The 144179-nt window shown below is 39.8% G+C and overlaps 1 protein-coding gene and 1 pseudogene across 7 annotated transcripts; both read right to left on the bottom strand.

Annotated features, from left to right (window-relative positions):
- Positions 1–24670: 24670 nt before the first annotated feature.
- Mindy3 (MINDY lysine 48 deubiquitinase 3) lies at positions 24671–101210 on the bottom strand. Of its 7 annotated transcripts, XM_021185506.2 has the most exons (15): positions 100905–101210; positions 91442–91521; positions 87283–87343; positions 85420–85590; positions 82422–82473; positions 81423–81537; positions 78963–79036; positions 77626–77705; positions 67910–67980; positions 63454–63534; positions 44694–44766; positions 34896–34968; positions 33174–33261; positions 28304–28375; positions 24671–25611 (listed from the first exon to the last, which is right to left on the bottom strand). In XM_021185506.2, the coding sequence occupies exons 1-15, from the start codon at positions 100996–100998 to the stop codon at positions 25462–25464; spliced, it is 1335 nt and encodes a 444-aa protein (XP_021041165.1). In that variant the 5' UTR covers positions 100999–101210; the 3' UTR covers positions 24671–25461. The 7 variants fall into 7 exon arrangements, with proteins under 7 accessions (XP_021041165.1, XP_021041171.1, XP_085691305.1 ...); XM_021185512.3 differs by lacking the exon at positions 85420–85590; XM_085835179.1 differs by lacking the exons at positions 91442–91521; positions 100905–101210 and having other exon boundaries at positions 85420–85588; positions 87283–87325.
- A 2110-nt stretch (positions 101211–103320) lies between these two features.
- Positions 103321–103719, bottom strand: LOC110289653 (large ribosomal subunit protein eL32 pseudogene; annotated as a pseudogene).
- Between the last annotated feature and the right edge of the window lie 40460 nt (positions 103720–144179).

Here is a 144179-nt window from a genome sequence, read left to right as displayed (position 1 = left end):
CGTAATAAGAGAGGGAAGACCTGGGATAAACTCATTTGATTTATTGCTCCGTGGTTTTAAACGTACAGCTTCACTTCCGATGGCCAGTAGTGAAGAGGGAAGATGATGGTGATATGTTTAGGACTTGAAAATGTGTGGCTGTGTGCATAGCCAGGACATTCTTTCCAAGTCCCTTCTAATGTTCTCCTTAGGTCAGAAGGCCAACGACAATCAAGAAATATTTGGGATGTCACAAGCTAAGTTCAAGTTTGACCAAGTTAGAAACATATGGTCTGACCAGGAGCAGCTTTCTAATCTAATCTAGAATACTGTGTTTTCAGCTTTCCTGTAAGTTTGTGGACCCAAGATGGCTCTGAGGACATAGTTCACAGGCCAGCTTTCTGCTATGTTATTAGAAAAATAAATAAATAAGAAAGAAAGAAAGAAAAATCAAGGTTGGCTTGGCAGTGGTTAAAACAGAAGCGTTCTGAGCTTTCTTGCCCACTTCTGTTTCTTCTAACAGTAACTGCTGTCTGTGACCGTTGAAATGTGGGTTGGCACAAGCCATACAGTGTTCTCTTAGGAACAAATGAGATCTGGATCTTGCCAAGGACCAGCCTCTGTTTGGAGAGGGTTCTGAAAAAAAAAGGGGGGGTAGGGTGCTTAAGAGCAGCAAAAACAAATGACTGGAAGTCAAATTGTAGGTCCAAAATGGCGGCCTATGTTTTGAGGGAGATGGCTCCCTAGACAGCTATAGCTCCTGGCTCTGTAATCTGATTGAGACAGCTTTTCAGAGTGTTTTTCTCTCTCCCTCCCTCTCTCTCTCTCTCTCTCTCTCTCTCTCTCTCTCTCTCTCTCTCTCTCTCTCTCTCTCTCTCTCTCTCTCTCTCTCTCTCCCTCCCTCCCCCGTATGTGTGCATGCGTATGTGTGCGTGTGTATGTGTGTGTCTAATTGAGACAGCTAGCTTTTTGCTCCAGACAGCTCTCTCTTGTTGAGACAGCCCTCTATGCTAGTACAAGTTCTAAAAGCCCTCTGGATAGCTCATGGCGTTTCTGACTAAAGTCAGCGGGTGGTTACTCCCAAGATATAAGTAACACTATTGCATTCGTGGGACTCCTTGTCCAGTCAGTCATTTCTGTGGTTTGTAGGCTTTACAACTGGGTAGTACTGTTGATTGCATGGTGTCTTTTTCTGCTAGGAGAGCTAGTCAGAGAGGAGATGTCCAGGTCAGCTCCAGCCTGACTCCTTTAGGTCTTCTATCTAAAGTCTCTGGTGTCTTTAGTAATCAGTAATCAGGTCTTATCTTCAAATTCTGGGAAGCAGCCAAGGAAAATGGCAATGCCTGAATTGTTTGAGGATTCTCTTCAACGCCCTTTATAGCAACTTGAATGGAGGTTTCTCATGCCTGGCCCTGAAGCTTTAGTATATGGTCTATGACTCTTGGGGTCTATGACCTCAATAGTATGGCTTTGTTAAAAAACATATATGTATATGTATAATATATGCACACATATACATATATATTATGATATGTGATATGTATACAATATATAATTAATATATAATATACAACATATAATGTACAATATAATATTCTTTGACCCAATCTCATGCCCAGCCCTCGCTCTCATATATATATATATGAATGAGAATATGAATTTATATATATATATATATAAATCTGTTACATGCAAGCAAGATAAATACACTGTGTTAGTCTAGCTGTCTTCTGTGTCTCCCTGCTTCATGAGACAAGTCCTTGTTATGAAATACATGCTGCTCTGACGCGCAAGATCATCCTGCCTTAGGCTTCCTGATTGCAGGTGTGTCGAAAGCTAGGTCTAGCTTCATGTCCAGTGTTTGCACTTCTTTCACCCACTTGATAGTCTAGAGCAGTGGTTCTCAGCTTCCTATTGTGAGATGCCTTAGCATATTTAACATGTTGTGGTGACCCTAACCATGAACTTGTTTTCATTGCTACTTCACAGAGGTAAGTTTGCTACTGCTAATGAATTGTAAGGTAAATGTCTGTGTTTTCTGATGAGATCTTAGGTGACCCCTATGAAAGGGTCATTCGACCCCCAAGGGCCGTGACCCAGGCTGAGAATGGTGTTCTAGAGGTTCTTTATACGCTTTCCCCCTTTGTCAGTATCCTCGGCACTCTTTTGAGTAGCCCCTAATTTCTCTGATACACCACTGTAATCCTTGCCATCTTACTGTGTTCTCATTATAGAAAACTCCTTTAGTTCTCCCCTATCCCCATATCTTTTTTTTTTTTTTTTTTTCCGAGACTCTGTTTAGCCCTGGCTGTCCTGGAACTCTGTAGACCAGGCTGGCCTCAAACTCAGAAACTGGCCTGCCTCTATCTCCCAAGTGCTAGGGTTAAAGGTGTGTGCCACCACGCCCAGCTTCCTATCCCCATATCTTTACTCAGAGAGAATGGTGTTGGAGTGACTTTGTGTTGTTGCGATAAAATGTGCTACAAAAACAATTTAAGAGGTGGGGAGCGGATTGGGCTCACATCATAGTTCCACAGGGTCGGTCAGTCCATCATGGTGGGAAGATACAACTGGGAAAGCTTGGCAGCAGGGACAGGAGGCTGCCTGGTCCCTCTACATCACAGTCAGGATGAAGAGAATGGAAAGAAAATCAGGCTGGGATATAAACTTGTAGGCCCCTTGTCTGTCCAGTTCCTTCCTCCAGTAAAGTTCTGCTCTGTTGTGGGAAATATTAAAAAGGGAAACCCAGCACATTCCTGTGCTTGTGCTGCCAACTCTGTGCCCAACCCCCACCCCCATGGCCTGGCTGGCTGTGCACTGGCAGGCAATGGCCAACCTGTTTTTATCTCATGGAGACTCTGACTCAGAGCTCCACAGTCTCTTCACCCAGCTCGCTAGGTTCCCACTGGCGGGTCACTACCATGTGAACCCTGTGCTTCAGATCCCCCACAGCCTTTGTGAAGCACCTCAGGCAAACCCATACTTTGAACCCAGATGAGCTGCAGCATGAAGGACAATGCAACACAAACTTAGTTCAGAAACAATGGTAACTCAGTCTCTGGGCGCAACAACTAAAAACTAATCTTATAAGCCTTATTAAAATCTGATTCCTCCAGTGGCGAATCCTTGCTGATCCACCATGATACTGTGAAAGTCTACCAGCTACATCTTACCCATATGCTATCCTGCTTGGGAATGGCACAAGTAGAAGGTATGGCCCTGTTGGAGTAGGTGTAGCCCTGTTGGAGTAAGTGTGGCCCTGTTGGAGTAGGTGTGGCCCTGTTGGAGGAAGCGTGTCACTGTGGGTGTGGACTTTAAAACCCTTATCCTAGCTGCCTGGAAGCCAGTATTCTGCCAACAGCTTTCAGATGATGATGCAAAACTCTCAGCTCCTCCTGAACCAGGCCTGCCTGGATGCTGCCATGCTCCTGCCTTGATGATAATGGACTGAACCTCTGAACCTGTAAGATAGCCCCAATTAAATGCTGTCTTTATAAGAAGAGTTCTTGGAAGGAAAACATACCACAGCTGCCTCTTGGTCCTGGTCCTTCCAAGAGAAAGCAGTTCTGGGAACAACACTATGAACTAACCAGTACCCCAAGAGCTCCTAGGACTAAATCACCAGCCATAGAGTACACATGGTGGGACTCATGGCTCCAGCTGCAAATGTAGCAGAGGATGGCCTAGTCAGTCAGGCCCTTGGTCCTGTGAAGGCTCTATGCCCCAGTATAGGGGAATGCCAGAGCCAGGAATTGGGAGTGGGTTGGTTGGGGAGCAGGGGGAGGAAGGAAAGGACAGGGGGTTTTCGGAAGGGAAACCAGGAAAGGGGATAACATTTGAAATGTAAATAAAGAAAATACCTAATTAACAAAAAGAGTTCTTGGTCATGGTGTCTGTGCACAGTAACGAAACCCTAACTAAGACACCCTTAAAGGCTCCATAACCTTTCTAAACAGTGCTAATCCCTAAAGATCAAGTGCTCAAATATATGAGCCTATGAAGGACACATCACATTCAAGCCACAATAAATGGGGAACATAGGCGCTTATAAGGATGCTCTGTTGATACCAAGTAATGTGCCAACACAATGTTTATCCTCAAATAGTTAAAAATGTAGGCTTGTGGCCCCATCCCCTTCCAGACCCTCTCTCACTTGCCTAAGAGGCAAAGGGTCTGGTGGAATGAGAATTCTGCCACATTTGCCTGCCTCATGTGGCCGCTAGGTAAATACCATTCTCCAGACCCATTCCATAGACAGACAGTTAGACTTACAAAGATGGTGACCATTTTATAAATAACCTCACTCCAAAGATTAATCCAATATTCTTTGCTTCTACAGCTCATAATTGTTTTTCCTTCTCCATAATCTCCCTCTTTGGAGGTCTCTTTTTATGTCTTTGCAATCAGTCACAGTTGTATCCAGTGGATCACACACATACAAATCCAATATTCTTGTTTGTATAACACCCCCCAGTCCTATTTTTTCAGCTGCTATGAAGATGTATGAATATTTGAGGAAAGATTGCATTGGCTTTTATTTAATTGATCAGTAAGTGTTTACTGAGTTTAGGTGGGTATGTGATTAGCACTGAGCACAGCAGAAGACAAGACGAATTCTTCGCCCTCTAGTCCTTGTATGCTGCTCAACAGGAACACGAATGGTGTCTAAATGTTACTCCTACATCTGCTCTAATTTCTCAACTCTCCCAAGTGCTGTAAAATGATGGTCTGCTCAGTGAAAGAAATTTGGAATTCTTGACTTCAGAGCCTCCAGGGTATGGTACGGCCCCTTAGAGGAACCTACTCTGTAGTAGCAGCAATGATGGTTACATGCAACCAACACAGGCTTTATTAGCTGTGTGGAATCAGTTTTCTACAGCAATTGTAACCTGAGCTATGTAAGACCCCCTTTCGGGGACCCCCCACTCTAGTCTCCGGAGTGAGAGAGCACCCAAAGAAACACGAGAATCCATCTTGCTGTAATCACATGAGGCAGTTTAATGACGGAGCTCTGGACGACATGCTTCCCACACAGGAGATAACGGATGTCAGCCATGAGGCTTGAAAGCTAGGGGTTTTTATGGGGTAAGGGGCTTAGGGGTGTGGGATTCAGCATAGTGACATGCTATTGGCTTATTCAAACATCAGCAGAAAAATTACATGTACGTGCAGGGTGTCAGAGTTCTGTGAGTTGTTGACTCAGTTCAGATAGCCCTGTTATGTCCTCACATTCCTCTTTATCTTTCTGGTCAAGATGTTCCCAGGAATGTTTTAACTATGGGGCATACCTGGGTTTGTTTTTCTTTTTTTCTCAGCCCCAGGCAGCCTCTAGGCTCACAAACAACCAGCAATTTCTGAGTGCTTTATATGACTTACAGATCTTGAAATTTCAAATTTCTTTCAAGCTACACCAGATTAAGTCACAATGAGATCTTCTGCCAAATTCTCCCACAAGTCAGACTGTCTCTCCTCCATGTCTACTTCTGTGAAAGTCATAAAGGTGGATAAGATTCATGTTCTTACTAAGGGTTTTTCCAGAAGCTCTTTCATCTTATTTTGGGAAAAATAAATAGTAATCTTTCCATTGCAAAAGCCTTTCCACTTCAAAGTAAATATGGCATCAGAGTTATTTATTTTTTTATTTTTAGGTTTTTATTTGTTTGTGTTTGTTTGTTTGTCGTTCTTTTTCAAGACAGGGTTTCTCTGTGTAGCCTGGCTGTCCTGCAACTCACTCTGTAGACCAGGCTGGCTTCGAACCCAGAAATCTGCCTGCCTCTGCCTCCCAAGTGTTGGGATTAAAGGTGTGTGCTGCCACTGCCTGGCCAGAGTGAGTTTTTTAAAAAGAGACTTTTATGTATGCATGTGGAGTATATGAGTGCACATGTATGTACAGATGTGCATGCTTGTGAACATGTATGCAGAGACCAGAGGAGGATGTTTGGTGTCTTGCTCGACCAACCTCTGCCTAGTCTCTTGGCTTTTAGGATGCCCACCTTGTAAAGCCCCCAGAGCCTTCAAAGGAGCAGCACTGATCATCAAAACTTGAGCTTGGAGCAGTTGATCTGGAGTGGGCGTGTCGCTGGTCAATCTGACCAGATCAACTAGACATTTTATTTAATAGAATTATTATATGTGCATGCATGGTGTATGTGAACATGTGGGCATGAACATGCCTCAAGCTTGCTTGCGGAGGGCAGAGGACAACTTTTGGGTTCTGAGGATTGAATTCAGGGAGTCAGACTTGCATGGCAATCAATATGCAACTGTAAACATTTCACTCTGACTATGAATTCTGGTCCCAAAGAGATAGTCTAATTATTTAGAAAATATTTGATCACAAACTAAATTTGCCCTTTCCCCCCTTATTTATTTCACATTTGCATGTGTGTGGGGGTGTTGATAGGTGTGTGGCGTGTGTGTGTATGTGTGTGTGTATGTGTGTGTGTGTGGTGCATAAGTGTGAGGGTGTGGATAGACGCACCCATTTATAAGAACTCAGAGGCCAGAGTATGATGGTTGGTGTCTTTTTCAATGTTTCCTCACTGGTTGCCTTGAGACTGACTTTATCACTGAATGAGATGCTCATGGGTTTGGCTAAACTGGCTGTCCATCCTCCAATTCTAGGATTGTAGTCATTTATAGACACGCCTGGATTTTTACATAGGTGTTGTAGATTGAAACTCAGGTCTTTGGGTTTTCAGAACAAGCTCTCTTACCCACCAAGCTATCTTCTCAGCCCTTCCGTGCACTTCTAAAGAACAGACCATCAAACATAATTTGAGGCCTTTACATATTTGCATCGTGGGGAAGGTCTATTCATTTCCCATCAATTCTCTTGTAAAGAACTGCTTCCCTGTCTTCTGCTTCCACAGATATCCTAACAGACCCCACCTCCAGATGCCCTAGCTCTAGAATACCCCCAATTGTCATCCAACCCTTCTATTTTGGAGCTAACTATAGAGTATTAGAATTCAACCTTCCTTTTGCATCTCAGTGTTCTAAAACAGAGGTTCACTTCGTCAGCAATGCTCCTGGATCACTTTCAGCATGTTAAAAATTCTTGTGTGGCAACCTTCCACCCCTGAGTATTCTAACTCAACGGACACAGGAGGTGGCAGTGGTCTGTAGTTCTGACTCCACAGATGACTGATGTCAGAGCAAATAGGCTGTTCTTGACCTTCCAAGTCTGATCCCATATGTTCCCTGCCTACTGAATATACTATTAGCCATGTGGGCTGCATCCGTTCAGGCTCAGATGATAACTTTCAGAGTGACAGCTCTTTCTAAAAGACAGGGCAAGTGCTCTATGTACTCAACAGAATTCAGTGGTGGTGACTCATCGCCAGTTCCTGGCCAGAATGCTCCCTTTGGTATTAATCAGTGTTCTGTTTCTGCTGGTCCTCTGCCATCCCTGGCACCGCTGTTACCATAACAGCTGGCTGGGATTAAGGAGGTTGTCACCATATACATATAAGGAATTCAGTAACTAGTGCTGGACCCTAGTAGGGTGTGGATATGGTCTGGGATGGAATACAGTTGTGTCTGGGCTTGCCTCCAGACCCAGTGTGCTGTTCACTTATGCCAGCTGCCAGAAGGTTACAGCTTCAGACTTTTGCAAGGGTACAAGAGATGCTGCCTTCTAAGTCTTCACAGCCCAATATCTTACTAATGCTTCTTCTAAGACTCAAGACTCCTCCTCCTCCTCCTCCTTCTCCATCCCTGAGTATGTTTTGGAAAAGGTTCTGAGAACCCCATGGCATCAGTATTAGCCACTAGGAAGTATGTGGTTAGAAAATGTTCTAGGGAATATTAGGTTCTGGCTAGAATAAGCCTAGGAATTGCCAACCTTCCATTCCTGGGGGAAAACAGTCTGACCTGGTAGGAGGTGGCGTCTGAGTTCAAGAGCTCCTTTTATAACCCATGCCCCTGAATCCAAGAGTCAAATTCCTTCCAATAGAAGCTTCTGCAACTACTTTGACTGGGGGACTGTTCCAGGGTTATGCCTGACCCCTATTAAGTCTTTCCTTTCTTGAGAGTCTTTTGACCGGTGACCTGCTTTCATAATCTCTATCTTCTGTCTGTTTCCCTCACCCACTTTCTCCAATCCCAGCCACGAATATTGAGTGGCTTTCTAACTGGCCATTCTACAGGGATCTGGTGGAAATTTCTCCTGGTGGGGATGATGTGTGGGTATCTAGTGATCAAGCCACATCCCAGAGTATCGTCCCAACTACAGTTGTAGAGCATCATAACTCAGGGCCAACACCCAAGTCCCCATCAGTCATGTAGGTAAAGGGCTATGTTCCAAATATTCAGGAAAATTCTGTTAGAAAATTTGATTCAAAACTTGGTGCTTCTTTTGTTTTTTGTTTTTCTTTTTTTGTTTTTGCTTTTGTTTTTTTTGTCATGTATGAAAAGAATCTACAGAATGATAATTACTGTTGCTGGGATTTCTCTCTTTGGTTCCTCCAAGCTATTAACACTTGCTCTGAGTTATTTCTTAATTGCCTTATCAATATTTAATTTATGACATTTTTACCTGAAAGTTAATATTGTCATGTATGCACTTTGTTTTCTCAGAATATCTGTGATCTCTCATGTTTTTAACCAGAGTGAATGGGACTCTTTTCTAGAATCTTCATTTTTCCAGGCACTGGGTCGCGTTTTGCCTCATCTGGACTGTACGTCCGTTTGAATGGCTTTTCCTCCTTTAAAGACTGAATAGCTCAGCACAGAATCCACTACAGTCTTTGCTTATGTAATTGTCCCCAATCCTTTCTTTAAGAGATGAATCTTTTTCAGGAGATTTCTAGCAAAGACTTTCTTTCTCTTTGAATGTTTTGTACAGTATAGCTAGCTGCTGTAAATCAGTATTCATTTTAGCTGTGATTCAGTGATCTTTGCAGGTTTTATTTTCTGTTGGGCAGTGAGGATCTCTTAGCCAGCTTGCTAATTGTGCGCAGTTATTGGTGGAAGCTATCACTTCCTGTTGTAGTTTGAGTTGAAAGTAGTTCTCCACTTGCACATCCATGACCTTCCATGAGGCACAGAATGCAAGCAGGCAGTATCACCATCCACTCACTTCAAGGTGATTGACAGACGCAAGGGAGGCGTGGCTAGTGGGAGAGCAGGCAGAAGGGGGCGGGCTTTCCGCTGCTCTTTTAGCAGGAAATGAAGGTCTTTTTGTGCGCAGATCCCTGCTTTGGTACTGGGGATGCAACTTGCAGTTGATTAAGCACTTGCCTAGCATGTATGAAGCCCAGGTTCAGTCTCCAGCCGCATATCAACAGGGTTCAGTGGTGCATGCATCCCCATGATCCCATCGCTAGGGAGGTAGAGGCAGGAGGATTAGAAATCGAGGATTATCCTCAGTTACACAGTGCTTTCCAAACTACCTTAGGATGTATGAGACCCCCCATCTTAAATAAACAGGATTCCCCGATTTGATGAAAATAATAAGTATATTTTACTTTAGAGCCTGTGATCGCGTGTGAGGGCTGAATGTGGGGTGTGAATAGCGGCAGAGTAAAGTAGCTTAGGAGGGGGCAGAGCAGGAAGATAGGAAGGAACTCATGGCAGGAGGCCCTGAGGTCTGACAGCCAAGAGACTTGGTGCAAAGTAAATCCCTAGGCTTACTTAACAGACTGGAAGGAAGGAGGGAATAAAGATGAGGTAACTGGAAGCCCCCAAAGAATATCCATCCGCGCCACTTTCGACCCTCAGGGAGATCTAGGCGCATAGAAGCTAGTTCTGAGTTAATGAACTGCATTGGTAGTGTCCTTTTAACAGCAGGTGGGTCACCCCTGTTCTCTGGCTTAAGAGTGACCTAGCCCTGGGTTTCTAAGTCTAACTGTGATGCGGGTTGTCTGGTGATTTCCTCTCAGACTGCCCCACTCCCAGCTCCCACTCCCCACACCCCACTCCCACCCCTCTATCCCCCAACCCCACTACCACCACCACCATTTGGTAGAACGGCTTTGTCCCTCGTAGCTTCAAGACTGTACATGACGCTCTTTCTGCTACACCACTGGGGCTATGAGGCTGTATTCTCTGTATGGCGATATTCCATAAACATTTCATCTCGATTCTAGAATTGGATGAATAGATGGAAAGTAAGCCTATCTTGCATTCTTTGAAGCATGTGCCTAACTGTGGCATTCTCTTTCGGTTTGCAGATGTGGGGCATTGGAAGGAACAGGGATATTGAAATAAAGAGTGAGGTGGGGGGGAGGGCAACCAGAGAGACACACTAGAGGAAAAATAGAGGAAAAGGGAGAGGGTATTCCCTTGGGTGCTGCTGGCTTTTGTTTTGTTTTTGAAAGCAGCAAAACCCAAAGCTCAATTTGCTTTTGATTAGCCTCAATTGCTGAAGAAACCCTTTGTCTCTGGCAAAGCCAGGGGGGAGTTTATATAGTAGTAAAGCAATCCCTGGTGTGTGATTTGGGCTGCCTAATGAAACCCTAACAGTGATAAAGGCAGGCCATTCCCTAGGGCCTGGGCGATAATGTGTAAAGAATGGAACAGGATCCTACATTCAGATGCCTTTGAAACTGTGGCTACATGGCTATTTGGTTTTTCTCGTGTAGGTGAGCTCTTTAATTCGGAACATCTAGATTTCTGGGTAGCACAGAACATCTGAGTTCTCATGGGGCCCTGGCCAGCTGAGCGCTCTCTCTCTCTCTCTCTCTCTCTCTCTCTCTCCCATTCTTTCTCCCCTCTGTTTTTCCCCCTTGTCTCTCCTCTCTCTGTGGGTGAGTGACTCTATCTGTGTGTTTATGTGTGTGTGAGAGAGAGAGAGAGAGAGAGAGAGAGAGAGAGAGCTCTAAGGAGCAGAACTTGAGAAGCTGCCACAGTTGTCGGGTATTTGAAAAAAGTATGTTTTCCTCTATACAATGCAGTTGCATGTGGAAGCATTCAAAAATACAATAACGGGAAAGACCTTAGTGAAGCCATTAACAGCTTGCCAGCACAGAGAACAGAGGCAGGAGGATCCGGCTGGCACCAGAGGACTTTTGTGTGGATGGAAAAGCTTTTCCTAGTCACAAGCGAGCCTGCCTTCAGCATTTGTTCTCTTCTGTCACATCTGTGATCCATGCAGCTGGCAGCCCCCGTGAGACTTGGGTATTAAAAGAACCATAAAATAATTCATTTTTTTCTCACCAAAGGTTTTAGACACACACATTCTCTCTCTCTCTCTCTCTCTCTCTCTCTCTCTCTCTCTCTCTCTCTCTCTCCTACACACTCCTACTATGTATATGTTTAAGTATGTTTAAGTTAGGACCACTCAAATAGTAAGTAAAGTTAAAATTTGATGGAGTGTAACCATGACCAAAATTTCTTATATACAAATATAAAACTGTCAAAAATTAAAACTTTAAAAAATTCATTAGGGAAAGAAAAAACAAAACAAAACAAAACCATGATCAAGGAGTAATTCCACCCCGCTGAAGCTAAAATGATTGAATAGCTGTTAAGGAACTTGAATGCTGCCTCAACAGATGCAAAAGGGAAGTCTTAGCTCGATAAATTTACATTTATTTATTGAGTTAACATTTTGTTGGCAGCTTCAGCACACAGTCTTGACAGCCAGCTGACAAGGTCTGAATGCCTAAGTCACAGCTTGACACCATGACACGGTAAATGTAGTTACTAAGTGAACCAGATACACAGACAGCCTTCAGTTTTTCTGAAAAGCACTACAAGTTTCACACAACAATAATTATATAATGTACTTTTTATTAAACCACTTGAATCTTCCAGACTAATAGTCAAATCATAGAAACGAGCCCAGGCGGCAGTTTTAAACATTTGGCAACTTTGACCACCATGTCTGAGAGCCAGGAGATTTCCTTGTATTATGTGAATTTCTAATATTTGACCCAGTCTGTATTTTGGGGAATCTTCCACATAGAATAATATCCTAGACCTATATGTATTTAAGGGATTCAAAGTGGAATAAATAAATGTGTTCTCATAAAAGGAATATGTCTATTTGTGGAATATCTAGAATATATGACCAAGAGTAAAGAAAAAAATAGGAATATGTATCCTTCATTTTCTAGAACTCATTACTGTGAAGGAATTGATACACAACCTGCAAATCCATGCATACATTGATGTGTGCATTAAACTGACCAGACGTTCCAACTTGCCCAGCTCAGAGCATTTCCTGGGATGTTGAGCTTTAGTTGCACATTGGATAGTTCTGAGCAAACTGAGTATTGGTTTTGCATAGATGGACTCATGCATACCTCATAGAAAACTTTCGATCATTCCTTTCTCTCTCCCCTATTTTTATGTTTTTATCTGTGTGGCTTTTGTGTGTGTGCCCATGCATGCACAGAAGGAGCCTAGAACAAGATAGCTGTCTCTTCAGTCACCCTTCACTGGGTTGCCTTGAGTCAGGGTCTCTCATTGAATCTAAAATCCAAGTCTTTTGGCTAGTTTAGTAGTTTGGCTGTCTGTTTATCAATGCTGGAGTTATAGACACATGCAGTCATACTGGGGTGAGGCTAGGTTCAGGGAGTAGCAATATCAGATCTGGTCTTGTTAAAGTAGGTGTGGCCTTGTTGGAGGAAATGTGTCACTGTGGGGGTGGGCACTGGGACCCTCCTTGTAGTTGCCTGGAAAACAATATCTTTCTGGCTGGCTTTGGAGCAAGATGTAGCACTCTCTGGTTCCTCCAGCACCATGTCTGCCTATGAGCTGCCATGCTCCTGCCATGATGATAATGATGATAATGGACTGAACCTCTGAACCTGTAAGCCAGCTCCAATGAAATGTTGCCCTTTATAAGAGTTGCCTTGGTCATGGTATCTCTTCACAGCAATGAAACCCTAACTAAGACAACACTGTTATATATTTTTTCCTAGTTTGTCATTTCTTATTAAATTTTTGTGATTTTTTTTCTATATGGCAATTATGAAAGTTATTATACAACAGTCCTATCATTTCCCTATTTAGGAAATTCACTCCCCCCTACCAGGTCACACAAAAAGTGTCTTAGAACTTTTAGCAGTACCCTTACTGTGTCCAGTCCACTTGGGATGCCTTTTTGTACAGGGCATAAGACAGGGACCTATTGGTATATTCTTCTCCTATGGATACAGTGGAAAAACAAAGCATCCTTCTACTTCAGATGTGGAATCCATGTGAAGAAACACAACTGGATACACATGTGTAAACTTGTGTGTGGTCCCATTCCTAGACCCCATTCTACACTATTGCTTTCTGTTTCTGGAACTGTACCATACAACACTAATTATTGGGGTTTAGGATGTGGACAGGATGGACAGACGGAGTGCTAATTAATTTTTGTACTGACTTATGTAAAGGAAGAGCAAAAATAATATTAGCATTTTGTCTGGCAACAGGCAGGTGTATCTAAGCTTTGTCTCACAGCTACCTGGCAACATCCAGGTATACCTGACTCACTATAAAAGGGGCTGCTTGCCCCCTCCTCTCTCTTGCTCTTGCCTTCTTGCTACTGCTCTGTCCCCTTGCTCTTCCCCCATTCTCTCTATTTCCTTACCCCCTCTCTTGAATGGGCCCACCAAGACATCCCCTTCCCCATACCTTACCACACCTCCACAAAAAACTACTCCTTCTCTCTTTATCTTTATATAAAAACAACACATGATCCTTCCTATAGATACTGATGCCGGCAGAAGTGATGTCCTCCACTTGACTGGTTAGCTTCAGTGTGGAGGGGGAGACATCTGTTATTGTTTTCCTGCTCCCATAGAAACAAGTGTGAAACTACAATGGGATTCAACCTTGTGAAGTTTTTAATAGCAGTAACAGACTGCTTTAGCCTTCACCCTTCTGTCTGTTGCTACACAGCTCAACATGGAAGCCAAACGTTCATTGTTCTTTTATGTTGAAGGGTCTGAGCACGCCCCAACCCTATCCCTGGAGGGTTCTTTCTGGTGTCTGGATAAACACTGAAGTTTGAAGGAAGACAGTGAGATTGTAGAAATGAGATCACTGACATTTGAAAGGCATCATAAAGTCTGCTGGCACTACTTAGTGGAATATTCCATGATGATTTTTGAAAATATGTCTAGTAGTTAAAGATGAAAATATATCAGTGGGGTGTGTGTGTGTGTGTGTGTGTAGTTTGTTTAGTGACACTGCAAAAAAGCCTTTAGGTGGTTAATCTGCTTAGTAAATGTAGCCTAACTGTTTCATATTTTTATTACGGCACTGTGAGGAAAGACATTTTCCTCTCATTTTGGAAGACATTTCCAGCTCTCATTTTGCTGATGACATCTTCGTGGTAGCCATCTGATGGCTCACTAAGAGCCTGTGTGCAGCTTGCCTTGGCTCTAACCTGGTGACAGTTGTCTGGAGAGTTTCTTGAGCTCTGATAGACACAGCTACAGTTTTGCCATCAAGTCCTTGAGAGAACAGGGTTTATGCTTCTTCTTTCAGATGCTGAGTCTTAGTGAACAAGCAAAGGCACCTGAAATAGCCCACTGAAAGACAGAGCCCTTGCTCTATTCAGCCTTTGCTGGGCTTTATAATCAACTCCATGCTTGCTAACAACTTAATTTGGTTCATAAAGATTGCAATAAGCAAGTGAACTTTAAAAGTCAAATATAAATCAAAAATACAGATCCCCATCAGGTTGGTCACACAGTGCACAGTAATCAGAAGGGGCAGGAACTTTCTTAATCAGTAAAATGGTGGTGGGTCCCATTTGTTTTCAAGGTTTGTGTCAAAAGGGGACTAGGAAAAATAGCAGCAGCCTCCATGTCTCGAGTTCCATCTTCTTTTCCTGGTTCACCTTCACAGTTAGGAGATTTTTTTTTCTCTGAGTGCATTTGTAATTTGTTGGAAATTTTCAAATGTTTCAATGGCAGATAACAGGTACTGAGAACTCACGGTAACACACCCTTTCTCACAAGGCCTACCCTTCTAGAACAGAGAGGTGCCCATTAAGCATTAAATCAGCATGGACACCAAGAAGAAGATTGCCTGACTGGTGCGGGTAGTCGGTCTATTTTTGTTTTTACACTTCCTGTGTAAGTCAATGACTGAAACTGATACGAGGGGCCAAGGAGTGGGTGACACAGTGTGGGGTCACTTTGACCAAGTAAGGGCATTCTTTTACCTTGAACGAGATGGATGGAGACTTTTGTGAGGATTATAAGTGAGATGTGCCGTATGTTTGAATAGAATCATTAACCTCTGTATTAAGAATGAACCCCAGGGACTGAGTGGGGACTAGGTGGTTTCCAAAGCCATAGCGAGGAGCTGATAAGATGGGGGGTGAGACAGTGAAGACGGGGCCGCGGCCTTGTTTCTGAGACAATGATGTTTGCCGGGAAGTGTGAGATTAAAACAGCCTCTCCAGCTCAAGCCATGCCTGGACAGGACAGCACGTGCATTCTGACCGAGGAGTGTGTGTGATGCCGGCTCACTGCCCAGAGGCCAAATGTTACATTTGGACACACATTCGCAATAGTGAACACTTCATAGGAACCGTGTATCCGTGTATCACGGTGCTCTCATATAGAACAGTTTTCCCTACGTCTCGGTGATCTCGCGTAAGCCCATCCAGTGCTCCCATCTCCCAACCCTGACAACCACTCAGCTTTTCTCTGTCTCTGTAGTTTTTGTCTTTTCGAGGATGTCATGTAGTTGTAATTACATTGTCTGGCTTCTTTCTCTTGATGATATTCATTTAGGTTTCCACCACATCTTTTTTTTTTAAGATTTATTTATTTGTATTTATATGGGTACACTATAGCTGTCTTCAGACACACGCCAGAAGCGTAGTAGTACATTGGATCCCATTACAGATGGTTGTGAGCCACCATGTGGTTGCTAGAATTTGAACTCAGGACCCCTGGAAGAGCAGTCAGTGCTCTTAACCTCTGAGCCATCTCTGCAGCTCCTCCCCCCACCTTTTTTTTTCCCCAGCACATCTTTTCATGGCTTGATTGCTATTTCATTTTATTTATTTCTTTTCATTTGCATGTATATATATATGTGTCTATGTGTGTAGAGTATGAAAGTATGTGTTGTGTGTGTTATTATGTGCCTATGTATATATGGAGGCCAGAAAAAGGCATTGGGAATTCTGCCCTGTAACTGTCTGTTACTTTGAGCCAGGATCTCTCTCTGTATGGGAGGATTCACTCTTATTCACCTGGAGGCCAGCAAACCTCAGCAACCCTTCTGTGCCTACCCCCTGAGAGCTGAGGCTACTGGCCTTTTCAGGTATGCCTGGCTTGTTAAATGTGCACTGGGATCTGGTTCTCATGATTCCAGAGTTCTTGACTGTAGAGCCATTCCTCTAGTCCCTTAATTGATAATTTTTATTTTTTATTGGTTATTTTATTTACATTTCAAATATTATTCCCATTATTAGTTTCCCCTCCACAAACTTCCTATCCCCTCCCTGCCCCCCTGCCTCTGTGAGGGTCCTCTCCTCCCAGCCTACCCACTCCTGCCTCAGCTCCCTAGCATTCCCCTACCCTGGGTCATCGAGCCTCCACAGGACCGAGGGGCTCCCCTCCCAGCGATGCTGGATAAGACAACACTCTGCTACATATCCAGGTGGAGCCATGGGTCCCTCCATGTATACTCTTTGGTTGGTGGTTTGGGGTAAGGACTGAAGGAGCTGAATGGGTTTGCAATCCCATAAGAAGAACAACAATATTAACTAACCAGACTTCCCAAAGCTCCCAGGGACTATACCACCCTTAATTGATTTTTAAAAAGTAGAATATTCCACTAACTGGATGTATTAGTTCATGTACTTTTCTCTTGAAGGCATCATGATTGTATTTAGGTTTTGATAATCACGAGTGAACCTGCTTAAAACCATCCTCTGTGGGCTTTCTGAAGACACATAGTAATGCTAAGAGCTGTGATTGCTGGATCATACAGTCATTCTCGATTTTTTTCTTCCAAAATGGTTGTAACATTTGCAGTTCTATCAGCATTAACTATGGGTTTCTGTGCCCCACACCCTGGAGGCGATTGGTGGTGTCAGGGGTTTGTATTTTATCCATTCCAATGGTGTTTGGTGGAATCTCATTAAAGAAAAATAACTCCATGTGTGAAGGGTATAGAGCACAGAGGCAGAGGATAAACTTGGGTTTTGCGGGAGTAAGTGCTAAGGAATATTCTCCCCCTTGTTAATTGGTCCAATTTTCAGTGCTTTCCAGGAACTTCTAGAAGTTAATTTTTCCCCATCCTTATCTCAGAGGCCCGTGGGATGCCCTCTTGGTTTTTAGAAACTTTCTTGGGCCTCAACTTAGATAAACCCACAAAGTTTGTTGTTAGAAGCACTCTAGCACATGGTGTCTGACTTTATACAGATGTGAATCTCTCCATGTCAGCTGTTTCTCTCTGAAGACTCTGTCTGGCTCTGCTCCATCTTGCTACTTGCTAAAGAACATTCTCCACGGTGCAACCTGCTATTGCATTCCACGGTTAGCTTTTCAGAGTGTGTGAGTATTGCAACCACCAGTTTAGCATGGAAAAATCTCAAAGTTAGGATGCCTGTATTAGTTACATTTCTGTTGCTGTGATAAAACACACATTCCAGGCAATTTATAGCAGGAAGGGTTTGTGTGGGCTTAAAGTTCCATAGGGACAGTCCATGATGGTGGAGTGGGCATGGCAGCAGGCTGCTGGAGTGGGAAGTCTGGAGGCCACAGTTAATCAGAAACAGGAAAAGGAGAGAGTGAACTGGAAGTGGGGTTGGGATATTAACTCTCAAAGCACGTCCCTAGTGAGATTTTTCCCTCCAACAAGACCACACTACTTCCACAAACAGGGCCACCAGCTGGGAACCAACTGTACAAATGCCTGAGCCCATAGAGGACTTCAAACCAAGCACTGCAGTGTCCCAGCTTAATCTTTCCGTTGATTAGGGACGATTCCCATCTTGAAAGGCTAGCTGTTCTGTGGGTCTGTCAAATTCTCTTGGTATGTCTGCAATTCTCACAGTATCTCTTAATTTTCTCTCTGGACTTGTCAGGTTCCAGTCTTCATGATTAACCTCTTCCTCAGATCACTACTTGAATCCGTAAATTGGTGCTGTGGTCTCTTCCACTGAAGCAGACATGGACAGAACTCAATGCCTCTGCTGCTGGTACCCATTCCACATCCATAGCTTGCCAAGAGAACCCCCTGATTTTCTCCCACTGACTCTCTGCTCTCTTACGGTTCAGATCCCATGGAAAAACTACTGTCGTTTTTCATCAGACCCTAACATGTTTTTGTATAACATCTTCCAATGGCATGCTATCTGTATAAGAATCAACTAGACTTGCCACCATGGCTACAAACTGATCTCCCTACAATCCCCAAATGAACCCCTGCCCCTATATACCTCATTCCAGCTTTCAAACCAACTAAACTGGTTCTCACCTCAGGGCCTTTCTGGTTGTCTTTAACACCTTCAATGCCTTCTCCCAAGACACTATCTAAGCTAGATTAGTCTTAATAATTTTCTTTGTAATGTTTCAGGAATTTATTTGCATATGTTCATGTGTGTGTGTGTGTGTGACCATGACACAATGAGTGGATGAATGTGTGGAGGTCATAGGATGACTTGTGGGAGTCAGTTCTCTCTCTCAAGTAGGATTGGGGCTTGAACTCAGGTATTCGTGCTCTATAGGTAGCAAGCATCCTTACTTGCTGAGTCCTACAGTACCTCATTCTTATTGTTCTGGTCTCAGGTGCTTTTTTGATACCTACCCTCATTAAGATAATGTGTTGATCAGCCACCCCGATGGTTCCATGCATTCTGTACCCAATGTCTTCAATTTCTTCTGCAATAGTATTTGCATGTTGTTGTTTCTATGATTGCACATCTCCCTTCTGAACAGAGTATAACATTCTTGAGGTCTCATTTGCAACTGGCTTCTCAAAGCTCAGTGCAGTGCCTGCCACATAATAAGAACTCAAATACTCCCATTGGTTAAGTATTTTGGAACTGTGCATGTCCTTCCACTAGCCCATCCCTTCCATTTCATTCTAGATTGTTTTTTTTTTTTTTTCCCTTGAGCTCCATTTTTTTTCTCAGCTCTCTGAAGTAAAACTTCAGGACCATCTCATTTTCTTTGTGTATATCCAACACCACATTCAGCCAAGTCCTGAGAACCTTTCCTTCCTACGCTTTATCCATTGTCCTTCCCTAGTCATGGCTTCCTCATTATTTTTCATCTTCATATTTTTAATATTATGACATACATTATCAGGCATTGGCTTGCATTTTTTCCCTACTTAGGGCACACTTCTAAGATTTAGAGACATGCAAAAACAAACAAACAACCCAAAACAAGCATCACTTTCTATAGCTTATCTAGAAGGCATCAAGAGGGGATGTGATTTAGGTAATTAACATGTATTATGTAAATATTTTGCTGCTAGAGCCAGTATCCTTGAACTTCATCCAAAAACCACAAATTTAAACTAGTCCAAAATATGTCCTTGGTAAGTTGGTGGTATTTAATTCTGAAAGAATAATTGCACAGAACTTTGTGAGGACTCCTACCCCCACCCCAGTGGTGGGGTACCCTAAACTCTCTGCAGTCTACCTGGCTTGATTCCTTAAGTGCTGGGATTGTAGATGTGCACCCCACTCACTTCATATGAAGTATCTTTAAGAGATTTTGGTGGCTGGGGACATGACTGAGTAAAGGGCTTGCTCTGCAAGTGTGGGGACCCATGTTCTGATCCCCAGTCCTCCAGCCAGGCATGGCATGTGTGATTCTAATCCCAGTTCTAGGAGGCAGAGAAAGCAGATCTTTGGAGGTCACTGGCCAGTTAATGTTGATGAATTGGTTAGCTTCCTGTTTGGTGAGTCTATCTCAAAAATAAAATAAAATAAAATAAAATAAAATAAAATAAAATAAAATAAAATAAAATAAAAAATAAAATGCATAGCAATAAAGGGAAACGCTTGATCTGGATATACCCACAGACATCACATACATGAAGAGGTCAGAAGATGCCATCTAGTTTTAACTGTCCAGATTTGTGCTAGGTTCATTAAATTGTCCATAGTGGGTTATTCCAGTGACTGAGGGGGGTGTTCCCTTACACGGAGAATGACATCAGGTCCTATCAGCTTGCTGTAAATGTTCTGAGAAGTCTCATGTTTTCTGTTTGCTGATAGAGCAGTCTGCGTTTGGCTTTCTGTGTCCACTCCAGCTTTCATGATGATGTGTGCCCATACATGTACTGAGTTCTGGTCTGGTGTATTTCCTACAAGAAATTTAAAAAGCTGCCATTTATCAATCATTGTGCACAGGCCATTGAAGTGGATTAATTCATACTTAGACAAATTGATGTGTTTGGGATTTGGGATGCCAAATTTGTACTTGGTACAGTTGTTTTCTGAGGAGGCTATAACCCTGGCTGCATTTTGTTTGTTTGTTTGTTGTTTGTTTTGTTTTTGTTTTTCGAGACAGGGTTTCTCTGTATAGCCCTGGCTGTCCTGGAACTCATTTTGTAGACCAGGCTGGCCTCCAACTCAGAAATCTGCCTGCCTCTGCTGGGATTAAAGGCTTGCGCCACAACACCTGGCTTCATTTCTTATCGCTCAAGTTCAGTTGTGAACTCAGAGCTTGGCCAACATGTTTAACACAAGCCAAATGAGTCCACACCACCGTGACATACAGGTGGAGGCTACCTAACTCTTATCCTTTGGACGTTGTCCCACCAGAACACTGCTTTCTAGAAACCAGCCCCTGTATAATGGGGAAATTCAGGCACTGGTAGAGAGAGCCACATAGAGAAGAATTGATAATTGTATCTCAGCTGGTCTTCCAAACAGCAGCCAGGATCCACCACCAGCTATACACGCAGGGTTAACTGGAACTTTCTGAAGAGACTTTTAAACGTGAATGAAATGATTCACAGTTCTGGCAGTTTGAAGGCACGACACTATTAATAGCTTGTACTTGGTCCAGACAACGTGACATCAGGTGTAAAGGCACCACACTGGCAAGACAGAGAACCAGGGTGTAGAGGGACAGGCTTGCTGTATTATAATGCCATTAAAAAGTCACCAAGACACCATAAGCACTACCTTAAGTTCTTTCAAGAGTGAAAGACTAAGATGTTCATCACCTTCTACTAGGTCACACATTTTAAAGTCCTCTCCATCCCCCAATCACCATGTTTAGAAACAAGCTTTCAATGCACAAAGTCAGAAAAGGCCACATCTAAACCATAGCAGGGAGTGAGACTATCAGGCAAAGCAAATGCAAAGGCCTTCGAGGTTCAAAATCCCATGGTGACTAGAAGAAAAGCAAGGACTTGACCATGTGGGACAATGCAATGTGGGCAGTGAATGGGACCATATAAGAATTGGTAAAAATACACTTTAGTTTCCCCAGAGCACAGTGGTTTTTCACACAGTATTTTCCCTCATTAAAATTGTATATGTATTTATAGGCAAAATGGCTTAATTTCACTAGGCAGCTGGAAATTGCTCACATTTGCTTTGCCACTCAAACTATGTTTAGACTTAGTCAATAGTTTTAATTTGTAACATCAGTTTAGTGTAAACAAGACAAGAAGGGTATTGCCAGGAAGGAAAACACTACTGCATAATGTAAAACTGCCTTGACACAGTGAGATTCTTCAGTGGGAATTTTAAGTATTAGTTCTGATTTGGGTGTAGTGAAAAACCCATTTATCTTCTACTGAGACAAATTTCTGGTGGAAACTTTTTCCTGCTTAGACAATTGTTCTAAGATACAGTCACTGACAGGGTGAACCATCCCAAATTGCAACTATATATCTCTGTCTGTCTGTCTGTCTATCTATCATCTTCTATCTATCTATCTATCTATCTATCTATCTATCTATCTATCTATCTATCTATCTATCTATCATCTATCTATCTATCTATCTTCTATCTATCTATCTCTTCAATTAAATGGTACTTATAATTTGTATATTATACTTTATGGAGATACAGGCTAGAGCATACCTAAGTGTCAGCAAGTCACAGTCAAATAACACTTTACATTATGAACTTTGATATGGATAAAAGGATAAAAGAGTTAAGAAAAAAAAGCAATTGGGTTCTTCCTGGACTGAGCTGGTGTGACTCGTGTGCCTTGTGTGTGGCTGCATGTCTGCATACGAAGCTCCATGCTTCCCCAGTGAGGAGGAGTCAAGCAGGGGGACAGGCATCCTCTAATGATCACCAGAAGGCTTCTTTTGGTACTTACCTACTGGGTATGATGCTATTTTCAACCATTTTACATATAAAGGAGGCTTATAGTAAGTGAACTGCTCATGGGTGTGCTGGGAGCAAGCAGTCAGAGGTGAGAAAAACCCTGCCTTTATTGTGATGAATTGTACAGAGTCCTTGTGTCTTAGTTAGGGTTACTATTGCTGTGATAAAATGCTACGACCAGAAGCAATTTGGGGAGGGAAGGGTTTATTTCATTCACAGGCCCATATAACAGTACACTATCAAAAGCAGTGAGGGCAGAAACCAAAGGCAGGAGCTGATGTAGAGGAGCTGATGTGATGGAGGGGTGCTGCTTACTGGCTTGCTCACCTTGCTTTTTTATAGAACCCAGGACCACCAGCACGGGAGTGGCATCGCCCACAATGGACTGGGTCCTCCTACATCAATTACTAAGAAAATGACCTACAGGGTTGTCTACAGCATGATCCTATGGAGACATTTTCTTAATTGAGGCTTCTTCCTCTCTGTTGACTCTAGCTTGTGTCAAGTTGACATAAAATTAGCCAGTAGAGTCAGCATGGGTAATGTTAACTGTTCTCAAGGATTCGACTACCATGATTGAAAGGAGTTCAATTCAGGGTTGATTAAAGTCTCTGCACAACTTTTTCACTTGGCTGCCACTTTCTTTACGAGTGTCAGGGACTCTTTATTTGCACTGGATAAAGTGTTTACATATATGTATATATGCACATGTGTATGTAGATGTATACAAATATATATCTATATACATATATATTTGTGTGTAGGACATGTACAAAGAGTGGATAAGCTGTATATACACATATACATATGTATGTGTATAAATATATATGTAGGACACAAGTTTGTTTTACATGTATTACATAGTATACCTAGGAGATCCCGGGGTTGTATGCTGTCTGTATTTAGACTTTTGAGGAATGACAAAAACTGTTTGTTCTCTAAGGTGGTTTTGTCATTTAGATCCCCAGGGGCCTATGATGGTTCCTGCCTTTGCATCTTTATCAAGTGTTGCTATTGTCTGGGTTTCTGATTTAGCTTGCTCAATGAGTTTTGAGTGTATCTTGGTTTTTTTGTTTTGTTTTGTTTTGTTTTGTTTTTTTTTGAAACAGGGTTTCTCACTCACTCTGTAGACCAGGCTGTCCTGGAACTCAGAAATCTGCCTGCCTCTGCCTCCCAAGTGCTAGGATTAAAGGCAGAAGCCACCACTGCCCAGTGTATCTTGGTTTTGGTATGTATTCCTTTAATACCTACTTTAGGTGAGAATCTTACATGTTTACTGGCCATTTGAACATCATCTTTGGCAGAAAATCTCTTCAAATCATCTACCCATTTGAAAACACCCGAGATATCATTCCTCCGTGTATGCTATAAAAATTGAGTTATGATTTACAGATAAATCCCTCATTCTATGGATCATCTTTTCACTGTCTTGATGGTATTATCTGGATACATTTTAAATTATAATGAATGTTATAAATTTTCATTTTTACGAAATCCAGGGTCACTAAGGTTTATCCCCTTTGACTTCTTCAATTCCTTTAAGAGCTTTAGTTTGGAGAAGTGGACCACAGTCACATAATTTTAACTTTCATGTGAGGTGTGCGATAGGTTCCAGAGTCAATCTTTGCCTATTTTATTGTTTTACTTCTTGATATTTCCTTTAGGTTTCCAATTACAAACTTTCTTCTTGTATATATTCATTGAAAACCGATATTTTCTTCTAACCATGACATTAGTTATAAAGTAACTTTTGCTCTGTCGTTCCAGTATCATTTATTAAATGTTTCATATAATATTCATTGTAATCCTCTTTGGCTTTTGGATTATTTGAAAGTGTGTGTGTGGTTTAATTTCTAAATTTTTTGGGGGGGGAGTTTTCTATCCTAAGTTTTCTTCCAATATACCTTCATTTTGGTGACTTACACATAGAGACTCCACAAACAATTATTGCAGACACTTCCAGCAGTGCGCCTGAGCTAAGGGCCCAGTCACGCCTACCAATGCATCAACACCTCTAGAGATGCTTCCAGCCCTGGCTTTGAGGCATCTCAGCTGAGCTTCCAGATGGAGCAGTAGGCAAGCTATCTCTCTGAACTTTGCAGGGTTTCTCTCCAAAGACAGGGTTTCAAGTACCCCGAGGCTGGCCTCGATCTCATCCTGAACTCTTTCTTGATCTTTACTTTCAACTCTGAAGTGCTAAGTGGGTGTGCAATACCATGCCCAATTTACACTGTACTGAAGACTGAACACAGGGCTTCATGTGTGATAGGCACCCTACCTCCTGAGTTACATCCTTAGTCCTCATTCTACGTGTTGAGTGACACTTTGTAAAATTCATACAAAGTATTATGCTGCACCATTTCACGCAGCAGCAGTGAGATTTCCAGGAGGAACATTTTGTTTGTAGAGTTGACGGCAGAAATCATTATGAGCACTTGGTGATATTGAGTCACTAATGTAAAAGTGCAAGGATGTAGTTAAAGAAAAGTCTTTATTTACCGTATTAGCTGGGGCCATAATAAATAATGCAATATGCTAATGTAACAGTAGAGATTCTCATGCATTACCATACTTATAAATATACAAGAAAGCTGGCTTGCAGGAGAGTGTACTTAGCAATACAGTGAAAGTGATAATATTAAGCCCACAAAGCAAACAGATTCTTCCCGTATCGTTGTAAAAAACACATTCCTGTGCGCTTGTGAACAAATAGAAGTTCCCACATAGTATCCTTTTTTAAAAAAATTTTATTTTATTTTATTTTTTTGGTAAACATGCTATAGTTAAATTAGTTACCAAATAGCCAGGGCCTATAATTTGTGATTTATTAGTATTTCTGATGAAAAACAAAATTAACAAAAATTGACTTCTGCATTTTGATATGAAGGCTGCTAAAATAATACAGTAAAATAAAATGAATGAAATGATATTCCAGGCAGGTTTTTGTGACTGATCCCATTTATAAAAATGCTATAATATTGTGTTTATAATCTGGTAACAACCAGTTCCCTGACTGCAGAAGCGATGAACTTTAATTAAAGCTTAATTTTGTTAGTAAATTTCACAGAAAGGAGTAAAATAGGATAACCTTTAACATAAAGCTTTAGAACAAATAATTTAAACATATCTTAAACACTGAAAAATGTGTTTTTAATTGTTATTTATAGTTAATTAACAATACCAGTGTTTAGCTTTATGTAGCCAGTCATGAGTCCCCTTTCGACACCTGGTTTGACAATCTTCCTTACAAACACTCAGGCAACTCAGTTGAGCGAAGGACAGCGGTCTGTGGTCCACAGTAACTCAATGTATGGCCATTTGGTTTGCAGACAGCGTTTAATAGGAGTGTCGTCTGTCTGTAGCATGGGGTCTTCAAAACCCATAACCACTGCAGTCCCTTCCACATACATTACCTGCCGAGAGGAAAAGCCAGGAGGTCAGTTAATGTTCATAGCCAGTTCTCCGTAGCTACAGACAGCGTCACAGGCAAGTGCATTTCTAAAAGCAAGTTGTGTGGAGCTTCATAGCTAACTCTTTTCGTAGGAATTATACCCAACTAGAGCAACTGCAAAACAAACTTGTAAATGAGATGGTAACATACATTTTAATTGTTAGTTAACTGGTAAAACTGACAATTCCAGATCAAGACAAAAAAAAACAAAAATAGGTGAATCACAAGCATACACTTTTAGATGACAAATCATTCTTCAAATGATAGACACCAGGGCGTGTCTTCCCCCACTGTCCACATGGCATGCTGTGCTTCCTCTGGCTGGGCTACCAAGGCAATCAGTTGCTCCTGCTACTCAACAGAGAGTTGTTGTGCCCTCTGACTTGTACTTCTGTGCACTTCAGATTGGAAGATGACGTGCATGCATGCTAATGGAATCTGCTGTCTCTGGAATGAATGGTTTTTGAAATGTAGTTCTTGAGTATATTTTACATTGTATGAAAATCATGGAAGAAAAAAAATCACAAAAGATGTGAGGACAGACACAAGAGTCATGGAAGGATGACAGGGTAAACTAACCTGTGGAAATAATCATATTTGATATAATTTGTTGGGAAGATACCAGAAAACATTATTTTGCTTATTCTTTTTTTCAAAGAAAATACGTGAAATTATTTGACATACTAGTAGAACCCTAACTCACTATCAAGAATTCAAGTTGGGTTAATTTTATATTAAATATGTAATTGAAAGGGGTGGCTATGGACTGCCCTCTTCCAGAGTATGTGTAGCTATTTTTACCCACTCAGTGTCTGATACACATGATTGCAATTCTGTTCTAACATAAAAGCCATAAGCTATGTGACCAAGGAGCCAAAAGAAACAAGCTTATCAGCTTTCAGCAAGAGTTCCCTTAAAAACACAGCTGCCGAGGCAAAGAATGCTCTACTACTAGGTCACAAAATTTGGCTTTTTTTAGGGACGTCCAAAGGCATTACGGTGAAATACAATTTTCATATTAAAATTACAACTCACAGTTTTCAACCTCAGAACAAAAGTGCTACTTTCTAAAGAGTTGTCTAAAGGGATATAAGTCAGGACTGGGCCTGGTTCCCCAGTTGCTCACCGCATCAGAGCAGGAACCCTCTGCAAAGCAGTGGGATCTAATCTGTGCTTTCCACAGTGGCTGCGGCCTGGACTAGCAGTCCTCTCTTTGTTTGTTTAGCCTGCTATCTTGAGTGGGACTTGACTGAGCACTCAGGCCTTTTTATAGCCCCTGCATAATTTCAGGACCTTATACTTTTGTATAAATGAGATGCATGCGTTGCTTTTACGGTTGTTACATAGTATGTCATGTTAATTGTCCATATATCTTAATCTCTGATCTTGTGTTAGTATGTCAAATGCTTGTCACAAGCATGATTTGAAGACTTACTATATACAGGTAGCGTGGCCAAGAAGACCAAGGACAGGATTGGGAATCAGGAACTCAGTTCCAATCCCTGCTCTGTCAATGACTTGCTGTGTGACTCTGGGTGAGTCACTTAATCTCCCTGTCTCAGAGGCCTCATCTGTAAAATATGGATAATATTTAACTACCTTGCAGGGATTGTGGCAGTGAATTAATATTTCGTGATGATGAAGCTAGGCAAACTTCAACAACTAGGCGAGCATTCATTAATACACAATAAGATACAGCACGCAGGGGCTCTTACTGATTGTACAATATTACAGATGGTAATAAACTCAGGAAATGATTTTTGGGAATATGAAAGGTTTTGATTTATATTTTGTTATGAAAATAAAAGTAAAAATTAGCCTTTTAGTTTGGTTTTAGTAAAGTATGTAATTTACATTATGATCTTGTTTCTGTTGCCATCCTCCAAACAGCATGAAATCAAATTGAAAAGGCATAACTCCTAATAAAAGACTGTGGCTTTTTTCAGAATAAATGTAAAGACAACAGACTTGCCACTAGAACACAAAAACTGGCATTTCATTCAAAAGAGGGAAGTGCTCAGACAAGCAGGCTGGTACAGCCAGACACAGGCATCCGTGTGCCTCCGTCCAAGACTTAGAAAGGAGAGGAGCAAAGCAAAGTGATGAAAAGCACAGGCTCTGGACTACATTTGACAGGCCTCGATCCCAGCTCTGCCGTTTCCTGGCCCTGGACAGCTGCTTCCCTGTGCTGAGGCCCCTCTGCAAAGCAGCCACATACAGACAACACTGACCTCAGACAGTGGTGTGCAACTAAAGACTAGGTAAACACTCAATACAGCCATTTGGTAAATAAAACAAAAGCAACATCAAAACAAGTCAGCGTTATTTACTTCTGCATTTAAATAACAACCTTCTTTGGATTACCGAGAACTGCTGACTTGGAAATAAAGCCACAGTCCAGCGTAACATTGTGTACAGAGTAAACATATAGTTATTTTGTCGCAGTGAAATAAATGCTCCATAGATCCATGCAGAGCTTGAAGGCAGGTTACAGCTTATTCAAATTGAATATAGCCAGTTCTTACACACGTGCTGCAGCAGGGAGACTCCTGGAACGTCATCCTGAAGTTTCAAATGCAGGGGACTCAGACACAGTCATGCCCATTTAGTTCATCAACCCAGCTGAAGACAAACTACTATGTGAATTCTCATACCTTTTCATTATAATTTGACTGCTTCAATCCATTGTAGTGGTAGACAGTAAAAGATTCTGGACCACTGGAGCCCTATTATAAATAAAGGACTATTAAAACTTTAAGTTATATCATTTTATCGAGCAATTTCTAATGATATAAAGATGAAAATCTATTAATCTTTATTGTTATTGGGAACTCACTCGATAAAGACAGTGTGTATAGAGTTAGCTGCCAGAAGGGTTGAGAGAGGGAAGTTGCCTCTGGACAGGGAAGCCCTGCCCAGCATGAGCTCTTTTGCACTCGCTCTTCCCTTAAGTAGATGTGTGCATTACATTAAAAAAAGGACAAACACCCATAGAAAGAGTTACAGAGATAAAGTTTGGAGCTGTGACGAAAGGATGGATCTAAAAACTGCCATATCCAGGGATCCATCCTATAATCAGCTTCCAAACGCTGACACCATTGAATACTAGCAAGATTTTGCTGAAAGGACCCAGATATAGCTGTCTCTTGTGAGACAATGCTGGGGCCTAGCAAACACAGAAGTGGATGCTCACAGTCAGCTATTGGATGGATCACAGGGCCCCCAATGGAGGAGCTAGAGAAAGTACCCAAGGAGCTAAAGGGATCTGCAATCCTATAGGTGGAACAACATTATGAACTAACCAGTACCCCAGAGCTCTTGACTCTAGCTGCATATATATCAAAAGATGGCCTAGTCGGCCATCACTGGAAAGAGAGGCCCATTGAACTTGCAAACTTTATATGCCCCAGTACAGGGGAATGCCAGGGCCAAAAAGTGGGAGTGGGTGGGTAAGGGAGTGGGGGCGGGGGAGGGTATGGGGGACTTTTTAGATAGCATTGGAAATGTAAATGAGGAAAATACCAAAAAAAAAAAAAAAAAAAAAAAAAAAAGACAAGCGCCTAACAAGGATCTCCTAAAATGCATCCTGCAAAACATTTGCTCCTCAGTGTAGAACAAAGCAACACCACCTCTATTTAAACCACAAATACACATTCACCAATAGCTTCAATTCAGCCCACAATAGTGAATCAGAAGTTTCCATTAAACAATATCATTTCACAGAAATCAAAACATATCATGCCTAACAAGACTTTATTCCCACCCAAAGTGCCTGGCTCTTGGCTGATTTCCTGTAGACCATTTCCTGCTCTCCAGCCTGTCTCCCTGGCCATTCCTGACATAAGAAAGGATTGATATGAACCCAGCTGGGCCACAGGCCCTCCAAAGAGCTTTCCTACTTGGTGGGAAGTGAGCTGCTGGCAACTCTTGCTTTAGCACCTAGCAAAAGATGGGTTAAAAGGATGCAGCTTTGCTGAGAGAGTGAGGAAGGTGGAGAGCTCTGGGAAGGGTTTAGGGCTTCCTCGAGGCTTCAGGCTCTGGGAGCAGGTTTTGAGTTCCGGTTCAAACAAGAATGACACATTTCTTTCTAAAATGCCCCTTCTGCATTTTTTAAGACCCATCCCACATCTTTCCTGTAAAGTTTTTTTTTTTTTTCTGAACATACAAGCTGGTTATCTTACTCCTCTGGAAGCTGTAAGTCAAAGCTTTCTCAATTAGTTTGAGAATAGTGACTTTATATCATTGGGTTGTTATTGTGGAAGCCTTTACATTTTACATTCGCTTCTAACACTTCCCAGCTACAATCTAAGCTTTCATCATTTAGGTGACTGTTTCCTTAATTGTACTCATGATCACTGTCATTACTTAGATGACAGTGATTTGGTTCTTGATTTTGACAATTTTAACTTATAAATTAAACATTTCCTTCCTTGAGTCCTATTTGTATTCTCTAGGGAATAACTAATCAATCAGGTGGCATATGGAAACACCACAAAGGCTGTAGTTGCTGCAAGCACTTTTCCTTCTGGGGGGAGGGAGAAGTGATGGACTCTCAGGTCAGCCAGGTACCAGCTGAATGACATCAAACCTTTTTATACATTTTCTGATCTTCACTACCAAAAATGCTAGGATAATTGTACTCCATTTATAAGGCATACAGGATATGCTTAATGAAGACAGCTGCTTCTGCTGTTCTGGCTTCTCTCTCCTAACACCACAAACCCTTCCACTGTAGCTAGCTGAAGCTTGCTTAGGAAAGCTGACTGACTTAACTCTTTTCCTCGTTGCAATTTTAACCTGTTTCTGTCATTTCCTTTATGCACTCTTCGCTACCCAAACATGTTTGCTGAGCAGACCTTCTACTCATCTGTTAGGCAGGACACTGGCCAAGGATGCTGGTGGTGTGAGGGACAGTGCTGGCGTGCACTGAGTACAGATAGGACACCAGTGGTGTAGCTTACGTGGGAAGGCAAGTGTGACACAGGGGTCTTAGTTCCCACACAATGGAAATAGGTAGAAATGGGAAAGTCTCCTGTGAGGCAGGCAGCTGTGCTAATGTGCTAAGGTGGAAATCCATTAGAGTCACATACAGGTGCTACAACACTGCTGTGCTCTGTCCCCGCAGCTCCTGATTCACTAGATCCATGGGGGAGACATTTCCTGTGGAGTAGCAGGGAACTAGTACATTCTTCTACCACCTCAAGGAACACTGCCACAAAGGCAGTTACCCTCAATGGAGTCAATGGGCTACTAGATCAAACCAAAAGGGCACATGTCCCTGGGGCAGAAATGACCACATTCATTATGTGCATCCTCAAAGAACTGACAAATATAGAAGTGGACGATCACAGTCATCCATTGGACAGAGCACAGGGTCCCCCAGTGAAAGAGCTAGAGAAAGTACCCAAGCAGCTGAAGGGCTTTGCAGCCCCACAAGCGGAACAACAATATGAACTAACCAGTAACTCTAGAGCTCCCTAGGACTAAACCACCAATCAAAGAGTACACATGGAGGGACTCAAGGCTCCAACCACATATGTTGCAGAGGAAGGCCTTGTGAGACATCAATGGGAAGAGAGGCCCTTGGTCCTGTGAAGGATCGATTCCCCAGTGTAGGGGAATGCCAGGACAGGGAAGCAGGAGTGGGTGGGTTAGTGAGCAGGGGGAGGGGGGATGGGATAGGAGGATTTTCAGAGGGGAAATGAGGAAAGGAAATAACATTTGAAATGTAAATACAGAAAATATCTAATAAAGCATTTTATCAAAGAAAAAAAGAAAAAGAAATGTATATGCAAAAAAATTCACAAAACATAAAACTACCAATTCCTTGAGCTAACAAGTCATACTAATGTTAGTCATCATCATGTAATCAGCACACATGCGGCCGAAGGAACCTGTAACTGTCTGACACTGCACAAGCAGTTTTCAACCCCACCCCATACAGACGTGCTTTATACTTAAAACATAGTATTCAGTATTTCCAATAATGTCCTGGCATCAGCCTTCTTGGGATAAAAACCCCAGCTTCAAATATTGCTTCAAACCTTTACTATCCTATAACTGACCATCCATTGACACATCTGAAGTATTTTAGACTCTAAAAAGGGACTTTCAGGAAAGCCCAATGGGAATACACTGAACATTTTAATCTAACAGTGCCCTTTCAATGTTAGAAAAAAAAAGTTTGTTCTGTCTTTTTTTTTTTTCACAAATTATTTGCCAAAGTTTGCAAAGCTCAATTTCCTATGCCATTAGAGTATTGATTGCTTTCTGAACTGTACTACTCACTTCCATTATTCATAATAACCAACAGGAACCTATGTTCTCTACTAAAGCAAGACCAAATGCCACCAATGCCAATTACTCTGGTCAAGTCTGATTTGTACCCAAGATATCAATTTAGCAAGCACATCAATATTAAATAACTACATAGTTACACAAAATTGGCATTTTCTATTGGAACAATTTAAACTGCTGATATGATGTGACCATGATTATTACGTTGACTAGCTCAGTGGTAAAACAAGTTTCATGTAGACCAAAGACAAAGACCTATGCGTAGTCTGCCACCAACGCAGGCACAACCCAAGGGTGTGAGAACAGAGCCGGCTAACTGAAGCATCAAAGCCCAATGGAAGACTTGTCCTTAGAGGAGTCAGTGCTGCTCCACTACAAACAAAGCCACTCTGTTCACCCTTTTCTTCTAGAACTCAGGCTCATTACTAGAAGCCCCTACCCTTCCCTTCTTTGGCAGTGTCCTAAGATGCATGCTAATCGGCAGGCCCTGAGAGTGTGAGCGTGGGCTCAGAGGAAGCAGTGTGATGTTTCTATTATATGCACATCTGGCTTGACCCTTCTTTTTTAGTCTTATACCATTCTCTGCCACCCATCAGAATTCTGAATACTAAATAATGTACTGGTACACTGATAGCCTCGGAGAATTGTAGCACTGTAGTGACATAAGGCCTCCAAATTAGAGGAGTGTGTGGTTCCACGAACACACATAGCACACATGTATCACTTACTGACATGCATACTCTGAGGTCTATACAACTGTACCAGGACACAGCATGTACCCGATGAGATGAGGGGGGTAAGCTGCTAACACACACACACACACACACACACACACACACACACGCACGCACGCACGCAGAATCACTTTGTGCGTTGTACCACTGTGCTGACACACTCACACTCTATCACTGTACCAGTACTTACACATCAGAGCACTGCAGCACTGTAATAGAATACAAAGTTGCCCTCTGAGAACTGTATCAATGTGTTGGCACCCACTGAGACACCCACCTCACCCCAGGCACTATATCAGTGTACTGACACGTGTGTTTTCTGAGCACTACACAGCATATGGGCTCCTATCTTTCTGACCTCTGCATGGAAAGGCCTTTATATAATAGATTTTTTTTCTTAGTCTCATATCTACACTTTAGGGGAAAAAATCTTGTCCACAGATGATCATCTCAACAGAACAAATGAGTCCATATATTCTGTGGAATATGTTACCTGATCAGGAAAAAATTCTTGAAGAAATGGACCCAACAATATGATTCCTAGTCCTTCTGGATCTAATTTATTCTTCATGAGATTTATACTATAGGGAGAAAAAAAGAAAGAGAAAAACAGTGAATACCAAAAAAGACAAAACACCACAAAACTATTTTGCTCTTTCATGATTAAATTTCTGGTGCTACACTTTTGGATGCCAAAATCCTAAGAGCTGTTCTTTTTAGAACTTTAATGACAAATACACAGGAATGACATTTAATTTGCCAAAATTTAGCTATTTTTAAATCAGAGTAATCTGTTACTATTTAAAATTTAAATTATGATGGCGACTTTAGAATATTGTTCCTTATTAGGTAAAGTAATTTCAAAACCAAGGTTTATAAACTCAGGGTACAACCTCCCAAAGACAGATTCTCTTTGCTTCCTAGGTACTGAATTCAACAATCAAATAGAGCATTTACTTCTCAAAAAAAAAAAACCATTTTAGGCTCCAGGAGTTAGAGCAAGCCAAGAGGCAATGGTAAATCAGATAAGAAGAGCATGCCTTTCAGAATGTTACTTTAAGAACTAGATGAGATAGATGCTTAACATCCGTGGACAATCTAACTTGAAGGACACAGACATAAAAGCTTGAGTCTAGGAAACTGCAGTGACTGTCATTGCCCTTGTGGTCCAGCTCCTGCCAATCAGGTGTAATGGAGGCTGGTGGAGAGTGTCGGGAGTGAGCAGCTCTAGGAGGCAGGGGAACAGAGAGTGAAGTTCAAAGGGTGAAACCATCAACAGTCTGTCTACGTAGAGGTTTTCCCCCAATGCCATTTCAAACTCTAAATACCAAGTTAAACTTAGCCCACTATGTAACAAGCAGAGAGCCATATTTGGGGGTTATGAGGCATTGTGGCTGATCAACTTGCCCAGGGTACTTCACCAGTGCTCAGGGGAGTCTGTGGTTCAAGCTCTTTACCAACAGACAGCTGGAGAAGGACTGAACAGGAGCCAGACAAAAGGGTTTAAGGATTCCCTTCCTGGGAAGGTCCCAGAGCTGGGCAGTTATCTGTTTCTCCCTTTCCTCTACTTGTTTGGACTAAGTGAGTTCAAGGGTTTTTGTTTGTTTGTTTTATTAGAAATGGAACTTGAGCGATGTGTTTAGGGGTAAAACTTTTAAAATATGTCTTATGAAAGTTACATCTGTGTGAGGTCTCTAGCCAGGTTCAGTGACATGTGGCCTCTGCTCTAGGAGATGCTAGAGCATGACTATCATAGCCTTGGTATCTTCTGGTATCATCTGCCTGCTCCATGCAAAGGATTCAGAGGGTCTGAGGAAGGCCATTAGATTGTGATCTGAGGCAAAGGCAATGTGACTATTTTCAATTGATATATATATATATATATATACATATATATATATGTATATATATATACACACATATATATATATATATATATAATCTCAAAAACCAAAGTCTTTTTAGATAGAAAAAAATCAAATTATAGTGAAAGACTTATTTTAAAAACCAAGACAACCCAACATAGTGTCAAGAAGCAACAGTATGTATAATATAGGTATATTAACTTCTGTCCTCAAATTGGATTAGGTCTTTTTCCCTAAATTTTTATTGTTTTGTTATATAGGTTTAGCATATAGCATAAAAATGTATATACTGTTTCAACTTGATAGAATATTTTTTGATAGATCAAAATAACACTTCCAGTTGCACTCACTACTCGGGATCTGAAACAAGGTCCAAGGCTTTCATGACATCTTCTAGAAGGGAGTCAGCTATGAATCCATTATCTGGAAAACATATTAAAGAGAAGTTGGAATACGAACATTTCTGATCAGGTTCTGGGGAGGAGCGGATGACTTCATAGGAATACAAAGAGTTGAAGAACTCTTTTTTTTTTTTTTTTTTTTTAGCAGTAAAGCTCATTGCTCCTAGGTACTTGCTCAGATGAATTTTCTTAGACATATAATCAAAGATTTATCTTCAAGGGAGGAAAAAAATTGACTTATGAACTCCAATTAAACTTTAAAGTTAACCTATTTTTTAATAGAGGAGCTTGACAAACCGGCAAATGGGTAAAAACTCTTTCCACTTAACAACATTACTCAGGAATTAGCTAAATTTTTAAATTGTTATGAAGAAATCAAGTGAACAGAATTATTTACAATTCTTTTGTTTGTTTGTTTGTTTGTTTGTTTTTAAAACAGAGTTTCTCTGTGTATCCTTGGCTGTTCTGGAACATGTTCTGTAGACCTAGCTGGTCTCAAACTTATTCTTGTCTCTGCCTACAGACTTATGGGATTAAAGGCATGAGTCACTACCACCCAGCACAAATTCTGTTTGTTACAGTTTCATTTTACTAAATGTAGTGATCCAGTTCTATTTAGATAACTGATGGTGTAAAACTAAGAAAAAAAATCTCGAAATAGGCTTCACATTAACTAATAGCTACAGATTCAGTTAAAAAACATTCCAACTAAACATGACAAAAATATCACCAACACACCTGCATAAAAAAGCTAAAGCTGAAATGTAGTGGAGGCAAATGTGCTGTCTGCAAATTCCAGGCTCAACATAAGAGCATGCCACCTGCTTACAGTCTGCAGGCTCCTTCCTCTCTGTATCTAATCTCTCTGCCCAGCTACATTCTATCCATCTTGTACCAGCGTCTAGCCAGGAACTCCATCTGATGGTTTGTCTGCTCCATATACCTCTCCCAACCTCAGATCTGCCTTCATATTCAAGGTATACACCAGAATTCACATTCTGTGTGCCAATCCGGCCCCAGGAGTTCATCTGACTTCATTCTACCTAAGCAAAATCCAACCTTCAGGCCCAACCTGGCCCATACATCCTGTGCTCTGTCCTAGTCTACTACGTCCATAGCAGACAGAGATTAGCATTCAGTTCATTAATATGTGGTTTCTACAAGCCACTTTTTCCAAGAGATTAGTCTTCTGAAAAAAATAAACAGAGAAACATCAGAAGTAAATGATACCATACATCCAATGGTCTTAACAGAATACTCCACCCAAAGATCAAACAATATATATCCTATTTAGCAGCCCTTAGACACTTCTCGAAAATAGAACCCAACCTGGAACATAAATGTTAAATTTAGAAAGGTTCAAATAATTGGCCATAATGCAACAAAACTTAAATAGCAAGCAAATCTCTAATAATTACACAAAATCTTGGTGTAAATAACTGATTTCCGAATGATAAATGGGTCAAAGAAGAAATCAAGGTAGGAATAAAAATGCTCCCCAAACGACATGAAAACACAAAACCTCTGAGACATAGTAAGGGCAGCTTTAAGTGTGAACTTTCTAGCGCCAAATGCCTAAATGAAAAAAGCAGAGTACAAACAAATAACTTAATGATGCATCTCAAAAATTTGAAAATCAAGAACAAATGAAACTCAGAACCAGTAAACAAGGAGAGAAAATAAAAATCTGTAGAAATTATAGGAATAGAAAAACAGAAAACAAATCTAAAAACTGGTTCTCTGAGATGATAACAAGACAGACCCTTGGCTCAACTCATTGGAAGAAAGAGAAGGAAGGAAGGAAGGAAGGAAGGAAGGAAGGAAGGAAGGAAGGAAGGAAGACAGATCCAAATTATCAGAATCAGACGTGAATAGGGAATTATTACAATAAACACCAGAGAAATTCAGATCACAAGGGAATACTTTAAAAGCCTACATTATATTGTATTACAACTATACTAATATTGGAAAATCTTTAAAAAAAAAGAAAAAAGAATTTGTAGATTCATCCAAACTACCAAATTAAACCAAAAGGAGATCAACAACCTAAACAGATCCATAACAAATTATGAGATAGAAACAGTAACAAAAAAACCTTCCGACTGAAAACAGTGTAGAACCAGAGGGATGAAGGATTCACAACATAATTCTACCAGGCTGTCAAAGATCTACAACCAAGCCTTGTTAAATTACTAAACAAATAAAAAAGACAGAAAAAAAGAAAAGGATGCATGGGGGGAGGGGAGGAAGGGAGAGAGTGAAGAAGGGAGGGAGGGAGAGAGGGAGGAACAGCCAGAACATCCTATACTCCATCTGTGAAGTCATTGCCACTTGAAAACCAAAATTAGGTAAAGACCCACACAAAGGAAAATATAAGCCATTATACCCCAAAAACACAGACTCAAAAATCCTTAATAAAATACTGGCAAACCAAGTGCAGACATATATCATGAAGATTATCCACAATAACCAAAGTGGCTTTATGCTGAACATGTAGGGATGGTTTAACACAAGCAGTCAGCAAATGTAGTAAGTCATGTAAGTGAAATTAATGATAAAAATCATATGATCATCTCAATATATGCAGAAAAACTGTTTGACAAAAATCTAATATGCTTTCATAATAAAGGTCTAGAGAGAGCAGGACTAGAGGGAACATACCTCAGCTATGGTGGTTTGAATATGTTTGGCCCAGGGAGTGGCACTATTGATAGTGTGGCCTTGTTGGAATAGGTGTGTGTGTCACTGTGGGCATGGGCTTTAAGACCCTCAGCCTAGCTGCCTGGAAGCCAGTCTTCTCCTTCTGGTCTTCAGATAAAGATGTAGAACTCTCAGCTCTTCCTGTACCATCTTCCTGTACCAGCTCTTCCTGGACATTGCCATGCTCCCGCCTTGATGATAGTGGGGTGAATCTCTGAACCTGTAATCCAGCCCCAGTTAAATGTTGTCCTTATAAGAGTTGCTTTGCTCATGGTGACTGCTCACAGCAGTAAAATCCTAACTAAGACAGAAGTTGGTACCAGGGATTGGGGTAATTTCTGTGATAGGCCTGACCATGACTTTGTTTGGAAGAATATGGATTGGGAACTTTGGACTAAGTGGACTGCTTTAAGTGTGGCTTAATGGGCTATCTTAGTAGGAATATGGAAGACTTTGTTGCTGAGGGTGATTTGAACTCTGGAAGACTGGCTCTAAAAGTTTCAGAGGAGAAGAATTTTAATAGTGGCTGAGACTGTTCTTGAGATATTTTGGTGAAGAATATGGCTGCTTTTTGCCCCATGTCTGAAGAATGTACCTGAGGCTAAGGTAAAGAGATTTATATTAATTGCATTGACAGTGGAAGTCTCAAGAAAGCCCAACAGAGACTTTGTTCTCTGGTTAAGTTTCAGGAAGAACATTTTGAACAAGCATAGCAAACTTAGAAAGGAAAAGTATAAAATGTATGGTTCAAGTATAAACAGACACCAAGAAGTGAAATGGAGCTGAATTCCGTATTGAAGGAGATAAACAGAGTAAGGGCATAATCCCACCCAGCCAAGCTTATTGTTTGTGTGTTTGCCATTGGACAAGGAATAGTTATATCATGTTAGGCATTATTATTATTTGGATATTGTTTTCACTTGGACTTTTTTTTTCTGGATCTTGAGGAACAGTGGCCATGAAAAGCTTAGGCTCAGGCCTTTAATTCTAGGAGACAGAGGCAAGCAGATCTCTGAGTTCAAGGCCAGCCTGAGACACAGCAAGTTTTAGATAGAAAAAACCTCTATGTGGTAAACCACACCTTTAATCCCAGCACTTAGAAAATAGGCATGCAGATATCTGAGTTCAAGGTCAATCTACAGAGCAAGTTCCAGGACAGCTGAGCTTAGGGAGTGAAAGTTGGAAAACAGAAAGCTGGTGATAATATAATATAATATAATATAATATAGTATAATATGGGGACATGTTCCAGCTCTGGCAAGCAGCAGAACTATGCAGGTTCAGCCATGTGACTCCAGCTGTAGAGTAAAGAATAGAAGCGATTACTGGGATAGTTGATGCTGGTTAGCTGGAGAAAAGAAATTAGCAGTGTTTAAGAAGAGACCATCATCACTGATGTGAAATCTGGGAAGTGTTTTCTGAGAGCACAAAGAAGCTGTGTTCCAGAGATTGCCAAGATTGTACCTCCTGGTGCAGCTCGACTTGGTAATGTGTAAGAATCATTTAAGTGGTACTGGTTTTGAAGGCACGAAGGGGTTGTGGAGAGCAGCTGAGGCTGGGACACTGTGAGAGGCCAGGGAATGTCACTGGTGAAGGAAGGTACAGCCTTAGTTGCAGACGATGGACCAGGATTGAAAGGGTTATGCAAAGAAGTTGAGGCTTGGTGCCATGAAGAGATCTTATGAGAGGCTATTGGTAAAGCCTAGTTGCAGCTGAAGACCCCAGTGTATTAGAAATGTCAGTACCATGGGATCACCACCAAGAATAGCAGCAGCATTGGAGTGGAGTCAACCAGAGCCTAGAGTGCTACAGAGGGCAGAGCTGGAGAAATGATGCAAGCCCTTTGGAGGAGCCCAGAAGATCATGTGTGGATTCCAGACACTGGAACAAGAAGCTGTGAAGTTGAAGTTCACTTGGAGACCCCAAGATTTAAAAGATGCCAGAGCCATGGGATACCTGCTGAGGAAAGCTACTAATGGGGAATGGAATGAGCACAGGAGAAAAAAGTTTGTTGCAGTCAACAAAGATGAAAAGGGAGTAGAGATCTGAAGACTGCTCTGCTGTCAGACATGGAGATGCAGAGACTCATGTGTTTGAACAAGCCTATGGGGGCCAGGGAGTAGAATGTGGTGCTTTGAATATGTTTGGCTCAGGGAGTGGCACTATTAGGAGATTTTGCCTCATTGGAGTAAGTGTGTCACTGTGGATGGTGGGCTTTAAGACCCTCATCCTCGCTGTCTGGAAGCCAGTATTCTGCTAGCAGCCTTCAGATGAAGATGTAGAACTCTCAGCTCCTCATACAGCATGCCTGCCTGGACACTGCCATGCTCCTGCCTGGATGATAATGGACTGCACCTCTGAACAGGTAAGCCAGCCCCAATCAAATATTGTCCTTATAAGAGTTGCTTTGTAAGTCGGGTGGTGGTGGCGCACGCCTTTAATCCTAGCACTTGGGAGGCAAAGGCAGAGGCAGAGACAGGTGGATTTCTGAGTTTGAGGCCAGCCTGGTCTACAGAGTGAGTTCCAGAACAGCCAGGGCTATGCAGAGAAACCCTGTCTTGAAAAACCAAAGAAGAAAAAAGAAAAAGAAAGAGTTGCTTTGCTCATGGTGTCTGTTCACAGCAGTAAAACCTTAACTAAGACACTCAACATACTAAAAGTTATATATGAGAAACCCATAGCTAAGTTTATCCTAAGATGACAGAAACTGGCAGCAATCCCACTGAAACCAGAAACAAGACAAGTCTGTTCACTAGCTCCATTCCTTTTCAATATAGTACTTGAAGCACAATCTGAAGCAATAAGGCAAGAGAGAGAAATTAAAGGAGTTTAAGCAGAAAAAGAAATTAAACTACCCCTATTTGCTGATGACATATTACACATAAGAGCTCCCAAACATATATTTGCAACACAACGACTGTACGTAAGGCTCAGGGAACATTGTTCAAGAGGGGACAGAAAACCTGTATGAGCCAAAGGAACAAACTGCTGAGAGAGATCATCTCCTAGACATGCCAGGGAAAACTACATCCATGAAGTCTCAACAGCATGTCTGTCTAAACAAGCCCTGAACACAGATAACAATAAACACAGTACCATGGAAAGAGGAAATCTTAGGTCCTCCACCCTAGACAAAGCACTACAGGCAACTAACAAGTGCTGAGAAGGGGAGCACAGCCTTCTTTCTATGGGGAAGAGCCCTTCAGTTCAGTATCCACAAATGGTCAGCCCTGAGGTCACATACACACAAATAACTAATTATACAGACTAGGCAGGTTGTAATTATGATCAAGGAATACATACACATACATATGTAACATATGATTAAAAAAGAGGACAAGAATTTGAGAGAGCAAGGAGAAGGCACATGGGAGACCTAGAGGCATGACATGGAAATGTTGTATTTACATTTGAAAAATTATGAAGAAGTTAAGTGTTGACAACAAAAATGGTGGCTGTATATACACAAAACAGCGTAGAAAGTGGCCCCAACTCTGCTGATGTGAAAAGTACAATGACACAAGCAAAGGCTCTGGAGGGCAGTTAGAAATGACAGCGATTCTGAACTGTCACTAGCTTATTCCCTTCCACGCACAAGGCACAATCACTCATTCCAGGAGACTGCCTCTACTTTCCATTAGCAACCAACATTACGTTTTTTTTCAAGGGTTAGGTAATTTTCTAAAAAATGTGTCTAAAAGTCCTACAACAAACTACAGAATAAAGGAAGCAGCTGCTCACCTGGGATGCCTCATTTTATAGGCCTAGGCAGGTCAGGACTATCAGAAGTCACCCTTTTCCAGACAGACTGACCTTGCTTTAACGGCTTCAGATCATTTGTGATAATTAAAAGTGCACAGATTTTAACATGAAGGGTTAGTGTAACTACAACTTGTCCAGCTACAAATAATTTGAGGTCTAAAGAATAAAATAATTTGTTTGAAAGCACTTTCAAAGACATTCAAGCCCATAAGCTTGCTTTGATGAATTGGAAAGATAGAAAAAAAATTATTTTTGCTTAGTTAAGTCACAGCTAAAAGCCCAGAGCCTCTAAATGTCAAACAGATTTTATTTGGCCACCAACAGACAGGAACACTAATCTGGAAAAGTCCCCCTGCTTATTGGCCATCACAGATCTTGACCTGACATTCAGCATCTTAGGAAGCACAATAGAAAATGCCTCTGCTGCCTTTGTCTGGACACTTCAGTCAGTCTAGCTTCATTCTTTTAACTTCATTGCTACTCAAGAAAAATTCCTATTATAGCAATTACCTGAGAGCAAAGCCCAGATCCAAATACTTTCCTCCATGAAATGATCAGCAGATAAAACTGTGGATGTGCTTAAAAGTTTGTACATAAGGGTATGCTGCCTGATAAACTGTTCCAACTATGTTCTGAGCAGCTGTTTATTATTGCCATTTTTTAATCTGTGATTTAATCATGAAACCCTGCCAAGTAATTAAAATGGTATAATAAGGCATTGCTAAAATTAAACTTTTGATGATATTCCAAATGAGAAATTAGCAATTTAAAAAATACACCTTTGATCTCATAACTTTGTTTGACATCCAAATAAGTAGCAGGTTTCTAGAATTTTGAAGAATCTAAAATACATATTATTCTAATTGCTCAAGCAAATGGAGAGTCAATACCAAATTCTTAGCAGTAGTCTAATGCCAACAAGTTCAGAGCGGCTTGAGCATCTTTATGACTTCAGTCATAACACAGACATTGGTAATCTCGGAGGGGTTGAGATTTCTTGGTCTAGAACATCTAGAAGCTATTCTTGGTTCTTAAAAATACATACGTACCTTTGAAAGTTAAACATACAAAGTTAGTTTAACAACACTGGGGAAAAAGGTGATAGTATCTATCTCGTAGATTCATGGCAAAGATTGTGTGTGTGTCACTGTGGGTGTCTATGTGTATTCATAAGTGTGTGTGTGTGTGTGTGTGTGTGTGTACACTTATGTGTGTGTAGGTGAGAGGTGGATGTTGGGTGTTTTCCTCACTTCCTTTCCACATTATTATCGAGGCAGGTCTCTCACTGAGCCCATAGCTCGATGATTTAGCTTGGCTAGCTGGCCAGCCTGTGAGGTTCAGAGCTCTTCCTGTCTCCGTGTCCTCAGCAGTGCAATCACAAGCACACACCAACATGGCTGGCTACCTTTATGTGGGTTTTGGGAAGCTAAATTTAATTCTTTATGCCAGCATAGCAAATACTTCCTCACTGACCCATATCACCAGCCACATACAGGTGGCTTTACTATTAAATTAATATTAAATCACTAGTAGTTGATAATATCAATTATTAATAGTGATAATAGTAATAATAAACTAGTTTATTAAGATGATATTAAAATTAATATTAGTGTTAAGTAAATATTAAATTAAAAGTTTAACACTAAATTAAAGCATGACATGGCTTTAATATATTCATGGAGGTAAAACGTTTTCTAAGTTGTAATGTTCCACACAGATACTAGCACCATTATGTTTCTAAGAAGGGATATGTAGGGGCCGAGAAAGCTCAGTAGTTAGGAACACTTGTTGCTTTTGCAGAAAATGCGGGGATTCACATTGGGTGCCTCAAAGCCACTTTTAATTTCTAGCTTCAGGGTACCTGACACCCTCTCTGCCTCAGAGAGTACCTGCATACACGTGGTATTACCTAACCCCCATGCTTGGCATACACACATACACATATACAAAATAAAAGTAAGTCTTAAAAAAATAAAACAAAGCAGGTATAAGATGTGGTGTCCCTGAAAAAGTGCTACTGGTGGTGGCCAGTACAAGCCCATTCATTTATTCTATTGTCATGGTGAGGAATGTAATATAATTTAAACAATATAATTCATGCTTCTACTAGAGGGAAAAAGTATTAAGGAAAAATATTTTCATCTCCAAATTTGTATATGTGTTAGTAAAGCAAGGCTATATAAACCAAAATATTAAATAAAAAATAAGCAAGCAAAACATGTTCTTCACGCTGGAATAATACCGCTTCCTATAATGATTTACCTTAGTGAAGGGAAGTCTTTTCTCATCAATGCTCCCGGCTAAGCACCCTTTAGGCTTAGTACTGCAATGACTTTTCATTTTCAGCCTTTTCTGTTACTCATCAACAATGCTGCTCCATGACCAGGCAGTGAGAGCAGAACCCTTAGAAAGCAGCCTTGCTAAGGGGAAGGACGGGTGTCAAGAGTAAAGAGCTTCCTGCTGAAGACAGAGGACACAGGAACAACTGAGGTTTTCAGAGCTCCAAAGGACTCCCCTGACCTAACAACTTTGGTTTCAATGTGATGACTTATGTTAGAATAAGTTGACTTTAAGGGAGGCAGATACAAGGTTAAGGCATAATCTTTAACTCAGTACAGAAAGAAAAGGCCATCAAAACTCCTCGATGGACATATAAATGATATAAATGTGCCATTTTCAAAACTCTCTTTGGTAGAGTAAATATGAGATCAGAAGGTAAATGATCAGGATGATATTCTTTCACATGAAGTTTTTTTGTTCAATTACGTGTGTGTGTGTGTGTGTGTGTGTGTGTGTGTGTGTGTGTGTGTCTGTGTGTGTAGGCCATAAGTATCCGATACCCTGGAGCAGGACTTGCAGCTGAGCCTACCTATGGGTACTAGGAACCACATTTGGATCTTCTATAAAGAGCAGCGCAATGCTCTAACTGCTGAGCCATCTCTCTAGGCCCTGATCTGGTCATTCAATGTTTATTAAGATCAGGAACTAAGAAACACTACTACATAAGTGAATCCTGACCTTTGACACGTAGTATAAGTAGAAAGTCAGAATCTGAAGAAACACATTCACTCAGCCGTAGAATTTGATGGGAGCCATGGTCTGCTAGCTTTGCTGCTTGGTCTCTTTGATTTCCATTTTTGCTGCTTCTCCTAAGGTTTTTTTTTTTTTTTTTTTTTAAAGAACTACCACCTATTTTCCATTTAATAATCCAATTCATCTTTTGAGTACAACCCAAGTATTGATACTTCAGACATAGAGCCATACAATGTATTGACGAATGCTTACCTTCTGGATCATAGGTTTGGAAAACTCTTCTGGCTTGTTCCGAAGGCGCTTCAGGGGCAACTAAAGCCATATCCTAAAAATCAAATGAATACTATCAACCAGATGCAACGCTGTGGTATCAACAGTGAATGCTCACATGGGGCATTTGTAGACAGAATAAATGCAGCATAGGAGAGTAGGCAGAGAAATCACAAACTCTCTCCAGTGCCCAACTTTACTTCCCAAGGATGGAAATGAGACTTAAGCCACAAAAAGCTAAAAGTTTTTCATGCCAACATTATAAAAGCAATTAATATAAAATTTAAAATTCAGAAAACCCATGACCTGTAAGTGTATTATATACTACTGTCTATGTAAAGAAATACATAGCTTAAAATATCCTCTAATTTCCAATGACAAAAAATATATGACATAACACTCTAGTTTTCAAGGAATCAAAACTATGAGATTTTTCTAATAGCAAAAACTAAAGTGCATACATAGGACTGTAATGCCAGTTACCACACTAGAAAAGAGCAATGTAACACATGTATCACGTTCTGTATGTCCAATTTAGCTTCCAAAGAGTTATTATAGCAGGGTTATAGATCCTTCATAGATTGAGTTTCTTCACCACAGTGGGTATCACTGCTCATCAAAGCTGCAGCAGAGACTCACAGCACTCTGTTGCTATTGCTTCTCTATACAACCTCATTGCTCATATCTAAGCCTCTGCGTCATCCTACTTCTGATGACAAGAAAGCAGAATTGAGGGCCCTGTGTTGATGACTGGTTGTAGCCTCTGTGTGAGCTTTCAATTATATTTGTGTTCGGTGAGACACACCTCATCAGAGAACAGGCATCCTTTCACACCATCTCAAACCCTCAATCGGGGCTACACAGCAAGATCATCTCAAACCAAATCAAACACAGAAAACAAAACACAACAGCTTTGAGGTATAAATGTTAAAATTTAAAATGTTTTATGGGCAAATTTCAAAGAAAGATACTCTAACTTGTAGCCTTACCCACCCATATCTCATTTATGAAGGAAGGAACAAAAAGAACCAGTGAGAGGAGGTCTTACCTGCTCCTGGACCACCTTCCTCAGGGTGGAAGAGCATGTACTGTTCTTATGAAACTCAGGACTGGGAACTGAAGCAATGAAATCACACCAGACTTACGTACTTTTATGTACTCCATCAAAGAAGAGTGAAAGGCCTTGCTATTTTACGTGTTTCAGTTGTGGATGTTATCTCATGCTTTCCACCCCAAAGACCATGCCTACATACTCAAGTGTTATTCTGCACATGCCAAGCACTGTCGTCTTTGGTTTAATTTTCAATGCTGTTCTGAATTTGTGATTCAGTTCCCTACTTGCTGGATTCGTGGGCTCTGTCTAATCTTTTGCCATCATAAACAATGCATCAAAGAAATGTGAAGGAATAGTCTTATGCAGGCTTAATTGTATTTGTGGGAGAGATCTACTGTGGGTTGCTGGATCATAGGAAGAATAATTTGCAATTTTAGTAGGCACTAGAGAGCTGTAAATCATGTTTGCCTACTTATTTCAAACATTGTTTTGTTTTTGGACAGAGTCTCACATATAGCAGGTTGGCCATAAACTCATTATGAAGGTAAAGATTATTTGAACTTCTGATTTCTGACACCTGTCCAGTGAGTGTTGAAATAATATAAATGCACTTCTCTCCAGGTTATAAGATGTGGAGATAGAATCCACGACTTCATCTACCCTAGGTAAGTATTCTACTAAGAACATAACAAGTTTCTTGAACAATGCTTCTTAAAACTCACATCACCAATATCCTATCCTAATCAGATAAGGGACTAATATCCAATATATATAAAGAACTCAAGAAGGTGGACTCCAGAAAGTCAAATAACCCCATTAAAAAATGGGGCTCAGAACTGAACAAAGAATTCTCACCTGAGGAATACAGAATGGCAGAGAAGCACCTGAAAAAATGTTCAACATCCTTAATCATCAGGGAAATGCAAATCAAAACAACCCTGAGATTCTACCTCACACCAGTCAGAATGGCTAAGATAAAAAATTCAGGTGACAGCAGATGCTGGCGAGGATGTGGAGAAAGAGGAACACTCCTCCATTGTTGTTGGGATTGCAAGCTTGTACAACCACTCTGGAAATCAGTCTGGCGGTTCCTCAGAAAATTGGACATAGTACTACCGGAGGATCCAGCAATACTTCTCCTGGGCATATATCCAGAAGATGTCCCAACCGGTAAAAAGGACACATGCTCCACTATGTTCATAGCAGCCCTATTTATAATAGCCAGAAGCTGGAAAGAACCCAGATGTCCCTCAACAGAGGAATGGATACAGAAATTATGGTACATTTACACAATGGAGTACTACTCAGCTATTAAAAAGAATGAATTTATGAAATTCCTAGCCAAATGGATGGACCTGGAGGGCATCATCTTGAGTGAGGTAACACAATCACAAAAGAACTCACACAATATGTATTCACTGATAAGTGGATATTAGCCCAAAACTTAGGATACCCAAGATATAAGATACAATTTGCTAAACGCATGAAACTCAAGAAGAATGAAGACCAAAGTGTGGACACTGTGCCCCTTCTTAGAATTGGGAACAAAACACCCAGGGAAGGAGTTACAGAGACAAAGTTCGTAGCTGTGATGAAAGGATGGACCATTTAGAGACTGCCATATCCAGGGATCCATCCCATAATCAGCTTCTAAACGCTGACACCATTGCATACACTAGCAAGATTTTGCTGAAAGGACCCAAATATAGCTGTCTCTTGTGAGACTATGCCGGGGCCTAGCAAACACGGGAGTGGATGCTCACAGTCAGCTATTGGATGTATCACAGGGCCCCCAATGGAGAAGCTAGAGAAAGTACCCAAGGAGCTAAAGGGATCTGCAACCCTATAGTTGGAACAACATGATGAACTAACCAGTACCCCGGAGCTCTTGTCTCTAGCTGCATATGTATGGAAAGATGGCCTAGTCGGCCATCACTGGAAAGAGAGGCCCATTGGACTTGCAAACTTTATATGCCCCAATATAGGGGAATGCCAGGGCCAAAAGAATGGGAATGGGTGGGTAGGGAAGTGGGGGGTGCTATGGGGGACTTTTGGGATAGCATTGGAAATGTAATTGAGGAAAATATGTAATAAAAATATTAAAAATTAAAAAAAAACAAAAAACAAAAAAAAACAACAACAACAACTCACATCACCAATATAGCCTTCATTGTATTTCTGGGCTAAAGCTAGGATTGTCTCCCAGCTCTCAAGAGACTTGGAGCAACTGTTAACATTGGAGATAGTATTATTCCTTAGCTATCTATATTCTACGTTTATTCTAGTATAAGCATTAGCCCCTTTAACTATTCATAATCCACCCTCCCTCCCTCTCTCTCTCCCTCCCTCCCTCCCTCCCTCCTTCCTCAGTTCTCTTCTGTAGGTCTGTGGGAGACAGTGGATGACTACATGTACAGTGCTGGCCGGCAGCAGCTTGAGAGCAGAGGTTTCAACTGTGTGCAAATGGATGCTTATTTTTCCTATCTGTCTGTTCACCCACCCTTCTGTAGTATCAATTAGCGATGAGAAGATGAGTTTGATACACTTTAAAAATTTCACAGAATTTCTAAACATCACTTAAAACTATAGAAGGGAAGGAAAAAAAACTCAGGCTTTTCTTGTTTAAAAACCAAGCCTCTTCCTTTTCCCTTTTCATGACTAAAGGCATCTTCCCATGTATATATTCCTTTAATTTTAGTCACTGGTGGCTCGCCGTTTTCAGAGTGTAGATCGTTCAAGCCCTTGTTTTAGTTATTCCTTGGTACGTTTTTGTAGCTATTATAAATGGAGGCTGACACACTCTTCACTACATTTTGATAGTTTCAACAGTGTTTTCAAGCTGTAGCATTTCCTATGGAAGATCCCACCATCATCGGGTGAGTTTGTTTCTTCTACTCCTGACTGCTCTGGGAGGGACATTCAACCCTATGGCAAACATAAGGACTGAGTGTAGAAGTTTTTGTCCTCTTCTAGAGCTCAGAGGAAAAGCTTTCAGTATTTCACTGTTGAGAATCTGTAGGCTTCTTGCATAAAATCTTTACTGTGCTGAGGTGAATGCCTTCTATAAAAATCTTGGAGTTTTACTCATCTAAACATACTGAATTCTGTCATATGCTTTTGCCCTCCCCCATCTAGTAAGATAATCATAAAGCTTGTATCCTTCGTTCTTTTGGTGTGCTGTGTCATATTTATTGATTGGTATATCTTGGAACATCCCCATATGCCAGTAACGCAATCTTGGGTGTGGATGATTTGGTTGGATTGGTGCTGCTTTGTACTCAAATGCTAAATATTGGCCCCCAAGACTTGGTTGCCTCTGACAAGCAGATCCTCATGTACCCCAAATGATGTTGTATAAACCTTGTTCCCCAATTTAAAACTACTGGTTAAATAAAAATAGCTACAGCCAATTACTGTGGAGAATAGACGTAGATGGAACTTAAGTTCCTGGGTTGGGAGTAGCATGTAGGGATCACTAAAAAGAGGAAGAGGAGGAGGAGGAGGAGGAAGAGGAGGAGAAAGGGAGAAGGGAGAAAGGGAAAAGGGGAAAGGGGAGAAGGAGAAATATGATGGGGAGCAGGAGGTCCTCGTTAGATGTGATGGACCAGGAACACGTGGCCCAGTGAAAGGCCCAGTTAGGACAGACTGGTGGAGCCGAAATAACCCAGGCAAGACTCAAACGGCAAATACTTGGAGAATGAAGCTAGAGAATTAACAGTGTAGTATAGAAAAATAGATTAAGGAACGCTCACCCAGTAATTGTGCTAAACCTGATTTTAAAAATTCCATAGGACTCTGCTTCAATTATTGGGAGGGCTTGCTGGGTCATTTAATAATAATAGTTATTAAATAACATTTAAAAATTCCATTTACACTATCTGTTTTATATGGTGCTGAATTCCATGTGCTCACATTTGCTGAGGAATTTTGTATCTATGACCATCAAGGATGCTGGCTTCCCTCCTTTCCTGCCATTTGTCTTCTTGACGTGTAACCTGTGCTTCTCCTCCCCCCAAGCCTCTTGTGTGCTGTGATCACCACAGGAGTATACCAATCCTGCCTGACTTGCCTTGGGTAGCCACTGTCTACTTTAGGTGTCAGTGCAGTGCTGGATCCAGAGTTGAAAGTACTCCTTCCTCTGATTTTCTTAAATTACTTTTTAAATATAATTAGATAGTTGTACTTGTCAAAGAAATTAATTTCCTTAGGTTATTTATTTTTTGGTATGTAATTATTCATTGTGGTCTCTTAACCATGGAGCAGAAGAATTACCACTGTTAAAATGTTCATACTGCCCAGAGTGATTTGTAGATTCAATGCAGTATCTACTAAAATTCTGATTTTTTTCATAGAAATAGAGAAAAGAATCTTAAAATTTCTACAAAAGAGCCAGCAAAGGACTTCAATAGGCAAGCAGAGACAAGCACAAAGAACAAACTGGAGCAAGAGTGTGGTGCTGATAAAGCCATGTGGCATGCTGACCAGCAGTGCAGAACACACAGCCCAGACATTAATCTTGGCATGCAATTGAGCTTAAATAACACCATCGAGATGGCCCAGTGAGGAAGGTGCTTGCTGCCGAGGCTGACAACTTGAATTCAATCCTGTTAATCATATAGTGGAAGGAAATTCCTGAAAGTCTTTCTCTGACTTCTGTGTGTGCATGTGTGTGCACATACATACAAAGTAATAATTATTAAAAATAGACTAATAGGCAGAGAGAGGTGTCTTTACACTGTAAGGAAGAATGGATTTCCACATCAAAAACAATGGAATTGGACTCGTAGTTCACATCAGATATGAGCATCATTTCAAAATGGATCACAACTTCAATGTAAGAAAAAGAACTATAAAACTACAGAAGAAAACAATAGGGAAAAACCAAATGACACTGGCCATGGCAGTGATTCCAGGGTCTCACTCCAAATCTCAGGACTGAAGCCAGCAACAGCCAAATTAAAAACCCATTCTTGTAAGCCATGTCATAAAGAGTTACTATCTCAAATATATAAGGAGCCCAAACTTAATAGTAAGAAAACAAAAATCCAATTTAAAAAGTGAGGAGGTACATGACTAGACATTTCTCAAGACACACAAGAGGCCGCATAATTAACTGAAAACAAACGAATGAAAAAAGCTCAGGATTGGAACTCTGGGACATGCAAGTTATGGCAAAAATATGAAATTCCCTTGTCACTGTCAGAAAAGACAAATGTCAGCAAGAAAGTTAAAATAGCTGTTGCCATGGTGGCTAGGAAATAATGTACAACAGCCCAGCCATTTTGAAAAACTGTGTGGAAATTCTCTGAAAGAACTACCGTAAAATCCAGCAATCCCAAAACTTTGGGATAACCCTAAAGATTTGAAGTCAGGTGCACTGTAAAGTCATAGAAACAAATCAAATGTCTCATAACAGATGAATGAATTAACAAAAGCAGCATACAATGGAACGCTCCTCAGCCTTAACAAAAAGAACTATGGTCATTTCCACTACCAGCCACAGAACAGGAAACGATTGCAGTCTGAGCCAGGCACAGAAGAGTAAGTAAGTAGTTCTTCTCACTAATATGTAAACTCTAAAACAACTGAATTCAGAAGCATAGATCAGAATGTTGATTACAGAAGATGGGGCTTAAGAGGAGACATGAGACCCAAGGATAAAGAATCAGACTGAAGGAAGGTTTTCCCTTTCAGTTCTAGTACATACTATGACAAGTATAGACAGTAGGTGACTACACCTCAAAACTGTTCTCCCCAAATATCGTAAGGGTTGGAGGTAATGGACACTAACTTACGTGATCTACATTATTCCATAGTGAGTTCATGAGTTAAAATATTTCTTCACTTTCCACAAATTTATACCTATACATTTACAATTTGCAATAAAGAACTACAGTAGTATTCTGTGTAAGAACAGAAGCAAATTACTCCATTTAGGGGAATGAGTTGGCCGATAATATAAACAAAGTGTTATGTTACTATTCTTAAGTGAACTTTGGGAAATGTACTATTGTTTGTAAAGTTGAGGGAAGAGACACTGCCATTTCCACTGGAACAAGAAGGGTTACATTAACATCTCCAGCAGTAGAAGTGTCTCAAACACAGACTCACAAGAAAGAGCTTAAAGGTGCCTTGTGTCTAAATTCCAAGCATCCAAAGATAAAAGCATGTTCCATGCTAACCCAGCAAGATATGAGAATTGATCAAAAGAGCACATTGTTCTCTTGGTTCTGCTGGCCACCTTGCTCTGTCAGGATGCTGGGGAGAAGCAAAGTTCCTAGCACAAAGAGCCATGGCTGCAGGATCCATGTGGCAAATTTGGTTGTATATTCAATGTATTTGTGTACCAAATTTAACCAGAAATATAACTCATTCTTAATTTGGAGTGTTTTATAATCCTAAAGCAGAATACTTCAGTGAGGGCATCATAATCCTCAAATTTCCTATTTTACATCAAGGAAATATAAACTAAAACTTTCATGAATAATTGTGTGAGTATGAAGAGGACTCTCTCCTTCAGAGTTTCTACTTCTAAGACAGTAAGAACTCTCAGACTTCATTCCCGTTTAGCACATTCCCAGTCTTCCAGTACACACATCCACAGTTTCTCCTTCTCCTCCACTAGCTCTTCTCACTTTGGCTCATCTATTAGTCTGTAAAGAAAGACTTACTTTGCACTTCATGTCACAGTACTTACAACATTTTCATTATAGTGATCTTAACAAAATTACCTTATAATGTGATGTTCAAATACACACCACTCAGCCTCCAATCTCCCACCCCCCACTGAGTTCTAACTGAAGAGACCTTGATGATGTAATTCTAAGTCACTCACATTATCAGAGTTACTTGCCTTTGCTTCATCTCTAACCATTTAGGAAAGAGCTTCAAAGGGTTAAAGCATCTGAAACTCAAATTCTCTTTCTTGGTTTTTGTTGTTGTTTGTTTTTGTTTTTTTTTTTGGTTTTTGTTTTTTTGCTTTGTTTTGTTTTCTGAGACAGGGTTTCTCTGTGTAGCCCTGGCTGTCCTGGAACTCACTCTGTAGACCAGGCTGGCCTCGAACTCAGAGATCCGCCTGCCTCTGCCTCCCATGTGCTGGGATTAAAGGTGTGCGCCACCACATCCGGCTTTCAGATTCTCTTGGGAAGAAAACATCTTAAACACAAAAGTCAAATATGTTCAGTTAGAGTTACCTTCAAAATTATTTTGTTCTAAAATGACCTCTGTAAAGCACTGACACAATCAGTGCTTTGGCCATGGCGCTCTTAGGATGAGTCATCTGTCTTTAGCTCATTTAGAGGTCAACAGGGACTGCTGGAGAACACACACAGCCTTCAAGACCAGCCAGCTTCATTCCTGTTAACTAGTGCTGTTCTATAGCAGAGAAACAGGAACTGAGATATAAAGGGCATACCCAATATGCCACAGTCAGGAATCTGAATCATGTCTCTGTTTCATGCAGCATTCTGTGTCCTATCAGCATGATTATTCACCTGCACACAGTCTTTTAACAATGTTGTAACTTTACCTCTTCTTAATGTGTATTGAAATTCGGGCCCGTGCTGGCTAGGTTCCAGCAGGGTAACTGAGGAGGTCTTTAAAATCTGCTCATCACACCTTTCTCCACCATCAAGAAGAATCTGTGGTTGTAATCAAAGAACCTGGAGCAGGTTACCCAGTGCAGCAAGAAAAATGCTATTTTAACTTGCAGACATTTTATATTGCCATTAAGAGTCCCTCCAAACCAGAGAATAGAAATGCAACTGACTTTTGATTTTAAGTAAAATATAAAGCCACTTCATAATCTACTTCATCCTGACTTGGTCTTGTTAATTATACCAAAAATCATTTGGGAACTATCAAGAAATATTTTTTAGTTAACCATTAAGTGTTCTCAAAACACATAGTATCATTTAAAGCTAGGTAAGTAGTAGTCTTTTTTTTTTAAGTTTTCATTTTTAAAAAAAACATGCAAAAGCCCCAGGCTACCTCCACAGTAGCCATGCTATGTGGCATCTTTCCTGTTGTAAGAGCAAAGCCCAAGTCATCAGCATAGAAAAAGCCTGAGATTGTTCTTCCACACAACTCTAAGCTCTACGTGCCATAGTAAAAGCACACAGCAATGGGAGACAATGTCTGAGGACTATAAGAAACTCCTGCACTATAATCATGAACGTCACTAAGAGAAATGAGTAGTCCTCTCTCCATCACTGTACATGTGTAACCCACATGTGTGACAATCTATCTTTTTAGTCCGGCCAGATGCTTCATGCCCAATGCTTCTGGGTTCCTACTTTGTAATGTATCAAGACTGCTACTATATTTGGTCTGCCTTTAGAGCAATTTAGAAAATACTCTTTCAATTTCCCCTATTTTATATAGACAATTCAGTAAGAATTAAAAACAAAGCAAGAGTTGGCAGTCACATTGTCAAAGATGTCAAGGCTTAGACCAAAACTGTAGACCAAGACTTCAGTAAGCACATTTAGGAATGGTCATATATTAAGTATGTAATATTTATATAAAATAAAAGCTACTTCCGGTAATAAACTCTATTGACTACAGTCTTTTCCTTCAATTAAATAGCTAGAGCTGTGGACTCAACCACCAGCTAAAGAAAACCAGGCTTTATCAGAACAGAACAGCTTTAAGGCCCTCTGCCCAGGATGCTCTATCTTCTTTAGGCAATCATTTGATTCTCTATTGTAACAGATGAGAGGGGCAGGCCCTGCTTCCTGGAAGCAGGAACACTGAGACAGAGGAAGGCTGCAGTTATCCACAGCAGACAATCCACTGTGATGGAGGGTCACAGTTATCCACAGCAGATAATGCACTCAGCCAGAGCACAGCAGAGAGGACAACAGGACAAGGAATGCTGAAGTCCAGGCAGGACACTGACAGTCTACTCCACAGTCCTGCTAAAGTCATCAAAAACAGAAAGGTTCCATTCTTTAGTGGTGATACAAATCATCAACAGAATCTTAAATTAATAAATTAGCCTAAAATATGCTAAGCTTAGGAAAGCTTATAGTTAAAACTTCATGTTTTTAAGACCAAAATAATTGAAAATGGCTAATTTGTATAGACTTCTTATCAAACTTTCAAAATTTTTAGGTAAAATTATTTGTTATATTTATTTTGGAAAACATGTTAAGTCACACAAATTATGATTTAATCTAAAATAAATACTTTAATTTCTTAAATCTATTCTTTTCCTGTAGTGTCTGTTATAAAATATAAACATTAGCAGATATAGTAAAATCTAAGACAGATTAGCTTCACTAGCATACTGAAGTAAACTATTACAGAACGCTCAGGAATTAAGTATTTTAATTCTCAAGAGTTTTATCCAATAATTAAAGATACATAACGGCGAATTTTCTTCAGAATACTAAACATTAAAGACTATAAAACATTCCATTTATTTTCCACTACAACAGAACTGAGAAGTTTTAAAAGACCTAAAGAAAGGATCTCCCTCCCACTTACTTCACTGTGGTGGTAAACGGATCATCACACAGAGTAGCCTGCTCTGCACTGTATACTGTGTTTCTCCTTTACATTAAATTAAGCTTTTTTATGTAATTTCTGTTTAAATGATAATGTGTATTCATATGCTCTTACCTGAGAGGAAATGCACTTTATTATAGGAAAGATCAAAGATGATACTATGCATACAAGTATGTGTAAATGTGTGTGCGTGCACGTGTGAATGTACATGTAAAGAGAGAAAGGAGAGAGAGGGAGGGAGGGAGGGAGGGAGGGAGGGAGGGAGGGAGAGAGAGAGAGAGAGAGAGAGAGAGAGAGAGAGAGAGAGAGAGAGAGAGAGAATATATGAAAATGAGATTTTACAGCTCCAAAATAGGACAAAATCAAGGCTACAAATATCACATCAACATCAAAAGGAAACTTGAAATGACTTTGACAAGAAATTAGACCTTGTTCTTTTGCAACCAAAACGCCTTGAGTTGTTTAGGTTACTAACAATTTTTTAAAATGTTGGTTTAGCAATGACTAACCCACAGTTAGGCTAAAATGCGCAATAAGATGATCTAATAATATCTAAAGTTTTATTTTCAAATGTAAAGTTCTCAAAGAACAAAGTATTCCAGGCAATTAATTCCTAAACCCACTAACAAAAAGAGGCAGAGAGTCCCAGGTGAAAAACATGGTTGGAGGAGAACAAGCTAAGAGGACAACGACCCAAACACTGAGCCTGTCACACAGCAGGAGCCTGTCACACTGCAGCCTTTAAGTGTGCAAGCATGTCTCATGCAAAATCCATGGTTTGACTGCAGGCACGTGCGACTTTGAGAAGTTCACTGACTAGGGACATGTGGATGCAGTTCCTTCCACAAAGAAAACACCGAACATATATCATCATCCAGTGTGAGGCCTTATTTAATAAGAACTAGCTTTATCTTCTGATATTCAAGGGAAACAATTTTTAAAAAGACAAAGTAAGTTTGAGTGCTAAACTCTTTAAGGATCAACTTTGAAAGACTCTACTGCACAAGGACTCTTTTTCTTGTGCAGTAAGTTTGCAAATTCTCAACACCATCAGAGGTACCACAGAGGGATTCCTGCAGACTCATGCCCACAGGGCATATTCCCTTTGGCAGAATAAAGTTTTTGTTCTGCCAAAGCTCAGATAGCCAGCATGAAACATTCTCTACTCAACTTAATAGGAGTTCAGTTTCCTTCTTGAAAGGATGGATCCATTTACTTACTGCATCTTGCCTGCCTGCATCCCTATTAGAAGCTCCCGTGGGAACTCTGTGGCTTGACTACTCTGCCATTCCCATAAGGCTCCTGCAGGGAGATTCTGTGACATTCCCTTAAGACAAGAATCAGCATAGGGCGGCTTTTATGAGTTTCTCTAGCAGACTCCTTAGGACACTGTGTCAGTGAGAGCAATACCACCTTTGCTTTTAACACAGGCTAATGTTTAGTTAGAACTTTAAAAAGACCAGTAGTAGCTGGTCGGTGGTGGCACACGCCTTTGATCCCAGCACTTGGGAGGCAGAGCCAGGTAGATTTCTGAGTTCCAGGCCAGCCTGGTCTACAGAGTGAGTTCTAGGACAGCCAGGGTTACACAGAGAAACCAAAAAAAAACATAACCTGTCTCGAAAAACCAAAAAAAAAACATAACCTGTCTCGAAAAACCAAAAAAAAACATAACCAAACAAAAAACAGTAGTCTATCAGAAAAGATAATCTACAAACACAGTGAAAAGTTCAAATTTAAAATCAGAGAAAATTTCATAAAATATGTAATACATTTTCAGTATGGTCCTCTAATATGATCAAAAAATGGTAATATTCTTCTTACTGATGGAACCAATAGCTGTTAAAATATTCTTACAATCTTATAAAGATGATTTCTCTTTGTAGGTCAGAAAGAGATACCAACAGCTTGAAAGGTTAAGTTCTAGGTCACTGGGCATCTCCTATACAACAAGGTGAGCACTAAGTTCAGCAACTAAATTGAAATCACCATCTTCCACTATGTTCTCTGTTTTTGTTTGTTTGTTTGTTTTTTATTTTTGGGGGGTGGGTTGGGTTGGGGGGGTTGAGACAAGGTTTCAGTTGGATAAAAAAATTGGATAAAAAATTTTAAAATAGCATAGCTGTTAAGCGAATGCCTTTGAGTCCCTTCAACTCTAATCATTACACACATATCTCATTAGACATTTCTACATCTTGTCTACAAAACCTCAAAGCATCTCCAAGTCCTGCCATTTTACCTCAGGAAGCAAATTTCTCACTCATGTATTTTACCTGACTCTACACTATTACTCTGAGACACTTCAGAAAGGGCCTGCTTTGGCGAAGGTAAAAAAAGATGGCAGAAGAGGAAGAATAGGAGGAAAATAGATCTTAAAGGTAGAGAATTACCTTAGAAGGCATTTGAAAGGGGAATGATAGGGGAAGCGTTTAAGTAGGAAGTAGGATGGCAGGGTGGGGGAACACTCTGCCAGGAGTACTGTTCCATCCCTTATAGGGTAAGACCTAGCCTATGGCCAGGGCCCCAAAGATGACAGCAAAGCAATTAACTGGCCATGGCAAAGCCAGTTTCTTCCCCAGACCAGGAGCAGGAAGGACTAGCCAGATCACTGGCACAGCTGGATCCACTGCCAAACCCTCTGAGCAGGCTGACTACAGTGGTCTCTGTCTGTAAGCCTGCATCCCAGCAGTGAAGGGTAGAGTTTTGCTTTTGCAGATGGAGATAATATAGCTTGGAACAACAGCAGCTCACCCCAAACTTAGAATTTTCATGCTTCTTTGTCTAAAGAAATTTTGTTTAAATGTTTGTTTTTCCCTAGCAAAAGGACTACCTAAAAGAATGTTCATACTTTTATCCCAAAATTGTTTTTAGATTACAAATGATGGTAATATGGACATAAATACAATTTATCTCTTTTTGTAAACTTAAAAACTCTTTTAGGCTTCAGAGGATCACCTTAGATCTACCTCCCACAGGTCAAAGGAACTACATGACAACTATTACTTAATCTTCAACTAATGTCTATTAACGCCAATTTATTTTTCACAGACAATCGGTTACTGTTCATTTCACATCTATAATTAACATGGAGTTTTCCTTCGCAGCCACCTTAAAAAGATAAGATCAGTAAATCCCAGCCCTTCCCTCTGTTTTCCCTAATGTAACTTCCCACTTCCAGGATTAAAATTCCTTTAACACCCTTAAACTGCTAGTGCGTTTAGAGCAATGGATGCCTGATGTGCTGACAATCAAAGTATACTGTTTAATGTGTGCATTCATTATCCCCTCTCTTCTTTTGGTGTAAAAAAAGAAAACAGTATATAACCCCTTGTACAGATAACCCCCACCAGGGTTCTGCAACCCTGTTATGATCACTCTACAGGTTTCTCTCTCTCAGGAAAAGAAAGCAGCAGTGCCTCTGCAGGCCAGACTGAGACTGACCCGCCATCTTCCTCCAACTTGCCTGGGGTCTTTGTCTAGATACACTTGCTGACTGGAGACTTTCAAGACAAGCAGGCACTGACATCCACAGTTAACAGCCTTGAATCTCGCTGGGGCCTAATGGCTACTAAACTTGGGGGGACTTGCATAGTACTGAGAAAAAAATGTTATGTCTATGTAAATGAATCAAATATTGTTTGAGTTCAATGCTTACACCCTCAAAAACAAACAAACAAACAAACAAAACAAACAAAAAAACTCTGTACAGACTTGCTCTCAAGATTTCAGTCCACTGAGCAATTAAGTTGGTTCAGTAAACCCTTGTCTTCCTGGCTCCCACCCCTCAATTCCCTGCTGGTTTATGCTTTGTTTGATTTTGATGTTCACACTCTGCCTTGTCCACTTTTTAAAACAGCATTGTAAAAGTCACTGCTAATTGGGTTCTAGTTCAGTACCAAGCTGTCCCCAATATAGGGGGTTGAATACTTTAATGACATTTCTCCATTAAAAAATAAATCTGGGGGAGATGTGGGTAAACTCTGCTAATTAAGGTCAAAGTCCACCATGACTGGATAGCCTCTGGGAGACTCCCTTCACTAGCGGGGCTTCTCCTTCTCTGACCTTGTCTGGGCAATTCTAAGCTGTTGCATATGCCTCTACCTAAGGAATGCCACATAGCCTCAATCAGATCACAGGGTCAATTTCCTTTCTCCTGTTACAACCTCTTCAGCCAGCACATGAGATTCCTGAACAGTTCCCCATGCTAATGAGGCATTTCAGGTACCCTAAGCCCTAGCCAATGACTTTTGCCCATCCTGGATGCTCCTACTCTCAGTCCCCCAAAACTTTATAAACTGTGAGTTTAAGTAAAGTTGATCTGCCTCCTGATAGTTGATCCTGGTGTGGTTATTAACTATACATATTCACGGGGCTTCCAATCCCCCTCCCCCTCCCCCACCCATCCCACCTTCCAATTTGATATCCCTGCTTCCTTTGCCTTGGTCAACTATCTACAAGAGTGGGGAGACCCACAGAAGGCTAGTGCATAGGAGGCTATAGGAAGGGGAATAATTAGAAGCCATATGAAAACCTATTTTATAAGCTTCTTCCATCCAGTTGTTAGAAGGGTCACAGAGCTCCCCTACCCCATCAATACAGATTATTGGCAGTGCTCTAGGTAGCTCATCAGAACTTGATAGTGATAGCCCATTGCTGAACATACTATATACTTTGGTCACAGAGCAGGGAGAATTCAAGCAGGTAGTGAGAAAGCAATGTTTTCCCTGATGGCTAGCTCTCATAGTGCTTACTGGAAGAATCTAAGTAGGCTTCTGGGAGAGAAAAGCCATTCGTAATCGCATGCAACTGCAAATACTGTGAGCTACAATGATAACCAGCTTGAAAAGATAAGCCCACAGTACAATTGCAGCACAAATGTTATAGGGGTAAGCAACAGCTTCCTTATTAGATTTAAGGCCTGCTCCATGAGAAGAAATGGATGCCTAATACTGTAAATCTAACCTAGACTCCATGGCTGAGAAGAGGTCTCAGATGCCCTGCAGTAATTTTCTGAAATCATGTTTCCATTTTAGAGGGAAGCTCCTCAACATTCAGGAGATTCTAAAGGGAGAAGTGTTAAGATTCCATAGCAACCTGAAGCTTCAGAAAGTCCCTAAACTGACCGACCACATGCACTAGGTCCTTTACTCCCCAGATTACATAAGCAGCAAAGACTGCTGAGAGACACTTCCAGACCAGCTGGGCTGCCTGGAAAGGAAGGATCAGACAAGCTGCCTGGGAGAGGCAGAGACCAACACAGTTACCTGAAACAAAACAGCAACAACATGCCCAATTAAAAGCTGCCTATAAGTTATACAGTAAACTCCAGGTTTCCAACTTTCAGAAGCTGTCACTCAGGTTGGGGTGTCATCCATCTTGGTGACATCCTGCTTTGGGCGAAGCAGATGTTTTTGAGTCATTTCTGCTCCTATAAATAACTGAGACTCCTGCTCCAGCACTTACTCCCAATACAACTGTATTGGTTCAGCCCTAGCTGAGAAGCTACTAGATAGAGCTGAAGACTGTTGGGTGGAGGTGGGGTGTAGTGTGGTCCGTAGTAGATAGACCATGTGGATGCCCCACAACCACTCACATATGTGCAGCTCAAACTGGCCTCACTGAATTATTTTAAAAAAAATTGGGAGATGGGGTAGAGCGGTAGGGGATCCATTCAGAAGAAGTTAGAGGAAGGAATGGGGGAGTGTAATAACAAAGATGCATTATATGCATACATGAAATTATCAAAGGATAATAAAAAAATGACCCTGGACTGAATTATAACAATTATACCACTTCCCATAAAAATGATAAAAATCTGTTTTACGGATCACTTGGGTTATTTTTCAACATGAAAAAAAAAAACATCTGTTTTCTGCAATTAGCCATAATGACCTTTTCAAAATGCAAATTTAGGCTTGTTCTTCTTACAGTCCCTGAACTGAATCCCTGAAATTCTTGCCAAGTGCAGTGGCTATGAGTCTGTCCGTTCAGGCTATGGAGTAACATGGAACACTCCTGACCCAGTATTCCCTGCCTCCTGCCTCCCTGCTTCTGAGTGTCCAGCTCTTTTCTTTCAGGTGGCTCTCCTTCTGAGGAGGTTCGTTTGCTCCAACTACTTCCTAAGTAGCCACTGCTTTCCTCTCCTCCCTAGTTTAAGCCCACTGCTACCTCAGTGCTCACTTCAGATATCAATTCCTCTAGGAAACATCACAGCTTTCCAAAGCTCAGAAGAATCCTCGTCGTGTTATAGACCTAAGCTTTGTCAAGACTTATCACTCTTGGAAACTTCTAAGCGGTAATCAGCCATGGGCTCCTCCATTCAGATACATACCTCTGCAAGAGCAGGAACAATGTCTATGTTTGTTTAAGACTGCATTCACAGCACCTGGCATAACTCCAGGCATAAACTATCCTGAGAAATCATCTGATAACCAAGCACAAGAATAAAGGAACACAGCTGCAGCCTCTGTACAGTGCATCAGGTCTCCAACCATTTGCAGACAAGAAACAATGCTTCCTTATAGGCTGCTGAAACCTGTGAGCACAGAACAAAGGGGCCTAACTCCATCCAGTAAAAACCAAGAACACGGCACACAGAGCAGTCTGTGGAAATGAACTTACAGGTCAATTTCATGTAATATGATAGTTTATTTCTAATAAAAGATGGTGGATTAAACTTATGTTTCTTTGAGGCCATAAGACATATAGAGTGAATAAATTAATCACAAAGTAACAGACAAAAATCAAAACAAACTACAAAAAACAACAGCGAAAACATAGGTAAATGTGAATGCTCAAAATGAAATATTTTGATATAGGAAAATTCTGAATGCTCAAAAGGTCAAACTAAATAATGAATAGTTCCTTTTATAATTATAAGAACAGCAAAGCTTCTAGCATTTTCTATGTAATGAAAGTATACAAAGACTTTATATTTTAAAATATTTTAAATTGAACTCAAATGAATGTTAATAGTTTCATTTACTATTTATGTAATTTTCCATTGAGGCAGGAAGATTCTTGTACAATATCAGCCCTGGCTATATAATAAGAGCACGTCCCAAAAATTTCAAGTGCCCCCTCCACAAATACACTTGTATAGTTTCATATCAGTTTTCCTAATGCTAAAGAATAGGGTTGGACATAAAGTAATTGTTTTAAAAATACACCATCCATGTAAATTTAAACTGATTATCTTTTCTAGGAATATATAGTGAAATATTTGTTCGGAATTATAAGTTTTCTGCTTCTAAGTTTGATTTTATCCTCCCTACTTGGAAAGGGAAATGAACAACAACTCTCATACGCAGAAGAATGCATCATGACGGCCTGTATTTTCATACAGTTTCCAGGCTAAGAAAAAGTAACATGCACCTTATTCTGTCCCTGTAAGCCGGACGTTGGCTAACACAATAAACGCAGGAAGAAAAGAAAACAAAAATGAGATTTCCAGTTCCGTGAAATTGATAGAATTCTTCCAGAAGGGAACTTACACTGGGAAACATATACTACCAACGTCTCTTGGAGTGAAGAACCTCAAGAACACACTTTTATATTGCCCTCCTCAGTCCAAGCTCTGACACTTTGTTCTTAACAGCATCAGAGACATTGGGTAACTTTTCATAGAGTAATGAGCACTTGTCTTGTGCTAGACACCACTAAATATCTTAGATTTAAGGCTGACAGCACTTCTAAGACCTAGGTACTGTTAAAAAGCCCCACTGTAAACACAGAGGAAAAGAGCCCAAGAAATGCTGCAAAGAAACTAGGGTTTAAATGAAGGTGTTTGATGCCAAAGCTTTTACCACCCCACTGTGGAAAATATTACGTCTTGTTAAAAAGAAAGATTTAGAAACCATTTTATGTAAGAATCTAAAATAAAACTAAAATGGTTTCTTCCACATCTCAGCAACTTCTAAACAAAATCAAAAGCCAGAGCTCTTAAGTCGGCAGAGGTAAAGACATGTAATGGAGTCAGGAAGGAGTTCACTGAGGTGACTCCAACCCCAGAGCAAAGCAACAATGTTTTCTGTAGTGTGAACTGATAAGATTTCTGGGAAGCATTCCATTTATTACTGGCTGGATTTTCATCTGCACAAAGATCAAACTAAATATGGACTCACAATATTACTTGTTTGCCTAATATCATTGTGGAAAAAAAAAAGTCCCCTATAAGCATACCTTGGCAAAAAATACGGTGAGGTGAGTTTCGCTGCCAACAATCCAAATAGGGAATTTTGGAGATTTCAAGTAAGAACCAACCTAGAATAAATTCAGCAAAGTAAAACAAATAAATGAAAGATTTTATGCTGTCCCTTAAATATTTGTGCAGAAATAACAGGAGTCTCATTAACACTTCTTACCACAGAGGTTAGATGCTAAGTGCAGACAGGACCTGTGCCTAAGCTTATACTGCATTTTTAAACCAGACACTGCAATGCAGATCTTACATACACATGTGTCACAGTTGGAAATGAGGACTTTAGATCAAGAAATCCATATATAAGATTGTTCCAAAAAACTTGTAAGCACTTCATTTGTGACTGAGAAAAAGTTTAATTTTGAGCACATAAGACAGATTTACACAGCCTATCATGTTTACCCCAACTGATTCTACACTTCCATGAGGACACTTCCTTTGAAAACAATGAATCTTAGCAATCTCGTTTGCTTTTCCTCCTCAGACTGGGAAACTGTAAGAAACTACCTACAGCACTCAGGGCACATTATCCTTTTCTATTTAGCCAGCAGCCCCTATTTTAGCAGCACAACAGCCCTTGGGAATTTACTCTCACCATGAGGTGGAAAACAGGAACTCTTGTATTCATGGCAGAAAACTTAGTTCCCTTGCCCTATGAAAGCAGGGATGAGTCAGCTGCGCTAACATGCAACAGAAAGCCCACCAAATAGGAAGGCTCCTTTGAGGGTAGTGGAGAGGAAATGAGTGAGGCAAGGGAAGCTGCTCAGTTAGTCGATGTGGCTGTGGAGCTGAGCAACAAGAGACCTCGCTTGAGAGAGTGCAGAGAGGTGCATGGTGGCAGGCAGGGCCTGGCTAAACTTAAGCACCAACTACAGAGCTAGAATCACAAACAGTTGTCCGGGCACCTAGACGGAGTCACACACTGGACATTCTAGCTACTGCTTAATCTCTCTTAGAAAAAGCAAGTGCGCTTCACTTAAGGGAGAGGTTTCAAAAGGGGGGTGTAAAATGTTATAGTAGAAACAGCTGAACTAATGGTGCATTTGATCATAAAATCAGTCACCAGAGTACACAACATTGCCCTTATTTTGGAAATCAAAGTGACAGTCCTCTAATAGTTGAATAGAATTACTGTGTGGCCAGGCAATTTAATCCTGAGTACACCATAATGTAAAAACATGCCTATAAAAATAATATGTGGACAAATGTTCACAATAGCAGTATTTATAACAGCTAAAATTGGAAATTATCACTCTGAAGTCTTAAATATGAATCATGAAGATATTTCCATAATGAAGGGAGGTAGGTGTGGCCGTAAAGTGAAAAGGAGAGGCTGATACATAGTTCTAAATTATGTTCAAAGTGTTAGATGGCTAAGTATTAAAAACACTCAAATTAAATTCTTAGCAATCAGAACAATTGCTTCACTAGATTTTGCCAACTGCAAATCATGTTAGACTAGGCTAATCTGTTCTTCTTCCTGAGACTACTAAGGTAAATAATTAACGATAAAGAGAGAGAGAGAGAGAGAGAGAGAGAGAGAGAGAGAGAGAGAGAGAGAGAATAGAGAAGACTCTAGCTACTCTATTCTTCAGAACAGAAATTACATTTAAAGTTTTACAATAGGAACAGGGTTGGGTTTTTTTTTTTAATGTATAATTTGAAACATCCATCAGTTAATGGGTGGAAACAAATTGATACACTATAAAACAAGAGTGATTTCAACATAGAAAGAAATAAATTACTAATACACAGGTGAAGGAACCCGCAAAGCCAGAAAGTTGAACTGTGATTTCTGGTGTGAGGAAGGAGGAATGGCTGCCTGGTTTGACCTACTCTTGGGGGAGTGGGGTGTGTGTATGTGAGGAAAGCCTTACAGAACTAGGTAAGGACAATGGTTGCACAGCTTTACAAATATAGCAACATCCATAGAACCATATACATCCAAAATGGTGATCTTTATGATATATAAGTTATGCTTTCTGATTTTTAAACACATCGCTAAAAGCATCATTCTTTATTGGTGCGTGCATGTGTGTGCATGTGTGTGTGTAGGAAGGTTATAAATAGGTATTGCTTCATTTATGTACCTAAATATATATGCTGAAAATAAATTAAATGATAATTTTATTATTAGAAAGCAATCTGTTCCACTATCAGGGAATGGAGAAATGTTTAGATTTATAACATTTATTCAAACATAATTCATTTCCCTTGTGCCATTCCCCTAATTATCTGTTGATACGTAGAAACGTGTTGACTGAGAACTTGCATATTGATGAGGTTACCTACAGCATTTTAGACACTGACTGTTGGGTTTGATGTCTGGCTTATAAACTAGTCAGTCTCCTTTAAGGATAGCTGATAAAATTTATACCAATTCATTCTCTTCATGCTCCTCATACTGATGATCAGTCTATTTGCCCATATGTCAGGTACCAGACATAGTTACAGTCTCATGGCACAGAGCCCACTGGAATTATTCAAATTAGCACATCATGACAGCCTAGGGAACCAAGCTAGTTCCATCCCTCTTGCCATGTAGAATCTGTGCCTGCAGCTCCAATTTGCTGGTACCCAGTTCCCAAGTGAAAGCCATTGGTGGTTTGATTGTCAGCTCTCTTTATTTCTTATTTATAAGCAACCTTGCATCAGAACATTAGAATAATCCTATAAAAGTCTAATACCATTGGGGAAGAGATTTAAAAAAAGATTAAAAGAGTCACCATAGAGTAGTCATTCCTCACAAATAATGTGAAAGAGGAGCTGGGGCAGGCTGCAGAGATGGCTCAGACCTCAAAGGCTAGGCTCACAACCGAATCTGGAGAGTAACTGAGGAAATGTCAGGAAATACTTCTTCTGACACAACTTAAAATCAACCCAAGGGAAAAGTCAGCCATTTATGTAACGAGATGGGACACTGGGAAATGGCAGACCCCCAGTGTGGCCGGAACGGGGCAATGGAGGGAACAATACTGACTGAGATTTACACAACATGGCTATGGGGTTTAAAAGAGAACCATCCCCCTTGACTACATGTATCTGAGCACCTGGCCCCCAGTCAGGGGTGCTGTCTGGGAGTTTATCAAATCTTAGGAGGTAGAACATTGCTGAAGGAATCGAATCACTGGAAGTGAGCTTTAGAGGTTATAACCATTGGCCCACTTCCTGTTCTCTCTCTCTCTCTCTGCTTCCTATTCTTCCCACCATAGAGTGTAGTCCCTGACATGATGGACTCTAACCCTCTGGAGCTATAAGTCAAAATAAATTCTTCCTTCTCTAGTTTTTTGGTCAGGTTATTTTATCAGAGCAACAAAAAAAGTAAATGGAAAAATCTGTAACTTGGTGACAAGTAAAATGTACGTGTGCGTGTGTGCGCCCACGTGTGGTGTGTGTGTGTGTGTGTGTGTGAGAGAGAGAGAGAGAGAGGGAGGGAGAGAGAGTGAGCGAGCACTCGCGCATAGGTGCACACTCTTCTCCAGGATAGACGAGCATGTGTATGTACTGGAAAGAGGAAGCTCAGTTTAAGTCTCTGATTGCCAGGCTGTCTTAGAATAGCATTAATTTATAGAACTAAAAAATCTCTGAAAAGGAAGGTATTACTGTTGTGCATAGTCACTACTTACAAGGTCAGAAGAGATCCTGTACTGTTCTTACATCTCTGTTTATGGCACAAGATGGCATGAAGAAGGAATGATGTAATGTGTGTGCATGCACATGTGCCTCTCCCCACACTCACAAAGGAGAAGATGCTTTTTTTTTTTTTTTTTTTTTTTTTGAGGCAAGGAGGGAGGGCTGTGGGAGGGAGGTTTCAAGACAGGGTTTCTCTGGGCAGCTCTGGCTGTCCTGGGACTCGCTCTGTGGACTAGGCTGGCTTTGAACTCAGAGATCCACCTGCTTTTGCTGGGATGAAAGCTGTGTACAACCACCACCCAGCCAAGACACTTGTTAATGTTACTAAAAATTGTCACTGTCATCAGAACCACTGTATGATATAAACATTCTAAAATGGAAAAAAAATTCCACAAATCTACATCATCCTTTGTCTAAGAATATGGCATCTTTTAAGTGAGAAAACTGATGTGAGCTTCATGTAAAATATTACAATATTTAATAGCCATTGAGGACTGCACAGGTAGGCAACTCAATTTCAACAATGAAGCTTCAAGGTGAACCAGCTTAATAGCATACTTATAGTGAACCATGTATATTTCTACTTTATATAGTATTTTGTTCTTTGCTCTGTCACTCACTCCCTTCCCAGGAAAGCAAGTACAACTAGCCGCCTTCATTTCTTAACACTTAGTTCGGGTTGGGAGCTCAGCAAGGAAGTAAGACAGTGATGAGTGGTGACAGCCAGGAGCTGAAGTTAATGACCATCAGAGTGAAAATACTGTCCACAGTGTGGGCATATTCAAACCCCTCAAGACAGTTTACCTTACAATATCGTAAAGCTTCCATTAGTGTTAAGAATCCTACAGCTGCTTGTTCATGGATACCGAGAAGTTCTGCAAAAAAAATAAACAAAACCAAATTTAACACTGCATTAGTATATGTAAGTCTGAGTCACGTGTGTGCATATATATATGTGCATAAATATATTTATATTCAAACCATGGCAAATGTTTTCTTTCACCTAAAACTATCTTTAAACCTCTGCATGTATTTACTAAGATGTCAAATCAATGATAGTATGTTCCTGGTTCTTGTTATGCTGTGTTTGGTTGATGTCCCTGGGAGTCCTGCTCTTTTCTGAGGGAAAGTAGATGGGGGCGTGGATCTGATGGAGAGGGGAGTTGAAGGGGAGAGATTGAAGGGGTAGGGAGGGAGAGAAAACTGTGGTTGGGATGTAGTAAATAAAACAATAAAAAAGTTAAATCAAATAATCATGTTATCACTATTTATTATAAAATGATACCAGGTAGCTTTGTACTGGGTAAATGTAATGGTTCAAATGTAGATTAAAATTATTTATAAAACTATTTAATGTTAACTTTTTAGTTAAGAAAAAATCACTCAGTAACCCAAAGACACACACACACTCATATTCACGTGTGTGTATATATGTATATGTGCGACACACACACACACACACACACACACACACATATATATATATATATATATATATATACATACACACATATGTGTATGTATAGATAGATAGATAGTATGTATATATATATCCATATATATGTCTACATATATATGTATAGGGCATGGATATATATATATATATATATATCCACATACACACACCCCCACACCCACCCCTCCATAAAAAGAGGTAACTTGACTGACCCTGATTTTCTAAAAAAAAAAAAAAAAAGAAGAGCTTGCTTGTTAAGTCATAAGTATTAGTATTTATTATGGGATAATGGTGACCATAACTAAACAGCACTTAAAACATAATTTTTGCTTCTTTTTCTTTCTTCTTCCTTCCTTTTTCTCGATCGCTTCCTTCCTTTTTTTTTTTTTTTGTATTTTTGTTTGTTGTTTTTCAACACAGGGTTTTTCTGTGTAGTCCCAGCTGTTCTCAAACTTGCTCTGTAGGACAGTCTGGCCTCAAACTCAGAGATCCATCTGTCTCTTTCTTCCCAAGTGCTGGGACTAAAGGTGTACACCACCACTGTCTGGCAAAACATGGATATTTCAAGCTACTCCTTTCTATTCTAAGTGAAAGCAGCCAGTGTGCTTAAGGCTGTGAAACAGTGATGACTAGGACATAGTCTCTGCCTTATAAAGAGCTGACTAAGGGCAAAGAGAAATGATACAAGCTCTCTACATAAGTACATACACACATACACACACTGACACAGAGTCGAGTGTGGCAGAACATGTTTGCATGTCAGGGAAGAATGGCAACATCTGAATTTAATCTGATGGTATATGTAGAAAATTCTAAGACCAGAAAAGACAAGAAGAAAAATTTAAACCCAAAGATAAGAAAGAATGAAAATTAACATACTCAGATAAGGAATGAAAATCTGCCTGAGATTCCTGGTTTTTCAACATGGGGTTTTACAGTATTGCACAGGACAGCCCCAAACCCTTGGCTTCAAGGGTCCTTCCACCTTAGGCTCCTCTGTACCTGGAACCACAGGTGTGTGACACCACACTCTGTTCCTTAAACATATAACCATGGCAAACACGATAAACAGTGATTAACTGAAAGGAAGACTTGAAGAAACATGTTCTGGATTTGTGTGAAGGCTGAGCATGACTTCACTTTTATGCCAACTGTGACTGAGCTACTTCGGGGACTTCTAACTGGAGATAAGGCCAGTCTGGTGAACACTAATGGGCCGCCAGCAGAAGGCTAAACTCATTGACATAAGGTCAAGTTTACTACTTAGTAAACCACGGCAGCTGACGCACAGAAGGTTCTGATACAGACCCTCCTCACACACAGGTGGACCTGGGCTGGTAGAAAGGCTTTTCATATACTAACACTTAAAGCTAATGCAAGTAGTAAGTAAGTAAGTAGGACCATAAACATAGATTAAAAAGCTTTTCTCAAGTACAACTTCAAATATGAAAAACATTACTATCACAAGTATATCTACCATCTACAAGTAAAACCTCTTTGGAATTGTCCATAAACTTTAGGAGTATTAATACTATAAAATAAAAAACATTTGAGTCTTTGGGTTGCAGCAACCAGGGTTTAGGAGTACAGCAAATAGCAGATGGGGTAGAAATGATATTCTGTGGTTAGCAAACAGCCTGTTTCCTTTCTCCAAACTGAGCAAAAGCAAATCTGCCTGTTAAAGAGAAGCACATTATGTTGAGAACCAGGTTCCACAGTTTTATGTCTAAAATGTATTGCTACCACCTAGTGTTACAGCCAGATATTACACCATGGATTTCCATGGGGTTAGTCAAGTATCTACAATGGTTAGTTTAAAATATCATGCTACTAAATACAGAAAATTAGACCTCCATCTATCTTAGTGATGAAGTATTCAGATCTGGTCGAGAATCACACGCTCAGGTATCTGCTTTAGATATTACTTTTACTACGAGCTGCCTCAGAATACTATGTAGCTGAAGATGGCCCTTGAACTTCTCATCTTCTACTTCTTCCACATGGAGAATACTACTATGACTAGCACTGGATGATAATATTTCAAAATGCATTATTCTCATACCCTCAAGCAGAATATAAACTTAATATTATTATCATCTTAGATTAAGCACGTCAGTAAAACTAAATCAAATAAATTTTATACCAAGTTGTAAAACAATATTTTCATACCATTTACAGAACTTACTTACACTGGATTTTCTTTAAAAGTCTCAGTCTTTACATTTTGCTTACAAGAAATTGGCAATTTTATGACTATCTTGCCATTGCCTATATTATCTCATAACAGAGAAATGAAGAATATAAAAATCTCCAATTGAATTTTCAAACTACTGGGGTTTTTTATTTGTTTGTTTGTTTGTTGTTGTTGTTTTTTTGTTTGTTTGTTTTTCGAGACAGGGTTTCTCTGTGTAGCCCTGGCTGTCCTGGAACTCACTTTGTAGACCAGGCTGGCCTGGAACTCAGAAATCCACCTGCCTCTGCCTCCCAAGTGCTGGGATTACAGGCGTGAGCCACCACTGCCAGGTTACTATTTAGTTTGATGGCAAAGAAATAAAACTTTTTTTTTTTTGACCAGAAGGTAATATACAATTTTATCTATAATTCAAAATAAACGTTGTATATATACTATACAACATGACCTGAAATATTCATCTTTTTCAAAAAAACAGGAGAAAAAGAAAAAAGAAATATCATCTAAAGCAGATACCTAAACATGTGATTCTTGACCAGATCTGAAGACTTCATCACCAAGATAGATGGAGCCTAATTTCCTGAATTTAGTAGCATATTTTAAATGGATCATTGTAGTTTTTTGAAAACTTTTTGCCTCATTTACATATTTTGAGAGATGACAAAACTTAAAGTCTATTCTTGGTAATTTTCAAGTAGAGACTAGTCATTATCTATAGTCAGCATGTTTTACAATAGACTTCTTAAACTTATTACTTTTTACTGAAATTTTCCTCCAAGGGCACACCAACTCCAACAAGGCCACAGCTCCTAATCCTTCTACTCTCTCTCAAACAGTTCACCAGCTGGTAGCTAGACAAGCTAATCTCTGAACCTGAGGGTCATCCTCAGTTAAACTATCATGTAAGCCAACCTGATTTGGACTGTTCCTTAGTTAACGAAAGTTGTCTCTTCCTAGGTGAGGCTAGGTTGTGTCAAGCTGACAATAAAAACTAACCAGCATATCATTTACATTTATATTCTGGATGTTGTTTGAAATATACAGTCCTGTTCAAGTTAAACATACATGCACACTTACACTACAGAATGACTAATTATCTCAAATGTGGATTTAACTAGGATACTAACTTTACCTAACAATCTGGCTCTAGCTAACATGCTGTAGAAGTAGTACAATTTCAGGACTCCAGCATTTCTGATTTATTAATTCTGATAAATCATAATTTAAAATTATATTACTTAATTATAGAAATGATCATATTCCTTAGAGTTTACATTTCCATATTTTCCACTTATCTTTAAGTTAACGACCATCAACTATTGCTTACAATGAATCATCAAATAAATGTATAAAAGTGATGAATGGACAAGACATAAGAAAATACTAGACATTTGAAGAAAATACTAGAAAGTATTAGTTTTATCTGGGGCGTTATGAGGGAAGACCAACCAAATCCTAACTGACAAAAAAGTTCAAATGATTGAATATTACAGAAGTGAAACCCTTGGGAAGAAAAGATATCACTAAACAAAATTTACTTAATGAAGACCAAAATGTGGACACTGTGCCCCTTCTTAGAATTGGGAACAAAACACCCATGGAAGGAGTTACAGAGCCAAAGTTTGGAGCTGTGATGAAAGGATGGACCATCTAGAGACTGCCGTATCCAGGGATCCATCCCATAATCAGCTTCTAAACGCGGACACCATTGCATACACTAGCAAGATTTTGCTGAAAGGACCCAAAGATAGCTGTCTCTTGTGAGACTATGCAGGGGCCTAGCAAACACAGGAGTGGATGCTCACAGTCAGCTATTGGATGTATCACAGGGCTCCCAATGGAGAAGCTAGAGAAAGTACCCAAGGAGCTAAAGGGATCTGCAACCCTATAGTTGGAACAACATGATGAACTAACCAGTACCCCGGAGCTCTTGTCTCTAGCTGCATATGTATCGAAAGGTGGCCTAGTCGGCCATCACTGGAAAGAGAGGCCCATTGGACTTGCAAACTTTATATGCCCCAATATAGGGGAATGCCAGGGCCAAAAGAATGGGAATGGGTGGGTAGGGAAGTGGGGGGCGCTATGGGGGACTTTTGGGATAGCATTGGAAATGTAATTGAGGAAAATATGTAATAAAAAATATTAAAAATTTAAAAAAAAAGAAAGAAAGAAAAGGTTGGGAGAGACGCCCTGAATTGCAAAGAACTAAAGGACTTCCAGAGCCTCAGAAATTGTGGTAGGCAAGCCCTCCCCCTACAACAGCAGATGATGAGCAGAGGCAATTCCCAGAGGACAGCACAGCTGCAGGCTTACACATGAGCAAGGAGTGAGCTCAGGTTCATAAGGAAGCAGAACAAATGTCAATTAGAATGTGTAATCCCTTGTCAAAAGCTGACTAAATTTTAAAGATGGACAGTGTTCAGTTATCACCAGGATACAGAGAAAACAGAAGTCTACAGTCAGAAAGATATATTGATATTTTAGGGACAAAGTTGCCATAAATTGTTAAACAGATATTCCTAAAAATGGTAAATCTTCTGAGTTAATGTATTATCCAGGATTAAAAACACATGCTTTCACAAAACCTTGCACATAGGTGTCCCTGACAGCATTACTCCTAACAGTCAGGTAGCTATTTCAAATGTCCAGCAATTGATGATGGATAAAGATGTATGGCTCACCACACCCTGCAATATCACTTGCTCATCAACATAAGGAAAGCACTGGTATAGGAAAACACTGTTCAAAGTGAGGGAAATTTGATACAAACACCAGGTGCCATATAATTCTATTTATATGAGTTGTTGGCATGGAGTGGATGGAAGGGAAGCTGATGAGACCAGGATTTCTTTATAAAGTTAGAAAGGTATTTAAGTTTTGATTTATTCTACATTTCAACTGAGTGTCATGCATAGTATATAGAAGAGATTTCAATAAGGTTATTACTAAGAAAAAGTTCCTTAAAACACATCGACTTTAGCAAGTCAATCGTGCAGGAACATTGACTAGGTCTGCCTCACACAGTGTTTCTTACAGGTTTGTCTGATAGTAGTCAAACTGGAAACCACCCACATGCTCACCAAGGTAAAATGCTCAAGGCAGAAGATACACATGATGGTTCAAACACCAAACAACTTCAATAAATAAAGGTGGAACAATGCCTTGTCCATACTCCACTCAACATTCCCAGGTCACACCTAAAATCCAAGTTCTCCTCACTGCCAGAGGAGTGATTGTTGCTAGGTAAATAAAACAAAACAGACACAACAAACAACCCCCAAACCTAAGAGCCTTACACGTGGGATCTGCCCCAGGCCCCTCCCACTGCCCTCTTCTCATGGAAACTCATGGACGCTTTGCTCCTTAGAGCAGCGGACTCACATCTCTCCTCTTTACTTCTGCACATTTACTACACTCACTTAGACCACTGGCAAACTTCCACGAGTGTCCTCAGTTGAATGGAACCTGTTGCTTTTTCTCCCTTGCATATCATTTCTTCAAAGGAACATCGACTGCCAAGGCTACTTCACGCTCATGTTCCTGTGTCCTGTTGCTCCTATAAAACTGTCTCCTTTCCCAAGTCTTCAATGGTAGGCTATCTAGCACTGAAATGTAGTACACAATGGCAGCATATTGGAAGGATCAAACATATTGTCAAAATATACACACCCGTTAGGGCTTGCTTTGCTTTGTGTGTTAATGCAGTACTAAATGCAGTTTAAAATCCTGCTAATTATCCTCACTTCACCCTCACCTCTAAATGAAAAGGCCTACAAGTTCTACCTCCTGTAGACTGTACCACAGAAGATGTTCTATACAGAACAAGCAGAGGCTTTACCATGGTCAGAAATCCTGGTAGTTTACTTTCTGATGTTTCACATTGAGCAAATTAATAATCATCCAAGTCTTAGTTTATTTTTTTTAAGATTTATTTATTATTATATCTAAGTACACTGTGGCTGTCTTCAGATGCACCAGAAGAGGGCATCAGATCTCATTACGGATGGTTGTGAGCCACCATGTGGTTGCTGGGATTTGAACTCAGGACCTTCAGAAGAGCAGTCAGTGCTCTTAACCACTGAGCCATCTCTCCAGCCCCAAGTCTTAGTTTCTTAACCATACGTGTTAAAAACACATATCCAAAGTATATTGCTTATAGGTAGGAAATAAATAGGCCGTATCTTTTCCCTCCTGTGCCTGTCTATCACTGTACTGTACCTCTCTCCTTGTCTATGCTATGTGCCACAGCTTACAAATTGTGATTCCTCTCCAGTACGGCTACACATGGACAACATCCTTCCTCCTCCTAGATCCTACTGTGCTATTTCTCCGTTCTGTGCTTACACTGGTACAGCACTGGGCAGCCTGCATGTTTCCATCCAAGCCCATGCTGCCACATTCCCTTACCAGTGCTCATCACAAATGTACTGCTTCTCAACCCGGGCTGCACACACAGCAGAATCACCCACAAGTCTTAAGGCCATGTTCCAATACCTAAAAATTCTACCCTTAACTGTTCTCAGCTGGGGCCTGAATATTCATGATTTTAAGGTCTGAAAATAATGTCCAGTACTCTGCTCCATCTGCCTGTCTCCTTGTCTAAACATAATGTGAACGTTTCCCCCAAAGCCCTCTTGCAATACTATGTCCACATTAAAATTCCTGCGTCTATTTATGCCAATATAAACACTATGGAAAAAGGTTCCTTCTTCCTCAGCATGTCTATGGTTCTTATTTCAACGCATCTCATTTCAGCACATATTATATCATCTATGTGCATTTGACAGAGAATTGAGCTCTTCCTATGAGTCCTTGCAGACATGACAGAACTCTTAGTAGTTACAATAGCCATTTGAAGAAGGCATTACTTTCAAAAAAAAAAGGAAATTAAAGCAAGAGAAGTAAGTTGCCTCATTGTTTGAAAACTACTGTATAACTTGTCATTTATGTTCCACACTTCCTACCATCTTGTATAAACCAGAAATATACACAGCAAATGCTGAAAAATATATACGGATTTTATTTTATGCTTAAACATCTGGACACAGAATTAAGTTCAAGTCAACATTCCAAATGACTGGAGAGAAACTTTAAATACACTCAGGCAATTCTCTTTCTGAAGAAAACTCTATCTCCTAGCCATTATTTAGTTTCAATCTCTAAATTGTACTTTAAACCATCCATAGTCTTTGCCTTGAATGGCAGTACTTCAAGAATCAGAAATGAATGAATTTGCATATACCAGGAACCAAAGCTTATATAAGTGATGAACAAATTCTGTAACTGAGGTAAGACCCTCAAAATGAGAAGAGCCTATGCACCTAGGGAGGCAGGAGTGCAGGCCATCTGGGTTTTATAATAGGATAACCTGAGAGAGACTGTAGGGTACACAGGACACTGGACCAAGATAACTTAGTAATGAATAAAAGACTTAACAGTTGTGGGCATAGCAGCAGCAGGAAGCAGCAGTGTTAGAGCCCAGGTAGACGGTGGCCTTAAGCTGCAGCTTCTTCTCTAGTTCTCCCGATTACAGCAGATTTCTCAGAGACCAGCAGCTTTGGGAGGAGGGAGAAGGTAAGCAGGGTGAAATCTAAGACACCCCACATTACATAAGAGACTAGCACTTTGGCTGGCCAGTCCTCATGGGCTTTTACATCTACATCTGAATGGAGAGCCCTTAGGATGTGATGGACACAGAGAGCAGAACAAGACAGAGCACTCTCGGGACTTCTGTATCTATATGCAGTCAGCAAAGCCAGGCTCTTACTAAGTCAATTACACTGCACTCTAGTGTAGGAAGTCAGACTTTAATTTCCAAACAGCACAGTGAAAGGTTGTATTGCATTCGGTAAATTCTGGAGTTCTATAATTTTAACTCAAAATTTTCCTAACATTGGATTCTTTCTGTGAATTTGCTATACAAATTTCTAAAATTTGAGGAAAATTTAAATTAAAAGTTGAAAATTATTCATTTGGGAATGAAAAGTATTAGTAACATTTTCTTCAAACAAAATATATTCAGTGAGCGAGGCGGTGGTGGCGCACGCCTTTGATCCCAGCACTTGGGAGGCAGAGGCAGGTGGATTTCTGAGTTCAAGGCCAGCCTGGTCTACAGAGTGAGTTCCAGGACAGCCAGGGCTACACAGAGAAACCCAAATTTGCCTCTGAACAAAAACTGTGAAGCTTCATATCCCATGATAGACATTTTAGTACGAGGCTTATCGAACTTCCTCTATAAAAGGTATAAAACTGAACAAATGAGTTTAGATTGCCCAGTACCAAATGAAGGAGCTTTCCTTCATAGCCGCACAACAGCTGTGTGTGCGAGCGAATGTCCTCGCCAGTGTGCTTCCCTTGATGTCTGTGACGAGGCACCATTACAAGGTAATGCTCACTGAAGGTGAGTGGATGCAGTCTCACAAATAAATCATCCCATCTGCCCAGCATGTAACGAGTAGATTCAACGTGATAATAAAAGCAAGGATCTTGTAAGAATAAGGAATTCATGGACTTTATAATTTCCCATAACTTCCAGCACTACATGCAGTACTGCCTCTGAATAAGTACCCGTATGTTACACCCACTGAGAGGTAGATTACCATCTCTTTAGTTAGCTCCACAGTCCCAGCAACAAACCAGAGAAATCCAAAACCTTGAGGATCAAGCCCGACTAAAGCTCATAGATTTGAAACCTAAGATGGCTTCCAAAAACCTGCACTTAGTATTATGGCACCTTAGAAACCATAACGGGTTCTTGTAATAGGAAGCACTTACCTTAGCGTCCACATAATGTAGAGCCATTAAATAAAGATAAATCTTTCATATGTCACTAAATTATTAATCATTTAAGAACACAGCAAAGAAGATACTTACGCATTCCTGAGCACTCTCTATCACCATCCCATACATTAGATACTGCATGCCCCGTCAGTAGGAGGTTAATTAAGCTTTGGCTATCAATGAAAATTAAATATCAGTTAAAATAGGCACAAAGCTAGTTCTTCAAGTAATTTCTACAATTTTAAATGACTTTTTACATTAAATTATGTTAAATCAAAATAAGTGGAACCCTTGGCTTCTCTTTCCCATGTCCGGCCTTAGTGAGAGAGCTACAGTGCTGACCTGCATCCTCGTCCCTGCGGTCTCAGAAGCCTAACAGCTTTAAGATGCCATATTTAAATGAATAAAAATTCATTTCACTTAGTGTTACATTTAGTTTTATATGTAATCACTTTTGAATTTATAATTATATTACTTATACTACTTTCCCTCTTCCCTTTCCTCTCTTCAACCCTTTCCATGCACCCCCTTGCTCTTCAATTAATTGCCTCTTTTTCTTTACTTGTTGCTATATACACTTAAATATAGACACACACACACACATATATACATATACATGTGTATATATATATATATATACATACACACATACACACACACATCCATACATACTCTTGAATAAATAGAAACTGCTCAGTTTACATACTGTTACTTGCATGAGCATAATTCTAGGACTTGGTCCTAAAGAATCAACTGGCATTGGAAACCTTCCTACCTGGCTAGTGAAGTCATGGGTCTTGGAGAAGAATCTACAAAAGCCACTTTGATAAATCAGCATAACCCTTAACAACATTTAAATGCAATTCTCACCCCTCACCAAAGACACTTCTCTTTGCAACAGATGCAGACCATTACAATTATATTTCACACACAATCTTTGATGGAAGGTAAACGATTCTTAACAGCTAAGGTAGACACATGCAAAAGGAAGGACTTGTGTGAGAAGAGATGAATTTTTCTATTCTATTGATTTGGGCAATATAAGCAAAAGAAGAAAAAACTAGATAAGAATTGTTTCAACTCTAGAAGAAACTAACCCAGATAGGTAAGAAAATATTTATTTCTAAGTTAATGTGGGTAAATTTAGACTTTTTTAAAAGGCCATAAATGGATATAAACAACACTTTGTTAACATATATTGCCATTAGTAATGTAAACAAGATACTTGTCATCATAAAAGTCGTGTGTAAACAACCTGAAATTGGATGTCATCACTGGCCACACACACAGCAAGCACTGACTAAAACAGTGCAGTACATGTGGCGCAGGGTCAGTCAAGATCATAGATGTCTGCTCCCAGGACATTCATCAGAGAGCCTCCTGCACCTAATGCCTAGATTTAGTAAGACACAGCAGACTATAGACATTACCTGCCATGCCCGTACACAGGGTCTATCAAAGGCTCATTTGCATCTTCAATTGAATTCTTTATGTTTTCAATGCCCTAAAGAAACCAAAATTTTATTAACTTCATTTAATACAAAAGATGACCAGTTTGGAGTATATGTTAATAAAACACTGTTGAAATTACGAAAACTTGTATTTGAGATGGTAAGAAGTAGCTCCCCAGAGATTACTTTCCATTTTCATTCATGGGCTCTATGAAGGACACTAAGGACTCAGGTATTATGTCTAGTGTTGGTTAATGGGACAGAGATAACAATTTTCAAGAGAGAAGAGGAACTCATTTAATACCAATGTTAGTATTTATTTAACTTCAGGATAAAGTTAAATTAAATTGAAATCTAATATACCTACTGAGAAAACTAAATTTAGTTTAGGTCATGAAAAAAGAAAACTTTATAATAAAGCCATAGATTTTTGAGTTTAGACAGAGGTATACAGTTAAATACATGAGAGGTATAAGAAGAAGAAAATGGAAAGTTTACATATGACTATACTTCTTCCCCAAATTGGTAACTCAAATATACAGTAACAAAATAAAGTATCAGTTATGAGAACAGGCAGTTTCTCATTTCTTAACCACTACCTCCTGATGCTTTTTCAGTCTCACAGAAGGGAGGCTGGAGAAGCACAGGGAGAGCGGGGAAGTGACATCCACAGCAATGTTCACTTAATTTGAACGACTGACTGCTATACAAGAGGCCAAAGCTAAGAGTGGAACAGACAACCAGCAATCAAAGTGTTAAAAGACTAAGTACCACAGGGGAAAACAGAGAGCTAGGGGATCTTGACTTGTCATCCTACAGAACAAAACAAAGCAGGCTATGACAATGTCAAAATGCACTGTGGGAAAAAGGCACAGTTGGTGGGCAGAAGGGGGAATCACTTTAGAGAGCAAAGGGTCAAAGGAATCCCAGGGAACATCTGACAAATGGCTGGGATACAGGTCAAAGGTCAAAGGTCAGAGATAAGGGGAACATTAGAATTTGAGGCATAAACATTGGTCGAGAATGAACAGTTCATGAGGGTGCAATACCTTAGCCCCTACCACCTGACCTCATTCAAGTATTTGGCTGATTTTTCTTATTATTTATTCTTGATTCTAAATACTTTCCCTTTTCCCTTCCATTCTGTGGTCACCATCCTGTTTTATTTCAACTTCTACTACAATACTACTTCAGTATCCTTGACTCTAGGTTTCCACTTACCAAATCTCTTCATCACAAACTCTCATTCCAATTCAGGCATCTTCTAGCCACACAATAAGATCTTGTCATTTCCATATTAAACATTGTATTGTGTTCCAATTCTGATGATATGAAACCTTAAGTATTTTTTGCACAATTCACAAGAGACCTCTTATATAAAAGGTGTGAATGTCACCTTTCACAGTTGTCTCTAGGTATACCCACTGCAGTAGGCTTGAAGTATTTAGAGCCCCAAACCTGTGTTATACCCCAATCCCTTTCTTCTTTAGACTTGCTTCTCCTACTGTTTGTAAAACTCTTCTCATCTATAAAGGCCCTACATACACCAAATGGTCCTTACTACCCAGAGTTTGCTCTTGAGTCCTGTCAAAAAACTTAAGTCATAGCTTCTATTTTTTTTCAAAAACTCTTTTGCATATAATAAATAAAATAAATCTAAAAACTAACACCCCAAATCATGACCATAATAGAATTATTAATATGCCATTTTTATAATGAAAAATAGAAAAACATTTAAAAAAAAAAAAAAAAAAGGATGTCACAGACCTATCATACAGAGTCAATGCTCAAAAAGCCTAAGAAAAAATATGCTGATTTCAGACAAGGTATAATCAGGAGATATTCCAAGTGTAATTGCAAGGCCACAAGCAATTGAAATTTACATTTGCAAAGACGACAGGACCAGAGGTATGCATGTGGAGTTAGATGCAGAGAGGTGAGCCGAAAGAAATAGCTACCCATAGAAGAAAAATAAGAACAATTACACAGGACCCAGGAAAAGACTCTTCTGGAATTCTAAATTTCAGAAGGAGAAAACAAGTGAGAGAACACATAAAGAAGAAAACAAAATGATTAAAATATGAGACACTGTATGAGAAACTAGCATAATAATTAACAAATAAGTCCATTAAAAGTAGGGGTCAGAAAGAGTCTCTACAGGGGCTAAAAGGTTAAATGCCAGAGATATTGCTAAGATCAAAGAAACCAAAATCAAGAAGACCTGACAACATTATGATTAGAACATTATCAGTCCCTCTGTAGTCTGTAAGGGCAGAGGGGAGGAGAGTGTGGAAGTGGTTAAAGAATGAGTAGAGGCAGGAACAAAGTCCTTACAAGCCACAAGATTCTTACCCTGAAGTATAAACATAGGCCACACAGGTTCTAACAGCAAACAGGAAAACAGCACTGAGCTAAGAAAGTAAATCGTCTTAAACAAACCTTTGTCAGTAATACAGAATAGAGAAAAAGCAAGACTCCAAATTTGTTTCCCCACATTGAATACTGGTCCAAGACAGCATCTTTTAATTCTGATACAGTTCTGAATGATCTTTTTCTGGGGGGGAAGAAGAATTAAGTATTAATAACCCGATTACTCCATTCACAAATGGAAAAGTGTTTCAAATTCTTACACATTACTATATACAAACAAGAGATTTTTACTAAGCATCTTCAAGTTCTAAAAACTAAAATTTAGCCATGGAAAACAAAAACTACTGTTGACAGCTCCTACCATACATAACCCAGTCTCCTGAGACAGTCTGAGCACTGTGAGGAGCCTCCAGTTGTCCTGGGTGTCGTAGCTGCCCCCAGTCCTTCCATCTATGCAGTTACTTAGACCACAGACTGGCCCTCTTCAGAGAGGTGCTCAACAACCAGAAACGATGATTAAAGCATGCAAGCTCTTCAACAAACATCTGAAGGATAAAACTACAGCATGCATTTGGGGCTTCTTCTAAAAGAAATTAATGTTAAATTTCAAACGCCACCTATAATTCTGTCAACATAGCATCCTCCCTTTGACTTTATAATAAAAACTTTGAGTGTTCTGATGAAGTATGGATGCTTTTAATGAAAATTACAGGAAGCATATTTTGGCAGAAAAATGATCCTAATATTTACCTCACTACAAATGGATTTACATTCATTCAGAACAGAAAAACATGATAAAATGATTTTTTCAACTGATAATGATGAAGACATATTTGATTTAGTGTTTTTAAAAATATACTTAGATAGTTACTTTAGGACTTAGAATCATACATCATGTAGATATTATTTTTAAATTTGAAATCAAATAGTGCTCAAACAACGTATTTTAAACTCATGTCTAAGTTAAGAAGTGCTATGTATATCCAGGGATCTTTCCACAGTATGAACATACTTAAAATGGCAATGTGTCCACAACGTAAGTATTTTAAATGTTTCAATGTTACTTACTGAATTAATGCATGAAATCGCTCAAAGCCAAGCTCTTCGACAGCCAAGGCAGCTATACATAAAAGACACTTTTCAGCACTACACATGGCAAATAAATGACACAAGATACACACAGCAGGCTGTAAATACTTTCAAGCAATCAAAACATTCCCTATTTCTTATTCCCTTATAAGTCTCAGTTTACTCTGAACTTTATAACAACATGAATTTATAGTTCATCATCTTAGTTACTATGGTTATAACTAAAATGGATACAGTACTGAGAACACAGAACGGTTACTAAGTAACGAACATCTCTGTACAATTCAGTCACAGCTAGGAGAACATGCAAAATAGGAGGGACTACAGCCTTCTGTCACACATTGTCATGTGTCCTGAATGTAAAATAATGCCCTAGTTTACAGATAGCAGTAACTATCAGGGCTAATCTTTCTCAATATAAAATCCTTAGGCTTAGGGCTCATTAATTAAATGCATAGACTAGGCATAGCACTGAAACCACAGGTTCAAGGACAGATTTAAGTTTGTCTCCTCATTCGTTCATGCAATCAGCAACTGTTCATTTACTAAGGCCTTACTGAGTGCTGGGCACTCTTGAGAGCACAGGCCACCCTCAGTTAGTTAGTGGTCATGGCATCATCCTCTTCACTTGTAAAAGAGGGAGCTGAGATCCACAGAGGAATCCTAAGAGCACCAAGCTCTAACCAGCACTGAAATGTAGACTCGGTCTTGGCTTCCAGAAGATAATGTCTTTAAAAATGGCTAATCAAAATGACTACCTTCTTGCAATGAACAATTTCATGAAGCAAATTATAGAAAGTCACACATTTTCACTAGTGATTAAAACATGATTATGAAATCAGAATTAAAACTTTTCTTTACAATTTAAAATATCACATTATATTAGCTTTATAAAGCCTGATTTTAACTTTTCAATGTTTCAAATGACTTTCTAAAATCTTAAGAAGTCCAAAGTGTTTAATTTATCTTTTGGTTTATGTGGGAAACAAACTGAAATTGAACCCAAGAATTCACTACTGCAAACAAGTGTGCATTACTAACAAGCAAAAAATATTTCCACCACAAAAGCCAATGGAGATAATGCTGTACACATGAGATAACAATGAGAGGGGAAAGGTTTCACAGTTAAATGTTGAGGATAGAATAATTCTATCTAACCTCATCCAAGTTATATTGTTTTATAAACTGCTTATGCTTCACTGTAAAGCTGACATAAAGAGAATACTTTCAAGAGACAAGCAAAAAAAAAAAAAATATATATATATATATATATATATATATATATATATGGCTTAACAGTCAGAGATGGTGGGAAATAAAGACAAGAGGAGAACCACAGCTGGGAATAAAGAAAGACAGGTAAAACAGATTGTTCTATGGAATAAATATTTCAATGTAAGTTCAGTTCAACTGTTAGTATCTAAGATAAATTCCTAGATCCTCAGTTAATAAAATGTCTTTAACTGTATATGAAGTTAAAAACATATTTCAAGTAGGGTTTTATGTCATGTTTATTTTTAAAATCAGGCACTAAGTAAACTAGAAAATCCTACATCATTTTGTTTTGGAGGAGGGCTCACTCTATCATGCCCACATAGCTAACAGTGTGCTATGACGCCCTTCCTCCTAGAGCTTACCAACATGTTAGCACGGAAATGCACCACCACTCCAGAGTAAGCATATGGTATGCACGTGCTGAGGTAATGCTAAATATAACACTAATGTAAAATGCTAAATGAGTGTAAACACTTTGAATGGTTTAAGTGTCCCTTTCTCAATATTTAGTATCCCAAAAGGAGTTAATAACATGCTTACAAGCCACACAGTACAAGTTACAAACGTTTAGAAATGAGTCTAAATGATGCTTTATTATCATTCTTTTGAATAGTTTCCATTTGTCTTTAAATGTCATTATCAATTCCAAAATGAATTCTTTTTGAAAGGCAATATTTTAAAGGTCTGAAAAGAAACACTACATAACTGTTTAAATTTTTAAAATTATTTCTTGCAAATGTGTTATTAAAATTTGCCAAGCACAAGCTGTTCTAATTGTAGAGGAAGGGGAAAAAATGGACAGTGAACACAGACATTTCAGCTCAGGGGAGGCAACACTGTCAGTAGACAGTTCTATATGGATAGTGATACACAACACACACAATCAATATTTACTTCCTAATGCCTGGTATCTGTCTTTTACAGAATCAATTTGATATAGAAGGTAGTGAGTATGATCCAGTATATATGGAATAAAGTACACTTGGGAACTAACAATTCCCCAAACTCACCTAACTAGCAAGATTAGTCCTCCAAAGCAAACCAAAGAGCAATTCCTTCTATTTTCCCTACCACCAGAAGTCGCTAATTTACTCGTTCATTTTGACAGTGTTTAGGCCACTTTTAACAATGTTCAAGTGTATAATTTTTATGAACGAGAGTAGGTATTATATGTATTATTTAAAATAAAGAAACTGCAGTCAAGATGTGGAGAACTTAAAACATAACTAAAATGAAACTAAAACTACTTTAGTCCAAATATATAACAATGTTCAAAAGGATCAGGAACAAAATAACAGTGTTTAATTAAGAAAATATTTCCATTGTTGTTCTAAAAAGGAGCTGAGGATATTTAAGCATTAGTGGTGTAGAAAGCTCCTCCCATCTAAAGAACACTGTGCACCTGAGCTACTGCATGCAGATGCATTTTCCCCAGACTTTTAAAATCAAAGTTGTAATACTAAAAGATTTCATCAAGCAGAAGTTAGCTATAATTATTTTTAAAATGCTTAAGAGACAGATGTAACTCCTTTTGTAAAAATGCACTGTCTTACACTAAATAAAATAATGGAAAAGAAGATAGAAAATATTAACTTAGAGAAAGTGTTATCAAAACATAAAATATTTTTTCTTCAAAGTTTTCAATAGATTTATTAAAACAAAAGAACAAGAAATTACTTCATGAAATAAAAACGTATCTTACAAGAATGTTCCACTTGGCAACTAGACTGTGCAGGACTCCCAGAAATCCTAGCCGCTTCCTCGGGTGTCCTTCCTCTCAACCATGAAACCAAGCAGTATGATCCAGAGCTGTCATAAGCACTCTCTAAAATATCACACAAGGTATGACAAAGGAGCTCCTTCTGCTCTTCCTCTAAAAATAACCAAAGTATAAGTTACAATGGTTTGTCTGGAAAAGAAAATCGAGTCATGAGAAACATAAGAATGCCTCGGCTTAATAATGAAAATCAAGTGTTTTCTGAGAATAAGGAAAATCCATATAACCAGAAGACTGTAAATTACTCTTTAGAAGAACAATGTGCCTAAAGATTAAAATGTTATCACCTTAAATCCTGGCATCAGTTAGAAGAAGACTGAAAAGTGCAGACCTTAACACCATGAGAAATCATTGTCTCTGTCTTCAGCACCTCAGCACTCAGCTCCCTCTCCTGCAGAACCCAAAGGAAGGAACAACAGGGCCCCGGGGACCTGTTCTCCCGAGCTGCTGAATTCTGCCTGATCAGCTTACAGGAATAAGAGCAAGGCGACAAGACACCATCAGCACACCAACCACAGGCCATTAATGTAGCAGAAGCAACCACCTCTATGCTGCATAAAGCAGGAGCCTTACACCACTCCACAGTATGCCGAGCACTGGTACGCTCTTTTCAAAGGCACAAACAAGGCCATTTCCTCCAGAACCTGGGCAGCCCCTCCCTCTTTCAAGCAGTGTCCGCTCTCCAGTGCACTATCACACTCACACTTTCAAATGAAACTAGTGTAACACATCCTATATCACATGTTACAGTCAGTAATGGTTCCAGTCACTTCACATCACAGCCTTCATGACCTTATGATAATGTTTTTCAAATTTGTCAAAGAGACTGTATTTTTGAGGAAGAAATGTTTTCAGCAATTAAAAGTCATGGTGATAATTGACTCTCTCTCAGTTTCTTTACTGAACTTGTGAATTTCATATTCATACTAAATATATGACCAGAATTCCATTAACTCTTCAGTTCAGAATCTTGAGGAGATTCTATGGTCATGGGTTAGAACGAAAGCTATTATGTTCTTACACACAAAGCTGGCACTGTAATCTCCTGCCTTCTTCTAGAAGTGACTGTGAGGCTCACAAGGAATTCTGCAACTGAGGGAAGGTCTTTGTAAACTGCCAAGTGGAATGCAAATGTTTGTCATCAGGTGGCATCCGGTATCAGTATTACTCAAGCTGCAGAGACTCTGATAGTTTGTCCTGCAATATAATGACTTTCAGTGTTCCCATTTAATAATGCATTATAATAAAAGATAAAAGAGTAAAACAAGAATGCTGAGCTCTTCATCAGAGCTCAATAAGGCAAAAAGGAAAACAGGAGGGATGGGGTAGGAAGCCACCAGCAACACACAGGCATGGTGGTGCAAGAAGGCAATCCTAGCAACAAGCAGTTAAAGTAGAAGGATCGCAAGGCTGAGGCTAGCCTGGCCTACACAGTGAGTGCCAGGCTAGCCTTGTTACATAGCGAGACCCTGTCACACAAACCCCAGAGCATAGAGGTATTAATTATGGATATATTATCATGTAAAGGTTAAGAGAAACAGCCATTTAAGCAAGAGGCCTTATTACTATAACACTCTGTCTTCTGCCCCTTATTAAGAAAAATCTGAAAAAGAACATTTTAAAACAAAGTCTGTTTTATCAAACTTTTTGAAACATCTGAGAAATAATATTCCATCAATTGTTGCCCATGAAGACAGACTTTTAAAGAAATGAATTACTAACAATGCACGTGACTTAGATGAGGTTTAAGAGAGGACGGAGGAGAGACTTGGAAGGCAGCTAGCATACCTGAGCAATCCCGCCAGGACGGCTTCTCGGAGGAAAACAGAAGCTTCTTCAAAAGAAATGCCTTTACACAATTAAAGCGACAGTTAGAATGCATGGCAGTCACAGCTCACGCGGCTCTCTTACTTCAAACTACAAACACTTAACACCATCTTTCCCCACAGTCAAAAGACAGGGTACAAAGATATTTACTTACAACATACTACTATAAATCTTGCCCCAGATTTACAGATTACCCATCTCAGACACATACATTCTAGTAAGTAGAGAATCAATTCCCACAGTAGATAGGTAAATGGAATTTATAGAAACCTAGCAATCTGTTCACATAGTGAAGGTTTACAGAAATACCTCTACATTTCTCTTGGATTTCTAGGATAGGAGGCATCTAAATACAACAATGGTCCATTCTTTCCTATAGCTCTGATCTGTTATACAGAGAATACCACTACTGGCCATCTGCAGAAATTTAGCAGGGCCCTGTCTTAAGCTAAAAGACAAAAGCACTGTGGATGAAACTCAGTAGTACAACACTTGCCTACCATGGTGAGATTATGTGCTAGATGCCCAGTACTATGGAAAGACAGGAGAGGGGGGAGGGAGAGGGAGAGGGAGAGGGAGGGGGAGGGGGAGGGGGAGGTGGAGGGAGAGGGGGAGGCGGAGGGAGGGGCAGGGGCAGGGGCAGGGGCAGGGGCAGGGGCAGGGGAAGGGGCAGGGGCAGGGGCAGGGGCAGGGGCAGGGGCAGGGGCAGGGGCAGGGGGAGGGGGAGGGGGAGGGGCAGGGGGAGGGGGGGAGAGGGAGAGGCAGGGGCAGGGGGAGGGGGAGGGGGAGAGGGAGAGGGAGAGGCAGAGGGAGAGGGAGAAGCAGAGGCAGAGGCAGAGGATGAGGCTGAGGGAGAGGGAGAGGGAGGAGAGGGAGAGATGGGGGAAAGGGAGAGATGGGGGAAAGAGAGAGATGGGGGGTAGGGAGAGGAAGGAAAGTAAGAATCTCACTATTAGAGTAATCACTTTCTCACAAGAACTCCTAACTTCATGAAATGAGTCATCAAATTATATGGTTTGAAAGAAAAACGAACTGATCTCTAGTCTTCTACTGGGTATGTCATAGAAAGCTGCAGGATACAGGACAGTGCCTCCTTAAGGCACAGTCAGCTGACTTGTTTAAATGTGGATTCCTGGGCTCCAATATTGACTATGAATCTCTGTAGGGCAAGTCTAAGAAATAGGGGTATTATAAAACTCTTTATATGCTATTAGAAAGCAGCATGGAGATTGCTTTTAGTCAGAAGGACCTAAGCTTGAGTCTTGATTTCCTAGTCAATCAAAAGTGCTAGGACAAACTCTGAAAGATTTCCATAAGGATTATATGAGAAAATGTATGCCAGGCACTCAGCATACTGCCTGGCACCCAACAGGCCACCAATTTAAAGAATGTGACCACCCCAACAGTACTTAAATAGACATAAAACAAACACTATAACTAAGCCTCCGCTATGATCAGCAATCAACATAAATGAACTACTCTGTGTAACTACTTACAGAACAGACTTTGAAGGTAAAGCAGGGTGTTTATCCTACCACTAACTCTACTGCTGTCGGCATAGAACGTCACCTTCATCATCCCTTCATAACTGCTTTTACAAGAAGGAATTATAATGCATACAGTAAGCAGTATATTTTCTAGTTTTCTCAGAAATCAACAGCCATAATCAATACTTCTATGAAGTTCCAAGATTTACCTGTTATGTCCACATTTAAACTTTGTTAAAATACATTGAGTTGGTTGTAGCTTTTGCTACTATAAATGAATTTCTTCATGAAGAAAACTTTTTCTATATGAAGGGTTATTTTTAAAGAAGGTTTCTCAGAAGTACATTATTCATTAAGAATCTATATATTATAACTCTGACCATATTCTACAACACCTTTACAGAATCTCAGTTAAGTCTGAACTAGACAACAATATTCAAGAGTGCCAGTACTACCCCACCAACATATGTCTTGACAAGTTTTTATCTAGAGAGTTAAGAAAAAATAAAAAGGAAAAAGCATCAAGCTGTTGCTTGATTTTTACTGGCCCGCACTCAGCAAATGTCTTTATTCTTTTCTTGTCTAGCATCAGTGTACCTGTTAAAAACTACTTGGTGATGCCCATTTGACCTGTGGGGATGAAGTGTATCTTATCCAGTTTGTACTAATTCACTGTTAAACATAGGCAATATCACTTAATAATAATATTTATTGAAATTTTTTTCTGAGCTTAAAGTAATTCTTTTTCTTAGAGCACTGGTACATTAATGTTTTGGTTTCCTAAGGATATATTTGGCACATGATAGAAGATGACCTAAAATCATTTGCCCCTCAATCTGCCTGTCATATTGGTAGTATTTATAAAATTTCAATTTATTTCATCACTGATTAGAGTTCCTTTATCACAGTATTAATAAATCTTGGTAAATTCTTATTTAATAAATGAATTATCTGTTTAATGCTATTCCTATGTACATATTCTAGAAGTGTCATAGTCTAAACTTAATAGTTCGAAATGTTACTGTTAATATTTTGACTTACTAAATTCTCTCATTACTTTAATGATTTAATTTTGATGCTTAAGCAGAAACGCACACACACATATTATATTATATATATATATATTTATACACACACATGTGTGTGTGCATAATGTAAGTTTATTGATTGAAAATATTGGCATATTTCTCAAAGCAAACCCACTGTGTTAAAGGTCTGTAACATGTAGTCAAAATTTTAATGTTAAAGTTATCCCTTGTTTATTTTTGATACACACTGATTTTTAAATGCCTGTGATCTATCTTCTGTTTAACTATGTTCACAGACCTCCAATTCTACAGCACTATTACTGACCACAGAGACTATTTCTAAATGTAATACACATGACAGAGCAAGGGTCTTCAGATTCAGACAAGATTCCTATTGGTACAGGAAAGCTGCCTCAGTGGATTCAGGAAAATAGATATAATAATAATTAGTAGTACTATATTTTCATATAAATATATGTAATCACACAGGATATTTAAATATTCTATAATTATTATATTTAAATTTCTACTTTATACACTTAACGACTTTGATGCAATAATAATTTTACCAATATGAAAATAATTAGTTTTATTCTTTGAAGAAATAAAAACAAGATGATCTATAGAGGTGTATTTTGGAATAACTCAGACTGCTTTTCTTTTTTTTAATTTTTTAGATTTATTTTATGTGTATGAATGTTTTGCCTGCATTTTTGTATGTACATCATATGTGTCTGGGTCCTTTGCAAGAGCAACAAGTGTTCTAAGCCACTGAGCCATCTGTCCATTCCTGAGAAGGCAAAAGAACCTCTTCCTTTTAACTGAGTGATGTTAGCATATGAAAGATAGTGTTGGGAACTAATGTATTACATAACCAAGAGTTTAGAAATGTATCCTTCATACCCAGTGGATAATCTGCATCATTTCTAATTAAATAAACATTTTAAAGTATGAACAGCTTTGAGGTGACACTGATAATCACACTTCTAACTGTAAACCAGAAGCTGTTGGTTCTAGCAATTTAACAGTTTATGGTACTAGTCAGTTCTTAAATTCAAAAACATTCAGATTCAAAACAAGTCCATTCTGAAAACAAAACTCTTTTGTACAAAGAAAAAAAAATTCTTTAAACTGTGTTTGTAGTTGGTTGCAACTTACTTAGAAAGGCCAATCTTTAGCTCAAAATAATATATAAAATTTAGGCCATGAAAGCATGCATTCATCTGTAACTTTCTAGAGACATCTTTGTAGATGGAATAAATGATAAAGGCCTAATTGTTATGATTATACCCTTTAAATGTATAGATCTTATAGGATCAAAGGCTCATTATATTACACAACAGATCTTATCTCTAATTCCAAATCTTCTAAAAATCAGGGTGTACCTCTTACTTTCCCTTGAAAATGCTACTATTGTAAGGACTCACTCATGCTCTAAAAGAAAGAACTTATCTTTATTTTGGATAGTTAGAACTCTATGTGTAAAAGTTGTTAGAAGGTCATATCTGGTTGTTCTGTAGAGTACAGACATCAGAAAACAGAGACAAGAGCTAAACTTTTGAACATGTCCCTTATCTAAGGAGTTGGTAAAGTAGTCTATGTTACCTGAACAGGTGCAATAACAGCACAGGGACCACCTTCAAACTGCTCTAATGCAGATCCCTCTGATTCACTAAACACAAACCCTAAAAATAAAAGCAAGTAGCAAGGATTAAAAATAGTTCCAGTAGCATCTATAAAGAATTGTTCATATACTTTGCTTTGAGCTCATGTTTCACAACAGAAAATATCTACAGTTACTGGAGGCAATGCTTGGTCTTTCAAAAGACCAAGAGGACTCTCTGTCTGTCTCTGTCTCTCTCCCAGCCCCCGCCTCCCTCCCTCCCTCTCTCTCTCTCTCTCTCTCTCTCTCTCTCTCTCTCTCTCTCTCTCACACACACACACACACACACACATACACACACACAATTTCACACCCAGGAAAGGTACACACACACACACATACACACACACAATTTCACACCCAGGAAAGGTAAAGTAGACTTTAATGGAAAGGACAATAAGTCTGACTTTTATTTAATTCTTGGTCTAACGAATAAAATTAGCTCATGCATGCCAACACAGAGTCAGCCCTAAGCCACACCTCCAGCATCTTAAATCTCACTTTTCCGTACTTTCATATGCTTGAAGGAAAACTAGAAATCCAAACACCAGTGTTTTTGTTGCTGTTCACTTCAGTCCCCCTCCATTCCCCATTAAGGATAATTACCGAGAGTACTCACTGTAAGGGAGCAGTGGGCTAGGTGGTAGCTAGAATACTTGCCTAGTTATCTACTTCATTTCAATACTTGAGTCACATTCTGTAATTTAAGAACTAAATGGCATGATAGATAGTAAGTGTTCACAGGCTGGCTCTATCTTAGTTTAAATACTCCTAATCATCATTAACTGATAGCAGCTACAGGGATGCAGGCGGCCTTGGGACAGAAGGCAGGAAAATCCACTAGAAACCACGGGGGGCGGGGGGGGGGTGGCAATGGGGGGAATAATCACACTATCTCCCTGAGCCGCAGTTGTCTTATTTTTAATATGTTCACTTTCAGTTCCACTATACTAGGGCTCTACTGAATTTCAGTAATGGTTAAATTCAGTAACCCAGACAACACACTGGGTTTGCTTATATTTCATAAATACCAGATCTTATATGTGCAACTCAGAATATTATACAAGACTGCTAAAGTCCCTGGTCTGCAGGAGCTGATCATCGAGTTGAAGAGACATGTAGATAGGTAATACTAAAAGAATAAGTTAATGTGACAGAAGAATAGAGGGTCTCCTGGGTGCAAAAAGGAACAGTGTCTGCCTAAGTCAAACATTACCAGATGACCTGGAGGCCGATTATGGCAGGGCATCTGGCTGGGAAACAAGGGTAGGCAAATAATGTTCAAGCAAGCCGAGCATCAGTACTGAAGGGAACAGGGCTAGAAGAGCAGGAAACGCTGGTGAATCAAAGGGAAATTTAATGCAGCTGAAGGGCTGGTCAGAGGCAGAAAGAAGTGTGAACAGGCAAAAGGGAAAAGAGGAGGCACATGCTACATAGGCCTGTGTGAGCCTGAGGACGCTCTGGTTCTTGCACAACTATAACGTTTGCTTCTTTGTAAAGGATGAAAATAGGAAGACTCTTCTAAGAGCACAGTAGAGATGTAACTGGCCTAATCAAAGCTACTTTCCTAGGGAGAGGAAGAGCTATTTTCAAATGGTATTTATAAAATGAAATTAAAGCTTGATCACTACATGTAAATGGAGCATGCTTGATATAGAGGAAACAAGAGTTGCCTCTGAAGTTTCTACAGACAAAAAACAAAGAAAAACAAAAGGCTGGAGATCCAGAGCTTCCTCCCAGGTCTCTTCTTTACCCTTTCTTCCAGCATTTAACTGTTTCACATAGTTTTTAAAAAAATCAGTGATTCCACTAAGAAGTCCACCCACACACTGTCTCCTGGCCTCTCAGCCCTATCCCAGCCATCTCGATGCTACAGCCCAGCTCTCTCAGTGCAGTCTCCACAGATGAGTTCACTATCAATCCCTGGCTGCAGCAGCTCACTCTCCCCATGCTCACTGGCCTCCTGCATGCTGGTCTTTTGTTGCATGTTAGCCAGTTTATCATCCATCTCACTGCAGCTCCTCTTAGACACCACATTCCCCAGGCCGTGGCCTTGGGATTAGGCTTTTTCCTCTCTGTATGTTCCTTCTGGTAGTATGCAGAACTTTACTTACCTCTAATAATTTTGTCTACTCCCACAATTTCCATTACTGACTGTAACCAAGAAATCCCCAAATTCAGACCAGACACCGAATCTGAAGTTCTCGTGTGGCCCTGCACAGTGACTTCAGTCCCACTGGTGAGATTCTTCCAGGTCTTCAGACATTCCTGTCTCCACCTCTCAAGTGCTGGGATCACAGGTATGTCCCACGAGGCCTTTGTACATAATTCTCCTTCTGCCTAAAACACACGCTTGCCCTTTCTGAAGAAACTCTGACTCATCTTTTAGGCTTCTTCCTTCCTTTTGGCTCAGGGCTCCAAAACATATCTCAAATGTGTCCTGTATCTCATCAACTTATAGTTCAGACAGCCTACCCTGTCCCCTGCAGTACTGATAAAGGCTTCCTGCCACACTGCCCAGCTGCTCATCTTCTAACCCCTTCTAGTCATCTGTACTGCATGGAGAGTACTGCAGAAATGGAAAACAGATTTGGTCACAACCTGCTGAAAATATTTCTATAGACTCTCAGTGCAAGTAAAATAGAACCTTAACTCCCTTTTCTGATCTAAAGACATGGTAAGATCGCCAATTCAATGGACCTCCATTTTACCTTTACTTTGATCGGCTAAGAAGTCCATATTAATGCTGCTCTTCTCTCTCGATGAAATGCTTCCACTCTGGTCTTCATAGTCTTCAGGATTCAAGTGAGATGTGAGCTCCTTAGAGAGACTTCCTGGAAGACCGTAAGTACTCTCCCATGCCTCACAGGACCAGCATTTATCCTAATCTATACTTATGTTAGTTTATTACACAGGTATCCGTGGCTGTTTCCACCATATGCTGTATACCCACTGCTTGTTAATGTCTGTTCAGGTTCTGAGAGGGAAGAGAATTGGGGGTGTTGGTTTCCACGAAGTAAAATACATCAGTTTCAAATATGTAAAGGAGCCATCTCTACCATGTAGAAGCGGGGATCCTGGACCTCAGGACAAGCTTTGGGACTACAGACAGCAACTGCAATCACGTGGAACAGGTCAGCACAGTGAATGCCAGCATGCACTGCAAAGACGATGAAGCTAAGAACATTAAAAAGTGAGCAGAGGCTAGGTCAGCAAGGCAGGATACAGCGTTGAGAGACAGGCAAGACAGGGACATAGTAGCAGAGGTTCTAGAAAAGATCAATTAGGTACAAGGGTAGTCAGCTGTGGCATGTGCTAAGACATAAGTGCTGGATCAAGCGTACCACCAGTACTGCAAAAGAAACTCAGAGCTAGAGAACAGCCAGACTTTAAATGAGAGGAGAAACAGCAGAAGCAAGCTAATTCTTGTACAAGTTTCAGAGAAGAAAAGAGGATGGCAGGATGGAGAATTATTTTGATGCTTAATGACTAAGGATGTCATTAAGGATGTGTGTGTGTGTGTGTGTGTGTGTGTGTATGAGAGAGAGAGAGAGAGAGAGAGAGAGAGAGAGAGAGAGAGAGGCATATGCTTTTAATCCCAGCACTGAGCAGGCAGAGCCAGGTGAAATCAGAGTTTGAGGCTAACCTGGGTCTATGTAGAGTTCCAGGCAGCTAGGGCTACATAGTGACACCCCTATCTCAAAACAAACAAAAAAATCAAAACAAAGTGAGTGAATAGATGATAGACAGATAGACAGACAAATAGAAAGAGATAAATGAGGGCTGATGCAGCGACTGATATGGGAAAAGGAAATTGGAGACCTTATCTTACAAGGTCTGAGACAGTGCAGCACAGCAGGAGTGACTCCCAACCAGATAGAGGTTGTCAGCTGTGCCCTCCCAATCTCTACAGACTTACAGTACTAGAGATAGTGCAAGGGACCCACCTAAAGTTAAAGTTGTTTTCACAACACTATCAAGACATTATCTACCTTCATGTTAAGTTCATTAATTTTGAAGGGTGTAATGGGATCCTGAGCTCAGAAAACTTGAAAGCTGGTGACTTCACAGATATAAATCTTAGAAAATTTCTAAAACAAAGAAAAGCAAAGCTACTGGCTGGAATCAGGGGAATGAAGAAGGGAGAACTGAGGTCCTGTCTGGATGCTGATTCTGAGATGTAGAAGGACAGCTTGTTGGGGATTGTTCTGGTGCTGTAATGCATCAAATGATAAATTCTGTACCGCAAGATCTGGTTGCCCCAAGTTGAGCAAATTCCTATGCCTTTGTTATATGAACCTAGCTCCCTAATTAAAATCAATTGGCTAAAAAGACTAGAGCCTGTGATTGGGAGGTAGAAAGAGAGGTGGGAATTGAGGATAGATCTCAGGAGAGACTGGGAAGGAAGGAGAAAAGGGGCAGAGAAGAGAGGCTGCCAGGAGCGGAGATAGACCATGATCACAGGGATGATGAGTGGAAGCGGGGACACTCAGCTAAGGTGTTAACTACTGTCTGCTGATGCAAGACAGGTTTATCCACAACTCCCTGGAGCTCCTGAGAACAGGAAATGGGGAGCTGGATGTAGATAAGACGGATAGGAAAACATGAAAAGTGACAACTAAAAGTGCTGGTTATCACATTAAGACAATCAAATGTCAGGTCCGACCTAGGACTGAGAAGCAAAGCCAAGAATCTGGGCCACACCATCTGAATCCTCCTGTCCCACACCTTCTCTTCTGCTAAGCTGCACTGGGCCTTTTCAGCACTTGGGTAGCAGAGTTAAAGCCAAGAGACTTTCACTGTTTGTCCAAGAAGAGTGAGAGAGGAGTCCCAGTACTGCATGTTAGTGCAGAGGAGGACTGAGGTTCTACAGACTTTCAGTTCATGTAAAAAACATCAAATTAGAAGTGAATCCTAGCCTTCCCTAAGGAGTCCACTAATATTCAAAGAAGAAGTAAAAACATTAGTAAAAAGTCTATTATAATGCATCTATCAGGATCCATGGAAGGTGCTTACAGTTACAATCACACGATAGTGAGTTGTTTTATTTGTGCCCTTGAACATGATTTTGTTAATGTAAGGCTACTTTTCTTGTCAAATGTTTTTTCACTCACATTATTTCCTAGATTTAAAAGAAATTTGTTTATTACAAAAACAACAATTTCTGATTAAATCTAAAGTTACTCACCTAATAACTGATTTGACAGAGAGTTTTGTAACATCTGTAACATATTGTGACACAATGAAGACAGTGACTCTGTCCTCAGTACCACATTCTATAACAGCTAATTTAAATGTGGCCCGTGAACCTTTTTACTCTCGAGCCTCCACTGTACACACCTCCCTCCAACCAACACTACACACACCTCCCTCCAACCAACACTATACACACACCTCCCTCCAGCCTCCACTGTACACACACCTCCCTCCAACCGACAGGGCAACTAAGGGCTCTAAAGTCTCAGCAGCCGGTGTAAAACCAACAGCACAGACTTGCTTCGATTACTATAAGCCACAGGGTCTGGGTTAAGTCAAGCATCTGAATGGGGCCCCATTTTCCTTAGCTAATAGTGTTAGACTAGACACATTTACCCTCTGTTGTCTTTGAAGATTGTAAACCCTGGACAGCATAACATCATATGACAGACATTTAAAATCTTTGAATTAACGAGACTATATTACATATTTAAAGTACCAAATAATTAATCCTCTCCTGTGCTTGCACATTGTGGCTTTTAAAAAATCACTTGTTAGGTGAATTACAATTTAGTTATGCTAAATGAAAGGAAAACCTAAGTTCAAACTTTGACCCAAATGATCTAGTAATGAAAAGTGTGTGTGTGTGTGCGCACGTGTGTGTGTGTGGTGTACCTCTGTGAGAGGACAGCTTGCAGAAGTTATCTTTCTCTTTCAAGCCTAGAAGTACTGAGGGTTAAACTCAGGGTCAGGCTTGGCAACAAGTACCTTTCCTTACTGATCTATCTTGCTGGCCATTTTATATATTTTAAATGATCCCTCAATTTTTCAATTACATAAAAATTTTATTTTTCATATTATATAATAAGGACTGTCTCTTATTCCTGAAAACCCACCCCCAAATCTAATTTTAATCAAGATGGCCCTGCCTTGCCGGGCGTGGTGGCGCACGCCTTTAATCCCAGCACTCGGGAGGCAGAGGCAGGCGGATTTCTGAGTTCGAGGCCAGCCTGGTCTACAAAGTGAGCTCCAGGACAGCCAGAGCTATAAAGAGAAACCCTGTCTCGAAAAACCAAAAAAAAAAAAAAAAAAAAAAAAAAAAAAAAAAAAGATGGCCCTGCCTTATCACAAAAAAAAAAAAAAACAAACCAATATTCCCACGTTAAGCTGTTCTGGACAGTACCTCTTTTCCAGCACAGCTTCAGGTGAAACAATGAAACAAGAAGTTTGGAGGAAGGGACAGTGTGCTTTCTGAGCTCCTGCGAAGAGCTAAGTTAAGGCCAGGAAAGCACTGTCCTCAAAAGGCTTCTTAAAAGATGTTTTAAGAAGCAGGACAGCTTTTGTGCATCACCAGAGGAAAACCTAGAAAGAGTAAAGCCCCTGACCCTTTGCAGGGAGTTTACCGAACACCAAGTTACACAGTCAGCACTGAAAATTGAACTCTTAGTACGTCAAATGTATGAGCAATACTACTTCTGTCAGACAGAAGACACTGTAAGTTTGGGTTCTGTTGGGACATGGTCAACATGACCACTTTCTACTATCTCCAATGCTAATATCCAGATCTGCTCCACCTTTCCTCCTGGGCTACAGCAGGGACCATCTGATCTTAATTACCATCTCACCACTGCAACTCAAACCACAACTCAACCACAGCAACCAAATCAACCTAAATCCAGAACCTCTGTCTCCTTTGCTCTAAACCTTTCAGTGAAATTCTTATTTCATTCAGAATGTGGGCCAACTTTTAGAATGTTTATTCCCTTCCCCTTCCCACTGCGCCCCCTCCCCGCAGCCACACTGAACCAACAGTCCAGGGAACATTAGGCACCAAGAGTTTTACAGGGGGGAGGCCCTGCATATGGAACACTTTCTTCAGATACCTGCATGGCTCCCTCCAGGGACTCAAGTGTTTCCAGGACTTTCTGTCCCTTCACCTAATAACCACTGCAGGTGCTTGATGTCTGCTCTGCCAGCCCAGGCTTTGGCGGCCAGGACTCAGGACACCAGTGTGTTTTACAGGAAAAGAGCAAGTGCTGCCAATGAACTGAAAAAGTGAAAACTCATTTTCACAAGGTAGGCAAACCAGGAGAAAACGGAAACAAAAAACAAATTGTCAAACTAAAAAAAGTCAGTTTGGAGCTGCAAGACATGACACTGTCTTTTATCCCAGCACCCAGGAGGTCAAAGCAGGTAGATCTCTGTGAGATCAAGGCCAGACAAAGCTACATGGTAAGACCTTATTTAAAAAGCAAAAATAACGTCAATTCAAGCCTTTTATTAAAGGGCTTATTGATTTTAAACAAAATTGGAGATCTGGAGAAATGGCACAGTGGCTAAAAGCACTGACTGCTTGTGAATTGGACCCTGGTTCTATTCCCAACATCCATATGCAGGCTCACAACCATGCATAACTTCAGTTCCAGGAACTCCAATGCCCTCTTTTGGCCTCTGTAGGCACAAGGTATGCACGTGGTGCACATGTATACAAAGAAGCAAACCATTCATATACATATGATTTTAAGTAAAAAATTAAAGCAAATAAATATTTAAATAAGAATTGCTCAGAAATAACCCAAAATGCATACTTCTTTAGCTGAAGTGAATTTCCAAAGAGTTAACTGACACTGTCCGTCAATGAAAAACGAACAACTATGTGTTATTTTGTTGGCTTATTTTAACAAGCAAAGCAAAGCAACATAGTAGCTTTACAAATGTAACTTCACAAATGCAAACTCTCTGAGTGTAACTTTGCTCTACAAACCATTTTATACCTGCATCTTATTTTCCGAAGACTGAGATTACAGCTGTCAATTCAATGCAGTTATCGACCACAAAATCAAGCCACTTTACTAATGCGGGAAGTCTGTGCCCTATGACTACTCCCATAATCCCAAATGACTATGACAGCAACATTTATCACTGCCCTCTAAGAGTAGCTCTGAGCATCATTAGACTAGCAGAGGAAGGGCTGTGATCCGTATTCCTTTAAAGAATGTAACCAACAATATCAGTTACCGTCACAAAATCAGGGATACTTGAGGTCAAGGGAACAATTTTGCAGCAAGCAACACTGTGCTTCCATTCAGAGCACCACACCTAACTACATTAATTACAACATGAAACTGCTTTCCCGTATTAGTCACCTAGATCTCCACCCTCCCACCACCCATCCAAAAAACATTCCAAACACTGATGATAACTTAAAGCTCTCTCGAAGGCTGGAGGTGTAAAGATCTTCACAGTGGCACCCTCTTTGTGTCACACATTGCAGTCCCAGGGCCCCTCCCCCTTCACTCCTGCAGCAGGTTAGCCCAGTGGCAGAGGCACTTGCATTCTTTGGTAAACACTCTCTCACTCAAACTCTCCCTCATCAAAAGCCATTCAGAGCAGTGTTTCTCAACCTGTGGGTCGCGACCCCTCTGGGAGTCGCATATTAGATATTTATATTACTAGTCGTAACCGTAGCAAAATTACAGTTATGAAGTACTTTTATACAAAATACTTTTATAATTAGGGGTTACCACAACATGAGGAGCTGTATAAAAGGGTCGCAACATTAGGATGGCTGAGAACCACTAATTGGAGCAGGGGTACTAGCTCTGGGTATCCAACAGGCCAGAGCAATGGCAATAGAACCTAACACAGAGTACCCGAGGTGTCTGAGCCGGGTTATTGGAACCAAGTGCGGGATCTAGAACTGAGCGCAGAGTCCCGAAAGTGGTCAGAGCAGGGGTACTGGGATCAAACTCTGTAGGAAAGAGTGCGAGTACCCGAAGATTAGAGTTGTACTAGTACCAAGCGCCAGTACAGGGAAAGAAAGCGAGTGCGGGAAGCCGAGCAGCCGCAGCTGGGGTACTGGGACCAAGGGCTGGTACGGGGAAAGAGTGCGGATACTAGAGGGACTGAAGCCGGGATACTAAGCACGAGCACAGGGAAGGAGTGAGGGGACCGGAGGGGCTGATGCTGAGGTGCAAGACCAACCGGGCTACTGGGACAGAACGCGGGTGCCCCGAGTGCCTATAGCGTGGTTACTGGGACCAAGCATGGGTACTGGTGAAGAATGGGCATTGGGGCCAAGCGCCAGGTACCCGAGGTGATAGGGTCCGGGCGAGGTGGTGGCGCGGGGGTAATGGGACCGAAAGAGGCGTCCTGGCGCGACTCCCGGAGCCCAAGCTGAGCGGCTGGAACGAAGCCCTGCCTTGGTACCTTGCGTCCAGCGGCAGAAGATGGTGTCCGACAGTCCGGGACTGCTCTTGGTGCCCCACACCAGCTCCAGCAGCTCTTTGGTCACTTCGGACATGATGGGAACTGGACAAGAAGTGGGTCTTTGCTTCTCGGACTCCGGTCCCGGAACATAGGGAAGGGGAGGCTCGAGAAAAGGGCAGCGGGACGGCGGCGGTCGACCGCGAACGGGAGGTCGAGAGGGGTGAGGGCAGCGCACTGCCGGCACAGACCGCCTGTCAAGCCGGGCGAAGCGGCAGCTAGGAGTTTCCCCTGCCGGAAGCGGCCTGACTTCCGGCTTCCTTTAGCCCCGCCCCCGCGGAGGGCTGGGGAAAAATTTCTCTTCCCCGGAAGCAGAAGTGGAGAGAGCTTCTCAAACGCTAGGAGACTTTGGCTTCTTTTGGGAGCTGTCCAGTTTGGGGATAGTTGGACTATTGACATTTGCACTGCCAACCATGGGTCTGAGTCCTCCTCTCCTGGACTCTGCTCTACTTTTTTTCTTAGCTTTTTTAAAAAAATTGATTTCTGCTCTACTTTTGTAGCAGGCTTTGAGACTCTCGCTGTTACCCGGTCCTTGAAATCTAGAATATTATGCAAGCTAGAATTATAAGAGGATGGGTTATACCCTTGAGTTGGAAGTTGCCTTCCTCAGTCCCTTGATAAGTCTTGAAAAAAAAAAAAAAATCCAACCAAGTCATTACCTAGTTACTCCTGTAAATGCATTTGTGTATTTAAAATACCTCTACAGGTATAACACATTACAAAGCTAACTGGGGCTAAGCTGACCTAAACCAACCAATTGATAAATAGCACAAATTTCATATCGTAAATTTTAAGGCCCCTATGTTGGCAGTACTTGGGATTAAACACCCAGGTTTTATTCAAGGATTAACATTCCATTATACTTAGTGTGAAAACTATTTGTGGCATTTAAAAAAGAATTTTCATTGGTTGGCTTTGACAATTAGGAATGGAAAGGGCAAATGTGCATTTTAAAAGTTTGTGGGCATTGGGGTGTTTGTTTGCTTATCTGTTTCTGGAATGCAGTATTTCATAGTTATTTGGAAGTCGGGCTCTGAGTCATGAAAACCCCAGACTCTTCATGCTGAATATCAAGTTAGCTTCACTCCACCTTTGATTGTTGTTCCCTAAATTAGTAGTTGCCATACACTTATCACCATTACACATATTGTGAGGTATAAAATAAAAAAAAAAAAATGTGTACAAAGGATCCAGGTCCTTTCTAGCATATGGAATATATTCACAAAACAAGGGATATTTTATTCATTAAGATATTTTGTGGCAATTTGGTGCAATACCAATGACTCACATTTTAGGCACTTTGCTATTTAATATAGTATTTTTTCAAGACACATAGTTTGCTGATTTCAAAATACAGATATCTTAATATCTTGTTCCATGTTAACTAGTTAAGATAAATGAACTCTTATTTTAAATCACCCAGTTTGAAAACAAGGGTTTCCTATTGTATAGTCTTTTAAAGCATTCTTCCCTGTAGTACCAGGGGATTGCTAAACAGACCTGTTGTGACCACGGCCTTCCTCATGTCTCTTGTATTCCCTTTATATTACTCTTTTAAAAATTACATTCATGCTGGGCGAAGTGGCACACACCTTTAATCCCAGCACTCAGGAGGCAGAAGCAGGAGGATTTCTGAGTTCAAGGCCAGCCTGGTCTACAAAGTGAGTTCCAGGGCAGCCAGGGCTATACAGTACAGAGAAACCCTGTCTCGAAAAACAAAACAAAACAAACCAAAAAAAATTACATTCATTTATTTATGTGAGTGTGTGTCTGTGTGTGTGTGTGTGTGTAAACACACTTGCACATATGGGTTTATGCATAGCATGGCACACATGTAGTGTAAGAGGAGAACTTGAGGTAATGGGGTCTTTCATTCCTGAGGATGAACTCATTAATCTGTTTTATGTGTTAATCTACAATGTGCTATTTTATTGGTCCTAGAGTTTTCTTTAACCGAATTTTATACAGTGAATCTTAGCTATTTTATAAGATAGAATATGCATGTTATTTTACATAAAGCTTTCTTCAGTCATTACAGTCTAAACCAGCAATAACTTGTGAAATTTCACAGTACTTCATCTGTAACTCTCTATGACCATGGTATCCTTACAATTGCAGAGAGTTATTTAATTTTTCCCTAAAATGCAGATGCATAAAATATTATAATAAAATAAGTATTAATCAAAGGAGTGAAACATATATACTGAAAGTTAGGACAAAAATTTACTTCCTGTGACAAACCAACATTCCAGCTTTGCCAACTCTTAAGACATACATATCTCAAAGGGAAGGTGTAATTTTTTTTTTGGCAGTTTTTGTGATTTTATTTTAACACAAAACATGCACACAAGCCATCTCTTCATTTTTCTCCACTGTGTAGCCTGGCGTTAGGATTGGTGACTCTGATGGCCAGCTGTGCTGCTCTTTTCTACGATGGCTCCTCGGTTCTTAGAGGACACACTGCGAACAACCTCAACACAGTAAGATCTGTTACACAGCCGCACTTCCAGTTCCTTGACATTGTGGACCAGAAACTTCCGGAAGCCGCTAGGCAGCACGTGCTTGGTTTTCTTGTTGCTCCGGTAGCAAATGTTGAGCCTCAGGATCTGGCCCTTGAATCTTCTTCTCACCCTGTTGTCGATGCCTCTGGTTTCTGCCAGTTTTGCTTATTTTTAACAAAACAGTCTTGCTGGTGCCTGATGAACTTGGTCTTCTTTTTGACGATCTTGGGCTTCACCAGAGGCCGGAGGGCAGGAAAAAAAAAAAAAATATATATATATATATATGTGTGTGTGTGTGTGTGTGTGTATCTATATGTATATATTCATTCAATAATTCAATATCATATCTGTTTTTCCCAATAGTCTAACCATAGTTCTTACATAGCTGGTCCGATGTCTACTAATACAGAGAGAAAAGGCTGTATTTCAAAAGCATGCTTTTGTTCAATTTAAATATATATACATATTTAATTTCATAACGAATACTATGTCTTAGCTGCTTTTCTATTGCTGTGATAAAGCACCACGACTAAGGCAACTTTATAGAGGAATGTGTTTACTTGGGCTGAAAGTTCCAGAGGGTTAAAGCCCCTGATGGTTGAGTAAAATAATGGCAGCAGGGACACCTGAGAGATCACATCTCACAGTGTAGGCAGAATCAGAGAGAACACTGTGAACAACATGTGACTTCTAAACCTTCAGAGCCTTCCTTCTGTAACACACTTCCTCCAACAAGGCCATATCTCGTAAGCCTTCCAAGTATTTTAACCATGTGAGTATAAATTTTCAAATGCAGGACCCTGTATGAGCCATTCTCAGACAAATCACCATACTATATTTAAATCTTTTTTCCACTCCCTCTCTCAAGCCACCCCCCCCCATGGCCTCTTGGATTCCTCTTGCATTTGTGACTTTTTCTTTTTTCTTGTTATACACAGCCCCTAATGAGTCTATTTAGTGTTGTGCATATTCACATGTGTGTAGAGCTGACTACTTGGAGTTGGCGAGCTCATTCCTGGAGGAAGATGATTCCCCTTCTCTCAGCAAACATTGGTTGGATTATAGGTATACATGTAAGGAGTGGACCTTGGGAAACTTCCCCAGTCCCTGTTGCGAGCCGGCCAGCGGCTCACATGGACAGGGTACACCTGACGGCTCACATGGACAGGGTACACCTGAGTGGCAGGCCAGAACTGAAAGAGAGGGAAACTAGGCGGACGAGAGAAAAATGGAGCTAAGTCAAGTTTCCAGATCAAAGCTCAAATGTTTAATGGCAAATGCGCTTATAAAGGGGGGAGGGGAGGCCCATTCCCGCCATTCCTGGAGCCCAACTGAAGGTGTAGGATAGGGTGTAGTCTCTCATACAGCTCTGCGGCCTCCCAGCAGGTAGCAGTATCTTGAAGAGGAACAACAGTGGCTGAACAATAGAGTGATCTAGGGATGAAGGCTCCACCCTAGGTAATCTCCCTAGTGGCAGCAAAGTCAAGGTCTGCCTCAGCCTGCTTCAGGCTGGGGGAAGGTTACAAGTCCTGTCACCTAATGTTGTCACTATCCAGATTTTTTTTTGTAGGCAGCCATTCAGCTGTGGTTTCATGGGTACAGCTTCCCTGCTGTGTGTATCTAACACCATCCTGCATTAGACAGCTTGATCTTCTAGCTCTTACCTTTCTGCCCCCTCTGTGATTTTCCATGAGTCCAAAGAACATAGGCTCTGATTGCATGTGTATCTATTGTAGCTGGGCACTCTATGATCACTTATTCTCTGTATTTTGATCAGTTGTGGGGCTGTGTAATAATTTTCATATGTCTCAAAAAGAAGCCTCTTTGGTGAGCAGTAAGAGCTACACTTATTTGAGGGTATAAGAATAAATATTTAAAATAGAAAATGGTGGTTACAGGTTCTCTTCTACAGTTTATGACCTCTCCAACCATGGATGGGCGGTTATGTTTACAGTACCAGGCATAAATTCCCTCTTATTGAGGAAACCTTATGTCTAATACTTCTGCTGTTGTTTACCCTCAAAATAAAAGTGCCACAAATGGCCATATTGGGGTATGTTCTGGTTTATAGGACTATGGGTTGCTTTCTTCCTTTCCGTAGCACCTTCTTATACCATGAGAGCTACTGCTCAGGGAGAAGGCGTCCAGGTCAGGTCAGTTCAGTTCCTCTCAGTCGGCCTCTGAGACATGTGGTATGTGGTGTTTTCAGCAGCATGGCCTTACCTTCAGGAGGCAAAGCCAGAGCAGTGACAGGGGCTGATATAGTTTGGGGAGTCTCTCAGACTCCCGTGACCAACAGCGAAAGGTTTCCCTTGCTTGACTTTGGGGTTTTTATTAGGTGGCCTATGACTCAGACAGCATTATCACCCTGTGTGGTATAGCTCTGTTTAACACACATACCCCCCACCCCCTGCACACACATCTTGTAAAGTACTGCCTTTTTTTTTTTTTCTCTAGCAGTTTCAATGGAAAAAGTGTGATTTGAGAAAAGGAAACTATCTTGATCTGTGATTTTTTTTTTCTGAATTTTAATCTATACTTCAGGGGCAGACCTCAAACAGACACTGATTAATGTCCTTGTCACTTCTTTTGTAGTGCATTTATTATTTTTTATGTTTTACACTTTTAACTAGCAGCACATATTTTGTCAAGTAATATATAATTAATGTTAAATTATTTATTGGCTTGCTTATTTTTTAATTATAACATCTAAATTGTGAGCTTCTTTTACAATGGAAGTATGAATTATTATTTATTCAGATTTTTTTATTCAATATTTTTTAAATAACATGTACTATCTCACAACAAGGGAATTATTCATTATAAATCCCTAACCTTGTTAAATTGCTTTCCTTGTCTTTCTTACAAGTTCCTTTTCAAATGAAAGAATCACATCTTGGCTTTCTATCTGTCTACAAACAACCGTGAGAAGAAAGAAAATCTTCAGCAGGAGTCCTTATGTCCTAAGTTAGTGTATTTTCTTTTTCTTTCTTTCATTTTTAAAAAAGATTTATTTATTTATTTCATGTATGTGAGTACACTGACAGTGTCTTCAGGCACACCAGAAGAGGGCATCGAATCCCCATTACAGATGGTTGTGAGTCACCATGTGGTTGCTGGGAATTGAACTCAGGACCTCTGCAAGAGCAGCCAGTGCTCTTACCTGCTGAGCCATGTCTCCAGCCCAAGTTAGTGTATTTTCATTACACTAAAATAAATTTTAGAAAACCTCCAAAAACCTACCCTGCAATACAATTAAAAATCCTATACAGGTCTCATCCTCTATTCATTGATAAAGTTTACTCATATACTCTCTCCTTTCTGGTAAAACCAGAAATCTTAACAAAGTTAATGAATGTTATTTTGCATAGTTCTAACCTCTGACCAGCTGGATTTACAAACTGAGTCCATGAGACCCTTTCAAATCCTTCATGGTCACATTCAGGTATGGTGTCATTACACCAGCATTTTCTAGCAACGTGACTATGTGGTAGAAAAGGAATAAAAAAGAAAATTAGTTCTTCATCTGTCTCAACCAGAGGAAACTAGAAAAACTCAAGACTTAAGAATGGGAAAGGGGGCGGGGCGTGGTGGCGCACGCCTTTAATCCCAGCACTCGGGAGGCAGATGCAGGCAGATTTCTGAGTTCGAGGCCAGCCTGGTCAACAAAGTGAGTGCCAGGACAGCCAGGGCTACACAGAGAAACCCTTTCTCGAAAAACAAAAACAAACAAACAAACAACAACAACAACAAAAAGAATGGGAAAGGACTGCTGTCATGACTGAGCAATACCAATCCTGCCTGCAACCATGATGAATTTAGCTCAATCCTCAGGTCTTTAAAGAAGAGAACTGACTCTGCATATATGTTGTGGCACAGCCACCTTCACACACATCATATATACAATAATATTTTTTAAATGGAGAAGTTAGATATGTATATTTTGAGTTTTCTGTAACTAGAAAGGCACAAGCCAGGAGCTGAACTGCCTCCTTCTGAACTTCATGTTTAAAACCTAGACACAAAAGCACTGGGGGATGGGAGCTTTCACTGATAATTCTGGTCCAGTGAAGTCATAGGATTGGGCCTTAATTAACAGGGCCAGCATCCTATTTTCTATAAGTACACTCCAGAATACATATATTCATTTATTTATTCTCTTTCCTTCTCTCTCTCTCTCTCTCTCTCTCTCTCTCTCTCTTTCTCTCTCTCCATCCACAGAGACAAAGCCTTGTAACTACACGATGCAGTCAACCACCAGTGATCCATCAGGGAAGTCTCATTCAACCTATGGGCTGCAATTCCCTTAACAGAGGTTGCCTAAGACTATCAGAAAACACAGGTTTTACACTACAATTCATTTTTTTTAACTTATTTTATTTATTTATATTTCAGACGCACCAGAAGAGGGCATCAGATCACATTACAGATGGTTATGAACCACCATGTGGTTGCTGGGATTTGAACTCAGGGCCTTTGGAAGAGCAGTCAGTGCACTTAACCATCGAGCAATCTCTCCAGCCCACACTACAATTCATAACAGTATCAAAATTATAGCTATGAATAATTTTGTGGTTTAAGGTCACCACAACATAAGGAACTGTATTAAAGTTCGCAGCATTAGGAAGGTTGAGAACCACTGCTCTAAACCAATCTGTAGAGATATTTGATGTTAGAAATCTAGCTTCCAGAACTGTAAAAAGGAAAAAAAAATGACATCTACATAAGCCATCTAGTCAGAAATATTTCATTAGATCATCAGTAGCTGATCATTACAGGGGTTACAATTTAAAAGCATAATAATAATAATAACAATTATAAAAACAAAAATGGTACAGAGTCTTAAATAAGAAAAGCAGCTATTAATAGTTATTACCTTGTGTTATGCCTTTATATGTGTTACAGTGAATAACTCTCATTCCCTGTGATGTAAATTACTAGATTTCTTGAAAGGATAAATACTTTGTTCTGCATCATGAAAGAAAAGAAAAGAAAAAAATAAAAATAAAAACAGGGTATAAGTTCAGGATCTATTGGTTTAAGATAGGAGGTTTGGTTTCAGAGCCTATTCCCTTAATCTTTTTGTTTAATACTGTTTGGTTGTTAACGCAAACTTTATTTTAAAAGTAACAGGAGCCTGAGACAAGTTTTGGGCAACCATAGAGAAGATCATATTTGTATTCTATAATGCTGCCTGGCAAGGAGAAGCGCAGACACTGAAGGAAGAGTCCGGAAGTGGCTATACTGGTCCGGAAGTGGCTAAACCAGTTTGGAAATGGCTGCAATGGTCCAGGAGAAAAGCTTAGGGTTTGAATTATGCCAATATCAGTGCTAAGTTTCGGTAGCAGTACGTTCTGCAGGTGTTTGGAAGCAAAATATATGAACTTGGTAGACTAATTAACAAGTTGAGACACAATTCTATCTATCTAAATGTACGATCAGCATCTCTGTGAACAGGAGCAGAGCTTATACATTAATGTGGATGAAAGTGGCAGGCCTGCCTGGCTCCCTGTGTGGAAGCAGGGCTGACAGACTGAGTCACTGACTTCTAAAATCCAGTATTTACTGAAGCCACACAGTGTAAAAGCTGGCCTTCACTAGGGGCCTCTCTGTCCTGAACTTCAGCCAGGAGAGCTATGAGCAGTGCATGAAGTTATGATCCTCTTACTGCAGAGAGTGAAGAGAAATTGAGGTCTGGCCAGGATACCAAGTGCAGCAGCAGCTGCATGATGCTTTCTTCAGGATTGAAGACAGACTGAGTAGAAAGGCTCCCCGGCCTGGTGGTAGGGGCTTCATTAGTTATTCTGGGCCTCTCTGGGGAAGCACTGCCAGCCCAAATGTGCGAATTTCAGCTAAACTATTATGTCTGCACACACACACACACACACACACACACACACACACACACACACACACACGTGCGCGCGCAATTTTAGGAAGATAGTGATGCCATATGATGTTTTCAGGCATCCTTTTGTTATTTTACCCTCCTCCTTCCTGACTCATCTCCTTCCCCACTCCCTAGCTAAAGCCCCATATTTATTCCATTCTCCCCTTCAACCACTCTGACCCTCTGATTCCCTCCTTAGCATTCCTCACCGCCATCCCCACTTGTGCTGCCCCATGATCCCCTGCATAAACACGCCCTGAGCAAGAGTGATGCCAATGGACATGATAACAGTGCTTGTCTGTTAATATAAACTTTATTTTAAAAGATAAGAGTTTGAGAAGAGTTTTGATCTGTGGTATGAGAAGACCACATTTGTATTTTAAAATGCTACCTGACAGGAAGAAATGAAGACAATGAAAGCTCACAAGGCCTGAACCCAAGATAAAAAACAGGAAGGGATGCAGACAGCAGGAGAAATAGTCCTTCCCAGGGAAAAGCCCTGCAATGGTTGTACAACCCCAATGGTCAGCCTTGAGATAATATACATAGAAATAACATGATGTGGACTCAGCAGGCTGTATTTATGTTTTGAGGACTGTGTATGTATATATGCATATATATGTATGGATATGTATATACACTTATGTATGTTCCCACAATTAAAGAAAAAGTTCATGAATCTAAGAAAGCAAGGGGGTTGTACATGAGCAGTATTGAAGATAGAAAAGGGAAGGAAATAATATAAATATATTGACCCGTCCAGCAGGTCCAGTTATTCGAGGGTCTCAAGGGGACCTTCTCCTAATAACCAAATTGGGGAGGGGGTAGAGAGAGACGAGAACCTTGTGCAATGCACGACACACGGAAGCAGTGTGAGTAGCATCAAGGTCCCACTGTATTAGCAAGGCTCAAGGTTTAAATGCACAAGCAAAAGGGGAAGTAATTCTCAGCAGGAGGGATGGGGCAGTGGAAATTTTTCTTTTGGCTACTACACGGGAAGCAGGAACTTGGCGGTATCAGGGTACATCTTGAGGTCAGGACATCCGGCGCTGACTTAGGGCTGGAACAATCTGTGGTTGTTCTCGTAGGTGGCCCGCTTTTGACCCCCTTTTCTTCTCGGGGGGGGGGGGGAGGCCCAATTCAGAGATCAGGACAATAGTGTTGTCTTAATAGCTCTCAACAATATATTATAATTTCTAAAAAGTTAAGGTGTTATATTTTTAAAAGACAAATTAATTTCCTTTACTTTTCCAACCTCAAAAGACTTCCTGAATCTCTTGGCTTGTCACCTGCTTCTCTTGTAGTTCAGTGACTTTAATGCTCATTTGTTCCCTACTCTGAATTTATCTGACAGCATTCTCTCCTCACATACTAATGATATTAGAAGCTGGAGCTTGGAGGAGGAGTTTTAGTGATGAGGGTGGGCCATCTCCTCATGAGTATCCTTGTGAAAGAGGGCCTAGGAACTTGATCATCTTTTTCACCCAAGCACACACGACTATGTCACGTATAAATCAGAAACAGTTCTTAATAATTGCACCACACTTCCAGTGTCTTGATTTTGTTCTTTGTTACTAAAGCCAGAAGCAATAAATTTCTGTTGTTTGTAAGCCACTCAGCTTTAGGAATTTTGTTACAGCAGAATCAACAAAGTGAGCAGATACTTTTAAAATTCACATTCTTCTAGCTTTTCCTGCTGGTTCTCCATCTCAGCTGTTCTGGGATGCTTTTAATTTAAGGTCAGATGATGAGAAGTATACTCTACCAACCTGGTGGAGGTCCAGACAAGAGTATGTGAGAAATGGCCTTTGAAGATACTTGCCCATGTTTGTATCTGTTTTTGAAATTGAATTAAAGCTGACACATTAATAATAATAATAATAATATGAGATGCTTGAGATACTTGGGCAGCAGACTAACACATCTGTCAACATTAGGAATTTGAATAATTAAAGGTCATGTGCTATTCAGCCTTCAGGTTGGAAGTTAATGATTTGTGCCTTTTGACAGTTATTCCCATAACAACACTGAATGGTATGACCAGTGCAATACTGAAGAATCAATAGGAAGAATAGATTTCCTTTAAAAAGGATTATCAAGATATGGCCACTTCTGCCTGGCAGTTTGGCCATTTTGCTTTGCTAGAGTCCAAATGCCGTACCACAAGGTCATGTAAATAGGAAGAACACTTGACTAGTGGAGCAGTGTCTGACCCAGGCACTGAGAATTCACTTTTCTGATAGTTTTCTAGCCTGAAAATTAATTTCTGGCTGACTTTCTGTTTCATATGGTCCTGTTTTTATTGCAAGAAATAAATTTAAAGTTTTTTCTCATTTTTTTTACTAGGTGCTACCAAGGAGAATTTTTAAATCTCATACTTTGTCTTAGAATGCTAAACACCAAGGATGAGCTCATCATATTCTCTCTGCCAACATCTCCTTGGACCTGATGAAGCAGATGGTCTCTGTTATACATTTTAGCTTCTATCAACTGGTTGCCTCTTTCCCACCATGATGCGTTACCTTGCTACCAGCCATTAAAAAGTAGGGATGATCAATAATAAACTGAGATGTCTAAAGCATTCAGCTGTGACTTGTTCAATGGCAACTCTTTGTACAAAAGGACAGTTGTCAACTTAACTATCAATAACTTACGGGAGCCTGGGATAGATGATAGACTGCCTGGATCAGGGACAAGAATATAAGCGATGAGTTGTAGCTTCTATCACCAGCATCTATTTTTTTATAAAACACCATTGGCAAAGTCACACTTAATGAGAAACTTGGAAAATTTTTAATTTTAAATTATATTTTTTCTTTTCTTTTCTTTCTTTCTTTTTTTTTCTTTTTTTTTTTTTTTCAGACAAGGTTTCTTTGTATAGCCCTGGCTGTCCTGGAACTCACTTTGTAAACCAGGCTGGCCTCGAACTCAGAAATCTGCCTGCCTCTGCTTCTTCTGCTCTGTAGCTTCTGGAATTAAAGATGCACACTACCACATCCCATGTCTCCCTTTTGACCACCAACCAAATGGGGATGCCCATAAAATCACTTAGATTTAACATTGTAAAAGAGTTTCTACTCAGTAAGGCAAGATGATAGAGAAAAAGGCAAAAGGGAAGAAGATGAAGACTAAGAAGACAAAGAAGGAGGAAGGGGTGAGAAGGAGGAGGAGGAGAGAAGGAGGTAGGATGAGGAAGACAAGGAGGAGAAGGAGTCCAAGAATTGGTTGTCAGCCACCTGTCAGCATGTAGGTGCTCCAAATCAAATTGGTCTTCTGCAAAGGCAGTGCATGCTCCTAACCACTAAGCCACATCTCCAGCTTCTCTCCTCTGTATTTCTGTAGTTTATTAGCCGTTGGTGTTTCGGATCTTCCTCCCTGGTGACTTCTCATGTTTTTATTTTTTTTCCTGGAAACTGTCTCTCTATAAGTCCCTCACACCTTATCTTCTGTGGACAGGTTAAGGATTCAGTAAATACACATAGAACTAAGCTGCATGATAACACAGCCTTCCATAGTCTGGAGGAGGAAAACCGACTTTGACAGGGCACAATCTCTGAGTCTGGATGGACTTGGACAGCCAGAAGATAAATGTTCTTCAAGCTTTGAGCTAAGTCAACAACAGTACACATAGAAACTAATGTTGGTTTTCCAACCTTAAATGTCCCAGTAGCCAACATGTTAGATTTGTATGGTGCTTTCAGGACAGATTGGAACCTTTAGGAAACAGACTTTATTGGACACTTCTAGGTCATTGGGACACTGTATTCCTGAAAAAGACTGTAGGACCCCATACCCTCCCTCCTTCCCAATACCCTCCCTCTCTACTCCTTCCCTCCCTACTCCACTCCTTCCCTCTGTTCCTCCCTTCCCCTCTCTTAAACAGTCAGCTAAAACAGATTCTCTTTTTAGGTTGATTTTTCACATACTTGTTGATGCAGTGAAAAGCTAACACAAGACTGTGAAAATTTTCTTGGCTTAAAGTTGATGTTGGACTACTGCCAGAAAAAACAGAGGAGGAAGAGGTGTGTGGTCATTAACTTTCTGGTTTAGTGGGGGTCATGGCCACCACCATGGGCTTTGTTCAAAGCATGCCATGTTTGCCAGAGGATGAACACCCTCCAAACTTGGCCCCTCTCTTCCACACCACACTCTGCAGCGTTACAAAGAGAAGCTTTAAGCAAGATTGGAGCCAGGACAGCTGGGTGTAGGCCTGGCTCACACTAGTGTCATCTTAAGCCAGCAGTAGTGAGACACAAAGGCTGCTGCTGCTACTCTTTCATGATTTTAGGTTGGAAATATGTTATTGTGGCTCACTTTAGACCACTCTGGCAGACACTGTGGAATGGGCAATGTGGGGGAGGATTTGTGTTGGCCAGCCTTGTTTGAGGCCTTCAATGAGGCAGCAGGAAGGGAGGGGGAGGAAGGAAGGAAGGAAGGAAGGAAGGAAGGAAGGAAGGAAGGAAGGAAGGAAGGAAGGAAGGAAGGGGAGGCGGAGAGGAGGGGGGAGGGGAGGGGAGGAGGGAAAAGGAAGGAAGGAAGGAAGGAAGGAAGGAAGGAAGGAAGGAAGGAAAAAAGGAAGGAAGGAAAAAAGGAAGGAAGGAAAGGGAAGGAAGAAGGAAGGACAGGACAGTTTTGCATTTTCAATGATTCATGTTTTTGGTCAATCTGGGGAAAATTGGACATTTCAATTTTAATATTTTCCCTCAGGCATACAATTTACACTCCATACACACACACACACACACACACACATATATATGTATATATATATATATATATATATATATATATATGACAGTTTATCATGTTTACTCATTCCATCTCCCATTTATCAATTCCATTCATACTTTCTATCTCTCTCCCTGTTGTTTTTATTGTCTTCCTTTAAGCCTCTGCCCCCTTCCTTATTCCAACTTCTGACAAACTCACAGAATTTCAAACCTCAATAAATTTTTAAATGATACAAATTTGATCTGGTTGTGTTTTGACCGTGACTGAGAATTTATAATGTTTCCTGACTTACTCTTGATAAAGATTCATCCCTGTTAGCTTTATAAATATTTTTAGACCTAGACTCATCTTCAGTGAAACTTTCTTCAGGGTTCAGTCATAGCTTTATGGTCTAAAGTAGTTCAGTTTTAATTGGCAACATCCTGTAAGTTCCAAGGAAGGCTGAGGAAAATTCAAAAATTCATTTGTTTTTAAGTGTGTCTTTTCTCTCTCTCCTCTCTTCTCTCTCTCTCCTCTCTCTCTCTCTCTCTCTCTCTCTCTCTCTCTCTCTGTCTCTCTCTCTCTGTCTCTCTCTCTCTCTCTCTTTCTCTCTCTGCACTGTGTGTCTGTTGTTGTGTGTGTTTCTGTCTGTGTGTATAGACACACATGGAATCCTGCAGCTGTTTTCTGAGACAGGGTCTCTCACTGGAATCTAGGGTCACCAACTTAACTAGGCTAGCCAAAAATATACAGGACTCCTCAGTGCTGGAATCATAAGACTATGTTAAAACACCCAGCTGGCGTCAAACTTGGGTCCTTGTGCTTTAGTACCAAGCACTTTCCGACTGACCTATCACCAGGCCTTATTGCCCTTCTTCTGAAATCCTTCAATGACTTCACTTGTGAGGACATTCTTTAGGTAAATGAATGTAAGTATGTATTCATCATTTTGTAAAAATTAATTTTAAATGTATTTACTGGTTATTTATTCAGTCCATCGTATTTCTAGTAGTAAACAAATAAATGGTTCCAAACTCATAATCTGCAGAACTTTGTTCAATGCAATCTGATTTATGTTGTATATAAAAAAATCAATGTTGATGTTGAGGAGATAGGTTAGTCACTAAAGTGCCTGCCACAAAAATAAGAGAACCTGAGTCAGAATCCCCAGAACCCAGATGCCTACAACCCTAGCACAGTGGGGTACAGAGGGACACAGATGGATCCCAGAGCTTACTAAACTTTATCTCATAAACACACAAAAACCCAACAAAGAAAGAAAACATCAGACCAATTTCCCTTACAAATAATGATGCAAAAATGCTCAATAAAATTCTCACAAACTGAATCCAAGAATATATCAAAATGATCATTCACCAGGATCAAGTAGGTTTCATCCCAGGGATGTAGGAATGGTTCAGTATATGGAAATCCATCAATGTAATCCACGATATAAACAAACTCAGAGAAAAAAATATCCAAATGATCATTTCATTAGATGCTGAAAAAGCATTTGACAAAATTTAGCATCCCTTCATGTTAAAAGTCTTAGAAGGGTCAGGAATTCAAGGCCCATATCTAGACATAGTAAAAGCAATATACAGAAAACCAGTAGCCAACATCAAACTAAATGGAAAGAAACTTGAAGTGGTCCCACTAAAATCAGACATTAGACAAAGCTGTCCACTCTCTCCCTATCTATTCAATATAGTACTTGAAGTTCTAGCTAGAACAATTAGACAACAAAAGGAAGTCAAAGGAATACAATTTGGAAAGGAAGAAGTCAAATATACCACTATTTGCAGATGATATGATAGTATACTTAAGTGATCCCAAAAATTCCAACAGAGAGCCCCTACTCCTGATAAACAACTTCAACAAAGTGGCTGGATATAAAATTAATTCAAACAAATGAGTAGCCTCCCTCTACTCAAAGTATAAATGGGCTGAGAAAGAAATTAGGGAATTGACACCCTTCATAATAATCACAAACAATATAAAATATCTTGGTGTGACTCTAACTACATAAGTGAAAGATTTATATGACAAGAACTTCAAGTCTCTGAAGAAAGAACTCGAAGAAGACCTCCAAACATGGAAAGATCTCCCATGCTTGTGGATTGGCAGGATCAATATAGAAAAATATGGCTATCTTACTGAAAGCAATCTACAGATTCAATGTAATCTCCATCAAAATTCCAACTCCATTCTTCATAGAGTTAGAAACAGCAATTCTCAAATTCATTGGAATAACAAAAAACCAGGATAGCAAAAACTAAATCTCAAAAATAAAAGAACTTCTGGGGGAATAACCACCCCTGACTGCAAGCTGTACTACAGAGCAATAGAAATAAAAACTGTATGGTACTGGTACAGTGACAGACAGGTAGATCAATGGAATAGAACTGAAGATCCAGAAATGAACCCACACACCTATGGTCACTTGATCTTTAATAAAAGAGCTAAAACCATCCAGTGGAAAAAACAGCATTTTCAACAAATGGTGCAATTTCAACTGGCAGTTATCATGTAGAAGAATGCAAATTGTTCCATTCTTATCTCCGTGTACAAAGCTCAAGTCCAAGTGGATGAAGGACCTCCACATAAAACCAGATACACTGAATCTAAAAGAGAAAGTGGGGAAAAGCCTGGAACACATTGCACAGGGGAAATTTTTCTGAACAGAACACAAATGGCTAATGCTTTAAGAACAATTATTGACAATGGGACCTCATAAAATTGCAAATTTTCTGTAAGGCAAAGAACACTGTCAATAGGACAAAATGCCAACCAACAGATTGGGAAAAGATCTTTACCAATCCTAAATCAGATAGAAGGCTAATTCCAATATATACAAAGAACTCAAGAAGTTAGACTCCAGAGTGACCAAGCCTGCGCAGTCAATCAACAGGTTCTCCAGCATGGGAGTGAGGATTAAAAAGAAAAAAGACAGTTAAACAACATTGTAGTGTGACCCCAGTCAATTCTGAGACTGAAGAAAAAATTTTATTTTCCAACCCATTTTTTTATACCATTTTAATTACATACAAGTATTTTGGGCAAGCAGTACAATAAGGAACTAACAAAGCAGCATGCGATGTCCCATGATTACTCCCACGATAAAAAGGGCTTATCATAATGACCAAAATACTTGAGCCCACTTACGTCCAAGACCAAAAGTCTTGCCTGAGGCCTAGCTCCACCCTAAGACTATAATTGCTGTCTTATCCTACTTCCCTATCACAGCCTAAAGTTAGATTCTTGCTGATTCCTTATCTTGCCCTAATGTCAGATTCCTGTCTGAAGCCCACTTCTTTGTCCTTAACCAATGTCAGACTCCTGCCAAGTGGTACCCCTGAAGGCTTTCCACACCAGAGAATCAAATCACTCTACTAAAAATGGGGAACAGAGCTAAACAGAGAATTCTCAACTGAGGAAACTCTAATGACCAAGAAGCACCTAAAGAAATGTTCAACATCCTTAGTCATCAGGGAAATGCAAATCAAAAAACCCCCTGAGATTCCACCTCACACCAGTCCGAATAGCTAAGATCAAAACCTCAGGTGATAGCAGATGCTGGCAAGGATATGGAGAAAGAGGAGCACTCCTCCACTGCTGGTGAAATTGCAATCTGGTACAATGACTCTGGAAATCAGTCTAGAAGTTCTTCAGTAAATTGGACATAGAACTACCTGAGGACCCAGCTATACCACTCTTGGGCATATACCCAGAAGATGCTCCAACATGTAATAAGGACACATGCTCCACTATATCTGTAGCTGTCCAGCAGCCACTGAGAACTGGGTATACCTGGAAGGAGAACTGGAAATAAAATAAGACAGGCAGGTGAGAGAAATAACGAGCCAAGACAAAGATTTCTGATTAAGGTTCAATGTCTAATTTTTTTTAGCTCTGAATATATAGAGGGAAAACCCAAAGGCCCACCCTTTACCCAGGCTGGGTTCTGTTGCTTGTTTCAGCTGGATTGAGTGGCAAAGTAAGCTCAGTGAGCAGTCTGCTTCTGCAGGGAGTTGCTGATGTGGCAAGAGAGCAGACTTCCAGCTAGGCTGGCTGAAGACTGACTGTGGTAAACAATTACTGTGTGATTAGCCCACTCAAGACTAGGGGAAGGGAACAATGTTCATAGCAGCTCTATTTATAATAGCCAGAAGCTGGAAACAACCCAGATGCCCCTCAACAGAGGAATAAATACAGAAAATGTGGTACATTTACACAATGAAATACTACTCAGCTATTAAAAACAATGACTTCATGAAATTCACAGGCCAATGTATGGAACTTGAAAATATCGTCCTGAATGAGGTAACTCAGTCACAAAAGAACACACACAGTATGCACTTATTGATAAGTGGATATTAGCCCAACAGTTCAGAATACCCAAAATTCAATTCACAGACTATGTGAAGCCCAAGAAGAAAGTGTGGATGCCCCCAGAGCTTGTGTCTCTAACTGCATATCTAGCAGAAGATGGCCTAGTCAGCCATCACTGGGAAGAGAGGCTCCTTGGTCTAGCAAACTTTACATGCCCCAGTACAGGGGAATGCCAGGGCCAAGAAGTGGGAGTGGGTGGGTAGGGGAGCAGGGCGAGTGGAGGGTATAGGGAACTTTTGGGATAGCATTTGAAATGTAAATAAAGAAAATATCTAATAAAGAAAAAGAAAGAAAGAAAGAAAGAAAGAAAGAAAGAAAGAAAGAAAGAAAGAAAGAAAGTGTGGATGCTTTCTAGAATGGGAAATAAAATACTCACAGGAAAAAATATGGAGACAAAGTGTGAAGCAGAGACTGCAGGGCCATCCAGAGACTACCCCACCTGGGGATCCATCCATATACAGTCACCAAACCTGGACACTATTGTGGGTGCTGGGAAGTGCTTGCTGACAGAAGTCTGATATGGTTGTCTCCTGAGAGGCTTTGCCTGAGCCTGACAAATACAGAAGTAGATGCTCACAGCCAGCCATTGGACTGAGCATGGGGCTCCTGATGGAGGAGTGAGAGAAAGGACTGAAGGAGTTGAAGGTGTTTGCAAACCCATAGGAAGAACAACAATATCAACCAACCAGAGCTCCCAGGGTCTAAACCACTAACCAAGGAGTACACATGAAGGTACCCATGGCTCTGGCCACATATATGGCAGAGGATGGCCTTGTTGGACATCACTGGGAGGAGCGGCCCTTGGGCCTGAGGGTGTTCGATGCCCCAGTGTAGGGGAATGCCAGGACGGGAAGGTGGGAGTGAGTGGGTGAGTGGGGGAGCACCCTCATAGAGGCAAGGGGGGAAGGGAGATGGGATACTGGGTTTCTGAAGGGGAGATCTGGAAAGGGGAAAATATTTGAAGTGTAAATAAAGAAAATAGCCAATAAAAAAAAAGAGATAAGATAGAACACGGTGAAGGACAAGTCCTGATATTAGCCTCTGGCTTCTATCTGTGCCTCTCTCTCTCTCTCTCTCTCTCTCTCTCTCCCCACAGACACACACACACTATTAGTGTTAGCAATAATTATCTTCTATGGCTTACACTTAAATACATAAGGGGAAACTAGTCCTAATCATATATTCTCTTATGCTCATACAATGATGGGTCCTTAAGACATCCTGCACATTTCTACTGAAGGCCATGGTCAGAGCAGTGTCCAAGTAAATCAATCACTATGTAACTGTCTCATTATGTCATGTCCCAGCAAGCAAAGGCCTATGCTCGCCTTCTGGATTTGGTTTTCAGTATGTAATCTTGTCATCTGGGTCAATTCTGCCATCCCAACAACAGGTGGTGCCATTGGATTATAATTTGAATTTACTGAAAAATAAAAGCATCAGTTGGCTCTGTAAGCACCTCATCCTTAAAGAGTATTTGGTTACTGCCTTTGCTTTGTAACAAGATTTGATTTAGGAGTTTGAAAATGTATGTGCTCAAATTACATTATAAAATAATTGTATCCTTCCAGTACAAAATTGTAGAAACTGTAGGACATGAATGTTCTTTTGTCTAAAGAGAAATTAATAGCCCCAAAACAAAACAAACAAAAACAAGATTTTAGTAGGCTGCTAAATATTCTGATATTTGCTTTAATATTTTTCGGTTATAATAAATCTTATTTTTTTCCTCTTATGATTTTTAAAATATTGCTGTGTGCTAGAAATTAAAAAAAAAAAAACTCTAGGTTTTTTTTTTCCATTCTGAGAAAACAAAGATTTATCCAGTTCATACTTACATTTCTTCTTTTTCAAATGCTATTAAATGTAATATTGGTCTTAACTCTGCCAGATAATTCTTTGTAGTCAAGTGTTCCCAGGAACAACACTGTAGAGATGGCTTTCATGTCGCTGTAAGATATATGCTTGGGGCTGTTTACCCCATCTTCCTGGCCATAAAGAGAGCACAGAGAAAAGTACAGAAGCCCTATCCTGCTCAGACCTCTACCCTCCCTCCCTACAGAAACAGGAAATGAAGTTTGTTTAAGGAGGGTTTTCAAAGGCACAGTGTGAGCACAGAAGACTAAGAAGGAGCTGGCACAAGTCATAGAGAGATTGCTTGAGGTATCTTGTGATGATTCTTGGGGATTTCAGAAACCATTAGATCTTCTAAACTAATTAGTCCTGTGTTGTTGATTTGGGTTATCTGAAAAACAGCAATTGAAAACAATGTATTTCTTTAGCAAGCCCAGAAATGTCAACAGTAGCAATATCAAGACATGATCCAAACTAATTTTAGAAGCAATTTGGATCCATTAGACGAACAGGTAAGCATATAGAAAATTCAGTCTAAGCATATAGAAAATTCAGTCGCAAAACAGATGAATAAGATATATGGAGGATCAGAAACCTGAGCTATGGGGTATACATTACATAATGTAGTCAACACATTGGACACATTTTACTAATAAAGTGTGTGATAATCTTAAAGTCACTCTCTTTAACTTTACTAAGTTAGGACTTATTTTCAAATTTTCTTGTTACTGAGCTCTTTGAAAGTTCTTGTTTCACAATTGAGTTTTCAGAAGTTACACTCAAAGGAAACATTAGAACACCCACTAAAAAGTCTCTGCAAGTCGTGTGCTCTCTTGTTACACAATGTGTATGGGCAGATTGAACTTCAACTGCCACTAGCCATGCTTACTTCCTGGCAGAGTGGGGGAAGGAATTTAGAGAAAGAAGCAATAGATGGAATAGTTCAAATGTCATTTTTATTATGGCAGTGACATTGAAGATTATGTATTGCTCTCTATGAACTGTACCACAATACTTCTCTGTCTTCATTGTTGTGACATACAGGAGCAGAGTATCTTTGACTTTCATATCTGGAATTTTTTTTCTAATTGAATTGACATATCAGGAATGAGAAATATGCTTTTGCTTGACATAAAGAGAATGAAAGAAAATTCCAGATGTCTTTTGTTAACATTCTTATGTGCCACTGTACTCTGAATATCAGTTTCTAATCCAACTTGTTTGGGGTGATAGACTGTATTCTCATCCACTCATCCATCCAGGGCTGGAGAGATGGCTCACTGAGTAAGACTACTCAATCTGAATGCATGGGGATCTGAGTTAGAAACCCCAGGACTTATATAGAATGACAGACATGGCTGCATGAGCCTGTAACCCCTGCAGTGAGCACCTGAGGCAGGTTGATCCTGAAAGCTTCATGGCTAGCCATCCTATGTGAAACAGGAAAGCTGTGCTTCAGCAAGTGTGGTCTTTTGTTGTTGTTGTTTGTTTGTTTGTTTTTATTTTTTTACACAAATCAATTGAGAAAAGTGGTTATAGATATTAAATACATGTGTTACATTCCATAACTGAAGTTCATGTAACTTACATAAAAGATAAAAGGCAATAGCTTCACTTGCTATGGCTTAAGGTCATAGAAGGGGTTGTGGATCTGCAAGATGACAATTCAGTTGCACTGGAAAATAATCGAGGAAATAAATCTCAGAGCCTTGTCCACATCCCTTCATTTAGGAGAAAAGTCATAAAAATAGGAAATAGTAGGTAAATCTTCAACTGGTATGAAAAAATAAGGAGAGGGCATGTCACAAAAGAGAGGAAGTAGGGAGAGGGTCACTAATAAGTTAAACATATTACAAGATGAAACATATGCAACAGAGGTGAGAAAGATATGTAGAAATAAATCTAGCATTGGAATGGCCAATGGAAACCATCATTCTAGAATGCAGACGAAGGATTCGAGCAATTGAATAGAGTGTTAGACACATAGACAAAGAATAAAGAATGAAAATGAAGGTAATTGACTAGTGAGCTTCCTAAAGAGACAGAGGACTGACTCAAAAAAAAAAAAAAAAAAAAAAAAGAAAGAAAAGAAAAGAAAACAAGAGTCAGAGAAAAGGTTTGGAGTTGGATGAGAGGGGAGGTGTGGAGAATACGGGGAAGATGGGGGTGAGGAACCATGTTTGGAATATACATATGAAAATTCATTTTCAATAAGATTTTTAAAAAAGATCTGCAAAGGTACAGAAGTGATTTCTTATTGGCTCATTTCAGACAATACAATCATAATGAATTATTCATCATTATGTATTATTGTAATTTTTATTTGGAAATTTAAAAATTGATGAACAATTGACTGCATCAGTGATTTCATTTACAAGTCATAGGAAACCATCAAAGTGATGTGGCTTAAACATATAAGAATAGGCTTTATAAGACAAAAGTCCAGATAATATTCACCATTAGAATAGGTGAATCCAGTGACTCAAAATGTCATCAAAAAAGAAAAGAGAGAGTTCCTTTTTCTCTTTTGGGGGATGCAATATATTTTAAGGATCTATTTTCATTTGTTTATTTATTCCATATGAATGTTTCCCTGAGTGTATGTATCTATATCACATAGGAGCCTATTGCCCTTAGAGGCTAGCAAGGCCATTAGATCCCCCTAGAACTGTAGTTATCAATGACTGGGAGCTCCTGTATGGGTGTTGGAAACTAAATCTGTATTATAAACAAAAATATCAAGAGCTCTTAACCACGGGCCATCCCTGCAACCTCAGAAGTATATGTTTTAATACAGGGTTTTACACAGATTCTGAGAATGGCTTGGAACTCATAGTGTAGCCAAGGCCTTGACATCCTGGCAATCCTCCTTCCTGGGGCCTCCTGAGTGCTGAGGGTATACACAGTAGCCACCAGGCCTTGAGCTCTATTCTACCACTCTTAGACCTGGTAGATAATGCATATGCTTCAGGAGCTGTTTCTTATCACATAATCATGGACACTTTCTCCTTTATATCCTTTGGAGAGAGAACATCACCTCCTCAAGCTGTCAAGAAGTTTTTGTTTTTAATTATAATTTGGGTAATTTAGTTTAGTTACCTAACTTTAGTTCTTATTACCTGGAGCCTAGGCCAACTGATTCAACCATGTTGTCTAAATAATGATGGCAGAGTAGATTTTGAGAGGCCAATTATTGTCCTGACACAGCACGTGAAGTACAGGTTTGAAACAACCAATACTATAAGAACACGATAGTTTTATATGTTGGCATAAGTTTGTATAATAAATAATCTCTGTTGAGGAGTATTCCTTCTCTTTTATTTTTCAGAACTTTTATATTTATTTATTTTAAGATTTATTTACTTATTATGTACACAGTGTTCTGCCTTCATGTATGTCTGCAGGCCAGAAGAGGGCATCAGATCTCACTACTATAGATGGTTATGAACTACCATGTGGTTGCTGGGAATAAAACTCGGGACCTCTGGAAGAACAAACAATTCTCTTAAACACTGAACCATCTCTCCAGTCCCCTTTCAGGACTTTTACAATCAAGGGGTTTTTGAACTTTATAAAAGCATAATTTTAGATTTTTCTTTTTGAAGAAAGGTTTTTACACACACAAGAGAAAGGTTGTAACAATTGTTCAGTTTTCCTATCAACTTTACTAACTGTCTGCTTGCCTGTAAGGCTGTATGGGACATAGCAGCTCTCTCACACTCCACCTTTGATTTTAAAATTGCTAACTAACTGACTACTGACTAACTCTGACTAATTAATAGTCTCTCTCTCTCTCTCTCTCTCTCTCTCTCTCTCTCTCTCTGTGTGTGTGTGTGTGTGTGTGTGTGTTTGCATGTATGTGAATGCATGAGTGCACATGTGCTTTGGGTCTCAAGAATGACTTGAGGAATCTTTCTCGATTACTTTCCACCTTGTTTTTGAGGCAGGGTCTTGCAGTGAACCTAGAGCTAACTAATACTGATAGGAGTCGGGTTGTAGTGTGAATCTCCTATCCCTACCTTCCCATAACTCAGAATGCAGGTTCATGCCCCAATGCATTGATTTTATTTAAAAAACAAACAAACAAACAAACAAACAAACAAACAAAAAACAGGTACAAGAAAATGAATTTAGACTCTCATGTTTACATGTCAAGCATTCAACTGACAAAACCATCTTCCCAGACTGTATAAGACACATTTTTAACTAAATAAGGCACAACATAGAGACTAATAATATTATAAATAAAAACTGACTGATTAAAACACTTAATTCTATAACTTCTAAGATAAGCTATAAACACTAACATTGGGAAATATTGGCTTTGGTGTTTCTAACCAAACAAGAAGTTGCAAGCAGAAGCCAACTAAAAAGAACATTCAAGTCCTAATAAACTCATATAATTATTATAAGGAAAGTTATGGAGAGGAAATGGAAAGCAGTGAACTAAAAAGTTGTGAATAGAAAAGATGATCTGACTTGAAGGAACATATTGAGCATGTAGTAAGAACTCTCACAGACTGGTGACCAATAGAGAAATGAGAAAAGTGTGTTGGAGGAGTGATCTCAGATGTGTTTGACTAAGATATATGAGAATTTCCGACAAGTGTTCTAAGCACAGACTGATGTATCTACATCAGTATGGCATGAACGAGTGCTGTCCGGATGGTGATGTGGCCATAAACTCTGTATCAGGTAAGGTGCTCTTCTTGAAGGAACTCTTTAAGCATAAATATCACACTTGCATCTTACTGCAATATTTAGAGATGTTTCCTATAATCCACAATTAAGTGACATACTTGCTATTTAATTTTCCCTAAAACAGGTCAGTTAAAAGAGAGATGATAAATTGAAAACTAGATTGTAAAAAGTACCACACACATTTGATCTATAATGCTGTCCTGTGTAGTGGAATTTTAATCTAAAAACATGGCTTCTCTGGCAAGGCAACACACTCAAAGACATTCTAGGTCTATGTGATCTAACTGGAATCACACACTTTTAATCTCTCTGGCTTGAATACAGGCATGCCCTTCATTCACACCTTTAACCCCAAATTATGAAGGTAAAGTTAGTTTGTAGAAGGAAACAGTCATGTTGGAAAGTGACATCTAATGGAGAGTCAGATAAAGTGATGAATCAGAGAAAGATTTGACAGAATGAGTCAGAGATAGGATACACCCAACTCTCATGCGAACAGAAAAGAAAAGAAGCTACTTAAGAGCAACACAGAGTAAGCCAGGATTGGAGGGCAGTTCAGTGAATTCAGTTCAGTGGAGTTCAGGTGAGTTGAGTCTGTGAAGTTCATGTGGTTTCTTTCAGTTCTGGTAGGTCAGTTGAGTTCGGTTCAGAGGCAGGTTAAGGGAAAACAAGCTAGGAACAGGTAAAGACAAAACAGGTCAGAGATTTAGAAGGAGCCAGAAGATTAGAACAAATTGCAAGAGTTATTTTGAAGCCAAGCATAGCAATTCAGTGAGAGGTCAAAAGAAGCTAGTTTGAATCAGTCAGCTTATAGAGGAGTTTTGTACCAGAACAGCTGAGTTGAACAAGCCAGCCAGAGTTCAGAAAGAACAAGAAAGGGTGAGCTTATCCATCAGTAAGCCTCTGAGATCACAATTATATCTGGCAAATAAAAATTACATTTACAGTCCTGCCTGCAAAATATACTAGGGCAATGGTGGCACAATGACTGTGCAAGTAACCAGACAACATCTGATTTAACTTAAGGCCTACTCCTTGAGATGAAACCCATATCCAACACTGCTTGAGTGATCAAGAACCAGCAACTAAATAGCCAAGGGACCTAGGGTAAAGTCAAATAGGGTGATATTTGTAGTTATAATTGCATGTTTATATTCTGTGAAATTCTTTAAAAAAAAAAAAGAAGTGGTGATTAAATGATACCTCCCTCCCTGCAGAATATCCCCTGCAGGGAACCCCATGGAAGAGGTCACAGAAGAGTGTAAGAGCCAGAGAAGACAGAGGACACCAAGAGAACAAGGCCTTCTAAATCAAATTTTCAAGGTGTGTGTAAACTTATATGAACAGGCCTTCAAGGGTCTGAACCAGGTCCTCTGTGTGTATATTATAAAACTCAGTTTAGTGTTTTTATGGGATTCCAGAGTATATGGATGAGTGGGTCTCTGATTCTTATCCCTTCTGTTGGGGATCTTTTCCTTTGGTTCACTTGTCTTGTCCAAGTTTGATGTGATGGTTTTTGTTTTATCTTATTATATTTTATTTGGTTATGTTTTTTTTTTTTTTTTTTTTTTTTTTTTTTTTTTTTTTTTTTTTGGTTTTTCGAGACAGTGTTTCTCTGTGTAGTCGTGGCTGTCCTGGAACTCACTCTGTAGCCCAGGCTGGCCTCGAACTCAGAAATCCGCCTGCCTCTGCCTCCCAAGTGCTGGGATTAAAGGCGTGCGCCACCACGCCCGGCCCATGGTTATGTTTTATTGTTGTCTCTTAGAAGCCTATTCTTTTCTAATGAGTGGCAGAAAGGGGGTAGAACTGGGTGGCAGGAGAGGTGGGGAAGAACTGGGAAGAGTGGAAGGAGGGAATAATCAGGATATATTATGTAAGAAAAGAATCAGTTTTCAATAAAAGGGGTAAAAGAACGGTCATTCTTGAAGTTTCAACTAAATAAGGGATCAGGGTGTTTAGTTTAGAATCTTTCACCTTTTTTGTATGTTAAAAATTTTCCAGTATGAAAAAGTAAAACAGTTTTTTAAATGAAAAGAACACTCCCCACCATAAAACCCACAAGGCTAAGAACAGAAGAGGGGTGGTTTCTATCACCAGAGAGCGGATAACTAGTATATCAGAACTCCACTCATGTATTAGGTGTAGGAAATTCTATGTGTGAATTTTTCTTGTAGCTGGAATATCTAACCCCGAAAACCCTAAAAAACAATCATATAAAACAGTGCAAACTGAAGCATGATATCATTTATTAATATAGATCTTAGTGCTTTAAAATGATAATAAATATTAGATTTATCACCGAATTTTGACAATAATGTAATATCAGAAAATCAATTAATATAATTCATCTCATCAGTGAGTTCAAGAATAAAATAATAGAGCTGTAGATATGCTGAAAGGCAGTTGAGCAAGACTATATTAGTCAGCTTGAAAAGACAAAGAATGGGTTGAGCTCATCGTTCTTGAGGCTATAATAGAATGGCCCTGCTGCTTTGCGGCCTGGAGTGATACAGCACATCAGAAGACTGTGAGGAAGAGCAAACCCATTTGCCTTAGGAATGAGAAGAAAGCAGGGACACAGTGATGTGCTTCCATTCTTTGCTTGGGGGCAAACCCCATAGCCCAAAGTTTTCTGCTAGGGCCCTCTTCTTAAAGCTCCCACCACTTCTGGGTAGAGCCATGCTGTAGGTCAAGCTATTGGGAAACATACTAAGGAAAAATTCAACCTTTCATTCTACATTAAGTAACCTCAGACAGAATAGTCACTTTATTGTTATAAGCAATCTGGTCCAAATACCCAACAATATTTTCCTGAATAGACAAGAATATTCATTGAATGACTGACTGTATACTCTTGGAACTAATGGGAGCAATTGTGTATGTGTGTGTGTGTGGGGGGGCAAGGCTAGTTGTCAAACAGGTGTTGCCTCTCAGAGTCCATTCACTTTTTTTTTTTTTTTTTTTTTTGAGGCAGAATCTCTCATTAAAACCAGGTACCTGCTGATTTGGGTGCCTTCCATCTCTGCATCCCCCAGCACTGGAACTGTAGAGCAGACTATGATATTTGGCTTTTTAAGTGTTTTTTTTTTTTTTTTTTTGTATAAACCTTGGGTCCTCAAGTTTAAACAACAATTACTTTATGGAATGACCTATTCCTCAGCCAAGAAGAATTTCTAAATCTCTGACCAGAGGCATACATGTAGAAGTAAAGATTGCTCCATTATAACAACATAAAAAATGAAAACAAATTTCACTACATCAGCCTACTAAAAACTGTCGAACAAATAACACACCAGGAGTGTATGCGCAACACCTAAGCAAGGCAAGAAAGTGACATTTTTATATTTAGAATAACATTTACAATAATGATGAAAACTGTGTCCTCACAAAAATAAGTCAGAATAGGGATGGGTAATTACAAATACAAAAGAATTGAAGTAACTCACTTGTGAATAGATATTGTCCTTCTCTAGTGCCTAAAATACTGATCCTTAAAGCAAGATACTTATCTGAACTTCTCCTGGGCTATTAAATATATGTGGCTATTTCTGATAATTTGTTGCATATGTGAGGGGTAAATTGGCAACACATCTCAAAAGCCTTTAAAAATGTACATACTCTCTGATCCAGCATATGGGATGCTATAAATTTATCCTGAGGAAAAATTACAAATAAGCATGCAGATATGTGCAAAGATTGTTTATGAGAGCAGGAAGAACACAAGAATGGAGGGTTCTTTAAATAAATTACGGAGCATTTATCAATGTAGAATACATTATTAGAATAATTAATGTAGGTGATATAGGATTAATTTATTAATATAAAATATTTCTGATATATTACAGAATGACAAAATGCAGTTTACTAAAGATGTGCATGATAGCTTCCCATTCATGTACGTGTGTGTGTGTGTGTGTGTGTGAGAGAGAGAGAGAGAGAGAGAGAGAGAGAGGGAGGGAGGGAGAAGGAGGGAGAGAGAGACTGTGAGTGTGCTTGTAAATGATGAGGCAAACTGAACTAGCGAAATCAAGAAAAACAAAAAACAAAAAAACAACCAACCAACGGAATTTGTTATAAAAATCAAGAATACCTCAATTACAACACCACATGAAAAAGAACAAAAACCATAAAGACCAAATGCTTTGTCTACAAGAATTATCAACACTTTTCATCTTTCATCTCTTTCTCTATTTCATTCCAAGATCCATGTGATGGTTTATGCTGACACCAGGACTCCAGCTGCTGTCAGCCTCGACCACCACCATATTCCAGCAAGCTATATCTAGAAACAACTTGGCATTCTATAAATTAGAGTTCTAAATTCCTGGATAAACAAGGATAAACAAATATATGCCTGTTCACAGGAATAGAGTTTTGCCATTGCAAATGTGATTGCTAGATACCTAGTAGATTTGGGGAGTTTATGCTGTTACCAATAAAAGAAGAATGAGCACGGCAAGACACAGGTCTTATACACATGTAGACACATAATACACAGTTGGACAGACTGGTAGTTGTCCTTCAAGTGAAGAGTGGCATTGGAATGCTAATTTGTAATAAGTTTCCTTCACATTTTATTTGGGGGTGTTAGGTGGGGTGGGACCATGTAAGTTCAGAGTGGTCTGGGAACATACCCTTCACTCACCTGGTGTCCTAATTTTCTTTTGATGGCTGTGATAAAAAACCATGACCAACAGTGGCTTGGAATGAAAGTTTATTTGGTTTCCAGGTTACAGTTCATCATCTTTCCAAGGCAAGAACTCCAGACAGAAACTTGGAGTCAGGAACTGAGTGTGCGCAGAGCAGAGGAATGCTGCTTACTGCCTTCCTCTCCACTGGCTTGTTCAGACTAATTTCTTACACCACCTGACTAGGCATGGGCCTCGCCACATCAATCATTAATTAACCAAGAAAATGCCCCCACATGCTTGCATATAGGTCAATCTGGCAAAGGCATTTCCTCAACCAAGGGCCCCTCTTCTGATCTTGTATCAGGTTAAACAAAGACTGTGCACATGCCTGACCTTGAACTTACAATCCTCATTTCTTAGCCTCCAAGTGCTGGGATTGAAGGCATATGTGTCACTCTGCTGAAAACTTACAGAATATTTTCTTCTTTCTCTGTCTCTGTATGTCTCTCGGTCTCTGTCTCTCTTTTCCCCCCATAGCCTTATTTTCTCTCTAACCTAGTCCCATTCTGTTACTGTAATAAAACATTGACCAAATGCAACTTGGGAAAGGAGGAAAGGGTCTATTTGGCTTACACTTCCTGGTCACAGTCCATCATGAAGGGAAATCAGGGCAGGAAACCAAGGCACAAACCTGGAGATAGAAGGAATAGAAAAGGCTGCTTGCTGGTTCACTCTCAGGCTCATGCCTCTTACACATCTCAGCTTGCCATGTTATACAGCCCTGGTCCAAGTGCCTAGAGCTGGTGCTACCCCTAATAGGCTGGACCCTCCCGCAACAAACTTCATCATGCCACAGGCCACAGTCCCCCAGATGATCTTCGATGTGTAAATTGTCAGCCGACACCTTTATCAAGATTAGCTACACTGCTGTATGGCTTCCCCTTTCTATCCCATACCCCTGATCTATTTTATTCTCTTTTACTGATCCTTCCTATACGAACCATTCAAGGTATTTTTGTCCTCGCTCCCCATTTCCTACAATATCATCAGTAAAGTAAGCACCGAGACATGCTGCAGACGGGCAGACAGATGTTGCATTTGTCTCAGCAATGTCTGACTCGCTCACACATATGTAAAACAAAGGGGAAAAGATACAAAACAGTATCTTAATGTTGCTTCTCAGCAGAAGGTACAGTGAGGGAGCGCTTTAAAATTGACGATGCTTTTCTCATTTGTTTTTTCTAGCTTTTGTCTTCACATCAAGTTTTAAAAATATTTCATATTAATTATTTATTTCTTAAATGACACAAATTATACATATTTCTTGGTGTCATGTGTTTTTTTCTCTTCATGATTAACATTATTAGTTTGTCTGAAAAAAAAAAATGAAGTGGCTCATGTTGTGAAATTCCATACCCACTTTGCTTTCTCAGTCTGTATGTTATTTCAATACAAGAATTCATTAGAATGAGTATGTCCATCTGACAAAATTCAAAAAAATCCTTGCGGAAAAAACACTCAAAATCCTTTCTTCTGTCCTTTTGGAAGGAGTTGAGGGACAGTGCACATAATGAGTATCTATTGGTACACTACTGTACATTTCAACACCAGAAATTATTTATCCTATATTTGAATAGCTGTGTATGTATGTTGAGCAAAACTATACATGGCATAGAGAATAAACATATACTTTTCTTGTGCAAATCATTCTCATTAATACTGATAATATATTATTATTTCATCCTAAGTAGAGTAAAGCCTCTAAGCAACAACTCCATTTCTATGATGTCTTAGCAAATCACTTTACATACAGTCGTGGTTTATAAATAATTATGTTAGAAGAGCATAAAAAAACCACATGATACACAGAACAAAATTGGTGCTGTGGTTTACATGGAAAGCTAGAACAGAAAGGCCTGTAACTGTCACATAGCCAAGCCTCATTATTGTTTCCAATTACAGAAAAGCCTGGTGTCACTAATAAAGGGAATTGTTCTCTCCCCCCCCCCCCTCTCTCCCTCTCTCCCTCCCTCCTCTTCCTTTCCTTTCCTTTCCTTTCCTTTCCTTTCCTTTCCTTTCCTTTCCTTTCCTTTCCTTTCCTTTCCTTTCCTTTCCTTTCCTTTCCTTTCCTCTCCTCTCCTCTCCTCTCCTCTCCTCTCCTCTCCTCTCCTCTCCTCTCCTCTCCTCTCCTCTCCTCTCCTCTCCTCTCCTCTCCTCTCCTCTCCTCTCCTCTCCTCTCCTCTCCTCTCCTCTCCTCTCCTCTCCTCTCCTTTCCTTTCCTTTCCTTTCCTTTCCTTTCTTTCCCCCCTTCCTTCCTTCCTTCCTTCCTTCCTTCCTTCCTTCCTTCCTTCCTTCCTTCCTTTTTCTTTCAGTTAAAAATTTGGTTATGTGTGTGGGGATTTTTGGGGGTAGGGGAATATATTCACAAATGTGCAGGTACTAGAGGCATTTAATTATCTTCTGCAGCAGGAATTAACAGGTGGTTATGAGCCATCCAATGTTGCTCCTGGGAATTGAACTTGGGTTCTCCACAAGAGTACTATGTGCTTGTAACTATTGAACTGTCTCTCCAGCCCATGAAATTTATTTCAACCAGGAAGTATTTTTATAATTGCACAAAATTTTGAAGTTATCAGTGGGAGTTGAATAAGAAGGTAACAAAATGTACTGTGTTATTATAAAACGAACTATGATGCACTTTGCACTATACATACATATAAGCTTGTCTACACATATATATCTATACCTGTATACACAAGTACATATAAACACAGATGCATATGTATATAAACACGGACTACATATAGGATACACAGTACTAGCGTAGCAAAGAGCACTGAAACACAAGCTTTTGTGGACTCTTTATGATCACCCCCAAAAGGCACATTTGTCCAAGGCTTAGTTTTTAGCTTAGTGCTTTTGGGAGGGAGGCTGAACTTTCAGAATCTGAGCCTAGTGGGCAGTATTCTGGCTATTGGGAACAGTGGGATTTCAATCTCTCTCTCTTTTACCTGCTAGCCACAAGGTAAATGGTTTTCCCTGAGAAGTTCTTGCTGTAGTGTGCTGTTTAGCCACAGACCAAAAACAAAGAAGCCAAGTGATCATAGACTAACACCTCCATAACTTTGAGCCAAGGTAATATATTTTTCTTTAAGGTGGATGATTCTGTTACTTGTCACAGTAATGAAGGGCTTACACACATGTTGTTGAAGGCTGTGTTTATTATATTTAGACTTTATATATACTAACTGATATGGGAAACATTGATGGACTTGCTGTGGTCCAAGGAAAACTACTTTTCTTTATCCTTGACAGCTGAGTTCCTTTGTTTCTTTCCCTTTGTTTTAGCTAGTAACAGTTCCTCTCCACTCTTCCTCAAGTCGTCAAACAATGGCTACTAAGATGCATGATTTTTTTTTACTTTATTCCCACGCCCCATATGCATATCGCTTGGGTGTGCATGAGCATGTATGATGTTTTGTATGTATGTGAGTGGGTGAACATGTAATTGGAGGCTGGAGGTTGATATGGGGAATCATCCTCAATCATTCTTCCAACTGTGTTCATGGAGACAGGGGCTCTCAGTCAAAGGGAAGCTTCCTGATGTGGTTAGCCTGGCCTCACTAGACAGCTTGCTCTGGGAATCCTGTGTCTCTGCCTTCTGAAGCTGGAATTACAAGCAAGATGCCATGTTTGCTTGGCCTTTATATAGGTTTTGGAGATCTAAACTCCTTCTGTCCCTGCATTTACACACAAGTGCTTTAACTATAGAGCTATTTCCCAGTCCTAATATTTCTACTCTTGACACTAGCTGACTATCATGAAGCCATTCTGTCAGAGTTTGAGGATATATATATATATATATATATATATATATATATATATATGTATATATTTCACCTTCTTTTCCAAGTGGAAATCATCAGCCCCCTAGGTATCTGTGAATCAAGTTTTTGTTTCAGAGTGCTCTGTAGGTTTCCTTCTAAATTACAAATAATAATTAAAAATAAAGGAATAAATTAAAAATAGAACATTGTTAACAAGCTTTTTGATGTAATGGGAACTATGACATATTATAATGATATAGTATGGTTGACCATGGTAATTGTGTGTTATTTTCCTTTTATTATTAAAAATAGATTTTAATATAATATATTCCGATGACAGTTTTCTCTCTTCAAACTCTTCTGAGAGTCTCCACAACTCTCCTCCCATTAGAATCCACACCCTTCCTTTCTCTTGTTTGTAAACAAATAGGCATCTGAAGAATAATAAAAAAATAACAAGATAAGATAAAACAAACAAACAAACTAGAATAGGACAATAGAAACAGAAGGAAAAAGAGCCAAAGAAAAGCACAAGAAGCACATATAGATACAGAGACACGGAGAGACACACATATTCCTACACTTGGGAATCTCATAAAAACACAAAACTGGAATCCATAATATATATATACAAAGGATACTTTCAGTATATCCAAATTTTATGTGTGAAATGAAAGATAGGTCATATAACCAAGGAAAATATTCACAGGCCAGCTCACATTGCTCTTGATAGGAAAAGTAAAAGCTGCTTGCCTTGTAATAGAACTTTTGCCAATGTCAGGTGAATAAATTTTAACTTTGTTGGTAGACTAAATTAATTGATTTTTTTTTATTTTGAGGACTATTATTTAATTCTTTAGAGCTCCAGAAAGCATTTTATTTATTAATTAACCTAATTTTTCAACATATCTAATTTCTTAGCTGTTGTAATGAAATTTAGTCTTACAATATTCTTATGCATGTTGATCAAAATGATCTAAATATTGTATTTTTAAGATAAGGAGGAGTCAACTTTTCAACTTGCAAAACTGAACATGAGATTTTATTGCGGAGACATTGGCTTGGCATTTGTGAATGCCAACTGATAGAGAGGCATTCTTGGAACAAGTAAGCCAGCCCTTAAATTGTGGGAAATCCATTTTATAATATTTTAGCAGAGCATGACTCTACAAGATCATAGGAACTGGTGTGCAAGACTCAGCAAAGGACTTAAGTACCTTGCCTCTCCCCCACATCATGTCCTTGGGATCATCACCATGCCTTAGCACTTAAGAACAGTTCAATGTAATTGACAGAAATGTTTCAGGTTGACAAGCGCCCATTCACAAGTGTCATTTGTGTACTAAAAGCTGCAGGAACAGTCTTTATCTTGAAGGCTTTAGAGTCCATAGAGTTGGAATGCAAATATAGTAAATACTGTTGGAACAACAATGGTTTCAGAAACACACAACCACCTTAAAAGAATTTGAATAAAAAGGGAAAAGAGCAAATGGACTCAAAAGAGACAAAAGTAAATTTGATTACTCACCGTAAGATGTCATTATACGTTGGAAAGATTACCAAAGTTCCCACATTTGGATTGGTCTTGTATTTGAAGATTGGAGACAGTGTGGGTTCCTAACACACTCTGTGGTTCAAATGGAATCTATAAGTTGCCTTTCTTACCATCTTATCCCTGAGATCCACTACAGTTGATGCACATAGTAGGTACTCAAAATAAAATTCTTTTGGAGAAATTCAAATGTTTCATGAATTAATTGATAGGTCTAAATTTCCCTTTATTTGGTAGTAGTATTTAGAAGGATGAAACTGTGCATTTAAGTTATTAACCATATATTGATCATTGTTCCATCCTATATACGATTGGCCTGTCCTCTCAGCAACCAGGAACAGTGAAAGCTCACATGTCTTCTTTTCCTTCTCTCATGGATTTTAACAGAAGACTCCATTCTGTGAGATTAGTTGAGATAAGCTTCAGATAGAATCTCCTGAGTCACTCACAGGTCTGGGCACAGAAAGAACAGGAAAGATATACAACATATGAAAGGAATGGAAACAGTCACTTGATCTCCTCACCTTAATCGGGAAATAATTTACAAAATCCATGTGTTTACATTTTAAAGCAATATATTCCCTTGATAAGGAGTAGCTTTGTGATGAGCCATTACTAAGAGAGAGAGACTGAGTATTATAAATGCTTAGCGTTTGTAGTTAGCGCAGATCCAACACTGACATTTAAAAATGATTCTAAGCTCCTCTTTAAAGCAAGAGGTCTACGCATGTTGAATGGTGTACATCTACATGATAATTCACGTCAACCATGCACTTTCTACAGAATCTCAAATACTTCCCCACAGAAATCAGTTCTGAGAACTTAGAGGCTCACTCATTAAAATTTACTTGCAATTCCTGTAACCTTTTCTCAGGAAGCAACAGCAAGCATAAAAGGTGCAGGGTTTTTTTTTTTTTTTTATGTGTGCAAAGCTTCAGTTCTGGTCTATAAAGGAATTTTTTTTTTTTTTTTTTTTTTTTTTTGTGAGGAGTTGAAAAGTCTGGCAGAGGGTGAGTGGGAAACTCTCAGGATTTTGGAAGTGTGACATAGTGGATTATAACAAATTAGAAAGTTGTCACAGAGGACTGATGGGAGAGATGCCAGGCTGACTCAGATTTTCTGGTGCCTATGGGATGGTAAAATTGTGTTAACATGCTTAGCCACTACGTTTATTAAATTCTCACCTCCCAATGCAGGGCCAATAACAGCCTGCAGATGTTGTGGGTACCATTGCACCACTGTTTATTACTACTGACAATGCTAAATCTAGCTTTCTGATGTTTATAGAAATCTTGTGTCTTCCTTTTACTGAATAATAAATATGTCTTATCAATTACAGAATAAAGTAAAAGCCCAGCATGACATGCAAGACCACTGCCATTTGGATCTCACTGTCTCCCGTTTCTGCTCACATAGCTCCCACGTTTAGACTCAAAGCTATTTCTCCCCGCTTTATGCCACTATTGTGCTTACACATCTGTATTATACCAGTCACCACAGCACATCTGTATTATACCAGTCACCACAGCACATCTGTATTATACCAGTCACCACAGTAAGAGTTATTAGTAAGTTACCTGAGTGCCCAAGATTTATTTAATAAATAGATGCTTGGGCTTTTAAATAAACCACAACCATCAACTGAGTCATCCGTTTGACATGCGCAACATGAACAATTCTATGAAAGAGCTCACTTTCACCTTGTGCCACCTGCTTCTCTTGTGGTATGGGGAAGTCTCTGCAGAGAGTTAAATGTCTTTCCCACTTTATTGATAGAGAGATATGTATAGATTATGTTATACTGACTAAGAAAAATTTCCTGCCTGGGTATTATCTTGTATAGGAGCTGTAGAGAGAATCTTTTGTGCAATGTATCGCCTACCAATAAAATGCTGTTGGCCTATTAGCTTAGGCAGGGAATAAGGAGGTGGAAGTTTCTATACAGAGAAGGAATTCTGGGATAAAATCAGGTGGGAAAGATTCATCCCAAGCTCTGAGGAAAGGGATGCATGAAACTCAGAAGCGGTAACCAGCCTTATGGCATTCATCCCATAGAGTAAAGGGGTCGAGTTACAAGCTAGTCAGGGAGCTGAAAAAAAAAAAAAAAAAACCTTTTGGCTTAAGCATTTATTCACAAATAATCCAGTTTCAGAGTCATTACTTCTGGAACTTGTACGTGGGTGATAAAGCCTGCAGTTAGAAGGAGCATCTTGTAAGCTACGTTTAGCTAGTGATAAAGAGTCAGAAAAGAGAAACGGAAGGAGTAGGAATGGGTGCTCTTCTGCTGTTTCCTGTATAGTGAGGATACGATCAGAGTCAAGACTGTCTCCTGAAAACCAGCAAAGATCTGCTAACTTCTGGAATGGGGCTTTCCACTAACCTGCACAGGCTTCAGCATGGATCCTTCTGATCCACCAAATAACAAGGTGTGAGATGCTCACACCTTGATTTTAGTCTTTGGTGATTGAAAGCCCTCAACCTGTCCGCCAGACTTCTGATCTACCAAATATATGACAAAACAGTGTCTAAAGCTGCTGTTTGTAACAACCTGCTTTACAACAGTGGGTGGCTTCTACAGTTCATCTCCAATTATGTTAAATGAACTTGACTTTCTCTCCTTTTGGTAAGTTACTTGTCTATTTAATTTATAGTTGCTCCTAAGTCAAGCCAGTGCTTGTTAACCAGATTAGAAAAGTCATTTCAAATCAGATCACAATTTGTTACTGTATCATTCTTTGTGTTGGGTTCAGGCTGACATTAAGATCTTAGTGTATCTTATAATAAATAGCAAAGACATAGTGACAGAAATAAATATATGTCAAGAAATGAACATGATAGTTTTAAAGCCAGAATGCTTTAAAGTTGCGGGGGTGGGGGAGTATATGTATTTTAAATTAATATTCTGCTTGGTTCTTGGTTAAATATGTTCCAAAGTTTGAATTTTTAAAGACTATTTGATTTTTTTCTCTTCTGTATGTACAAAGAATATAATTTGTTGCATTCTAAAGAATTTTTGCTAACATTTATTTATCTTTTCTAATGTTTTATGCTGCTATTATTAGGTTGACTAGTCAATCATAAGGCTAGAAATGTAACTATTTTGAATTTGGAAACATCCAAATTTCTAAGAAAACATTCATAAGACATGTGATGATATGTTTGGGAAGGGATTATATACCAGCATCTTGATAACCTAAATACAATATAGTTATATGCTGAGCCTATTGCATTTTAAAAGCTTTGAACTAGGCATATCAGACACACTGAAAGTGGCTATTTATGATGATAGTGAATAAGTACTCATCAATAAGCTGACTGTACAAAGATGTGTGAGAGTCCAGGGGTTATATGGAAGGTCAGAATATGTATGGATTCTAGGTGACAGCCAAGACCTTATGATGTGTGGAGAGCTGACCATGGAGTAGGCTATGCAAACAACTATGCTGTCACCAGGTAAGGGTTATGCTACACATCAATCAAAAGGCAAGACCAAGAAGATACTTTTCTAAGGGTATGCATGTTGTGTGTTGCTATGAATATTTTATATAGTTTCTTGATCAGAAAGGAATGATGATCTCTTTATAGGACACACTGTAGGGATGGCATCAGGAAGTGGATACATAAGGGAAATTTTGGGAATTGTGAAGTCGTCACTGATTTCTGTGGACCTTCTTTGGTCTTCTTTCTACTTTTCAACCTGTCTTATCCATACCTGTTGAGCTAACAGTGAACCAGTATGCTTAGAAGGGTGGCCAATGGTAAGCCCTCCAAGTTATGTGCACACATAATCAGTCTATACGTTAAGAAGAGTCAAGCAAGTATTATAGAGCATATAGGAGCAAGCCCAAACTACAAAGAACACATAGGACATAGCAAGAAATATCATGGCCAGCCAGAGAAGTTAATATGGTAGGCGCTGAAACTTGAGGCAGGTCTTGGAAAAGATAAAATATATATTATGCAAGAAGAAGGAGCCAAAGAGAGGGAGACATTTCTGAAATCAGGGCCCTGTGTAGGGATGCGAGCTGAGAGAATGCCCAGCTGGCGAGGAGAATAACAGAGGATTTAGAGTTGCTCTAATAGACAATAGGGAACAATTTCCATTTGTCAAACAGGTGGTGCTAATGAATTGAGGGTACTTAGGAGTCAATCAACTGCTCAGCAATAAGTTGGCAGCTAAGAAGCTTTAATTTATTAAGGAGCGCTTGCATTAGAGAAGTGCTCCCCAAATGGGTTTGATAACAGCCACTCTGAGGTAACTGCTGCTAGTGAAGATCGCTAAGCCTTTCTTGCGATGCTTATCTTTTCCAGGTTTGAGATTAGAAACATTTATTTTTTTCAATCTCACAGGATGAATCTTATTTATGTGTACATAGCTCTATCCTAGGTAGTTAGAAAATGTGCTCAATAACCGAGTTTGCATTTTCTCCATGGGGAAATTCAGTTAGATTATGCAGGAGGGAATATACAACCTTGGGGAGAAAATCCAGGACTCTAATGAGCTTCGTTTAGGCAACTTGACAGGTAGCATGTAACAGCTTTAAATGTATCCCCAATTTATTGTATATTTTCGTTCACTAATTTCTTGATTGTGGTGTTTATAAGAATGAGTGCTTTTTCAGGTTAAAACACTGTATTTCCAGAAAAAATGAATAATAACGAATGTTTTAAAAATGAAATGTTATGTCTTTACCACCTGTCCTTCCTATCACTAGAGGCATTTCCTTCTTATCACCAGTAGAGGGAGAAATAACTCTTACTATAAATAGTTCTTCTATCAGAAATAACATCTCATTCATCTAACACAGTTACCATCATACACTTGGACTTGTAATTAGTTCATGGAAAGTGTACTTTTGTGTATTTTTCTTTCACAAATTAAACTTGAGGATTAATAAATGGTCCATGCTATGCTTGATCATAAGCTTTACGTGTGCTGCTTTTCCGGCACAATACATTCCATTGCAGGTTATTTGGAGCCCTTTTCTGACCTCTCCCTTTGCCTATGCCTTCTCTCCCTCTGAGACCAGCTATGACCAGCATCTATCTGAACAATATCATCCTTGTTTGTTTGTGACTTCCGGGTATTCTGCCCTTCTATACAGCATGCTTAAATTCATTGCTCAATGCTACTGTTGCCTTATATCCATTAGAAAAATAAATAAATTTCAACATTCTATAAAATACTTCATCTGGAACTTCTAGATGGAATACAGGCTTCCAAATAGTTCTTTTTTTTAGTATTGTAATATGCCTTGAGATAGTTAGGACATGCTTATGTGCACATTTGTTAGACTTCATATTTAACTGGACATTTGCATCTTTGTTTGGTAAACCTGATAACTAACTTTAAACACACTGACTGCAGAATCTTGTGGTTTTCATATTCATGATCATAGAATGTTGTGTCAGTTCATTTTGGTTGCTCAATAAATCAAAGGGTCAGACTGTGACATGGGACTATTTTTGAATGCAATAGTTTCTTTTGAATCATTGTCACTTATATTTCCTTAATGTATTGATAGTGAATTTTTATTCATTCTAAAAGAGAGAATTCCTGTAAGAAAGAATGCATTCTGTACTAAGTAGAAATTTAAGGATTTAAATATAAAAATTGGAGGGAACATCAAAAGATATTTAAGTGCCTTAAAATATCTCCCAGAGTTGTTAAGAAGTATTATGCGGGTTAAGAAACTTCTCTTGCAAAATGATTACGGATCTTCTACAAGAAAAAAAAAAAAGTGTGGTTATAGAAGATGTTTCATATAAAAAAATGTTTCACACATGAAATTAAGACAAAATTATAAAAGGATCCTACCAATACTATTCATTGTTAAGAATGAGTTTATTCTGACACAAGGGAAAAGAAGATGAAAATATTGCCCAAGTACTGCCCTGTATAAATAAATATGTCCCATGTACTTAATTTTAAATGTAATGTCTGTAAGTGAAGTTACTATCAGAGCACAGTAGAACTCCATGGTTTTTATATGCATGATCAGGGATTGAGATTGCAAGGCAAGTGTTCTATCACTGTCTTAGGTACTGTTTTATTCCTGTGAAGAGACAAGACCAAGACAACTCGAAAGAAAGAAAGAAAGAAAGAAAGAAAGAAAGAAAGAAAGAAAGAAAGAAAGAGAGAGAGAAAGAAAGAGAGAAAGAAAGAAAGAAAGAAAGAAAGAAAGAAAGAAAGAAAGGAAGGAAGGAAGAAAGGAAGGAAGGAAGAAAGACAGAGAGAGAGAGAGAGAAAGAAAAGAAAAAAAGAAAAGAAAAGAAAAAAGGAAGAAAAAAAAGAAAAAAATTAATTGTGGCTGTGTTTACAGTTTCAGAGGGTTAGTCAATTTCATCATGGAAGGGAGTGGGGCAGCATGTAGGCAGAAGTAGCTAAGAGCTTTATATCCTGATTTGAAAACAATAGGCAGAGAGATGGAGGCAGAGAGACAGAGAGGCAGAAACTCTATTTGTGTGGGTTGTTGAAACCTCAAAGCCCACTACCTACAGAGATATACCTCTTACAACAAGGACACACCTAGTCCAATAAGACCACATCTCCTTATCCTTTCCAAACAGTTCATCAACTTGGAGGAAGTATGGTGTGGATAGTCCTGGGGCTAGTTATATTTGATGTTAATTCCATTCTGTGAGTGGTTGAGACCAAGGAATGAGTCAGCATTTAGGTGATTTCCTGTAAACCTGCTTCCCACCCTAATTTGTAAAATAAAGAAGAGCTGATGATTGGGCAGATAAAAGGGAAGGTGGAGAGGAAGACAGGGAGAGAAGAAAGAGAAAATGGAAGAGGGAGAGGATGCAGAGGAGGAGGAAGAAGGAGAAAAGCAGAGCAGAAGCACATGGCCTGGAGAAACTGCAAGTTCTAAGGGGTTCTAAGGGGTCTCATAAGCTGTGGAACATGGTAGTGTAGAGGTAGATCTGCCCAATCTAGGCACACAGCATGTGATCATATTAACTGTGTTGTGTTTTTGTTGCCCGACCATATTTTGGTTGGAGAGATTTACTGCAACAAAAGTATGCTAACATGCTTATGGGGGGCATTCTTATTAAGCCACCACAGTCAGTAAGCAATATCCTTAGGTTTCTCCACAAATTTCTTAAGCTTCTTAATTTATTTATCTAGAAAAAAATATAGCTATCATAATAATTTCCCCTGTCAACCTATGATCAGTACACTATTCCCCAAGCCCTCCTTTGGCAGAAGGAAGTCTTAGGTCACACAGATTCATGGCCAAGTTCCATCATACTCATCATGATATGACACTGGTAGTAAGAAAGAGACAAAAATATACCAATATAATCAGATTTAAAGAGCTACGGGGTACAGTAGTTAAGAGGGTTTGCTGCTATTCCCCAGGACCTGGATTTGTTTTCAGAACACTTGATACGGCTCAAAACTTCATGCAGCTTCAAATCTCGGGGAGCTGATGCTCCTTCTTTGCCTCTGTGGGCACCATAGTCATATGTGTTCCTCCCACATTAATTTTTAATTAAAATAAATAGATACAAATAAAAAAAACAACAGCCCACAATGTGCAACACACATATAAAATTGTAGGTGACTACAATCTACAAACAATCTGAACCTCACTTTTGACAAAGACATACAATTTATACCAGTCTGTACTGTTATTTTTACAAATTAGATAAGAATTTTGAAAGTATAAAATACATAATGTTGATGGTACTTCATAGATGACTGAGTCACCCAATCTAGAAAATATTTCCAGTCCTGTCTCTTCTACCACACCATGCCCTCTTCTGCAAATGGTCTCATGGCCCATAGTCCTCTGTGAAGGAGGCCAAAACTTATTATGTCCCATGCCCTGGCAAAACAGACTTTGCTCCTTCATGTATTTCCAAGTAAGAGTCGAGGTAGATAGAAAATTTAGAGGTTACAATGTACATGTCTGTCTCCACCAGTCCCCTAGGTGGATCCAGTGAAACAGCGAATGGTCTGCAGGGAAGCAGCCTTCTGTAGGGAAGCAGCCTTCCATGAGGCATTTCACAGACGCCAGAACTGCTATCAATGACAGATTCAACATGGTCCTACTGATTGTTCCTCCTCTCTTAGTGATGGGCTGAGGAAGTTAATTACCACAATTTTTTAAATAGATATATTTTGCTTTCAGAGTATGAGGTTCATTCTACCAATTTCTTAATCATATTTCATGTATATTATCTATCTGACACATTTTAAAATGTACACTTTCAACAAAATAATTTTAAATGAATCAAATTTCAATATAAACAAAAATTGGAACTTCTGATCCCAAATTGAACATATCCCATCATGGCTGCTTTTTCCCTCCTTAAACATGTGTAATTTTGTAGACCTTAGTCCTTCCAACTACTTTCCATGTTCTTTGTACTTTGTTACAATAGGATAATGTATTTCGACATTATTCCTGGTGGTCATTAAATATTTAAAATATCAGGTATTTAGGTTTTACCTGTTCAAAATGAACCCAGCTGTTCACCTGATGAAAAGGTGCCAGATTTCTTCTTTCTTAGACTTAACTTAGAAGAATAAATTTGAAACAATTCTGTAGGGACTGTTGGTCACAGATGGCTGAGTGGTAATAAATTCTCAGGTGAAGATGAAGCCCTTCTGGCTTGCAGCACCTAAAGTGATTTTAATAATTTAAAATACTCTACCTCCAACTAAACAAAAGATACTTCTTATTTTTATTTAAGATAAACAGTTCATGATGCTTTAATTTTTAGGAGGTAGAGTCAATATGGAGCTGAGGGAGACATTGAACTTGCCACCCTCCTGCCTCATTTCTACAGTTCTGGGGTTACAGGTGTCATCACTAAGACAGTCTTTTGACATCTTTATATTTGTTTTACTTTATATGTTAGCATATCTTCCAGAAATTCACTCTTTCCACCTAAATTATGACAAGTCGGAGAATATTCTAGCTTTAAACCAGTTCTGATGGTGCATTAATCCATGTGTTGGTGTGAGTATTTCATGAAGGGAGCATATAAAAGATGGTGCCATGGAATATAGACATTCCTAGTTGGAAGGAGGGAAGGGAGGGAGGCAGGGAAGAAGGAAGAGGAGAAGGGGGAGGAGGAGGAGGAGGAAGAAGAGAAGGAAGAAGAGGAGGAGGGGAAGAAGAAGAAGAAGAAGAAGAAGAAGAAG

Source organism: Mus caroli, unplaced genomic scaffold (genome assembly GCF_978045245.1).
Source record: "Mus caroli unplaced genomic scaffold, Mus_caroli_1 scaffold_2, whole genome shotgun sequence".
Taxonomy (NCBI): domain Eukaryota; kingdom Metazoa; phylum Chordata; class Mammalia; order Rodentia; family Muridae; genus Mus; species Mus caroli.
Note: the sequence above shows the minus strand (reverse complement) of the source record. Positions and strands in the feature narration are given on the sequence as shown.

What these genes read in the sequence shown, in the direction of transcription:
- Mindy3 (XM_021185506.2), bottom strand. Translation starts at nt 100,998, where the DNA reads ATGTCCGAAGTGACCAAAGAGCTGCTGGAGCTGGTGTGGGGCACCAAG. An exon ending in CTGTTATTGCACCTGTTCAG is followed by an intron (nt 87,344 to 91,441) that starts GTAACATAGACT and finishes AATTGTGTAAAG; the next exon opens with GCATTTCTTTTGAAGAAGCT. An exon ending in CCTGTGTACGGGCATGGCAG is followed by an intron (nt 77,706 to 78,962) that starts GTAATGTCTATA and finishes TTTCATTGATAG; the next exon opens with CCAAAGCTTAATTAACCTCC.